Raw genomic sequence first — 116,648 nt, 5'->3', positions numbered from 1 at the left:
CCAGCGGGGTGAGCACGGCTCATGGCACAGCACTGGAGAATGACCGCCCGGACCACAATCTGGAGAACTCAGGGAAGACGGCCTCGGGCCTGGGCACAAGTTGGGGCTACGGCATCTGTCTGCACAAGCGATGCTGTCCAGGCCTATCATGCATTTCCCCCCATCACACCCATCCTGTAGGATTTGGAGCAAGTCCTAAAACCGAGTTGTCCCAAGGTGAGAAAGCTTAGTGGTTTGTCAGTCCCAACCTCCCATAGTACACATGGGAAAACAGAGGTTCTAAAAGAGGAACTAACCTGTCAGAGGTAATTCAGATGTCTGGAATCAAGGGGAGGGCAAGCCTCAGGCCACTTTAGCATTTCGTCAACTTCGGGGCTAGCACTTTTTTTTTTTAAGTTTATTTTTTTTTATTTTGAGGGAGAGAGAGAGAGAGAGAGAGTGCAAGCAGGGGAGGGGCAGAGAGAGGCAGACAGTGAGAAACCCAAGCAGGCTCCATGGAGTCAATGCACAGAGCCCAATGTGGGGCTCGAACTCATGAAACTGTGAGATCATGACCTAAGCCGAAATCAAGAGTCGGACGCTTAACTGACTGAGCCGCCCAGGAGCCCCTGGAGCTAACATTTAAAGGAGAACCCAAGCAAGGTACTACAACTCAGTGCCCCTGGAATACCCTCTCACATCACCAAGAACCCTCCTGTCCACCCTTACTTGTCAATTTCTAAGATGGGGTAATGTTTTCATTCTTTTTTTTTTTTTTAAATTTTTGTTTTAACGTTTATTTATTTTTGAGACAGAGAAAGACAGAGCATGAACAGGGGAGGGGCAGAGAGAGAGGGAGACACAGAATCTGAAGCAGGCTCCAGGCTCTGAGCCATCAGCCCAGAGCCCGATGCAGGGCTCGAACTCACGGACCGCGAGATCGTGACCTGGCTGAAGTCAGACGCTTAACCGACTGCGCCACCCAGGCGCCCCGGTAATGTTTTCATTCTTGATGGTGATAGTCACATGGCTGTATTGACCTTGTGAAAATTCACTGAACTGTTTCTTTATGGGCCGGTGGTTTTTCTGCATTTTTCTATATTATGTCAAACTTCAATAAGGAGCTTACTTAAAATAATATTGGCCAATTAGATCTATCCCAGGACCAGGAAAATATTCCGTGTTTTAACTGAAAAGCCTCTTCCTTCTAGTCTTAAGTGGCTGAAAAAAATCACATCCCGTGTTGCTGTCAACTCAGGATTTGAGTAGACTGAGAACATCAATGATCTAAGAAGGTTTGGAGGCTCTTTGTGACACCTGACACATTCTTCTTACTTTTTCTTTGGAACGCAGAAACACACACACACAGACACATACACAAGACCTGTGGTAGGGACTTGATAGCTGTTCACAAACCATTTACCTATTCCTCCTGGGCCACCACTAAGCTATACTTCCTAGCCTCTTTCTCAGGTGGGTGCAGCCATTTGACTGGATGGTGGCCAATGAAATGCCCAAAATGGGTATAATCCCAAGTCTGGCTCATAAACTTCCCTGTGTGCAAGCCTTGACTACCTTTTCCTTGCTACCGGCTGATTGGAGAGTTCTCTGAGGCCCTAGAAGAGGGCAGAGACATTAAACAGAAGCAGCCTGAGTTCCTGTGACATCAGGTGGAAGAGAGCCATACAGGAGAGTCACCTGACCAGGAAAATCTATGGTGGGACACTGCACAAGCAAGAAAACAATTTTTTTTTTTAACAAACCCTTCTATTGAGGGCTGACTCTCAATACATCACAGCAAGAGAGTTGCTCTGCTATGTAGGAAAGCCCGACTCAGAAGAAATAAACTTTCCTGTGTAAAGTAGTGAAATGTGTAGCTTATGTGTTACAGCAGTTAGCCTATCCTGGAAAATACAAGAGCGGTATTGAAATTCGGCAAATCCTATTCTCCCCAAATCACGCCTACCTTCTCAACCTAGAGCCAGCCCCAGGGTATTTTTTAAAACCGAGAGGCCAAAGTGTAGTCCTGCTTGTTACTTATTGATTCTTAATTCAGAAACAGTTATCACAGGTACAATTCACCAGTCCCTGGTGAGTTAGGGCAAGAGATCCAGGGGGAAAAGACTCCTTGTAATAACATGTGAGAGTCGGCAGTCCTTTTTCTCTTTTAATTGTTCTGTCTCCTCCTTTGTTGACAGGGTTCAAAATGGCAGCATTCTGGGCCCATTCTATAAGGGACCAACAGTTCCATCCACCAGAGGGCAATACTATATAATAGCTGGTGCACATGATGGTAACGCAATCATCATGAAAAGGAGAATTGGAGTCAACATTTTTGGAAAGGGACAGGAGGCAGATACCAGAATTGTGGAAAGTTCCCTGGGTGATGGAATGGGGGACAGTGAGGTAAGCATCTTTGCGATGCACGCTCCCCACCTCTATCTCCCTTGCAATTGTTCCAAGGACTAACTCTGCATTTTTCCTTCATGTAGAAAGTTCTTTAGTCTACCATATGCTTTCACTCATATGCGGAATTTAAGAAACATGAAGAAAGTGAAGAAAGCGAAGAAAAAAAGAGAAAAGTCAAGAAGACTCTTTAATTTTTTTTTTTTTTTTTTAGAGCGGAAGAGAGCACGTGAGCATGGCAGAGGGGAAAGGAGAAGAAGAGAAAGAATCTTTAAAAACAAAATTTATTTTATTTATTTTGGAGAGAGAACAGGGGAGTGGCAGAGAGGGAGACCGAGGATGCAAAGCAGGCTCCACAATGACAGCAGAGAACCCAACGTGGGGCTGGAAGAACTCATGAGATCATGACCTGAGCTGAAGTTGGACACTCAACCGACTGAGCCATTCAGGTGCTCTGAGGACTTAGCACATGGTAAACACTCATTAAGTAGCAATCCTTCATAGCGTTTGAGACTGGGATGAAGGGAGAGAGAGAGAGAGAGAGTCTTTTTTTTTTTATTTTTTTTAAATGTTTATTTATTTTTGAGAGAGGAAGACAGAGCATGAGCGGGGAAAGGGCAGAGAGACAGGGAGACACAGAATCTGAAGCAGGATCCAGGCTCTGAGCTGTCAGCACAGAGCCTGATACAGGGCTCGAACTCACAAACCGTGAGATCATGACCTGAGCCAAAGCCAGACGCTCAACCGACTGAGCCACCCAGGTGCCCCGAGAGAGACAGAGAGAGAGAGAGAGAGAGAGTTTTAAGCAGCATGGAGCCCCATGTGAGCTTGATTCCACAGCCCTGAGATCATGACCTAAGCTGAAATCAAGAGTCAAACAGACGTTCAACTGACTGAGCCACCCAGGCACCCCAAGAAACAGACTCTTACCTAGAGATCACACTGATGGCTACCAGAGGGGAGGTAAGTGGGGGGTTGGGTTGAATGGATGATGGGGATTAAGGACTACACTTGCTGTGATGAGCACAGGGTGAGGTATGGAAGTGCTGAATCACTATACGCCTGAAACAAATATAACGCTGTATGTCAACTACACTGGAATTAAACATTTTTAAATTTAACAAAAAATAAAATTATAGGTAAATGTTAAGTATGATCTTACATCAACATTTTTCAAAACCTTGACCATTTTCTAGGAAAATATATATTAGAAAAAAAATTCTCCAGCTGAGAGATCCAACTGTATATAGCAAGGAAAATTATACTAAAGCTACCTTCCACCAACACACTCAAACATGGAAAGCTGTTAGAAAACAAAGGCAGTGAGAAACAACAGAAATAAAAAGGTGCGTGAGGGGCAGAGCCTTATTCTGTTCTCTGCCGGGCCTGGGGCCTGCCAGAGTCTGTAAGGAAACAGCAGTTTTTCTAGCAGTACCCTGTGGTTTCCTATGAAAACCCAGGGTTGTGAGTTCTGCTTCCTGAAATGGAGAACTAGCTTTTTTTCTGAACCAAGCTTCTAGCTAAAAATAACTAGGGAAAGAAAAAAAAAAAGGCAGAAATATATATCTTTAAATGGTTTGATGGCAAGAAAGAGCAATGCAGGATTTCTAGAAGCAAGATCTCGGAGAGAAGCGGACCCCAGGAAACTGAGCCTGATATTTGGCATTCTTTTTCCCCTTGAGATGTTGGCCAATTGAGACTTTTTGGTGAAAAAGGTGATCAGAAAGTGGCGGCTGAGAAGCCGAGTACAACTTTTGGCAGCCTCTCAGCAGGAACAAGAGCTGGAGTTCAAGATCTGCCAATCAGGAGGGCCACTCAGGCTTTTGGTCGGGACCCCAAAGATCCAGAGCCTAGAACGAGAGAGTCTTACTGCGGATTTTCTAGAAGAAAGAGCCAGAGGCAAAAGCTTGCATGCTGACACTTTTCTAAGAAATGCACTTGCAACGGGGGCTGGAGAGAGGACAAAAGGGAAGCGGGGAAGAGCAGGAGGAACATGGGTGCGAGGGAGGGCACCGTGAGCTCGACACAACACCAGGACTCTTTGGCACTCTCATTAACGTCAAGGAAAATTGGATCCTGTAACAGACTAGAGCAGAAGGAGACGTGGTGACCAAACATGAAGTGGTATCCTGGGACAGAAACAGTATGTTCGGGAAAAACTAAGGAAATCCAAATAAAGTATGGAGCTTAGGGAATGATCATGTACCAGTGTCGGCTCCTTATGTTGTAAATGCACCACTTAGTGCATTAGTGACATTAGTGACAGGGAACAGTGGGTGCAAGGTGTGTGCAACTTGCTTCGCTATCTTTGCAACTTTTCTGCAAACCTAAAACGAAAATTTTTATTTCATTATTTAAAAAAATTTTTTTAATGTTTATTTACTTTTGAGAGAGAGAGAGAGAGAGAGAGGAAGGGCCAGAGAGAGAGGGAGACACAGAATCCGAAACAGGCTCCAGGCTCTGAGGTGTCAGCCCAGAGCCCGACGCGGGGCTCGAATTCACGAACCGCGAGATCATGACCTGAGCCAAAGTCAGACGCTTAATCGACTGAGCCACCCAGGGGCCCCGATAAAATTTTTATTTTAAAGAAAGTAAACAAGTAGTTTAAACCAAATGAATTTTCACTTTGAAAACATCCATAATAATGTCATGTGGGATTGCAAAAGTATATATTTAGCATTACTTGTAATTAAATCATACACATATTACATATTAATAAACACACACAATTATATTATGTACATAATTAAACATCCAACAGTAACAGAAAATGCAGGAGGAGGGAGGTAAGTGAAGACGTTCTAAAATCCTTGCATTATGCAGAAAATTGTAAAAATATTCATTTATATTAGATTTTAATAAATCAAAAATGCACACTGTAATCTCGGCTTATCGCTAACAAAATAATTACTAAATGTGTAACTCACAACTAATAGAGAAAAAATAGAATAATAAAAGTGCATAATAGAAAAGAGAGTAAGAAAGGGAATGGAACATAAAAGAGGTGGAATAAATAGAAAATAAATAGTAAATTGCAATGCTTAGCCCCAAATATCAGCTCTAACATCACATATAAATGATGGAAATGCTCCAGTTAAAAGTCTTAGTTAGAGTAGATTTAGAAATAATGACAACATTTACCAAATGCTTCTTTAAATACATACTTTATAAGGATACAGAATTATTAGAAATTAGTAGGATGGGGGTGCCTGGGTGCCTCAATCGGTTAAGTGTCCTACTCTTGATTTCAGCTCAGGTCATGATCTCACAGTTGGTGGGATCAATCCCACACCACGAGGGTGGGATTCTCTCTCCCTCTCTCTCTGCCCCTCCTCCACTCATGCTCATGCTCTCTCTCTCTCTCAAAATAAATAAATAAACTTTAAAAAAAAGTAATGGGATGGGGGCACTTGGCTGGCTCAGTTACTAGAGTATGTGATTCTTGATCTTGGGTTGTGAATTCAAGCCCCACATTGTGTGTGGAGCCTACTAAAAATAAAAAAATAATAATAAAATAAAAATCTTAAAAAAATTAATGGGGTGCAAGAGACATTCAATTCAAATAGTCACTAAAAGGAAGCTGGTTTGCTCAGTGGAATTTAAAACAAAGTGTTTCCTAGAGATAAAGAAGGATAATGCATATTAAAAGGGTCATTCTACCAGAAATATATAACAATTCCAAATTTGTATGTGCTTCAAAACAGGGGCTCAAAATATAAAAAACAAAACTTGCAAGAACTAAAAGGGAAAGGGACAAACTTCAATACATTTTTCTTGATGACATAACAAGGAAAAAAAATCAGTAAGGATTGAAAAGAATTTGACTATACAATAAAAAATGTTGACCTAACTAACATATATAGACTACTACCTCCCAACAGCAAAAGAATGAATTTACATTATTTTTGCAAGCACATGACTATTGGCCAAAATTGAACACATGTTGAGCCATAAGGCAAATTTCAACACATTTCAAAGAATTGAAACCATACAGAAGATATTCTCTAAACACGGTGGAATGAAGTTAGAAATCAGTAAATAAAATACAATAAAATTACCCCCCAAATTCTTAAAAGTTCAGAAGTTAAGTGATATACTTTTAAGTAAGTCATGGATCAAAGAAGACATCTCAATAGAAAGGAGAATCCTATTGAATAGCAATGAAGACAGCATACTAAAACTTGTGTACTATGGAATGGGGTGCTTATGTCTCCCCAAAACTTGTATGTTGAAACACCAATCCCCAGTGTGATGGCATTCAGAGATTGGGCCTCTGGGAGGTCATTTGGTTTAGTTGAGGTGACACTGACAGAACACCCGTAATGAAAATAGTGCCCTTGTAAGATGAGAAAGAGACCAGATTCCTCCCCATCTTTCTACCATGTGAGGACACAGCAAGATGGTGGCTTTGTGCAGACCAGGAAAAGGGTCCTCACCCAGCACCTTGATCTTGGAATTTCCAGCTTTCAGAACAATGACAAATAAATGTTTGCTGTTTAAGCCCCACACATGTATGGAATTTTGTTAGAGCCATCTGAGCTGGCTGAGACATTGTGGGATACAGTAAACCTGGGCTTAGAGGGAAATTTATCCCCTGGAGTTCACGTAAGAGAAAAGAGGAAAGAGCATCTGTCTCTGGTAAGTTAAGATAACGACAGCAAATTCGACACAGGGTTCCACTTCCCGGTTGATGAAGTAGCTTGTGGCAAGGCAATGCTCCCACTGACAAGACCTAGAAATAGCAGACAACATTAAAAAAAAAATAAATAAATAAAAAAAAAAATATATATATATATATATTAAAAAGAGTGTGAGACAGGGAAGGACAGAGAGAGAGGGAGACAAAGGATCTGAAGTGGGCTCTGTGCTCATAGCAGAGCCAGACACGGGACTCGAGCCCACAAACCATGAGATCATGAACTTAGCTGAAGTCAGACGCTCACCCAACTGAGCCACCCAGGCAACCCATAAAAATCATATATTCTAAAGCATCAGAGAATTCTGGAGGCAATGGAGATTGAAGGACACAAGATTTCACGAGGGAAGACCTCTCACCAAATGACTGCAGAACACCAAATTCCTTTTGAAAGATGTGTATATATGGTCAATTCATTTTCAAGAAATATGCCACAACAAACCAAAACAAAGGTTTTCATCAACTGATGCCATAACAACTGAGGACCCAAAGGAGACAAAACAAAGCTTGATTTCCCTGCTACACACACTACACACAAGATTTGAGGTGTCATAGATGGTAGACCTAAACGTGAAAGCTGAAAGTATAAAGCTCTGAAGGAAAATATCTTCACGATCAGGGGCCAAAGATTTTGATAAAACTGTAAAAGAAATCATTGACAAAATGGAGTTTGTCAAAAGTAAAAACACCTGTTCATCAAAAGACATCACAAAGAAAATAAACAGGCAAGCCACAGACCAAAAGAAAATATTTGCAAGATATATAACTAAGAAGTAATTAGTGTCCAGGACATAAAAACACACCTACAACTTAATGGTTAAAAGAACAAACAATCTTACTTTTTAGGGGACATTTCACAAAGGAAGATATTTGAATGGAAAGTGGCAAGGATGTAGAGCAATCCAAACTCTTCTACTGCCGGTAGGAACGTAAAAGGTCCATCAAGAGGAGAATGAATAAACAAATCATTATATATTCATACAATGCAATGCTATTCAACAATAAAAACTTATGCAGTATTCATTCACACAACAAAATGCATCGATCCCTCAAACAAGAACAATGGAACATGAAAGAGATAAACTGTATTATGCCATTTTTATGAGGTTCTAAAACAGGCAAAACCAATGTGAGGTGAAACACATCAAATCAATGGTTGCCTCTGGGGGGTAGAGATTCACTGGGAAGGGACTCAAGGGAACTTTTTAACATGATGAAAATGTTCTGATTGTGATAAAGGAGGCAATTAAAGTAGGGTATTCTCTGTCAAAATCACACAACTAAAGTGTGTGTACCTCCATGATGCACATTTTACCTTAAAAATAAAAGAGCTTTTAAAAATCATCATCGTCATTGTTTTTATTGGTCAGGCCATACCCCACTGCCCATCTTCTAAAAATCATTTGCAACAGGTTACCTAAACCTACCAAAACTTCAATTCACAAGTTATGAGTTGCTAGATTACAATATCAGGGCATAGTTGAGTATTTTTCACCATTGTTGCAATTGTAGTTCCTAACTTCCTTCCTCAGAAAACAATTGGATTAGGGGTCCCTGAGTGGCTCAGTCAGTTAAGTGCCCGACTTCAGCTCAGATCATGATCTCAGGATCCATGAGTTTGAGCCCCACGTTAGGCTCTGTGCTGACAGCTCAGAGTCTGTAGCCTGCTTTAGATTCTGTGTCTCCCTCTCTCTACCCCTCCCCTGCTTATGCTCCGTCTCTGTCTCTCAAAAATGAATGAACATCAGAAAGAATTAAAAAAATAAAACAACTGGATGCGTCTACACCATAAAGAAGCAGCTTAGAAAAAAATAACTGATTTCACCAACATAAAACCTGTTTTACTTGTCAAAACACTTGCCTTTCTACATATTCAGATACTAAAATTTTAAGGTTTTGTTTCCTCCATATTTGATTTTGTGAGACAGATTCTGAAGTGTCAGATTTCTTTTGCCTACTTTTACAACCGATCTAAACAAAAAAATCTTTCTGGCTTATAGTCTATCTTCTGAGAAACACTGACAAAGTAAAGCTGTCAGGCTGGTGCTTTCCATGATTTATGAAAATTTTCCTTCCTTTGCATTTTCTCTAACACTGTTTTCTCTACAGCCACAGTATCTTATTTTTTCCTTTTATCTTTTGATATATGCATACATCTATCTATCTCTATCTCTATCAGATTTTATAATGCAATTGATACACTGAAATGCCTTGCATTTCCTTCTCTTTTCCCATTTTTAAAGAAAAAAAATTAAAGACCATTGTGCAGCATTCCTCATTAAAAAAAATCAGCAGCAGCAGCAGCATTACCACCAAGTTGGGGTGCGGTTGGGAGAAGATGCGAGAATGGCCGAATTTGATAATTGTCACAACTAGGTGATGAATCCATGGGAATGCGTTACACTCTCCTCTTTACTTTGTAAATGTCTTAATTTTTCCATAACAGAATTTCTTGTGAGTGAAGGTGAAGTAAAGAAGTTTTGAGACTTCTTTAAAGAAGGAAAAACAGAGAATTAGTTGCTGGCACTAATGGTAGTTTTTTTTCAGGAAAAATAAAAATGATCCGCATGACAGCATAGGTGGTGCAAAGGAGAATGAAGAACACCAAAAAGGGTAAATATAAATGAGTAGAACTGCACAAAATAATCCTAGTGACGTAGCTGAATTTAAAGCAGATGTAGAAGATTCATGAGAATAATGAAACGTTGAAAGAGTTAAAATATCCTCGGTTAAATATTCTGGGGTCTTGTAATCATTGGAAAGATAGAAAAAACAATTTCTTGGTAAAATGTCGAGGGCACATCTTGCAATATGTGTGGCAATTTGTTGTAACGGGAATCAGAAACTAATGCAGTATCCACTGAGGACTTTTGCCCAAACTAGTCTTTATCAGCATCATTGCGAAAGGCTGATGTTCTTCTAACTTCACCCTTCCCTCAATATTTACCAGTTATTTCAATATTCTACTAGAGTAGGAGAACTTCTTCCCCTCACCTTTATAAATGCATATTTAAAATGTGTATATATATATATATATATGTATACACACACACACATATATATATGTATAATAAGTATACGTGATCATATGTGTATGAGATCTTTTTATTTTCAGTATGGACTTAAGAATCCCTCATACTGTCCCAAATTTAGCCCATGGGGTGCCCCCTCAAACTGGCCACTTTGCTCTTGTGACATGCCCCCATTGTGTGTGTGTGTGTGTGTGTGTGTGTGTGTGTGTGTATTTCCCTATTTTTCTGGCATAACAAGATATCACAGGCTTATCTTGCATACTTCCTGCTCCAGCCATTTCTCAAAGGAGCCCTGGCTTCTTTTAGTAGGTAGTAGTATTAGAAACCAAGATGAGTGCTAGATGTGTTTATTGCAAAGGGGTGTCTTTGCTTGTGGACAGAGCTAGGAAACATGCATGTATACAAACATACATACGTATGCATGCATATATACATGTGTGCACATATACAGGTATAGACACATAAATATGTATGTATATTTTAGAAGTGAGTTCACACCAATACCTCCAATCCCAATTCATCCTCACAGGGCTCCTTCTTGACTTCCCTCATTTCATACTTGGGTGTCCCTTCTCCTACTCTGAGATCCCTAACTCCCAACAGCATCAACACGTGTACTCATTTACTAAAACCTATAGTAGATCCAAAGTTGCCTTAGAATTGATTTTCCCATGTCACTGAGAAAAACCAAGTCAGTAAAAGTGGTCCAGGATTTGTTTGTAATTCTTCCCTGATGCGCTTTCTCACCACAGACCAAGAGTATCAACTACTGTGTTCATAAATAAAGTGGATTACTTCTTTCTCCCTGCCTTCAGGAGGATTATGACATTCACTTGAGATACACTTGGGTTTTAGTTCGATTTCAGTTTTAGGAATTTTCTTCCTGTCTATTATTGTAGATGAAATGCTAGTTTTTGAGTATGCAGAGCACTAACATTATTCCAAAAGCCAAAAGTATGCAAAACAATATACTCAGAGAAATGCCACTGTGTCCCTTTCTTTCTGTCCCTCACCCCTCACGGATAGGTAACTGTCTTTAGGGTTTTCGTTTATCCCCCTGCATTGCCATTTGTACAGATAATATGCATGTGTTCTTATTTTCCCTACTTTCTTACATGAAATGTAGCATCCTATATATATGCTCGCCTGCTGTCTGCGTTTTTCACAACAATATCTCCTGGAAATCACTCCGTCATCAGTTCACAGGGATCATTTGTTTTTACAGTGTATAGTGCTTAGCGTGTACCTATCATAGTTTATTCAACCAATCTCCCATGCCTGGATATTTCAGTGTTTGCAATAAATATTTTGCAATGACAAATAATGAAGCAATGAGCAATCTTGTGGGTTTGTATTTTCATATCACTGGGGTGCATTTTCAGAGTAAATTCTATAAGCAGAATTGCTTGGTTAGGGATACTTTATTAAACACTGTGAAAGCCCCCTCTGTAGGGCCATAGCAGCTTGTAGTTCTACCAGTTATACATGAGAGCCGGTTTCCTGTGCTAACGGTTTCTAGCTTTGGAACTTGTACCAGCCTGGTAAGTAGAAATGATAGCGAGGTGTGATTTTATTAGCACTTATGAGTGAAGTTGAACATCTTTTCATACTGTAACCACTATTTTAATCTCTGTTTGTTAATTGTTCACAGTTTTTGAGCAGTCTTTCAATGGTTTTAATTACCCTCGGTGATTTTCACTATATATATATGTATATATATATACATTTTCACTATATATATGTGTGTGTATATATATGTATATGTATATATGTATACATGTATACATATGTATATATATGTATATATGTATACATATGTGTATATATATATATATGACTGCTATGGACTGAATTATGGCCACTCACAGTTCATATTGAAGTCCTAACCCCCAATCTGACTGTATTTAGAGATAGAGTCTTTGGGAGGTAATTGACATTAAATGAGATCATAAGGATGGGACATTAATCCAATAGAGAGCCCTCCCTCCCCTCACCCTCACCCCACCCCTGGCCCCATACACACACGTACAGAGGAAAGGTCATGTGAGGACAAGTGGCTTTGCTTTGGAAGAGAAACTGAATTGAATCAGAACCTGAATCTTGGATTTTACAGCCTCTAGAAGTGTGAGAAAATTCTTACTTTAAAATTTTAGAAATATTTTTATTTATTTGAGAGAGAGAAAGAGAGAGAGAGAGAGAGAGAGAGAGAGAGAGAGAGAGAACCAATGGGGGAGGGGCAGAGACAGAGGGAGACACAGAATCTGAAGCAGCCTCCAGGTTCTGAGCTGTCAGCACAGAATCTTATACACGACTCAAACTCATGAACCACAAGATCCTGACTTGAGCTGAAGACTGACTGAGCCACCCAGGCACCCGGAGAAAATTCTTTTTTTTGAAGCCACTCAGTCTATGGTATTTTCTTACAACAGCCTGAGCAGATTTAAGACCAGGACAATCCTTTTTATCTGTGTTATATTTTTCCAGTATTTTCTTCCAGTTTGTCATTTGTCTTTTGACTTTTTTATGTTGGATTATTTTCCATGCAAAAGTTTTATTTTGATTTTTATGTAGTCAAGGGAGGAATATTATAATAATTTTTCAAATAATTGTGGATATTGTTCTCTGATTCTACACCCAAACTTGACAAGTGGTAGTTTCTTAAAATACCTTCTTAGCATTATGTGGATTAAAACATATCACTGAGCTGTTCATACTCTGAGATATTAAATCCATTGCTTTATCTTGCACTTTGGATTTTTTAAACCTACTCATGATGCTGTAGCATCATACATTAGTCATTTGGAAAATACTAGTTCACTAGCTTGTACTGTCATAAATCACTAAGATATATAAGATCTTTCCAAATGTTGACAGATTTTATTATACAAGGTCAAAAAAAATTTTTTAAATGTCTGTTAATACCATCACCAGTCTCATCAGAATGTTCTTTTTTATAGTTTTTTTTTTTTTTTTTTTTTTGAGAGAGAGAGAGACAGACAGAGTGCAAGCAGGAGGGAGGCAGAGGGAGAGGGAGAAAAAGAATCCTAAGCAGCCTCCACACATAGCTCAGACCAATTCAGGGCTCAACTTGGGGCTTGATCTCATGACCGTGAGATCATGACCTGAGCCAAAATCACGAGTTGGACACTCAACCAACTGAGCCACCCAGGTGCCCCAGAAAAGTTTTAAGTATTGTGAAGCTGTCAAGTCATGGTGGCAGATACAAAAATTTTTAAATCTGTTTCATTAAGGACATTTTAAATTAAATGAAACTAGCTGGTGTGTGTGTGTGTGTGTGTGTGTGTGTGTTGAAGAATCCCATGACTGCTAGCAGTTTGAAACCACTGCCTTGATTCATACTGTGGCACCAACGGTCTACCCACCCGTGTTTCTCTATCATCAGTGCAAATGTCAACATAGTGAAAGAGGCAAGTAAGGCCTTAACATTATTATGAAAGTACTTTTGATGCACAGACCCTAATAAAGTGTCTCAGGCACCCCACCATGGTCCGTGGACCACACTTTGAAGACCACTGCTCTACAGGTAGTCTAAATACTTCACACTATATTTTTCAAACCAGCACTAACTTCACTAGGGAAAAGATATTTAAATTTAGAGTTGCCTGGAAAGAGGTAATACAGCCCCTCTTCCTTCCCACACCCATCCTAGGATGGTTTTCCTCAGCCCCTTGTTACACCTTACTAAGGGTAAATATGTACGTGTGCTCCTCTTGGAGAAGGGCATTAACTGCTTAACAAAGACGAGATGGGGGCGCCTGAGTGGCGCAGTCGGTTAAGCATCCGACTTCAGCCAGGTCACGATCTCGCGCTCCGTGAGTTCGAGCCCCGCATCAGGCTCTGGGCTGATGGCTCAGAGCCTGGAGCCTGCTTCCGATTCTGTGTCTCCCTCTCTCTCTGCCCCTCCCCCGTTCATGCTCTGTCTCTCTCTGTCCCAAAAATAAATAAACGTTGAAAAAAAAATTAAAAAAAAAAAAAAACAAAGACGAGATGGGGTATGGGTTGTTGAAAACAAGGGAAAGTGTCAGATGTTGCCGCCAAATGCAGATCAAAGAAAAAGTAATCTCTGAAGTAATCAAGTAAGGAAGAAAGTCCCCAGCCAGTAGAGATGACAAATGCACCTGTTCCGTGGAAAAGAACACATCTGTCCGCTTGTGGGGGCAGAGGGTGGTGGGGGAGATGTGTACCAGAGGCTTTGTTTCCTGGGATTCCTCCCACTCCCTCAAGTGCACACACATTCTTCTTGGTGTGGTTTGTATTGATCAAAAGCTTAGGAATTAACTGGACACCCACTTGCTGCCCTTCCACAATCAAGATCAAGGTAAAGGGACGTTGGGAGAGAGGTGACACCCGACTAAACAGACCCTCAGATCATCACAGGTCTTGGAGAACACTCAGTGTGGGGCAGAGAGGTGCTGGGGAATGCAGGAATGTTCAGGCTGCCCACCAAGGCACACTGTCCTGCCTTCTCTGTAGGGCCATTTGGCTACCTGTGTTAAAGCTTCATGCAGTGGCTCTTTGATCAGCAATCGGATGTGCACAAAGATGTATCTCTTAGGGTATTCACTGTGTCTTTGTAATAGAGTTGGAAACAGTCTAAAAGAAAAAAGAATAACATGAAGGAAACAAAGTATGATGGTACAGCCCCAGGATGTTTGGGACAGTGCTTCACAAAATGGGGTCTGCAGAGCCCTGAAGGTCCCTGAGACCCTTTCCAGGAGTCCATGAGTCAGAACTTCTTATGACAAAACTAAGACATTATTGAGACATTTCACTGTCTTCATCTTTGCACCAAGGACGCAAACACAGAAGTGAGTAATACCGCCAGTGACTTAGTACAGATCAGCAAGGACACCACCCTGCACTGATATTCATTTTCTTCTTTAATTGTCAAACACTTGCAGGAAAAAAAAGTTTCACTTAGGAATGTCCGTGACTAAGCAACAAAAAGTATTAATTTTATTGAATCTTGATCCTTTAGGATACATTTCTAAACATTCTATGTGACCACATGAGAAGCCTGGAGAAAGCACTTCACCATATCACAAAGATGGTCGCCTTGAGGAAAAACCTTTGTGGGATTGAGTTGCGCGCTAACCTAGCTGTTTTTTACAACGAACACCATTTGTTCTTGAAACAGTAACTGCAGGACTTCATTAGTACTGTCACGGGCCCTGAGCATTTTTGCCTCTGTGGACCCTTTTCTCCATAAAAAGATACAAAAATTATATTTTATGATTGCAATGGTAGAAAGACAAATATTTTAATATTTTTTATTAAGATATTTTCTTCTATCTAAAAGAATTAACTTTCATTTTCTCTTTCTGATTTTTTTCATTTCTTTTTAACGTTTATTTATTTTTGAGAGACAAAGAGACGGAGCACAAGCAGGGGAGGGGCAGAGAGAGAGGGAGACACAGAATCCGAAGCAGGCTCCAGGGTCCAAGCTATTAGCACAGAGCCCGATGCGGGGCTTGAACCCACAAACTGCAAGATGCTGACCTGAGCCGAAGTTGGACGCTTAACTGACTGAGCCACCCAGGCGCCCCTTCTTTTTCTGATTTTAAAAGAAAATGTTTCTGTGGGCCCATAAAGTCTTGTGAGCCTCAGCAATGGAGAAGTTGGCCGAGTGACTGACAAACTATGGTTGTTTAGACCTGGAATGTGCAGGGCTGAATTCTCTGTAAGGCACAATTTTAATATCTAATGTTAATATATTTGTCTTTATAACAATGCAGGGTTTTTTGGGTTTTGTTTTTGTTTTAATGGAGGAAGGGACCCATGAGGGGAAAATGCCTAAGGCCTGCAGAAGTCATAATGCAGTCCTGTGTATGTGATAAACAGTTTCTTGAAAATGCAGGGAACGAACCTGTCACTTCAAGGAAAATAACCAAAATTATGTTGTCAATGATAAATTTGAACTTTCAAGCAAAAATTACAGTTTTGGGGGCGCCTGGGTGGCTCAGTCGGTTAAGCATCTGACTTCGCTCAGGTCATCATTTCATGGTTTGTGAGTTCGAGACTGGGTCAGGCTCTGTGCTGACAGCTCAGAGCCTGGAGCCTGCTTCAGATTCTGTGTCTCCCTCTCTCTCTCTTCTCCTCCCCCACTCGTGCTCTGTCTCTCTCTGTGTCAAAAATAAACACTAAAAAAAAATTTTCTTTTAAATACAGTTTTGGGACACTTGTATTTTGTTGCCATAAGCTTTACAACCTACCAATACTTAAAAATCTTTTGATGATATCAATGCTGATACTAAAAAATGTGATTTTCTGATACTGTACAATGAAAGGTGTTCATATTTGGAAGACTGGAAGGTCTATATGACTCATTTGAAAAAAAAACATTTTCCAAATGACCAATGTATGATTTTACCAAATCATGCATGGCTAAAAGATCCATTCAAGATACAAGACAGAGTCATGAACTTTTGTGTTAGTTCACAAAATTTATTAATCAGTTTCAGATTCTACATCGCAATGAACCTTTATGAAACTACTACTTCTTGAATTTTGGTATAATATTAAAGAAGAACAGGCAAAATAATCTAAGCAGGCTATTAAAATTCTCCATTTTAATAGAGGATTTATATACATAGAAATAATTTTCTGTGTGTGATGGGATTTTCTTTGTATACTTCAGATAAAACAACATCAGAATCTAGCTATCGTCGATTAAGTCAGATGTTAAAGAAATGTGCACAGTGGCAAAACAATGCCACTTTTCTTTTTACGTTTTTTTGTTTAGAGACTGTTTTTCATACAAATACATTATTTATATATATTATACATTTTAAAGTGAATATATTAATAAATATTGAAAATTTTTGTTTTAATTTATAATAGAGCAAATCTTGATAGATATAACCTGCATAACCAAAAGTGCTTTGGAATCTTCGTTAATTTTTAAGAGGACAAAGGTTTTTGAATCCAAATAGTTTGAGAACTGCTGTGTTAGAATAATGGCCTGGTAAAATGTTCATAAAGGTCCATTAAGCTTAAAAGGCAGGTGACAGGGGCGCCTGGGTGGCTCAGTCGGTTGGGCGTCTGACTTCAGCTCAGGTCATGATCTCATGGTTTGTGGGTTCAAGCCCCGCGTCGGGCTCTGGGCTGACAGCTCAGAGCCTGGAACCTGTTTCAGATTCTGTGTCTCCCTCTCTCTGTGCCCCTCCCCCGCTCACACTCTCTCTCAAAAATAAATAAACGTTGAAACATATTTTTAAAAAAGCAGGTGACAAGCACTAAATGCAGTAGAAACCCAAATATATTTAATATTAAGTAGATATGGATACAAAAGCTGAAAGAGGAATAGTGGTTCTCTCCTAGTGGTGTACTAAGAGTGATCTTTATATTTTGTGCAATTTTATTTTCCAAGTTCCACACAGTGAACATGCATTTTATTTTGCAAGTGGAGGGGAAACAGCTTATGAACCTCCCTGAGCCAGAGTAGGTGAGGGGACAGGTCACCAAAGGCATACAAAATAAGGAGGAGAGACAAAGGAGAGAAAAGGTGGAGCCTTCTAAAGAGAGATGGACACAGGGCCTCTGCCTGAACAGCTCTGGGGGACGATACTCCTAATGAGTTCTATGAGAACAGTGTGCTGGAGAGGGGGGTTGGGGGTGGGGTGGCACTAAGATCACCTCTGGAAGGGTACAGACTCTAACCCATGGATGGTGGTGTGGGACTGGGTGGGAACAAAAAGACCCACTCTGCATTGGGGGACATGGAAGACTGGACTGTGCACATAGAGAAAACCGAACCTCCAGAAGGGCTCCCTTCAGGCCTGAATCATGAAAACTCAGGTCCTGGACAAACCTGGGTTTGAAACTCTGTGTGATCTCAGGCAGATTTCTTGGCTTCCTGGAACTATAGCATCCTCATCTGTAAAATGGAAGTAGAAACGTACAGAACTAGCCTGCCTGTCATGAGGGTGAAATTATAGGGTATATGTGATCTTCACTGAGTCAGAGCCAATACTGGGGTGGCGGTGAATGAGTTACTTCTTGGCCTCCTAAGGTTGCAGATTGGGATCTATCGGACGGTCATCCTCTGTGTCTGGCCTTGGCCATCACTGAGGACCTGTCGAAGAAGAAGCTTCACATCTGTCTGCTGCCAGGGCACCAACAGGCTTTACGAGTCTCCCCCCGACAGGTTTGGTCTTCCCTTCAACCCAGAGGTTCTCTCCTGTTAAGGAGACTGGTTCTCCTTTTTCCTATTGCCTATTTCCCTATGGGGTTCAAACTCCAACGCTGGGATTTTTGCCTGTTCGTTCACTGCTTCATCTCCATCACCCAAATTGGAGCATGGCACAAAGTATGACCGCAGTAGTTAACCGGATTAATGAATGCATGAATGGCCTGTATTGGACACTGCTTTGCAAACTTTTGAAGTGTGAAAGCAGCATAGTGAGGGGAGGAGGTCACCACCGCCGCTATAGGGACGGCTTGAGAGTTGGGAGGAGCGGTTTTGGGTTAATTCCATAATCTCTTCCCGTCACCTCCAGCAAGAGCACAGGAAACTTCTGCTGGGCGTGTATTGTTATTTAAATTTGGTCCACACCTGGGTGCTGAGGTGGCTTCCCCCTTCACAGTTTGGCCAGGAGAGGGAAGGACGCAGAGAGAAGGTCCCTATTTAGGCAACCTGGATGGGGCACTAACGCTCTAGAGCAAGGAACCAATTTAGGAATATACAGATGGGCTTTGCAGTGGTTCCTTCTCTTTCTGCTTGTCTGCAGTTTGAAAAAAAGTGTGTGTGATAATCACTTCTGATGTTGTAAATCCCAGTTTGAGTCCAATAGTGAACGTTGGCTGAATCAAAGTAGCTAACCGCTCCCATGCACAAAGCAGGTCCAGACTTCCGGGGGTCACTATAAAGAACCCCAGGTGAGCATGATGTGCAGCGGCTGGTCGTGGGGCAGGAAAGAGTTTGATGGGGGCTCGAACGGAAACACGGCGAACGTTCTCAGGTGCGCGGGAGGTTTGCATTGGTGGTGGAGGGAAAAGTGCTTGCTGGTAACAGCAATTGTGCCTCCCCCTCCCTGGCTTAACGAGAAGGCTTTTAGGGCTGAGTCAGCTACAGTCCCGTGCTCCATGCCAGGCACACAGTAGGCACTCAAGAAGTGTCGTTCGAGACCCACGGGCTGCGACGCGCGCCAGAGAAGCGCCTTTGCGAGGGACCAGACCCCTTCTGAGGACTTAGCTCAGGGCGCGCCCCGGCTCGCGGGGCCCGCCCTGCGTCGGGCGCCCAGCCTCGGGGCGGGGTGCCCGCGGGCAGGGCCTCGGGGCGGCCCGCGGACAGACGGACAGACGGACAGACGTCCCGGCGGCGGAGCGCGGAGGCCGCGGCGCGCGCAGCCGCGGGGCTGGGGTCAAGGCCGGGGCGCCCGGGTGGCGCGGGAGGGGTGGCCGGACGCGCGGGGACGGCATGGGATGTGACGAGCGGCGCGCTGTGCATTGTGGGAATCCCGGGGCCGCGGCGACTGGTTCCAGTTCACTCGGCAGCGGAGCCGGGCGGAGGGGGCGAGCGCGCGGCGCGCGGGCGGGAAGCGAGGAGGCGGGCGGGCGGGCCAGCGACGAGCGCGGAGAGAAAAGGCGCGAGCGGCCGAGAGGGCACGGGCCGGACACCTAGCTGCTGCCGCCGCCGCCGCCGAGCCGCCCCGTAAGTGCCGCGCGGGCCCCCTCGCCCCGCGCCCGGTCCCCGCCGCCGGGTCCGGCCACCGCGCGCTTCCGGCCGCGGGGGCCTGGGAGCGGCCGGGCCTGGCGCGCACGGGCGGCGCTCGGCCGGGCTCGGGTCGCCGCGCTCGGCGTGTGGCCCACGCGGGGCCTCGCGCGCGCACGGCGCCCTCCCAGGCCCTCCCCGCCCGGCCGCGCGGGATTCTCTTTGGTTTTGTTCAAACAGCGAACCCGGAAGCCAACTTCTCTCCAAACCGCGTCCTCCTGCCCGCGCCTGGGCGCTTTTGTGGGAAGGCGACAGTGCTGGCCCCTCCCCCGGCGACCCTTCCCGGGGCGGGCGGGCGGGCTAAGCTAGAGGCCCGGGGAGGCCCCGCGGCGCTGGCCGGCCAGCGTGGGCCTGGGCGACCGGGAGCTGCGGTGCTCGGAGTTGTACTTGGTGAGGGCCCCGCGGGCCCGCGAGTTGCCGGCCCCAGCACAATAAGTCGGGCCCGAGAGCCAGGTGGCCGTGGTGCAGGCGTCTGGCTCGCTCTCTGCGGGGAGGGGAGGGTTGGCGGCTGGGGGATACTTGTGGGATTGGAGCCAGGCAGGGCCGGGGAGGGGGTTGTCCAGGGACTGGCTGGAGAGGGGACGCGGGAACCCCCGCTGCCCTCGCTCATCTTCTGATCGGCCTTTTGTTTGCTTTGTGGTTGGGAGGGTTTTGTGTTTTCTTCCTTTCTTTCTTTCTTTCCTTTTTAAGGTAACTCCAGAAGGCTGTAGGCTTCCCGGTGGAGAAGGCCGGGAGGGAAGGGACTCGCTGGGGGTGGGGTGGAGAGGTGAGTGCGCTGGATGCTGCAGGCGGTGTCACCTGACAACAGGTGTGCGGGGTGGCGCGCCCCGCCTCCACTCCTGCAGGCACCACGGATCACTCAAGGATCTGGTCGGCAGACTGGAAGGTTCTTTTAGACAAGATATGAGGAAAAATACTGCTGAGTTTGAAAGTGAGCAATGTCCGTACAATCAGCTAAGACAAACCTGGAATTCAACAATTACAATTACCGTGAAATCCTTGTAAGATTTTAACGACCCAATAAACAGCATATAAAAATAGACAATTAAGAGGGGCGCTCCTGCTAGCTTCTCTTTTTCTTCCACCTTTGTGGTTTGAGGTTTTACCGTTAAAGAGGGGGCAAGGTGCTTTGTTCCAAGGCTTCCTGCCCCACAGACTAGGGGAATTTCAAGCAGCTTTAGGTTTGAATGGGAGACTCTAGTTGTAAGTTTGGTGGAATCCGCCTATTGCAGGGGCGCCTTTAGTGCCTTCAGGGGCGGTTACCGGCTCTGAAATGGCCACTCCCTGCCTGCAACTGGAATTAATACCCATCGTACAACAACTAGCTGAAGTTGGGTAGCCGCATCTCTGTCTTGCACAAGAGGCTCTCCAATGAAGATAAATATGCTTTTAAACCTTATATTTTTTTCCTTTTTTAAAAGTTTTTTTTAGGGGCGCCTGGGTGGCGCAGTCGGTTAAGCGTCCGACTTCAGCCAGGTCACGATCTCGCGGTCCGTGAGTTCGAGCCCCGCGTCGGGCTCTGGGCTGATGGCTCAGAGCCTGGAGCCTGTTTCCGGTTCTGTGTCTCCCTCTCTCTCTGCCCCTCCCCCATTCATGCTCTGTCTCTCTCTGTCCCAAAAATAAATAAACGTTGAAAAAAAAATAAATAAAAGTTTTTTTTAAATGTTTATTTATTTTTGAGAGAGAGAGTGTGAGTTGGGGAGGGGGAGAGAGAGAGGGAGACACAGAATCCGAAGCAGGCTCCAGTCTCTAAGCTGCCAGCACAGAGCCTGATGTGGGGCTTGAACTCATGAACCGTGAGATCATTACCTGAGCCAAAGTAGGATGCTCAACTGACTGAGCCACCCAGGTGTCCCATAAACCTTTTTTTTTTCTTAACAAAACAAACCAAAAACCCTCAGTCTTTAAATTCTTGCCCCCTATAGTTTTAGGTGGAGGGTGGGAAATCTCTTCATTCTTGTGTTTCGTTTTAACCTGTCACCATTGTTAATGCTGATCCCTAAAGGCACTGGGGAGGTGGGAAGGGTTTAAGTGAAAATTATTTGAGGTAGGTAGGTCCTTTAGAATGAAGAGTAGTCTGAAACATCACATGTGACAGTCTAATGCATTGTCCTAAGTCACTACCGTGGTCTATACCAAAGGGCCCAGACACAGGGAGTGGTACATCTCATTCTGCCATTTCCTCTGGTCCTGGTGACAACAGAACTCCAAGAGTCCTCATCCCTTCCCCACAGGAAGGCTTGGAGTACATGTTTTCTGGGATTTGCCTCCAATACCTTCAGAGCTAATGCTGCCCCCAGTCATTTAAAGGAGATTTATTTAAATAAACAAAGGTGCAAAGTCCAAGCTGATGAAGTCCAATAAGAGCCTATGTGTGGTATTGATCAGAATTGCGGCAGCTTCTAGTTTTTGGTTTGATTGTGCCTTTGGATTTGTGTTGGGTTTTTCAGAGCCCCGTTCTTGGCACATATGCTGGGAAGGAGCAGGGACGAGAGGAACCCCGCACCTATCCTGTGAGTCCTCCCCACGTTCTACAGTTTTAGAAGTACATTAGGTCCCGCCCCAGCTCTTTTTTTTTTTTTTTTAATTTTTTTTTTCAACGTTTATTTATTTTTGGGACAGAGAGAGACAGAGCATGAACGGGGGAGGGGCAGAGAGAGAGGGAGACACAGAATCGGAAACAGGCTCCAGGCTCTGAGCCATCAGCCCAGAGCCTGACGCGGGGCTCGAACTCCCGGACTTCGAGATCGTGACCTGGCTGAAGTCGGACGCTTAACCGACTGCACCACCCAGGCGCCCCAAGTCCCGCCCCAGCTCTTACGAGGGAGCCCAGATGGGTTCCAAAGAGTTGTATAGCTTGTTTTCTTGACTGGTGTCTTAAAGTCTTCCAATAAATATTTCCTGAGAATCAACTCTGAGTCAGGCACTGGGGACAAAAGCATGATCAAGAAGTGCTCAGTCCTTGTCCCTGGGAAACTGACACAAGGAGAAGACAGGCAAGGGGCTATTGCGAGTTTGGTGCAGAAGGCCACAGGAGCTCCCATAGTAACCCCCAGAAAGGTGACATAAGCGGAAGCAAGCCCTTACTGTACAGAAAGACCAAGTAGGAGTTGGCTGGGCAACGGAGGGCAGATGGAGACAAGTGTTTGAGGCCTGGGGAACCCCATGTGTCAAGTCTTAGAACAGTGAGCATAGAGGTCATGTGGGGGAACTGCCAGAGGCTCAGGATGGCTGGATGGTGGAGGGAACTCAGGTGAAGCTAGAAGAAGCCGTTGAAGGTTCTGAGCAGGAAAGAATCATGGCCAGATGTATTTTATTGTTATTGTGAATGCTTCATGTATTCCACAAATACTGAATGGCTTCTGGATGGCAAGCCCAGCCAGCCAGGGTCCTGCCCTATTGAAGCTCACATTTAAAGTTTTCCTTTGATAACCTTCCGTTGAAATTATTATCTTAATGTTTGGCACGACTTTTAAAAGAGAGAGGAGCGTGAATTAAAGTTTCCTTGTGAGGCAGGAAGACAGTGCTTTGCTATTGAAATGCCGTGCTGACTCCCCTAGCCTCTTGTAAACTCTTTCCTGAATAACACTTGGTTCGGGTTTCTGTTTGTTCCCCACCACTAAAAACCTAACACACGAGGAAGACACGTGTGCTGGAACAAAAAGTGCCATTTAGGATTTATTTATTATCTCAATTTGTCCTTTTCTCCTTGTTTGTAATCCCTTGGTTCACTGAGGGTGGACTGTAAGTTCTTTAATCCTCCGGCTCCCTTTATGATCTAGTGTTTTATGAATGGAGAGAGAGGTTTTCCCTGATTGGCTCGAGCACCAGAACAAGTCTCTGTTCTCGGCCAATCATAACGCTGTTTCTGAACCCCAGCTCTGTGAGCGATACTTGTGTAGTAGATCCTCCTGCCTCTGGAGACCTGACAGCAGTGACACCGTTAATTATCTGGTATGGTAGGAGTAAGTGGAAGAGAATGCTGTAAACAGGATTAGTGTCCTGTGCTTCAGAATTAAGTGTCTCAGGTTTGCTGTCATGATTGGACTTGACGGGAAGCTGACAAATGCATGTGGACACGTGGGCATTCATCCAGCTGCAGGGAGTGGATGGTGCAGTCCTCCCTCGGCGACAGCAACTGTAAGTGCTGATCGCTCAGGTTCCCTGTCCTCGGGTGCTTGGGATGGGGGCCGTGTGACTGCCAGCTCCGCAGCAATTCTGGTCAACATTTCATTCGGTATCAATATGCACAAATTCATTGCTTAGGTAACAGAGGACCTCACAATCTCCAGTTCAGGTGGTTTTCTAAGTGCCCTGATTAAGAGTTTTCTGTGCTGTAGCCTTAGTGGAGGTCAGTCACTTACAGGTGTGAGAAAGGGAAGTATTTCCCTCCAGTCTCTTACTGAGCTAGTTGCCTGGCAAGAGGAGAGGTGGCTGGAGCCACAGAATTATTAGGGAGTGGGAAGGCCTCTGTGGGGCTCCCACCTCAGCTGTCAGGGCTGTTGTGGTCTTTCCTCCCTGGGAATCTCTAAGATGGCCCCAGAAGCTCCCTGAACTTTAAGGGTCTGAGCTCCCACAGGGATCGGCCAGGTATGTGTCCGTGAATGGTTTCAATGAAGGTCCCTGACTGCTGTCCCACTTGCCACATTCCTGAGTCCTGTGGCCTTTGGAAATGCTGCCCTCATCTTTGTCCAGAGAATTGTAAATGCATCCAACTAATTAGTCACCATCCAGCCAGCATTTGAGGGCCTACCAGGTACCAGGCAGGGCAGTGGGTTCCTGGAGGTACACTGGGGAGCAGACTGGTACGTCCCACCAAGACAGACAAGGAAATTGGCAGTGATGATACAGTATAGCAGCTGCTAAGGTTGGGGAGGTTGGCTTCAGGATATTTATATAAATTGGATGTTGAGTAGCAATCCAGTTGGAAGAAAGGGCTGGGAACTGCATTTGCAGAGCACTTTATATAAGACTGAGAAAAGCAATTGAACATATTAAAGAATGGTGTCAGGGTGAGGAACGTCACGAGGGATTTGTAGCTGGGCCCGGGCCACGCAGGAATGTCCACTAAGCACTCCGGGAGCCGTTCGGCCTGGTGGAGCCCTCGTTGCTGGAAATAGGGAGAGATGGGCGGGAGGTCAGTGGGGCCTTGTGTGCAAGGCTGGAGTCTGGGCATAGGGCTGGCCCAAACTAGACTGTGACTGGCGGGCACAAGGCACCGCCACAGCAGGAACAGACACAGGGCTGGAGAGAGTGCTATCGACTGAGAGGGTGGTATGTGCCGAAGTGACGAAAGTGGTTTACAGGGCAGTGTGGAGCCTGTTACGGTGCCCTGTTGGGGAAGAGTGCAACAGTGTGGTAGTAGGTAGGACAGCCCTTTGACCCTTTTTCCTCTGTGGCCCTTGTGGTAGTAGAGGGCTTGTCATTCTTGTGTCCATCTTACTCGTGGGATCCTCACAGCCAGGCCTCTTGCTAGTCCCGTGCCAAGAGGACAGATCAGGTGCCCCGGTCACAGCTCAGTTGTTGAGGAGCCGGTGGTCAGAGACCTGCCTATCACTCAAGCCTAGCTTGTCTCTGGGTAAGCCTTGGGTTTCTGCAAGCAAGGGTCATGTCTACTGTGATTGATTTATAGTTGGAGGAGTTGCAGAGGTAAAGACCACAGAGATCCCTTTGGGATCAACCACAGAGTCTTCATTTCCTGGCCCGATAATAGTCAAAAAAGCAGCTATGCTCATGTGTAGTGAGGTTGCCTGAGGCCGTGTCACTGTCTTCAAAGCACTTGGGGTCCTCCCTAGGGGTAAGGACTTCTGGTTTATTGAAGGGGGGGCTCTCCTGGATGATTAGCCTGGGAAGGAAGGACATCGCTTTGTCAGTCTGACAAGATAGTACAGCTGTTTCTTTCCTGAGCAATGTCCATGCCTTGAAGAGAAGCCGAGTGTGCAAGAAGCCACTTTTTTCTGTGACGTAGGACTGTCCATCTCTCAGAAGAGGCTGGATGCAGGGCATGGGTCAAACAGGGCCCAACAGGCTTTGGCTGGTTGCTCCCACCCTGGCTTCAGGGTCAGCTTTCAAGTTGGTTTGTTATAGGACAGAGACTGGCTGTTTTCTGAGCAAATAGCAAAAGGGCGTTTCTCAACCTCTTTTGCAATCACGTGTGGCCATGTGACCAAGTTCTAGTCGATGAATCATGGTCAGTAGTGGTATGCTCCGCCTCTGGGTGTGGCCCCCGAAGGCCTCCATGTGTTAGCATCCACGACCTCTTTCCTTCTGTGGTGACATTGGGAACTGTGCATTGAAGGATGGGGGGCGGTGTCTGGGTTCCTGAATCATGTGGAGAAGCACCATCCAATCATGGAAACCTACTTTGGACTTTCCACGAGAGAGAAGTAAGCTATGGGGGCTTGTTTGTTACAGCAACTGGTGCTGTCCTTGCCAGTTCAAATACCCAACATTGGTTTTCGAGGAGGCGGCCTTTGTTCGTTGTTGTTGTTTTTATTGACTTACCTGAACACCCACTCAGTGAGTTCTTGGCAGGCCCCGTATATGCATGTTTTGTTCAGTTTTCCCACCAAATGTTTGAAGTCGATTCTACCTTCATCCCCGCTTGACTGATGATAAAATAAGCTCAGAGGGTAACATCATATCACGTGCCCGAGGATGCATGGGTGGTAAGTGGCAGAGCCACAACTTGAATGAGGTCAGTCTGACTTTGGAATTTGAGTTACACAGCCTAGTGCTCAACAGCCACTTCCATCACGGCCGCTCTGTCTCCAACGTGGGTGCCCACATCTCCATAGACCCCTGAAGAGTAGTATGGAGCTGGCACATTCACAGGTTCATCTGGAGACTGCCCAGCCACAAGGTGATTTTTTCCAAGATGTTTTTAAAGTCCGTACACATGACTGGATGTCATGAAGCTGCATGGCTGACTCAGACGTCTTTCCAAGCTGTGGCTGCACATTGGGGACCTAGTTAGAAGTGCAGGGAATAAAAAAGGGGCACCTGGGTGGCTCAGTCGGTTGAGCATCCGACTCGACTTGATTTCAGCTCGGGTCACGATCCCAGGGTCGTGGGAGTGAGCCCCACGTGGGCTTCGTGCTGAGCATGGAGCCTGCGTAAGATTCTCTCTCTCCCTCTGCCCCTCTTCCCCGCTCACTTGCATGTGCACGCACTCTCTCTAAAATAAAAAAAGTGCAGGAAGAATGCGGGGAAGGGTGAGGAGCAGGAGCTGCAGGACCGCCCCCAGGGGAGGGGTGAAGACGGGGCTGCTTTATCAGGAGCCTGACTGAAAACTAGATGTGAAGATGGTTTCCTCTCAGCATAATACCCCTTGAGGATCCATGACGTTTAAGGCCCTGCCTGGGGACTTAGGGATGAGCTGACCACAGTGCCTGGCATCAAGTAGCTTGCGGTTCGGCTGAGCTGGGCAGGCAGGCACACAGATACGTGCCAGGATATGTTCTCTGGGAACGTGAAGCAGTGAGCGATTCCAGTCCACGGCTGGGTCCGAGGACAGGGATCTCACGAGTGCCAGTGCAGCAGATTGGCACAAGGACAGAGGGTGTCACAGGCAGGAGAGACAGCCTGTGTAAAGACATTCTGGACACTGCATCCGAGGGCAGGAAACCAGTGGTGGCCTGGAGCATCGCCCCCAGGGGAAGGGGTGGCAGGAAGCGATGCTGCGGAAGTAGTTGAAGGATGCTGTTTGTGGCTGGCTCAGGGTGGTGAGGAACCAGCAAGGGAGCAGAGATCCCCTGGCATCCATGGAGAGAGACTAGTGCTGGGGAGGGTAGATGAGGAGTAGAGAGAGCTGAACCGAGAGGCAGGGAGGCTGAAGAGGAGGGAAGAGGCTTCGGCAGTTACGAGGTGGGTTCAACAGAGCTTGGCTAATGGCTGGGTGCCGGGAAAGTGGGCAGAGAGAATGGGCCCATGTTGACTCCCACTTAGGGGCTTCATGCACAAGGTTGTCACTGCTGGAGCTGAAAATTCCACAGGATTTGGAACAGGAAGGGATTCAAGGTGCCCATGGGATTGTCAAGTGGGTCCTAGTCACAGGCAGTCAGAACAGAGCTCTGGGGCTCTGTAGCCAGGTGTGCACTGGACTAGAGACCTGGGAGTCACCGTCCTGTCCATGTCCACGTCAAGACTCTTGGCTGGAGTGGAAGGAAGGCACCAGGAGCATCACTTTTAAAGAATGAGCATGACTAGGGCCCATCAGGTCTCTGAATGCTAGTGGCTCTTCCCTGGGGCAGGACGTTACTGATTCCCACAGAGGCAGCCCCAAACCTACCCAGACAGGTCTGCCTGGAGATAGGGCTGAAGCCTGTGCTCCAGTAACAATGGGACTGAGCTGCATTCATCATCACTGACTGCAGGCCTCTCCTGCTGAAAGAGGGGAAATGTTCAGATCTGAAAACTCCGGGTCCAGAGGCATTGGGTTGGTCTGTGAAACACATTTGTGGTAAAGCAAACGACTGCTAGGAAACCCAGCGGCAGCTTTCCCTGCGAACACACACATGCACACGTGTACATATACCATTTCCTGCTCAGAGTGAGCATGTGCACCTGTTTGCAGGGAATGTCTCAAGATGGAGCTCATCACAGCAAGAAATGGAGCCATCTCATTGTTTCAGTGAAGCGCAGACCCTTCTGGGACTCTATTTTTAGCACTCAGTGATCCATTAACACTTGGTACCCCTTGATGAGAAATACAAGGTATTATCATAGTCGTCTTTAGTGCCCCTCCCCCTGCCTCAACCCTCCAAACATCTATTCAGAGCTGGGGCTTGAGCCACCTTCATTCTGTCAGAGGGCCCCCAAATTCTGCTCTCTGTTGTTTTGGCCATGGCTGTCAGGCACATGACTTGAGGTATCTTAGGGGTCACACTAATGTTAGGTATGAACCACAAGCATGTTCCGAATACAGGGTTGGGCAGCAGAGTAACAAGGACTCCTAACTCCACTGGCGTAGAGGCCTGGCCTGTTGGAGCTGGAGGCACCCAGCCTGATCTCAGTTTACTGGTAGATGGGAGACCTGCCCATTTGGTTAAATGATTGAGGCACGCAGCCTGATCTCAGTTTACCAGTAGATGGGACACCTGCTCATTTGGTTAAATGGTTGAGCATAAATGTCCTCTAAGACATGCTTGCCTCGTGCCGGAGAACAGGCTGAGAGGCCTGTTCACAGCTCCTCTCCCAGCACCCTCACTGCCTTTCGTGATGATCATTTAAATGACTGTAGGGTTATTTCCTCTTTCTCTTCCCTTCTTCCCCACCAACTCTGGGAGGACAGCGACCTCATCTGCCTTGTGTACTACCATCTCCGTTTTCCAGCATCATTCCTAAAGTGGATGCATGAATGACCGGAATGCTTTTAGCAAACATCTGAGACCTTGAGTGCTCTTCGCAAACATGCAGACCTCAGTGGTACTGTGCTAGGGGCCCAGCCAGGGGCAGCTCTCTGAAAGCCGGGGCTGTATGCACATCACTGCCGTGGTGTGAAGTGCAAGGGAGCCCAGTGGATGGAGGAGCTGTACCCGAGCGCTCAGGGTAGGGATGGCAGAGAGCAGGAAGCAAGTGTGAGGAATAGAGGAGGTCTTGGCGAAAGGGCACAGCCACTGCAGGGGAGGGCACTTGAAGGGAACTGTGTGTGACCCCCACCCCTGCCCCATGTCCGAGTTTGGACCCCAGGAAGTATGGGGTGAAGCTGGATGGATGTGCCAGGCCTAGGTTTCTAGGGCATCGCATGACAGGCCCAGGATCTTGATTTGATCTTAGAAACTGTGGCAGCCAGAGAAAGCTTTAACACCAGGGCCGTCGAGTCCTCGGATTCGTATGCACCACCCTCAGAGGGCCAGTGGATTGGAGAGTAGGGCGAGTAGTGGGGAGATCTCTTCAGGACATATTTGCGATCATTTGGTTAGAGATGACCTGGATCCAGTCACAGTTGGGGTGGAGAGGAGAGGACCCTCCGTGAGGTGTTGAAAAGGGGGCATCCTCTGGACTGCGTGGCATTTTGGATGTGGATTGGGAGGAGGATCAGGGTAAGAAAAGCCCTTCTCCCTCTTCTCTAAGGACAGGCCCAGCTAGTGGACTGGGCATGTTCTGAGGGCCTGTGATTGCAGCCTGATTATCTGCTGAACTCCTGTGAGCTGCCATTGCCCCTCACGGGGAAAGGGTCACGAGGTAGAGATGCTGCTTCCATCAGGCGACCTAGGTGTCAGGCTTTACGTCTTTATTCCAGGGGAAGGTGACATCGTTTGCTTTTTTTCCATGAAGACTTCAGCAAATTTCTCAGCCCCGGTCTCAAATGTATGAAAATGCAATTATTAAACAAGCATATTGGACGTAGCCAAGAAATCCCATTTTCTTTTATACCACGTGGCATAAAGGCAGGGCACCTAAGAGCACTCATTGTCAGAGTAACGTTTAAATGTAAGTGGCCGATAAAATTGATGTCGTGGTATAAAATGTGAAAGGTGTAGCCAGTCTCTTCTTAGGGGCCAGAGTGCGCCAACCAAGTGCACGAACTGGGCCCGGAAGACTCAGTGGCCGCGAGGAGTGGCCTTTCTTGTAGGGGCCGGAGAGTGTGGGGAAGAGGGGTGCACTGCCCCCATGATCCTGATGGCTGTGCCTCTTGCCTCCACAGTGTGTTTACTGACTCACCTCCAGGGCCGCCGCCATGTCGAGCCGGGGTGGGAAGAAGAAATCTACCAAGACCTCCCGGTCCGCCAAGGCGGGAGTCATCTTCCCCGTGGGGCGGATGCTGCGGTACATCAAGAAAGGCCACCCCAAGTACAGGATTGGAGTGGGGGCACCCGTGTACATGGCTGCCGTCCTGGAGTATCTGACAGGTGAGTGTGCCCGGGTCCACCGAGGAAGGGCTCCACTGTGCTCACAGAGTGGCTGTTCGGACACTTGCCCAGGACCTGTCTGCTTCCTTTTATTTTGGAACTTTTCAAACCCCCGGAAGACTCGTAAGAGTAGTACAATGAACATTTTCACCTAGGTGTCCTGGTTGTTAACATTTTGGCCCCTTTCCCTTTTCTCCCCCCAACCTTGTATGTGTACGTGAACATGCATGTGTGCACACGTTTGTACCTTGATTTTTGGCTGTTACACAGTCCATGTGGAAATTTCCTTAATTGTCCCCAAAACGTCCTCTATAATTTTGTCTGGTTTTCTTTCCTGACCCAGGATCCATTTCAAGATCACACATTTCCTTTGATTGTTGGGTTTCTTTCGTCCTATTGAAGCTGAAACTGTTCCCCAGTTTTCGTGATATGGACATTTTTGAAGAGTGCAGGCCAGCTGTGTTGCAGAATGTCCTTCAGCCTGGGCTGGTCTCAGGCTTGGATTCGAGTTAAACATTTTGGTAGGGGGATTGCCTAAGTGGCATTGAGGCCTTGCCTGGTATCACGCCGGGAGGCGCCTGATGTGGATTCGTCCTGCCATTGGTGATTCTGTTTGGTCATTTGGTTAAGGTGGTGTCTAATGGACTTCTGTACCTCCCGAGTCACAGTCTTCACCCGATGGCTTTGGCATCACTTGATGATCTTTCCTGAATCCATTATAACTGTAGTGGTTATAAAAGAGTGATTTTTCTATTTCTGTCATTTCTGTTACATTTATCAGTTGGCACTCTTCAGTAAAGAACTTACTTTCCTTCTGCCCTTCCTCTCTATTTCTTATACTCTCAGTGTTGCTTCATGGACTTCGTTGGTTTAGTGGGTAATACACTATCCTTTCATTGCTCTATGTGGTGCTTACCTTGTCCCACATTTGACCTTCAAGCTGGTTCTGCTGTGCTTTGCAGCGGCCTCTTCCATTCTTACACATCTTCTTGCCTTTTCACACAATGCGATGTTCTAGACTCACCCTGAATTTTCCCAGCACCGGTCTTGGAATCAGCTCTCTCTCTCTGGCAGCAGGGGGCGGGGGGGGGGGGGGAGGGAGAAAAGGGGTGGTCCTTTTCCCAGAAATAATCTTACTGGTCTTACTGGTGGCTCCATGGCAATTGTGGGAAGCCGGCTGGGCAGGGATGTCACCCCCATTTTTAGTGATGACAAAACCCGCCTTAAAGCATAAGAGAACTTGCATAGGGTCGCATATAGCCAGTGAGGAGTTGGGACGGGATGCAGATCCTGCTGGCCTGTTGTAATGCTTTTACCACTTACTGTTCCATACACAGTCAGGGTAGCTGGCAGGAGGGGCACCCTTGATTCTTGCAGCCAGCCCTCCTCCAGCCAGACGAGGAGACTCAGCAAGACAAGGTTTCCTCTTCCAAAGTGGTAAGAGGAAGCAGAAGAGCTGGGTTACCTCTTGTTCTCCCTGGTCTCTCATTAAGGCAAGAGTGAGGGTTCTTCCATAAAGAACATGGTCCTGAGGGATATGGTGTCTTTGTTCTTTTGAGAGCATCTAGGCAGGAAAAGACATGGGTGTGTTACAGTTGGGAGGCATCTGTACTTCTGGGACATTTAACCCTTGGCTCCTCAGAGACTCTTTTAGGTGGCATGCCTGGCAGCATGCGCTAGTCGTGACTCTTCTCTTCTGTAGATGAGGAAACAGAGGACCGGAGCTCGTGACGCAGGCAGGAAAACCATGTATAACGTTGGCAGTCAGGGGCGAAGTTACTAGACAGGAAGCAGAGGACATTTCTAATTCTGGCTTGGCGGTTGTATATGCTCTGTGACCTAGAGTGATTCACTTAACCTGTGTGGACCCCAGTTCCCTTACAACTCAAAATGTTGATAACAGCCCATGTTCCACCAGCTCCAGGCTACTGTGACAGCCGCAGGTCTTTGTTTGAGCACAACAGGAAAGCTCATGTGCTGGGCATACCCAGCTAGGCCACGGTTCCTGGTGCCCGAATGCCATGATGTCCCTGTCACGGGGATGTCCACAGACACTACCGGTAGGTCAAGTACAACATCAGTTTCGTGTCTTCCGTCAAGCTTCTACCATTTAGTTTGCTGGGGGGGAGACCATTGCTCCGGCATATCTGAGGCAGTTACTATGTGTGCCACGCAGAAAATCTAGTCGTCTTTGGTTGCCTGGCTGGCTCTGGAACTGAGCACAGTGCTCATGAGTTTGAGGCCAGTGGGTCCATTCTCATGGGGCCAGAGACCCTGACTCTGTTTGCACCCACAGCATTATGCCTTTCCCACCCCCGCTCTGGTAGGTGTGTGGGAGTGGTCACAGGGGTGTGGGAATGGTCAGGACAGCCCATCACTAGGGCTAGAAAGTAGCTCAAGGCAGATCTTTACTCAGGCAGCAGCCTTGTTAACCCCTGTGTATTAAACATCATACATATTTTTAAGTTTTACCAAGTCCTCCCAGGAGAGCTACAGTTAGCTGAATCTGAGCCACTTTTTGCTGCCCTCACATACTGCTGAGTCATTGGCTTGACCATTGCCTTATGCCTGCCCTCAGCACGGTGCCTGGCCTACGTGACAGACACCTCGGGAGACATCCTGAGCCATCAGTCACTTTTGTGGTTACTTGAGTCCTGTTCCCTGATGGGAGAGTAGCTGAGCTCTGGGGCCCTATCCAGTGAAAACACTGCTCCGTTCTGCCCCTCAGAACAGTGCTGCATTCCCACACTGACTGACCAGCCCTAAGCTCCCTGGGCTGGGATGTGGGAGCATGTGGGTATTTGGAAGTTCTGAGCATCTGCCCGGTCACAGCTTTGGTTTTGATCCATGAATGAGAAGGGAAGGTGGGACAAGCCCGCTTTCTGTCCTGCTCTTTGATTTTATTTCCCCGAAGACACTTTCTGGTTTGTTCCACACACTTACTGAGCACCTGCTGTGTATCAGTCACCATGCTAGGCCCTGTATGAGAACACAGGAATGACTGGGGCCTGTTCTGTGGGGCTCATGGTCTAGTCTGGGAGAAAGAACCAACCACACCAGATGGTTACTGCCTGTGATAGATGCCACAGAGAGCGTAAATAGGCCAAAGCGGGGCCGGGCTAACTGGGGGCCTGGAGATGAACTGGCTCGGAAGGCTTCTCTGAGGAGATCTCAGCTGAGACCTGGAGAAAGCTGTGCGGCCAGCCGGCCCTGTGAGAGCTGGGAGAGGCGCAGTGCCACTCACTCAACTGTACTCCGTGTGCCTGCCGGGTGCCAGGCTCATCCCAGAGCTTGGGGAAGACAGGGAAAGAGCGAGAAGCCCGAGCAGCAGCCATCGAACAGCTCAGGGCCTAGACAAGGATGTGGCGCAGACATCATGCTCTAACACCAGGCATGTGAAGCGAGCACCACTCACTCAGCAGGTCCTCACCGAACCTGCATCTGACCCAGGGATTGAATCCAGAGCAAGACCTTTCCTCACCCCTCAGAGCTGCCTGTCCGAGTCCGGCCCAGGCAAGCAAAAGGCGGTGATGCTGCAGAACTGTACGTGCTGCTGGTAGGTGTCAGGCCAGAGGATGCTTGTTAACCTGGTAACCAAAGCTTCCTTGCCTGTCCAGTCGTCACCTGAAGAGGCTTGTGGAAGGATTACGTTCTCTGCACGACCCAGACTCTTACAGGTGGTACACACAGTTGCAGGCACGGTGATGGCGGAGTGCCCCATGGTACCCTTGCACATGGCTGGGCTAGGCCTCCTGCCTTCAGCAGGCCTCAGTGGAGAGATGAGGGGTCTGAGAGGGCTTGCTAAGAGGACTGCTGAGCTACAGGGCCCTGGTGGGACTAGGTGGCTGTGGAGCAGGGAGCTGACATCTCCTTGGTGGCCGGCCCTGGGGACCATGTGGGACGCCACAGTGTTCAGTAGACATCAGGAAGAGGCAGTGGAGCTGGACGGATAAGATGTGGACCCAGGTGCCAGAGCCGCCGTTTCATTACTGTGGCCTCAGACAAGTCGCTCACATTTCTGAGCTGTGGTTTGGTTATCTGTACAATGGGGTTGTGGGGAGTGTCTCCCAGAGTTCTAGAAGCTGCAGTGAGAGGATGCAGGGGAAGTGCTCTTCCCACGCCCTCACGGTGTAAGTGCCCAAGTCTCATGTTAGCATTTGAGAGAGGAGGAAGTCCCTGGTACTCCTGCTCTGGCTGCTGAGGTGACTTTTCTTAGGGCTGGTGATGGGGGCTGTCACCGCCCGCTCATGCGTGTTATCCTGCAACTCGCCAGAAGCCACCGGGCCTCACCAGACGCCCGCAGGATGCCCTGGCAGCTTCAGGCCCTACTCTCCCTGCTCTGTTTCAAGTGGCACTTGACTCCTCCTCCTGAAGCCTATACTGGCCTCACCACCAACATGTCCTGTTACCGAATTCTTCTGTCTGATGTTGGAGGCCACTTATGACTGAGCGTCTGGCACATGCATGGAAATCTTCTTGGAAGATTTCTTAGTTAGCCAGGAGCTGAGCATGCCAGAGCTGAGGCCAGACCACCGTTAAGAGCCTGAACCAGGGTGCCTTGGGTTGAGCCAAGTCATGATCTTGCAGCCCGTGAATTTGAACCCTGCGTTATGCTTTGTGCTGACAGCTCAGGGCCTGGAGCCTGCTTCAGGTTCTCTGTCTCCCTCTGTCTCTGCCCCTCCTCTGCTTATACTCTCTCTCTCTCTCTCTCTCTCTCTCTCTCTCTCCCAAAAATGAATACATGTTTAAAAAAAAAAAGTGTCTGAACCACCAGCAGCCCTTCAGACAGGGGACCATCAGAGCCCAGTGACACCCCACCACCACCTTCCCGCCCCCGCCATGCAGAGCGTGTTTTCAGTGGTGAGGGACCACATAGGTTCTCCTTCGTACAGTCTGCTCCCAGCTGGGGTAGATGTGGGAGGAGGTTGTAGCTTTGCATCTTGCTCTGAAAAGTGAAGCAGGCCTCTCTTTGTCCTCTTGGGTCCAGAGCCCAATCATCTGCTGCACTTAAAAGGAAAAAGGCAACATTTGGAACCAGCTTGGTCGTGGCAACCAGATAGCTCCTTCCCCAGATCCAGCTTCCCTGCCGGACTCTTTCTGGAGTTCTTCCCAAGCAGTGTGACACTGTCCACTTGTCTTCTCAGTGTGGAGGACTATCTGGGCCTCCCTCCATTCTCCACCAGGGGAGTATAGCAGCCTGTATTGCTCTTGGGGCTCTGTGAGGATTGACACTGCATCTAAAGTGTTTAGCCAGCTTTCTTTTTTTTTATATATATATATATATATATATGAAATTTATTGACAAATTGGTTTCCATACAACACCCAGTGCTCATCCCAAAAGGTGCCCTCCTCAATACCCATCACCCACCCTCCCCTCCCTCCCACCCCCCATCAACCCTCAGTTTGTTCTCAGTTTTTAACAGTCTCTTATGCTTTGGCTCTCTCCCACTCTAACCTCTTTTTTTTTTTTTTCCTTCCCCTCCCCCATGGGTTCCTGTTAAGTTTCTCAGGATCCACATAAGAGTGAAACCATATGGTATCTGTCTTTCTCTGTATTAGCCAGCTTTCTTAGTAACCTCTCAATACATGGTAGATGGAAGTAAGTGTTACTGCATGGAAACTGAGGCAGTCAGGGCAGCCCCAATCCATTCATTGTCTTTGCCCCCATGGTACTGTGGTACTTCTCCGTTAAATGATATGTAAGGGAAAAGGGAACCTGACTTTAATCAGTTCAGAAGCTTCTGGAATCTCTCCTCTGTGCCCAGCATAGCACTACTGGAAGGTATAGGAGATGTGAAATGAGAACTATATGGCGTGGCTTTTGTCCCAGTGACCTTTCCATTGATGATGGGGATCCCCAAGCCCAGAGACCAATAAGGGAATAGGGCAAACAGGGTGGGGGGGATAAGTTAAAGATGCTTGAGTCCCACAGTTGGGGGTGGAGGGTGGTGGGAAATGAACAGTGTGTGGTAGAGCAAAGAGCAAGCACCCTTATGATTTGATGGTCTTGAGTCATGGGTCAAGGTCCTGTGGGTCAGCATTGCTCAAACAGTGCTCAGCAGAACCTACGTATCTGGTGAAATTTGAGAGGTATTCCACCAAAAAAACACGGCCCTATGACTGAGGTCAGAAGATGGCTAGATTCACATCCCCTCTTTTGAGGTGGATTTTTGAATAACCTCGACAATTTTCTCAGTAAAGGAATTTGTTTTAGTTTGGAAACCAGCAAGAAATAGCTTTCTTTATGGCAAGACTCTTTAGAGCCTTTAACATGTTGATGTCACTGTGAATCCCCATGGGAAGGAGCTGTGCTACGTAGTGGTTCCCAAACTTTTATCACAGAAGTCTTTAAGGAACACCTTTAAACACCTTGCACAGTACAGTGTAGGGAACACTGGTGTGGCTTTAGCCCATGACAGATGGCACTATAGGGAAGGCTTAGTGAGGAAACAAAATCGAAAGCTGTCATGAAGAACCAGCTTTGGTTTGTTGTGGCATTGAGGCAGGAAGCTTGGCTGATACATAAGGAGACCTTGGGTCTTCCTCTTCCATACAGGGCCCAACCCATAGAAGGTGCCTGAACATTTGCTAGGTGAGGTGGTATCTTGGGAAGCCCTTAGCACTTACTTTGCTAAGCTGAGTTGCTCAGATATTGACTCGGAGATGGCCTATCATATCCCAGGCTCTGTGCCAGACACTGAGGTCCAAGACAAAAGTCTCTGCCCAAGGAACTTACTTCCTGGAAGGGAAGTGCCTTTGGAGCCATTTTATCCAACCCTTGAGCAAAGAACAGGCCTGGTTCCTGTTCATCAAATCCAAAAAGATGTGCGATGACATCTTTTCCTTTTTTGGGGGGTGGGTGGCAGAAACCCTGTCACATGGCCTGAGCACAAACCTTACTCTACCAACTTCCCTCCTAGTACTTAAGCTTGTTTGCAGAAATTCAGTGCACTCTCAGAGGGTTTCTCTGAGAAAGATGTCAAGCCCTGGCAGCCAGCTCTCAAGACTGAATGCTGACACCTTGTGATAGGTATAGACTCTCCCAAGGTGGCTATGGGAGCAGCCTGCTGGTATGGGTCCCTAAATTGTGGTCCACTTAAAAACCCAGCACCAGGGGCGCCTGGGTGGCTCAGTCGGGTTAAGCGTCCGACTTCGGCTCAGGTCATGATCTCACGGTCCGGGAGTTCGAGCCCCGCATTGGGCTCTGTGCTGACAGCTCAGAGCCTGGAGCCTGCTTCAGATTCTGTGTCTCCCTCTCTCTCTGCCCCTCCCCCGTTCGTGCTCTGTCTCTCTCTGTCTCAAAAATAAATAAACATTAAAAAAAAATTTTTTTTAATAAAATAAAAAAATAAATAAAAACCCAGCACCATAGGACTGCATTTCCACCTCTCACAAGGTAAGGCTATAGCTAGAATTTTTTTTTCCTGTCTTCTTTGGATCTAAACTACAAAATGATGACCTCTGGAGTTTTATATTTCTAAACCCCACTCCTGCCATTTTCCCAAGCCCTGCCCCTCTCAGTGCCCATGTTTCAGCCTTGGTCTTCCCTCTCCTGTCTCTTGCTGGGGACCAGAGCCTCCCTGTCTTCTAATCAGTACCTGGAATCTTCTCCCCATAGATGCTCCAGTCAGAAGCTGCCGTGGTGAAGTTTACAGGGCCAGCTCCTGACCTGGGGAACAAGCAGGGTCCCCTGGGTGACCTTATGGCCACTTTGCAGACTAGATGAGTCTCAGCCCTTGTGCCTAACCACATCCTACAATAAAACCCTAAGGGAAAGGGGTGACTCTTGCGAATATACCTTGCTGTCTGGTTTGGCTGACGAAATGATCATCCTTATCCCAAGTTTCAGCTTGCTTCATTTCTGATCTGTAACTGGGTCAGATGCTGCATATCTCTCCTGTGTTAGGGGCTGGGTTGCACTCCGTCCCCGCCCTGTCTCCTCTCAGTGCAGGAGGGGGAACCCTCCCTTTCAGCAGCCCGTCCTGTTACACGGATAGTCGGTTCAGCAAACACCTATCGGACTTGGTGCTTCTGGCCTAGGAAAGAAAGGATCTGACAAGCTTGGCAGATTGAGGTAGGCAGAGGCTGCCCTTGGCTCCATCACTTACCTGGCCTCTTTACCACTTTCCTATCCAGGACACCCGAGTGTGTCCTGTTACTCCTGCAGCTAAAAATAGGGCAGGAACAAGAGGACAGTCAGGCTGGCTGCTTGATGCTCTGAGGCCCCCCCAAATTCCTCCTGAGTCTCTTGCTTGTCTGCCTGACCCCTCCTACCTTAGACTAACACTTCAGGCCAGGACCCAGCTAACTCTTGCTGGCACCTTCTTGGGCATTCATGCTGCCCTCAGGCTCTCACCACCCCACAGTGCTCATTCTTCTGCAAAGCCCTTTGCCAGTTTTATTCTCCTGAACACACACACACACACACACACACACACACACACACACACGAAAGGGAAGAGATTTAATGAGCCAGAGGGCTGCAACTAGAATGAAGCTGGAAACACTGGAGTTGAGACTAGTGCACTGGACACCCATTGTGTGCAGACCATAGTTAAATTCATATTCCCATTTTGGGTGATACGAGCAGTTTGTGTTTAAAAATGTAAGAATATAGGGGCACCTGGGTGGCCCAGTCAGTTAAGCGTCCGACCTCCACTGAGGTCATGATCTCGTGGTTCGTGGGTTCAAGCCCCGCGTTGGGCTCTGTGCTGACAGCTCGGAGCCTGGAGCCTACTTTGGATTCTGTGTCTCCCTTTTTCTCTACCCCTCCCCCAATTGCACTCTGTTTTTCTCTTTCTCAAAAATAAATAAACATTACAAAACACGTATTTTTTAAATGTAAGAAGCTAAAGCTCATCCATAATGCCATTGCCCAGAGATAGCTGCTGGGCCTGACTGCCTCTTGTGTGTATGCACACACGCATGAAAGGAAGTTAGATTTTAGCTTTAATATTTGTTTTTATTGATATCTGCGATTAACGATCTCCACTGATAGCCCATCACAGAAAATCATCATTATACATAATCTTGCAGAGCCAATCATGAGTTAATTTAGGAGGTGCTCCCACCTATGCTGCACTGTTAGTTCTCCCTCACCCTCCCAGGGGAGTAGATGATTCCATGGTGGGTAGACATCCGAGGAGTGCTTGGAAAAGCAGTTTATCACAAGGTGCCTTTGACATTTTCTTTGTCGTGTGCTGTCGGCCTGCCCGCCTGTTAGCAGATCCAGGGTGGGCAGGCCTCGGGGCTTGAGGAGAGAGCCTGGAAACCGCCACAGGGTGCGATGCCTGGAGCTTCACTACCCCAGGCAAGATGTGGAGGTAGAAGCCCGGCTTGACAGCACCCTTCTCCCACAAGCACGTGAATCTGCCATGGAGCTCAAACACTGAGTTTCTATCCAGTCCACCACCCAGTCCTTCCAAAGGGTCCATAAGGTGGTCCATGAGAGTGTAAGTGTGACTGGGGTCCACTTCATGAAACAATGGCCCTGCTACCCCTCCCTTTTCGGGGCTGGGGGCTGGACTGTGTCACTGGGATCAGAAAGGAACGGCTTCATTGCTTTCTTTTCTCCCAGGGTGTGGCTGGTCTTCTTACTCTCTTAGCAGTGTCTTTCACAGAGCTGAAGTGTGTGATTTTAATGAAGTCTGGCATCTTAATTCTTTTTTCATCTATTATGCCTCTGGTGTTGTCTCTAAAAAGTCCTCGCCAACCCAAGGTCATGCACATTTTCTCCTATGTTATCTTCCAGGGGTTTTATAGTGTTTTATGTTTAGGGCTGTGATCCATTTTGAGTTAATTTTTGCAAGGTGTATAAGGTCTGTGTCTAGATTCACTTCTTGGGACGTGGATTTACAGCGCTAGCGCCATTTGTTGACAACCTCTCTGTTTTCTCCAAGATAAGCTGCATTGCCTGGGAACGCTCGGTGGTCAAGGAATCTCACTGTTGCCTCATGATTTCCCTGGGAACGGTGACATGCCACTTTCATTTCTGCCATTGGGGTCTGCACATGCATCGATAAGTTCCCTATCAAGGGCTCGGTTTTTGCTGGGGCCAGTGGAAAAGCACACAGCAAGACAAAACCTGTTTTTGGATTCAGGCAAGGAAAAAGGTGTGCCCAACACTAAGTGTGCCTCTTTCCTCTCAGACCTGCCATCTGGGATCACTTAATTGTGACTGAGGTACATCCTTTAGGATTTCATTTCATGACGTCTTTTAGTGATAAGCTTTCTCAGGCTGTTTTTGAACACGCTTCTGTCACATCCATAAAGTCGTTAGCTGTTACTTCTTTAGTGTCTCTATTCTGGGATCTTTCTCCTTATAAAACACAAATCAAATATATGTTAGTGTTTCATTCTTCCATATCTGTTCATCTCATTCTTATTATTCATTTCTGTCTTGCAGGTCTTATTTGTGGATAATTATTTCTGATCTATCTTCTGGAACTGTCTCCCAGTTTAATAATTCTCTCTTCAGCTGTGTCTTATCTGCTATTTAATTCAGTCACTGAATTTTCAATATCAGCTTTGAAACTTTTATTTCTAGAAGTCCTGTCTGGTTTTCTTTTGCATCGGCTTGGTTGTTCTTTATAATTTCTTATTTTCTCTTCATTTTCAAAGTTTTCTCTAAAAATTATTTCTCTAACTAAAGTTATTGTGTATTTATTTGAATAGCTCATTTTTTCAATTTCATCAAGGAAAATGACAAATATGACTGTATATATCTAAAGCATATAATGTGATGATTTGATATCCATACATATTGTGGAATGATTGTCAAGTTTATCTGAATAATCCTGATAATGGAAGTCTTCATAAATCTATATCTGCCAGGTTTTGTTGTTCATAAAGTCTACCTCTCTTCAAGGTTACAAAGGAATTCCCCTGTGCTTTTGCTTGGTATTTTTATGTTTTAATTTTTTACATTTTTACTTTGATCCATTTATCCTGATACATAGTGTGAGATAAGGATCGACTTAATTTTATTTCAGATGGTTACCCAGTTTTCTCAACACAATTAATTGAGTATCTCATCTTTTCCCTGGTAATCTGAGATGCTACCTTTACCATATGTGAAATTTCTAGATATATTTAGGGTTATTTCTAGGCTTTATTTTCTGTTTCATTGGTCTGTCTAGTTACATACTTTATGTTTCTCATATCTGGTAGGTCTTTTATTGTCTTTGATTGTTTTCTTTACTAAGTGATGTTTACCAATGGTAAAATTTCCATGTTCCCCTGGACATACGGTGAGACATTCATTTCCCTTCCTGCTCTTTTTCCTACCCAGTTCTCCTCCCAGGAGACAGTATTATTAGTTATATGTATGTTATCTATCTTTCTCAAGATATTTTTCTTCTCCGTTTTCATTTCAAAATCTAAAATATGAAATGCCAAGAAATAATGAATCAGGATAATGGGTACATGTGATGTGCACAGACTGACACTGATATTTGAGCCAGAATCTTGGCTGGGAGAATCTGAGGATTGTTGATCTCCCCAGTACCCCCCAGGCCCCTGAGCCAACCCTGAGACCTCACTTGAGACTGTGAGGTGAGGCCTGCCTGGATCTTGGACCATCAGGGTGCTAGGATGACTTTCCTCTTGGATGACTGCTTTATAGTTCAGTTCATACTGCCTGCCATGGATCCTGAGTGTTGGCTCTAATACATGAAACCAGGCCAGTGCCTTGGAGAATGTCCCTGTACTTCCATCCTTAATCACGGTCTCAGTGGTGCAAGTGCTTAGTGTACTTGTTTAGTGATCCATCCTTAATGACCTATTGGTGAAGGAGTTACCAAGCTCTAACCAGGTGCAAGGTGCCAGGCTGGGTGCTGAAAGTTGAAAGAATCCGTGTTCATTTCAGAAGATTTGTACTGAGTGTCTGTGATGGGTCAGACATATCGGAGGTCGTATTTGTGACCCCGGGGGCTGGAACTGTGCCTTCCCCACCCCTCCCCCATCACTGTGTGCTCAGCTACCAGCTTGAGGGCTTACATTCTGCAGCCGCTTAGTAAATAGTTTTTTACTGAAGGTAAGAAGACCAGCTACAGGGATGAATTTCAGGAGGAGGGAATGTCGGTAAGGTCACAGGCTGCCAGGAAATTGATGAGATGGGAGCTGAACTAGACCCCTGGATTTTTAAATGTGGCATAATTAGGGTTATGCTAATGACACCAGGCATCGGGGGCCAGACCGACCTGAGCAACAGCTGTTGGTGGCAAATGGGAAGGCATGGGAAGTTTATCAAGAGCTGATCTCTCACTTCTGACACAAAAGCCACTGAGGATGTCTGTACCTTGAAAAGCAGAGGAAGCGAGGAGCCACTCCACTGACTTAAATAGCATCCCAGGAGCCATGCTAGAAGTACCCCAGGGTTTCTCTGTGGATGACCACCAAGAATGGCTTTAAAGAACTACTTACTAAGAGGAGAAGGAAGTGATAAGAATTCTACAAATATCTTCTCTCTTGATATCTTCCCGTTAAAATATCAGCAACTAATAAAACATATTTATAGTCCTCTTGCTTTCTTTCCCTGCCTGAGGGCCTCTATGTCTAGTCAACTTAGAATAAAATATCATGAAAGTGAAAAGCCACTCCTCAGAGCTATAAATACGTTGTAGCAAGAAGACAGACCCAAAGGGTATTCAGGACAGTGCACCTCCCTCCATCTCCCTGTCTCTCCCGTCCCCCTACCCCACCCCCCAGCCGCCTCCAGTTCCAGCTGCCAAGAGGATAACAGGGACTCTCCTTGCATTTGCCAGGCTGCTCAGCCTGCCTGCAGCTCTGACCCTGGCTCCCACCTTCCTTTCCTTTATCTCTTCCCTCCTTCATTTTATGTCCCACCTTCCTTTTTAGGCAAGTGCCTTCTGTGTGGTGGCCAGAAGAGCGTGTTCCCTGGTACTTCAGAGGCCTGTGACGGCGCCTGATGCTGAGGTGTCGTCTCACGGGATTACTGTCATGCCCGCGTACACAGGGAGACATTTGTAGAGTGGCCTTTACAGAAGACATTTATAAATGTCGTCCTCATTACAAGGAGGCTCTTGCTCTGCCAGAGCCCACATTTCTTGCCTGCAGGACTGTGGGAGCCATGTGGGAATCCAGGGCCTCTGTCAAAGGCTAATCGTAGGCTTCCCTTGCCATGTCTGTCCTGACGGATGCTCCTTGTGGTAACTGGTAACCAAGGTAGTCTTTGGTTAACATTTATCTGCTGCTTCTGTAAATCTGGCTATTGGCTGCCGAAAGTCAGTATCAGAAAATGAGGGCTTTTACCTGGAGGAGCATTGGTTTCCTAGCCCTCCGGCCTCCTCCCCAGGCCCTGGCAGGTCCCCATTCCAGATTGAGAGTGGCTTGTGGTAATGTTAGCTTTGGGGGCATGGAGGCCGGTGCTTTCAGTGCTAGGCAAAGGCAGAGCGATTAAGGAATGGAACATCTGCCTTATAGTGAGCACTTGCTATGTGCCAGGCACTGGCTAAGTGCTTCACATTTGGTAGTTCACAGGATCCTCACACTTCCTATTCTGCTTAGAAGGAAATTGGGGCTTAGAGTGTAAGTAACCTCTGCGAGGCCACTCAGCATAGTGACCCGTCTCTAGAAGAGCATCTCCTGTAGGCTCTCTTCAGGAGCTCAGACCTTAGCAGTTACCAGGACAGCATGGGGGTCTCAGGGTCCCTCAGTATACTGCGCATCTCCGTTGTCTCCAGTGGACGTCACAGGGGGATGGTATGCACCCAGTCCTCCAAGGCTGTCTTGGTCCTGGGTGGAGCCACAGCCTGGTGAAGGAGGCAGACAAGGCCTCCCAAGAGGGGCAGGCCCTGAGCAGTTGCAGGGTCCTGTGGCCTGGCGTGGGCAGAGGGGACAGGGGTCCTGCAGGGGTGAGGAGTCACCGACAGGAAGGAGATGGGTTTGAACACAAGAAGGGCCATGGCCGTTGGCATGACCTGTGCTGGGCTATAGAGAAGGGGCGGTCAGGTCACTGTCGAGGTGCTGGCTGTAGCAGCTGCAGGACAAGTGGGGTGCTGGGGGAAAGATGAGCGAAAAGAGCCCTAGGAGAGAGGAAGTCAGTGCCCTCATACTGCTCTAAAGAGAGTCGGTGATGCAAAGAACCTAAAATGTCCAAATGCTCATAACTTGTGAGAAGCAGGATTGAGCAGGCTGGGACAGCTGTCAGGGCCTGGGGGGCGCCTGTGACCCAGAGCTGCGAAAGCGGGGGGGTGCGGTAGGGAGGGGGGCGGTGCACATACCATAGTTACCTCTGTTAATTTACGCTGCGTTTTCATTTCACTTCTGACATTTTGAAAAGACAAACTGTGCATAAGGGAAACAGCACCAAAGAGGGTAGAGCAAAAGGCTCTCCCCCGACGGAGTTCCACTCAGAGTAGGCATGTCTGCGTCACAGGTCCGTGAACGCGCATGCGCGCCTAAGTGCGGAGGACAGGCACCGCCTCCGCCCCCCGCACGAGGGCAGCCCGCCCCACGAGCACTTCTTGTTCTCCTCCTTAAACGTCCCTCTGTCAGGGAAGTGTCACCACGTCAGGGCTGTTGCAGTGAGTTTCCTCTTTACGTTACCCCCTTCAGATCTTTTCATCTCAGCAGACATCTGATTGTTCGCCCCTTCCCGAGATGAATTAAGAACAAATGGCTGTGATTTTCCGTATCAAAACAAACACACATATTAACCGCTTCCTTGAAGATTAACTTGGCGTCCTTGAAAGGGAGTGAGTGGGAGGGCAGAGGGCCTGGCCCAGCTGTCAGCCAGGGGTGGGGAGAGTTAGAGCAGGCTTTCCTGGGCCCGCCCCCGGCACCTCATCCTTCCACCTACCTTCCTGGCCCTTGACTTGTGCTGTCTCAGCAAAAGGTTTTGGTTCTGCCCCTGCTGTGGCGCACTCTGTGGGGGTCAGACAACAGCCCCAGACCCCATCCCCAGGCAGAGACTGCCTGTGGGGCCGCCCTGGGTGCTGCATTCTATCAAGGTAAGTCTGGCAGCCCCAAGGTTAATCAGGTTCAAGTGCGTTTTTCAAACATATGTAAACTGTTAAGTGTAACAGCAAAGAGTAAACTATCGGGCAAGGAAACACCAGGTTTTCTATATTGCTTTTCTCCTCCTCCTCCTTCCAACTCTCATGCACGTGCATCTATCCGTTTAGCTAGGCCGTTAGTGTGGTAGGAGGAAACTGAGGAATAGGAAGTTTAGTTTTCTTCTCCTGGAAATCCAGCCTGCTACACTTTTTAAAAGATGAAGTGTGTGGTTGTAGCCCCAATAACTGTAGTTTACATTTATGTAACCATGCTCTAACCATGGAAGTTGGTAACTCGTTAATCCTCACCAGCCCTGGAGTGACCTAATTTTTATCCCCTTTCTATAGGGAGGGAAAGCCTGCCTTGGGTGTGCGTTGGCCATTCACAGCAAGGTGCAGGAGCTGGGATTCATACCCAGGCTGTCTGACAGCAGACCCTAGCTCTAGCACGCTGCCCTTTGTGGCTCTTGCACTCTGTTCAAGACAGACCGAGGAGGTAAGCTTATACAGAAGTGCTGGAGACTTGGGGGAAGATACAGGAAGATGTTCCAGAAAGGGAAGGTACTCAGGCACTGGGCTGGGTTGCAGGGTTAGAGGAAGGTCGTGTTTGTCAAGAATGAGATCTCCTTTTTGTTAATCTGTATCATGTAGAATGACCTACTTTTTACTTGGAAGTCTAAGAACCAGCTTACTTTAGAAACTCCCAAATTAAGCTGTATTTCTGTCTTACTGGGAGACGTGGGGAAGGTGGGAGACTAGACCAGATGCTCATGGGTTTTTAGGAGGGGTCTGTAATGTGGGCTTAACAGCAAGGGACAGTATGTGTCAGACTTGGAACATCTGCAGAAAAGCAGCAGAATGGCTCATTGTTACAAAATACCTTGCATCTTGCACAGAAAATGCTACCTTCTGTTACTGCTGTCGGTTTTATTTTCTCTGTGGAATCCCCAGTTCCTTTGAGGCCCCGGGACAGGCAGACTGGAGAGCTTTGCTGTGGCCTGTAAGTGAGGCCCTGGAGCTCTGGGTTGACAGCTTAGCAGGCTTCAGACTCTGCCGCTCATCTCCTGAAAAGGTGAGGTGCGGGCCGGTGGATTCTGGGCCCCCAGGGGAATTGGAGGAACTCGTGGTGCAGTCGGGATGCAGGAAACTCTTAGCATTTCCTCTCCAATTGGAGTTGATTGGGTTAAAGCTTTCCAGAATGGTGTAAAACAGTTCTGAACTCCGTGAACTGCTGAGGGAGGCCCGATGAATTGAAAGAAATACAATAAACAGATTGCTCGTCATGTTGTTGGCCTTGTAGCAAATATCTGTTTTCTCCTTGGGATTACGTGAGCATTTGCTTTCCTTTGATTTCTGGTTGTTATTTTCAATATTTCTTTTGTTAACGGAGATGCTTCAAACAGCTCTGGAGAAGCCCCTGAGTCTTCGCAAGGTTTGTGTTTAGAGTTTGGCTCAGCCTCCACACGTCACCTGTTAGCTGTTAGGAGTCTAATTCTGCAAGCCATGACTTCATCTCCCTAAAGGAAGATAGACGGAATGCTTCAATACAACAGATAGGGTTCAGTTCAAGATGTGTGTGTGGGGGGGGGGGTGGTGGGGGGCAGGGTGGGGAAAGACTGAGCCTTTGGTCTCTGGGTGAACTTGGAAAGTAGACCTGTCAGAGGTATTCACGTTCAGACAGCTGGTCTATAGCTGAAAAGGCTGCCAAATAATGCCATTATTCACGGCTGTGGGAATTTTGTCAAGTGGCCTTAAAGAGATCACGTTCCATGAGGCTGGGGGCTGGGGGGCCCAGGGGTGTCTGCAGTGCTTGCTGCTCTGAGTAGAGAATAAGGTCTCATTACTGGTCTGGGCCACTACAAATGATGGATCTGGTGGCTCACTACTTGCCAGAGACTGGCCCTGGCCAGGAGTGGGAGCCAGAGACGCTTGGGTGTTTTGTGAGTTAGATCTTAAAACAAACAAAAAGATCTCAAAACAAAAACAATAGCTCAGAAGCCGGCCAGTGTTACTTGTCATTCAACATGTCCCCTTTACCCTTTACAGCATTTATCATTGGGAACCTTACCACCCTTAGAGTCCTTTCCAAGGCTGACCCCAAACCAGTTGACCCTTTGGGCCCAAACCAGTTCATTGTTGGTCATTGGTAACAAAATTTTTCCCATCACTGGCCAGGAAGACATGGCTTGAGGGGGTGGAGAACCTGGTAAGGGGTCTGTTTTTTCTCTTCCTAACTGCTCTTGCCCAGTTTCCTCCTGTGGTTTCTTGCAGATTCCATTTGTATTGGTTACCGCCCACAGGGTTGTAGCTCCTAAAAGCAGCCTCCAAAGGAGGATCCAACCATGAAGCTCTGGACACCATAGAGAAAAGGACTTGTGTCTGTAGATCTGGTGCTTTCTGGATTGTCTTTCCCAGAATCCTTTTCTCTTAATGTAGGCAGTGAAAAAAAAATTTTTAGAGATGGACAAAACCTTCCAAAATACAAGATGAATCAAGTGTAGGAAACCGTCCCTTGCAGGAAGGCATGGTTTCCATTCAGGTTAAGACAGAGCTGAAGCTGGCCCGGGACTACCCCTCCCCCTTGTTTGTGGGGGCATGAGCCCTTCCCACTGTGTATGTGGTGGGGGCCGTGGCAGGAACCTACATAACAGCTCTGACCTTAGGCTTCCGTGACCCTGCCCTTGCTGTCATTTGCAAAGACGGGATCAATTACTAGGAAGGAAACTGAATGAGGAAATCTCCTTTGGTGGCATGTGCCCTGCCCCAGTTCCCCAGCAGCCAGCACCCACTCCCTCTGCAGAGCAGATGGGGACTGTTACATAGGGCCGAGCAGCTGGCATTGCAGTCCTCTCCTCTCCGCCTGCGGCGGGCAGCCGTCTCCTGGCCAGGAAAGCCCCTTGTGATTGCTATTTCTGAAACTGGCCTGAGGACTACAGGGGGGGCATTTATGGAGACTTGGCCAGGGCTGAGTTCGTGCTCTGGGCTCCTGCCTTTGTTAGCTGTCAGATTCGGCCTCCGTCTTTCTTGGCTGCTGTGAACTGCCCCGGCTCTCTGCCTGCTGCGGTGCACAGCACGGTCGGGCATGGAACAGGCTTCTCATAAAAGGTGTGTCTCAGAGGTGCTCTGTCTTGTGTGTCCCTTGACAAAGGAGTTGCTATGGTAACTACCCTCTGGAAAACATGCAGGAGTCAACTGAACGTATGGCTCTTGCTCAACTAGCTGGAGTGTGAATATGTGCCCCTCTTTGTTCTCCCCACAGGCTGAGCTGAGGGCCTGCCCTTTGGCAGTAGAGGGCTAGAGGGCAGAAGGGCCAGTCCTCTTGGCACTCGCAGATTGAATGCTGGATGGGGTTTGCAGCCAGAAAAGAGTTGGGGATTTTCCTGCTCCTTGGTGAAGGAGGCAGAGGAGTGACAAAATGGCTCTTTCCAAGGAGCTACACTGCTCCTCATCCCACTCAACACACCTGTCCCTCAGTGTCGCTTCCACGTGGATCCGTGCTGACTTAGCAGTAAGTGAGTGCAGGCCTTGCAATGGCCCAAGTGTGGAAGCTCAGGCCATTAGAACCTTTAGCCACAAAGCAAGAGCGCAGCGGGCGGGGGCACAAACTCTGCTGGAAGCGAGGGGGAAATTCCTAGAGAATTCATCTCCAGATTGCTGTGCCACAGGTGCTACTCACAGTCCTTCCTGTACTTTAAATGCTTGTACATGCTGCCTGTCTCCCACCCAAATTAGCGGCCCAAACCCACCTTCTGAGTCTTTGCATCTGTCATCACCATGTTCACTGCAAACAGAAAAAGTTAAAGCAGCGCTGCCTAACCTAAGACCACAGCCCTTGCCCACAGTGGCCATGGTGCCTTCTCATGGGAGAGAGCCTTCCACTGACACTCTGGGGGCGGGAAGAGGAAACTGGCCACATCCACGTGCCTGAGAAGCCATCCTTTCAATCCATTATGCCGGAGGACTTCCGGCTCCATTGTGGGTCTCTAATGGAGGCCAGGTAAAGCATTCTTAGCACCTTATTGGGAAAAGGTTGTAATCCAACAGCCTCCTTGTGTGCATTCTGGCTCTGCAGATATGGATGGCCCCGTGTTTCCCTGTGGTATCAGAAAGTGGGGGGGGGGGAGGGGTGGCAAGGAGCGGAGGGGATGGCTGAGGCCAGGAAGAATGCCAGATGGCCTTCAGTTCTCTGGTGCCACCTGCTCCTCTCTGGCCTTCCTGCCACTTGGTCTCCGGCCAGAGATGGCCACAGTTCACTGTCTTCCCTCTGCCCTCACTCCTAGAGCCTGTGCTCACACCAGGTGAGGCTCCCACTTCAGCTCCTCGCCAGCCATGGGCAGAACAGTAGTGTTACAGGTGTGCTGCCTCCTCGGTGAACACAGTAGGAAGAAGCCTGAGGTGGGCTCATTTCTGCATTCATGGCCTCTGGGGCCTGGCGCCACTGAGGCATCCCAAGCACCCTCTTCTGCATTGGCCAAAATGGGCCCATCTGTGCTAGGCATAGGGACACTCCGCCATGATCACTTACAGGGAGGCTTCAGTGAAATGGCTGGAGGGGCTGTCTCGCCCTGCACCTGCACTCAGGGCGCTGGGAAACAGTCCTGCTGAGACTAACAAGTCAGGGTGGGAAGTGGGCTAGTTCTCCTCCTGTCCCGGGCCCTCCCCGGGCCTCACTCTGGTGACTCTCAACTGTGAAATTCAACATGAGGGACACTGGCCTGGGAGCATCAGGTGGCCAGGGGCCTTGTGGTGCCTCCAGTGTTGGTGTGTGCTCACTGACGGGATTATGGAGTAAATGAAGTCCTGCCTTGGGTTCAGAGTGGAAACCTGCCCCAGGTGTGACTGGTTTTTCACTTCTGCCAATATGAGAGTTTGTGTGAGTAGCCAAGCAATTTTTCAGCATTCTACACACACCATAGTTACTGCATTCGATTCGGCACTTGGCACTTGTGGATGTGTACCATGGAATATTGTAAACTTTGAAGACAGGATTTTCATGTAGCTAGAAGGTTTGCCCTACTTACTTTGTAATGAGTCTCAGTTTTGCCTTTGCTGGAGACATCCAGTGTTGACACCGTGACCTGGAATACTAGGAAATCTTTAGTACCAGGAAGAGGTCAGGCTTGAGCCGGGCCCAGAGGACCACAGCATGGGCAGAATTGCAGACATGGGGAGGGGGTGTAAGATACATTTTGAGACAGTCTGGGTTAAGGAAATGAGGACACAGTGATGATGTTGACAGCAAGAGCATTGTGCTGCCAGGGAGAAAAACCCTCTTGCCAAAGGGCACACTGGCTGTCCCCCGGGTTGGGTGCTGTGGCAGAGCTGTCACCCTGTCCAGTGAGAGCCTGCCCCGAAGGACCGGCCAGGGGACTTTGACTAACCACCAACCAGGGACCGAACTCCTAGCTTGCTAGCTGGTAACATTTTTTTTTTTCAGTGTCAAGCGTACAGAATGCTGAAGGAGGGACGCTTGCGTCACACACCCAGATTTAACAGCACGTAGCGTATCCCCATGTTAGTTTTACTCCATGGCGTCTGTGAGAATTGTTTGAGAGACTAAATTGCAGACATCAAGATAGTTCACTCCCAAGTACTTGGGCAGGTATCTCCTACAAACAGTATTCTCTACAGGGTACTGATGCTATGGTCACACCCCAGAAAATTAATAATCCTTTAGTATCTAATATCCAGTTGACATTCAGATCTCATTTTTTCTCTAGAATGACTATTACAACTTTTTTTTTTCTTGGCTTTGAGTGTGAATGTGCAGTGTTGGACATTGCTTTGGTCAACAGATTTGCTCAGCCACCTCCCCCCACCGTCCCGTGGACACATGCATGAGCCGTTGCTTATGGTGCTCGGTTGCCTCTCAGGGTCGCACTCTGGCTCTGCAGGGTCGGTCGTGGTGACGTGTGGAGTGCCGACTGTGGGCAGCCCATTCTGGGAAACAGGTTCACATGTCAGCTCCACCACTTATCACCCAGAGACCCTCAGCTCCTCCCTTCTCTCTAAGCCTCCGTGTTCGCATCTCCAAAATAAAGGAGATGGACCGGGGGCCTCCTGGCTCCGTTCGGTACCTCTGTGGCTTCGCGCAAAGTGTGGCCAGGCGGGACCCCTGCAGCTTCATACCTCAGGGCAGCTGTTTGATGAGGCTGCTGCCTGTGCCCATTCACAACACCATGAACTGTGGGGGGGATCGGGAGGATGCCTGGGACCCCCTGATGCTCTTAACATGACCAGCTGCTCTACCCCTCTGCTCCCCACAGCTGAGATTCTGGAGCTGGCTGGCAACGCAGCAAGAGACAACAAGAAGGGGCGGGTCACCCCCCGGCACATCCTGCTGGCCGTGGCCAACGACGAAGAGCTAAATCAGGTATGGGGCTCTCCTCCGCGTCCCGCACGCCAGACGCTTGTGCAGGCAGTCACAGTGGCCGAGAGACGGAGGGAGGTTGGTGTTTGGCTGGCTCTCGGAGGTTTGGGCTGCATTTTGGACCGTTAGCAGCTTCTCCGCCCCCATGGCAGTTCTTCCTCCAGGCTTTATTTGGGAGCAGGAGGGAATGAAACAAGGTGTTTGGCTCTCCCTGGAGGAAAGATAGTGAAATTTCACCAGAGTGAGGGACCCTGAGGACTTATTCCCTGTATAGTGAGCCTGGGTCTCATCAGCATCCTTGTAGATCCCATGGATGAAGGAGCTCTTCATCCCAACCCAAAGCAAGAATGTGAATGGGCAGGGCCGGCTTCTTGAAGGTCAGAGACAGGGTGGGCTGGCTCACCATCTGCTACTTTGATTTTCCTGCAAGCTGCTAAAAGGAGTCACCATAGCCAGTGGGGGAGTGTTACCAAACATCCATCCGGAGTTGCTAGCAAAGAAACGAGGATCCAAAGGGAAGTTGGAAGCCATCATCACACCACCCCCAGCCAAAAAGGCCAAGTCTCCATCCCAGAAGAAGCCCGTGTCTAAGAAAGCAGGAGGCAAGAAAGGGGCTCGGAAATCCAAGGTATGTGATTTGGCAGAAGTGGGAGGGTTGGGGCAGGTGCAAGCAGGTGAGGTCATGAGTGGCTCCTTTGTGCTGAGAGTTATCCGAGGACTAAGGAGGAACATAGGGGAGCTGCTTGCGGAGAGGCTAGTCCAGCTCAGGTGGGCAGAATTGGGGGACCGGATCCCGGTAGGCAAGGGGGTGTGAGGAGGGTCTGGGGCAGATAGCCCCAGGCTGGAAGAGCCCATTCCTGGCCCGCCAGGGAGATGCTTCCACCTCTGGGAAGAGACCTGCGTGTGCAGGAGCTTTCCTGTGCTAGGGGTGGCTGCCATCGGGTCCTACCCACAGGTACTGGCTGCCTCTCGGAACTGTCACTGTGTTACTGTGCCTGCGTGTCTTCCACTGTGCATCTTCCAGTAGGATGGTTCAGACAGTTGGCTCTGTAGGACGGTTGCCTTGTTAAGGAGAAAAATAGATGTGTTGTTCAGGTGCCCCTACCAGACCCAGCCTACACCGAGCAGGTCCTAGGTGCTGGTCTTTTTGTGGTGAGTGAAGCCCTCTCATTAGTGTGACCTAATGTTTTCTTGGGTGGGGCAGGCCAGCTGATCCCCATGTTCGCTCCTCACTGCACGCAGCACAGCAGCCCACCCTCGGGAGGTCTGGGCCTGCAGGTGGTTGCTCTTACCTGTCTGAGTATCAGCAGGATCAAGGGCGGGTGCAACTGGAAGCAACTGGAACACGTGCTCCGTGTTCCTCCCTCACCCGTCCCCGCCTTTGAGCTGTTGTCAGAACCTCCGGGGCCAACAAACGAGGGACAGTGCAATGAAAGCTCATCATCAGTAAAATGGAATGTAAGCTGCCCTGCCCTGGGCCCCCCCCTCAGGTGTGATCCTTCTGGTCTCCAGCCAGACGAGGAGGAATTTATCCCTGGCAGAAGGCGACCTGGCTGTTTTGTGAGACCCTCAGTAGTAGCTGGTGGAAATGCCTTGTGGATCAGATGCAGTGTCAGCACGTTCTTCCGAGCAAAACCCAAGCCTCTTACCTGATGAGGTGGTGAGGACACCTTCCCAGGACAGGGTGCGGCAGCACTGACCCGGGGCTAGGCTCGGGGCCACACTCCCAGCACATCCTCTCCTCTGAGCCAGTCCACAGAGCAGGCCCCAGTCTCCCAAGTTTGTGTCTACGCTGTTCGCTGGCCTTTGGTGGTTGAAGTTCTTGTACACCCTTCTGGGCGCAGACACATGATTCCCTAAAAACAAAATCTGAATTCCTCTTGCCACCAGGACACCACCTTGCCCTACCCCACCCCACCTGAGAATCACTCCCAGCTCTGTGAGAGAGAAACCTGTTCCTGAGGAGTGTCCTGTAGGTTCTTGCCAGGCACTTGTGCTCCACCTAGTCCCTGGGGGAGGCTCAGGACCAGGCGAGGATGTCGCAGAATGCTCTCTTACTCATGCTCACCAACTGTAAAATTAGCATATTGAACCGTTCTAGCATTTGCATTTGCTGGGAATAGTGGGGCAGGGAAGGCAGGGGAAAGGTGCATGGGCAAGCCTTTCTAAATGTTTGAGGATCAAGATGCCAAGTCCATCATCTCTTGAACATGGGCCTCAGGGAGCTGGTGCCCTTAGTGCTTGGCTGAGCCTTCTTCTGGCTGTGGCCCTAGCCATGGCCCTTGTTAATGCAGGCCCACTGCTGGTTGGCGTCTGAGCAGCCTCTCTGATTCTGTGTCTCGGGCAACCCTGGGCTGAACCCCTCTGCCGTCATCCCACTACTTCCCCTATTAGTTTCTGCCTGATGACTTTCTGCCTTCCCACCTAAGCGAACAGTAAGAATGCTGTGTCTTTCTTTTTGGACTTCAAATGAAGGGTGTGTGTGTGTGTGTGTGTGTGTGTGTGTGTGTGTGTTCAGCTCCTAGTAGCTATATTTGGAACTCAGTGTTTCTAATAACCATATGCCAATAATCACTCGAACATTCAGCTTTTCCCTTGATTACAAAAGCAGGAAGTCTGTTATGGTGGTCTGTTTTTCTTCCACACAATAAAACACATTGTCTGCTTACTGTACCAGTATTTGGCTAACATTAAACCCTGGGGGAAGCTGAAATTGGAACCGTGAACAGCTAATTTTCAAAACATTTGTTTAATGTAAATTGTGGTGTCAGCTCCCAGAAACAGCAGAAAACCTGCATCTCCAGGTTTAAGTGGAATGTTCTGAAAATAACCTTTCCAGAGACATGCAGAGAAAGCCTTCCTAACATGCTAAAGCACTTGGAGTAAAAGGGAGTTGGTATTTTTCAAGTGTCAACACGTGAATTCCAAATCATAATTTTCCCCCCAGTTCTATGTAATTGGAAGGTTTTGAGAGTCTCCAGTTGTGACAGCTGAGTCAGCTATTGTGGAACCGGTTGGAGAAGGTGCCAAAACCCACCGCAGCCAGGAGTCCGGGGCCCTGGTGGTGCCTTAGGGCTCCTCCTTCCTACTTGGGTGGCCTCAGCCAAGTCTGTGCCTCAGTTTACCCCCTCCCATGAAATGAAGGGGTGCAATCCAGCCTTATGCTTCAATGACTGTGCCTATTTGCATCATGTTTCTGACGAGGTAATAGGTGTCAGAGTTGGGATGGTATGAAAGAGAGTGCTGTAAGAAGTCCCCCTCTCGCCATGGCCCCCCACTCCTCCCCAGAGCAGTCTCTGCAGTGAATTTTTATGGGCCTTTCAGAAAGACTACGCATGGAAAAGCGTATAGGCCCACACAGTCCTCCTCGTCATACCTGCCTTTGGATATAAATAAGTCCTGTTACCCAGTGCTTTCGCAGGGTGGGGCAGTGCTTAAGGGTGCCTGCTCACTGGCTTTGTGGAGAAGGACGGGAAGGGTGTGCAGCACACGGGTTGGGTGCTGCTATTACTGACTTGTTCTACAGCTCTGACTATACGGCTGGTTCTTTCTATTTCATGATGTGGTGCGAGTGGCCTCTACAGTGTGCAGTACCGTGTTAACCACGTCTCTGTGGATGAGCCTACAGCTGTCCCGAGCGTTCCGACAGACAGTGCCACAGTGACCGCGATGGTTGATGGGTGTGTGTGCCCACACACCCGTAGGATAAAGTCCCCAGTGTGAACTTGCTGAAGCAGACCGTTTTCTGATGGCTCTTGGTCACATCGAGAACATTTTGTGCCATTAAGAAATTCCAAAATCTGCCTTGTTCTTTTAACATTCAGTGCCAAAGTTGTTGAAAGAAGATGCGTTCGTTCGATCAGTATTCACCCAGCCTGCACGTGCCCATTGTTACTCTTGGGAGTGAGGGCACAGCAGTGAACAAAGGCCCTTGCCCTCCCCTGGTGCTCGGTGAGCTCTGCTCTGGTCTAGCAAGGAGAGGCAGAGTCATTCCAGAAGGGCTGTGGGTACAGGCAGGTGCGGTGACAAAAATACAGCAGAGTGACAGCACAAGCGGTGTTACTTCACACAGGTGAGGCTTCTTTGGTAAGGTGACCCTTGAACAGAGAGACCTGAGAGGGTAAGGTGTCTGGGCCCTCAGGTGACTGGTAGGAGAGGTGACTGGCAGACGACCAGCAAGTAAGTGTGCCTGTCCCCCTCCCAGGGAGAACTCAACAGGACTTGGCATGTGAGGTTCCAACGTTTCCATAACATGCACACCTTTGGCAGTTGGAGAAGCCTAGGAATCCTTCCCAAGATAAGGTTTTCAAGGGCATAAAATGCTGAAGATTCAAAGGAAACCATTTATGCTTAAATCTTCCAGGTTAACACCCCTTGTCAGAATGTTTACCGAGAGCCATAGGATAGTCTTTACGAGATCTCCAAGAAGATAGATAGTTGTTGCCAAAAATCTGTATAAAAAATGCTCTCATCTAGGATTTTTCTTATTTTTTCCTTAAGTTTTTATTCAAATTCCAGTTAGTTAACCTACAGCGTCATATTAGTTTCAGCTGCACAATACAGTGATTCAGTCTCACGTAGGATTATTTAAACCTAAATCCGCACTACCATCCTAACTGAACTCCACCCCCGTGTGGAAATCACCCTCTGGATCATGAAGATAGGCTTGCTCCTCGCTGCCTGGCAGAAAGCCCGAGGTGATTTTGGGAGAGCACCTGTTTCTTTTTTGAGAAATAAATATTGAAACTGAAAATTGAGTGGTGAATGTTGGGGTTAGGGATGCCAAAGAAAGAGATTGGTTCTTTCGAGAAGCCGCCATCCTTGCAATTAAGAGGCCAATTTTGCTGGCCTTTTAATGAGCTTTCTAGCAGGTCAGACATCAGGGTGAAAGAGAATGTGCATAGGGAATCCTGGATTGATGATTTCACATAAGGCATTTTGGACACTCAGTCCTATATGTTCTTAAAAAGCCCACTGACTCTGACTGATAAGGATTTGTGCCGTTCAGAACAAAACAGGGTGCAGGTACAATGCATGGGGGCTTTGAGATTTGTAGAACAATACAAAATTCTCCAAAATCAACATTTCAGAGATTGACAAAGAGTATTGCTTGCTAGGGTTTCCCCTTCGGGCCAGGATCTGAAAAGAATCTACCACTATCACCATTTCTTAAAAGAAAATGGCATTTTATTTTTTTTTATTTTTTTTATTTTTTTATTTATTTTTTTTTTCAACGTTTATTTATTTTTGGGACAGAGAGAGACAGAGCATGAACGGGGGAGGGGCAGAGAGAGAGGGAGACACAGAATTGGAAACAGGCTCCAGGCTCTGAGCCATCAGCCCAGCGCCCGACGCGGGGCTCGAACTCACGGACCGCGAGATCGTGACCTGGCTGAAGTCGGACGCTTAACCGACTGCGCCACCCAGGCGCCCCTAGAAAATGGCATTTTAATCCAAGAGACTGGGAAGGGAAATAGTCCCTGACTACAGGCTTTATGTAAAAGTTCATGAAACAATTACTAATGATTTGAATGTAGTGATATCTCACGAGGCACCTGAGTGCGACTACCCTGTCTTGGGCTGGGAACCTTGCACGGAAGAGACAGCCATTTGCCAGGTAGAGAGGCTGGAGAGAACCGGGGAGGAAAGGCCCATCCTATACAGACAGGGTTTGGTGGCCTTCTATCAAGGCCAGTGGCTTATCAGGAGTTCTCTCACCTTAGACTCCTTTTCCCCACAAGGAATTGAAGGCAGAGGGAAGTCCAGCAGTTTTCTCAAGGTTACATCACTAGTAGAACTAGAAATGAAATGCAGAATTTCAGAGCCCAAACATAGTGTCACTTGTATGACCTTTGACCGTGGACCACTTACTTTTCCTTGGCAGAAGCCCCTCTGTTCTGTTGGTGGAGGGCTGAACGCCTTCTGTTGTAGGTGAGTGGGGCAACAGCTTAAAAAGTTTTTTTAATACCACATTCTGGGCTCATCGTGAATATATTTGTGCCTTTGCAATATATACCCTGCTTACAATTTCCCCCTCTCGTTCTCTATTGCACTGTTTTCCAGTTTTATTGAGCTGTGCTTGGCATGCAGCACTACACGTATTCAAGTATACAGCATAAGGACCTCACTTAAATACATCATGAAGTGATTATCACACTAAGTTTAGATGACCTCCCTTGTCTCATAGAGATACAAAAAAAAGTGTTTTTCTTTATGATGAGAACCCTTAGGACTGACTGTCAACAACTTTCACATATGCCATACAGCAGTGTTAACTATGGTTGTCCGGCCACACCTTACATCCCCTGTACTTATCTCCTTGCTGGAAGTCTGTACCTTTTGGGGGAGTATTTTAAAAAAGCAGTGTAGTTGCCCTACAATGTTAAATTAGTTTTGGGCCCTCAACACAGTGATGGGTCTTCTCTGGATGTTTTTACTGTGTTCGCCGCACGTGTAGCTGTCATCTGTCACTGCAGCATCGTTACGGTAGCATTGATTTTATCTTCCATGCTGGACCTTTTATCCGTGTGACTTCTTCCCTCCATAACTGGAAGCCTGCACCTACTACTGCCCTGCACCCATTTTGCCCTTCCCATCCAACCCCCTCCCCTCTGGCAACCCACGAGTTCTCTGTATTTATGATTCTGTTTCTGCTTTTTGTTTACTTATCTCTTTTGCTTTTTAGATTGCGCAAGTAAGCGAAATCTTGGTATTTATCTTTCTCTGACTTATCTCACTTAGCATAACGCTCTCTAGGTCCGTCTATATTGTTGCAAATGGCAAGATCTCATTCTTTGATATGACTAATATTCTTTTGTATGTGAATGTGTATTAAATGTGTATGTGCCACTTCTTTATCCATTCATCTATTGATACTCACTTGGGCTGCTTCTCTCTACTCATTATTGTGAATAATACTGCAGTAAACATAGGGGTGCGTGTCTCTTGTCAAATTAGTGTTTTCATTTTCTTTGGGTCAATAGCCAGTAGTGGAATTGTTGGATCACATGGCAGCTGTATTTTCTTGTTTTGCATAGTGGCTGCACCATTCTGTAATCCCACCAGGGCTTCTTTTTTCTCCATATTTTCGCCCACAGTTGTTATTTCTTGTCCTTTTGATTTTAGCTATTTTCATAGGTGTGAAGTGATACCTCATTGTGGTTTTGCTTTGCGTTTTCCCTGACGATTAATGATGTTGAGCATCTTTTTATGTATCTGTTAGCCATCTGTATGTCCTCTTTGGAAAAATGTGTATTCATGTTCTCAGACTTTTTTTTTTTAATGTTTTAATGTTTTAATTTCAGAGGGAAAGACAGAGCGTGAGTGGGGGAGGGGCAGAGAGAGAGGGAGACACAGAATCTGAAACAGGCTCCAGGCTCTGAGCCGTCAGCACAGAGCCCGATATGGGGCTCGAACTCACAAACCGTGAGATCATGACCTGAGTTGAAATTGGATGCTTAACTGACTGAGCCACCCAGGTGCCTCTCTCTGCCTGTTTTTTATTCGACTCTTATTTTGGCGTTGAGTTGTATAAGTTCTTTATATATTTTAGATATTATACCTTATTAGGTATATCATGGCAAATATCATTTGCTATTTCATAGGCTGCCTTTTCCTTTTCTTATTTTTTTAATATTTATTTTTGAGAGAGACAGACAGAGAGACAGAGCACGAGCAGGGGCGGGACAGAGAGAGACAGAGGGAGACACGGTATCCGAAGCCGGCTCCAGCTCCAAGAAATTGTGAGATCATGACCTGAGCTGAAGTCGGATGCTTGACTGACTGAGCCACCCAGGAGCACCCCCCTCGCCACCACCGTTTTCATTTTCTTGATGGTTTCCTTAGCTGTGCGGAAGCTTTTTAGTTTGATGTAGTCCCAATAGTTTATTTTTGCTTTTGTTTCCCTTGCGTGGGGAGACATGTCTACATAAATGTTGCTAAGGCCAATATCAGAGAAATTACTGCCTATGTTTTCTTCTGTTTTTATGGCTTATTGTCTCACATTTGGGTCTTTAATCCCTTTTGAGCTTATTTTTGTGTGTGGTATGAGAAAGTGGTCCAGTATTTTTCTTCTGCATGTAGCTGTCCAGTTTCCCCCCACCCTTTGTTGAAGAGACTGTCTTTTCCCATTGTATATTCTTGCCTTTGTTGTAGATTAATTGACCATATAAGCATGGGTTTATTTCTCGATTCTGTTCTGTTGATCCGTGTGTCTGTTTTTGTGTCAGTACCGTACTGTTTTGATTGCTACAGCTTTTGGAGTGTATCTTGAAATCTGTGACTGTGATATCTCCAGTTTTGTTCTTCTTTCTCAAGATTGCTTTGGCTGTTTGGGGTCTTTTGTGGTTCTATACAAATGTTGGTTTTACTTGTTCTACTTTTGTGAAAAATGTGGTAGGGATTGTGTTGAGTCTGTAGATTGCTTTGGGTAGTATGGACATATTAACAATATTATTCCATTCCGTGCGGGTGGAATATCTTTTCATTTGTTTGTGTTGTCTTCAATTTCTTGATAGTTTTCAGGGCACTGGTCTTTGACTGCCTGGGTTAAGTGTATTCCTAGGTATTTTATTCTTTTTTGTGCAATTGTAAATGGGATTGTTTTCTTAATTTCTCTTTCTGCTCTTTCATTTTTAGTGTATACACAGCAATTACTGTTTATTAACTTTATATCCTGCAACTATACTGAATTCATCGATTACTTCTGGTAGCTTTTTGATGGAGTCTTTAGAGTTTTCTATGTATGGTATCACATCATCTGCATAGAGTGACCCTTTAACTTCTTTACCAATTTGCATCCCTTTTATTTTTGTTTTTCTTTTTTGATTGCTGGGGCTAGGACTTCCAGTACTATGTTGAATAAAAATGGTGAGAGTGGGCATCCTTGTCTTGTTCCTGATAGAGGAAAAGCTCTCACGTTTTCACCAGTGAGTGTATGATGTTTGCTGTTTTTCATATATGGCCTTTATTATGTTGAAGTATATTCCCTCTAAACCTACTTTATTGAGAGTTTTTATCATGAATGGATGTTGAATTGTGTCACATGCTTTTTCTGTATCTCTTGAGATGATCATGTGATTTTTATCTTTTATTGTGTTGATGGTGGTACATCATGTTGATTAATTTGCTAATACCGAACCATCCTGCATCCTTAGACTAAAAATCCCACTTGATTATGGTGAATGATCCTTTTAATGTATTCTTGCATTGAATGCAGTTTGCTAATACTTTGTTGAGGATTTTTCATCTGTGTTCATCAAGGATATTGGATCTGGAGCCCTGGGACCCTGCTCTCATCCACCCATGCTACCAAGATATAGGGGAAATGTAAACCATGGCACTCATCAGCCCCTCTGACGTGAAAAGAGTTCCAGCAGCTTCCCTGTCATTTGGTGGAGTTATAGCACTGGATCTTTTATACACTAGCTGCTCTTTTTACAATATTTATTTATTTTTGAGGGAGAGAGAGAGAAAGAATGTGCACGAGCAGAAGAGGGCCAGAGGATCTAGATCTTTTATATACTAGCCACTCTTTTTTTTAAGTTTATTTATTTATTTTGAGAGGGAGAGAGAGAGAGAGAGAGAGAGAGAGAGAGAGAACGCACGAACCAGAGGGCGAGGGGCAGAGAGAGAAGAGAGAGACAATCCCAAGCAGACTCCACACTGTCAACGCACAGAGCCTGACGCAGGGCTCGGAGTCATGAGCCATGAGATCATGACTTGAGCCGAAGTCGGACTCCTAACCAACTGAGCCATCCAGGCATCCCTACTAGCTGCTGTTTTAAATCGAGGCTTTTTTTTCTGTGCCCAAGGCTAATAAATTTGCTCCCAGTCCCTCAGTATCTCCTTCCCTACTGCACTTTGCAGCAGCGGGTGGAGGGTTCCCTTCATCACTGTGTCTCTTTCCTTCTGTTATTTTCTGTGTGGTCTCTTTATCTTTGTTGGACAAAAGCTGTTCAGTCAGCCTTCAGTTCTTCAGAAGGAATTGCTCTATCAGTAGCTGGAGATTGGGTGTGTCTTTGGTGGAGGTGAGGGTCAGGGTCTTCCCACATCATACTTTTGGACTGGAACTCTAGTTGAAAGTTTGAGCCTTTTGACCACTGACATCCAGTTCTCCCACAAATATACAACTATAAATAAAAAATTAGGTACAGACACTTAGGTGGAATCTGAGCGAGGTAAGGGACCTTTTTAATCTCCATAGTACATTTAACTCCATTAGGGTGTATTTTTTTTTCTTTATTTTTGTCTTAACATTGTGTTTGATTCATTTAGGTTATTGTATGTAGCATACAGCACTGAGTCTGTGTGTTGCATGGTTGGAATTTACCCCCACGTGGTTATCCATTCTGCTCTTGAGAGATTTAAGTTGCTTGCAATTTGAGGCTCCTACCAATATTCCTGCTATGAAAGTACATGCCTTTTGGTGCACACATGTTGTATTGTCTTGGGAGTATACTTTTAAGTGGAATTGTGGTATCATAGGGTATTCATATGTTCAGCTTTAGTAGAGAGTGCCAAATAGTTTTCCCGAGTGGTGGTGAAAGTGAGCATTCCCATTGCAGCAAATGGGGATTCCAGTTCTACATTCTTGCCAAGGCAGGCTGTTTTGAGAGTTAAATTTTAGCCAGTCTGATGGCTGTGCATTGTCTTCATGACCATTTAGCTTTCGCATGTGCTGAAACAAATTTTGGCCCTTTGGATAGTTCCTTTTGTGCTAGTGTTTTAGGCAGTTTTAAAAATGTGGATTATCTATCTCTTTTAAATGCCTTACAGTACATATTTATTATGGATATGAATTCTTTTTTTATTGAGATATAATTGGCATTTAATATCATCTTAATATCAGGTGTACAACATGATGATTTGATATTTGTATATATTGCAAATGATCACTACAGTAAGTCCAGTTAACATCTGTCACCATATGTAATTACCAAGTTTTTTTTCTTAGGAGAACTTCTCAAGTCGGCTTTGTTAGCAACTTCCAAATATGCAGTACGGTATTAAAAACTATAGCCACCGTGCGGTGTATTACATCCCCGTGACTTTGGTTTTTTTATCACTGGAAGTCTGTACCTCTTGACAAGCTTCACCCATTTCACCCCCCCGCCCCACCTCTGTCAACCATCAGTCTGTTCTCTGTATTTGTAAACTCGGATTTTTTTTTCTTTTTTGCGATTCCACACATAAGTGAGAACATACAGTTACTTGTCTTTCTCTGTCTTGATTTATTTCGCTTAGTATAATACCCTCCAGGTCACATCCTTCTTTTTTAGTGATAACACTCTATTTTGTATATGTGTGTGTATATGTATATATAAAATATATGAGGAGATAATGTATAATAGGATACATAACATATCTTATAGGACATATTATATGTAAGGACATATATATCAGGATATAAAATATGTTAGTATATATAATATATAAGTATCTTTATCAAATTTTCACATTGTCTTTAGCCATGTTTTCATTGATGGATACTCAGGTTATTTTCATTACTTGGCTATTATACATAATGCTGCAGTAACCCTGCAGGTGCACATATATTCTTGAGTTGGTGTTTTCTTTTCTTTAGAAGTAAAAATTGTTGGATCATATGGTAGTTCTATTTAATTTTCTGAGGAACCTCCATAATGTTTCCCATGGTGGCTGCACCAATTTACATTTCCAACCACAGTGCACAAGGAACTCCCCTTTCTCCATGTCCTTACCAGCACTTAACTATTTATTATCTTTTTGATAATAGCCTAACAGGTGTGAGGCGATAGATACCTCACTGTGGATTGGATTTGCATGTATCTGGTGATGAGTTATGTTGAGCACCTTTTCACGTACTTGTTGCCTGTCTGTCTGTCTTCTTTGGAAGAGTGTGTATTCAGATTCTCTGACCACTTTTTTTTTTTTTAAGTTTTTACTTAAATTCCAGTTATTTAACATACAGTGTAATAATATCAGTTTCAGGGGAACAGTTAGTAATTTAACACTTGCATACAATGCCCAGTGCTCATCATGACACGAGCACTCCTTAATCCCCATCGCCCATTTAGCCCATCCGTTCCCCCCCCCCCACCGTTCCCCCTCTGGTAACCATCAGTTTGTTCTCTACAGTTAAGAGACTATCTCTTGGTTTGCCTCTCTGTTTTTTTCCCTTTGCTCATTTGTTTCGTTTCTTAAATTCCACAGATGAGTGAAATCATATGGTATCTGTCTTTCTCTGACTTATTTTGCTTAGCATAACATTCTCTAGCTCCCTCCACATCGTTGCAAATGGCAAGATTTCATTGTTTTTGATGGTTGAGTAACATTCCACTGTGAACATATACCACATCTTCTTCATCCGTTCGTCAGTGGATACTTGGGCTGTTTCCATAATTTGGTTATTGTAGATAATGCTGCTATAAATATCGGGGTGCATGTGTCCCTTTAAATTAGTATTTTTGTGTTTTTTGGATAATAGGGTAGTTCCATTTTTAACTTTTTGAGGAACCCCCAAACTGTTTTCCACAGTGGCTGCACCAGTTTGCATTCCAGTCAATATAGCAAGAGGGTTCCCTTTCTCCATACCCTCTCCAACACCTGTTGTTTCTTGTGTTGTTGATTTTAGCTATTCTGACAGGTGCAAGGTTATGTCATTGTAGTTTTGATTTGTGTTTCCCTGATGATGAGTGATCATGAGCAGCTTTTCATGTGTCTTTTGGCCATCTGGATATTTTCTTTGGAAAAATGTCTATTTGTGTCTTCTGCCTAGTTTTTAATTGGATTTTTAATTTTGGGGTGTTGAGTTTTATAAGTTCTTTGTATATTTTGGATACTAATCCTTTTTGAGATAGGATGTTTGCAAATATCCCATTCTGTAGATTGCCTTTTAGTTTTGTTGATTGTTCCCTTCCCGGCACAGAAGCTTTTTGTTTTGATGCAGTCCCAGCAGTTTATTTTTGCCTTTCTTTCCCTTGCCTCAGGAGACATAGCTGGAAAGAAGTTGCTGCAGCTGATGTCAAAGAAGTTACTGCCTCTGTTCTCTTCGAGGCTCTTTATGGTTTCAGGTCTCACAGTTAGGTCTCTGACCACTTTTTAATAAAAAAAATTCTTTTTCTTTTGCTATTAAGTTGTATGAGTTCTTTATATATTTTGGATATTAACCCCTTATCAGATACAGATTTTCTTTGACTTATGATGGGGTTGTGTCATGATGAAACCATTGTAAGTTGAAAATATCATTAGGTTGAAAGTGCATTTAGTACACATAATTACCATACATCATAGCTTTAGCCCAGCCTACTGTAAACGTGCTCAGAACACTTATTAGCCGACAATTGGACAAAATCATTTAACCCAAAGCCTATTTTATAATAAAGTGTTGAATATTTCATGTAACTTATTGAATACTGTACTGAAAGTGAAAAACAGAATGGCTCTATGGGTACAGAATGTTTGCGTAAGTCTGTCAATTATTTACCATCATGACTGTGTGACTGACTGGGTGCTGTGGCTACGTGTTGATGTCCAACATCACGAGAGAGTATAGTACTGCACATTGCTATCCTGGGGAAAAAAATCAAAATTTAAAATTAAAAGTATACTTTCTACTGAATGCATATAGCTTTTGTTTGCACCATTGGAAAGCAGAAAAATTCAAAGTCAGGGCCTGTCTGTATATGATTTGCAAATAATTTCTCTGAAGGTGGCCTTTTCATTTTGTTGATGGTTCCTTTGCTCTGCAGAATCTTTTTAGTTTGGTGTAGTCCCATTTTTTATTTTGCTTTCATTGCCTTTGCTTATGATATCATATACTAAACATCATTGCCAAGAGCATTAACAATGAGCTTACCATCTGTTTTCTAGGAGTTTCTTGGTTTCTGGACTTGCATTCTAGTCTTTAATCCATTTTGAGTTAATTTTTGTGTATTATGTAAAATGGCGGTACAGTTTCATCCTTTTGCACGTGGCTATCCTATTTTCCCAACATTGTTTAATTGCAGTGACTGCCCTTTCCCTGTTGTATAGTCTTGGCTCTTATGTCATGAATTCATAATGTATATGTGGGTTTATTTCTGGGCTCTCCATTCTGTTTCACTGGTCTGTGTGTCTGTTTTCGTGTTGATACCATACTGTTTTGATTACACTTGTATCTCATAGCTTTGTAATATAATTTGAAGTCAGGGAGCATGATGACTTCTGTTTTGTTCTCCTTTGTCAAGATGGCTTTGGCTTTTGGAGTCTTTTGTGATTTCATGTAAATCTTAATATTGTTTGTTCTGTTTCCATAAGAAATGCCATTGGAATTTTGATACAGATTGCATTGAATCTGTAGATTGCTTTGGGTAGTATTAACATTTTAACAATATTAATCCTTTCAATCCATGAGCACAGAATATCTTTCCATTTATTTGTGTCTGGTTCAGTTTCTTTAATTAATGTGCTAGAGTTTTGAGGATATAGTTTTTTGCCTTTTTGGTTAAATTTATTTGTAAATATTTTATTTTTTGATGCAACTGTAAATGGGATTATTTTCTTAATTTCTGTTTATGATAATTGTTATTAGCATATACAGATGCAACAGATTTCTGTATATTCATCTGGTATCGTGAAACTTTATTGAATCCATTTATTCTAAGTTTTTTAATGTATACTTACTTTTGAGAGAGACAGAGTGTGAGCAGGGGAGAGTCAATGAGAGAGAGAGACACACACACACAGAATCTCAAGCAGGCTCTGTGCTCTGAGCTGTCAGCACAGAACCTGATGCGGGGCTCGAACTAACGACCTGTGAGATCATGACCTGAGCCGAAGTCAGATGCTTAACTGACTGAGCCACCCAGGTGCCTCTATTCTAACAGGTTTTTGATGGAGTCTTTTGGGTTTTCTATATATAGTATCATGCTATTCGCAGACAGAGACAGTTTTACTTCTTTCTGAATTGGATGCCTTTTCTTTTCCTTGCCTAATTGCTCTGGCAAGGACTTCTAATATAGTATTAGAATAAAATACATATATATAATATATATATATGTATACATACATACTGTGTATATATATATATATATATACATATACACTATATGTATAGTATACGTATACACATATACATATATACATATATAGTATGTGTGTGTGTATATGTATATATTTATATATATTCTAATATATATTAGAATAAAAGTGGCAAGAATGGGTATTGTTATCTTGTTCCTGATCTTAGAGGAAAAGCTTTCAGCTTTCCACTAATGAATATGAAGTTAGCTGTGGGCTTGACATTTATGGCTTTTACTATGTTGAGGTATGTTCCTTCTATACCCAGTTTGTTGAGATTTTTTATCATAAATGGATGTTGAATTTTGTCAAAGGCTTGTTCTGCATTTGTTTAGGTGATCATAGGTTTGTGGGGGTTTTTATACCCTTCATTTGTTAATGTGGTGTATCACTTTGATGGATTTGTGGGATATTGAACCACCCTTACATCCCCCACAATAAATCCCACTTGATCATGGTATATGATCCTTTTAATGCATTGTCAAATTCATTTGTTAGTATTTTGTTGAGTGGCTTGCATCTTTGTTCATCAGGGATATTGGCTTGTAATTTACTTTTCTTATGGCATCTTTGTCTGGTTTTGGTATCGGGGTAGTGCTGGCCTTATAAAATGAGTTTGGAAATGTCCTCTTATATTTTGGAAGTTTTAGAAGGATTGGTATTCATTCTTCTTTAAATGTTTATTAGAATTAACCATTGAAACCTGGTCCTGGACTTGTGTTGGTTGGTTGTGAGGTTTTCGATGACTGATGCTCTATACCTTTACTAGTAATCGGACTGTTGAGATTTTTATTTCTTCATGATTCAGTGTTGGTAGTCTGTGTGTTTCTAGGAATTGGTCCATTTCTTCTAGGTTGTCCAATTTTTTTTGGCATATAATTGTTCACAGTCATCTTTTAAAATCCTTTGTAGGGGCGCCTGGGTGGCGCAGTCGGTTAAGCGTCCGACTTCAGCCAGGTCACAATCTCGCGGTCCGTGAGTTCGAGCCCCGCATCAGGCTCTGGGCTGATGGCTCAGAGCCTGGAGCCTGCTTCCGATTCTGTGTCTCCCTCTCTCTCTGCCCCTCCCCCGTTCATGCTCTGTCTCTCTCTGTCCCAAAAATAAATAAACGTTGAAAAAAAAAAAATTAAAATCCTTTGTATTTCTGTGGTATCAGTTGTAACATCTCTTTTATTTCTGATTTATTTATTTGACTCCTCTGGGTTTTTTCTTAGTCTAGCCAAAGGTTTGTCAGTTTTGTTTATCTTTTCAGAGGACTAGCTCTTAGGTTAATTTATCTTTTCTATTTTTGTCTATGTGTTGCTGCACTGATCTGTATTATTTCCTTCTTTCTACTAATTTTGGGCTTCATTTGTTCCTTTTTCTTTTTTCTGGTTTCTTTTGGTGTAAGGTTATATTGTTTGAGCTTTCTCTTGTTTTTTTGTTTTTTTTTTTTTAAACTTTATTGTTTATTTATTTTTGAGACAGAGAGAGACAGAGCATGAGCAGGGAAGGGGCAGAGAGAGAGGGAGACACATAATGTGAAGCAGGCTCCGGGGTCCAAGCTGTCAGCACAGAGCCCGACGCGGGGCTCGAACTCACAAACCGCGAGATCATGACCTGAGCCAAAGTCGGACGCTTAACCGACTGAGCCACCCGGGTGCCCCTCTCCTGTTTTTTCGAAGCAGCCTGTGTTGCTATACACTTTTCCTCTTAGAACTGCTTTTGTTGCATCTCGTAAGTTTTGGCATGTTGTATTTCCGTTTCCCTTTGTCTCAAGGTATCTTTTTATTTCTCTTTTGATTTCTTCTTGACCCGCTGGTTGTTGAGTAGTGTGTAGTTTAATCTCCACATATGTGAATCTTCCAGTTTTTTTTTTTTATTCGTAATTGACTTCTAGTTTCTTGGCACTGTGATCAGAGAAGATGATTCATACAATTTCAGTCTTCTCAAATCTATTAAGATGTGTTTTGTGTCCTAAAACATGATCTTTACCACAGAATGTTCTATGTGCATTTGAGAGGAATGTGTATTCTGTTACTTTTGGACGGAATGTTCTGAATATATCTATTAAGTCCACCTGGTCTAATGTGTCATTGATTTTTCTGTCTGGTTGATCTATCTATTGATGAAAATGGAGGTATAATGTCCCCTATTATTATTGTATTCCTTTCTACTTCTGACTTTAGGTTTCTTAGTGTTTGCTTTATATATTTATGTGCTCTTGGATTGGGTGCATAAATGTTTATGGAATTTATGAAATATATACAAATATCTTCTGGTGGGATTGACACATTTATCATGTAATAGCCTTCATTATCTGTTATTGTAGTCTTTTTTTTTAAAGAATATTTTACCTGATACATGTACAGGTACCCCAGCCTCCTTTTGGTTTCTAGTTACATGAAAAATATTTTTCCATCATTTCACTTTCAGTCTGTCTTGTCCTTGTGAAGTAAGCCTCTTGGAGGCACCATATAGGTGAGTCTTGTGGGGTTTTTTTTTTTATGTTTGTTTATTTTTGAGGGAGAGAGAGAGTGTGTGAGCAGGGAAGGGGCAGACAGAGGGAGACACACAGAATCTGAAGCAGGCTCCAGGCTCTAAGCTGTCAGCACAGAGCCTGATGCGGAGCTGGAACCCACAAACCGCGAGATCATGACCTATGCTTATGTAGGACGCTCAACAGACTGAGCAACCCAGGTGCCCTGATCAGTCTTGTGTTTTTATCCATTTGGCCTCCCTGTCTTTTGGTTGGAGAGTTTAGTTCAAAAGAAATTATTGACAGGTATGTACTTGTTGCCATTATGTTGTTTTCTGTCTATTTTGTAGTTCTTCTGTTCCTTTCTACCTCTCTTGCTCTCTGCCTTTGTGATTTGATGATTGTTTTTAGTGGTATAGATTTATCTTTTGTGCATTTACTGTAGGCTTTTGCTTTGTGTTTATCATGGACACACAGGTTTATAGAACAACCTATAACAGTTTATTTTAAGCTAATAACATAAGTTTGAACACATTCTCAAACTCTACATTTTTACCCTCCCAACATTTTATGTTATGATGTCACACTTTATGTGTTTAATCTTGTGCATCCCTTAACTAATTATCGCAGTTATTTTTACTACTCTTGTGTCTTAACATTCATATTACCTTTCTAAGCAATTAACTCTCTACCTTTAGTATAGATTTACCTTTACTAGTGAGAGTTATACTCTCATGTATTTTCCTATTACTAATAGCACTCCTTTCTTTTCAGCTTAAAGAAGTCCTTTTAAAAACATTTCTTATAAGGCTAGTTTAGTGGTGATGAACTCCTTTAGCTTTTTCTTGTCTGGAGACTTACTTCTCTATTTCAAAGGATACCTTGGCCAGGTAGAGTATTCTTGGTTAGAAGTTGTTTTAATTTTCAGTACTTGGAATATATTGTGCTTCTCCCTTCTGGCCTACAAATTTCTGCTGAAAGTCTGATAGTCGGATGGGGGTTCCCTTGTATGAAAACAACAAGTTGTTTTTCTCTTGCCACTTAGAAGATTCTCTCCTTGTCAAAAATCTTTAACTTGTGACATTTTAATTATAATGTGTCTTGGTGTGGGTCTCTTTGGGTTCATAGTTTTTGGAGCTCTGTGGGCTTCCTGTCAGGATTTTCTTCTTTTTTTATGGCTGAATATTTCAGTATATATATACCACAGTTCTTTACCCATTCTTCTCTCTGTGGACACTTAGATTGTGTCTGTGTGTTGCCCGTTATAAATGATGCTGCTGTGATCAGGGGGTATGGTTCTCTCTTTGACACAGGATTTTTGTTTCCTTTGGCTATATTCCCAGAAGTGGAATTGCTGGATCATATGGTAGTTCTACTTGTAATTTTTTGAGGAAGCTTCCTATCGTTTTCCCCTAGTGGTTGTCCCAGTGTACAGCATGGGCAACAGCTTTAATGGTGGAGGCCCTGAGCAAATGAACCATTGCTGAAAGCCACCAGGATTAATTATCACAGGCTAAGCCTTATAATTTGGCTTCATAGGCAGCTGCTGACTTATACCCGGGTCCCAGAGAAGCCGTCACAGCCCCTTCTAGTAAAACCAGCTCCCTTTCTTGGATACCTGAAATTCTGAAAGTTAAGGCTTTCTCACCTCTAAAAGTCCAAGTATTTGGGGGGCATAAGCACTAAATCCTTATCTACTTATCAACTGTATCCCATTCCCAAGTGTTTACTGAGGACCCCCTGCATGCACTGCGCTCCCTGGGTAGAGCAGTGGTTCTCAAAGGTTTTTGCTTGCCTACATCCTAAAACAATTTTGAAGATCTTTGTATCTCACACATTTAAATTTTGACAGCTAAACTTTTCATAATAAATTTAAATATCTGTGAAGTGTATAATTTTTGGTATGCAAAACACTGTTTCATCACTCATTTACATGTATCCAAAGAAATTGAAATACAACGTTGATTTGGAGTACCATCACTTAAAAATATACAGACAAGCTCTTTTTTAACAGGCAGCAAATTTACATTAATTTTCTCCTTGAACCCGTATTTCCCTTTCACTTGTCCCACAATATTTTATCCTAATGTCAAACATTTTATGCTGCTGGTATTTTCTTGATGTTCAGAACAAAAATAATGTATATAAATTTAAATTTACTTGGAAAAAATTTCTTGTGATCATAAATCCACTAAATGCTGTGGATTCTACAGGATTGGATCATTGTCACATTTATTAACACACAGTTGATCACACCAATACTGTGCAAATTTAATAAATATTAAGGAAAATATTCCCTCAACTGTATCTTTTTTTTCCCCGTAACCGTGTCTTATAATGGGATAGATGGAGATCGTTTTTATAATTCACTCAGGTTCCTAGGACAGTTACTTACTTATAAAATGAAACAGGGTTCAGCATCCTATATTTGGATGTTTATAGGTGTAAGTACTTGGAATGTCTTACGCACAGAAAGTAGTTGAACGGGAATGGAAAGGATTTCGGGGCACAGCAATATCACTTGATCCTCCGAACTCTTGAGTTATGTGGCAGCAGTCACATAGTAATCTGTCATCAATTTCTTTTAGTATGTTTTACTTCACAATTGTTTTAGATGGACAGAAAAGTTACAGAGACAGTCCAGAGTGTTCCTGAATGCCCCTCACCAGTTTCCCCATCGTAACATCTTCCATAACCCTGGTACATTTGTCACAACTAAGAAACTGGCACTGTTAACTCCATCAGTCTGTTCTTTAATGATCTCTCATCTGTTAAGTCATTTTGGTATTTCTCCCGTTTTGTTGAAAGCACAGAATTAGAAACATCTGAGTAGTGAAAGGATTTGTCACCCAGCCTTTCCCTTTCTTGTTTCCTGGAAATTGTATTAAAAATAGGCTTACTAAGACTTACCACGTAACTGTGGGTTATACCTTTTTCACTGTTGGTCTATCATTTGTCCAGTCTGGCGTACTGGAAGAATTAGGAAAGCCATAATAGTGATCATTTTATCATATCTTTGCTAATACCCTGTTTCGTGATAAAATAATTTTTCTCTTATTTATATCAAAACCTTGGAGCTTCGGTTTTAGGTCATTTCGTTTATGGAAAATGTTCGAGGTTGGCCATAGAACTTAAATGTCAACCAATTTGTCAATAAACTTCATATAAAAAAAAAATGTCAAAGCATTCCTTCTTGTTAAAGTGTTGAGTAAAACTAGCCCTTATTTTTTCAATGTAAGCAAAAATGTTAATATGTTAATGAATTTGAATCCCTAAGTTGGCATGTGGACAGGGTCTGTGGTCCAGAGCCTTCCTTCATAAATGCATGGTCATCTGGGATACCTTTCATCCCCTGTTTTCTTGGTTTCCTCACACTGGAGCATCTCTCAAGAGTGATGTCCTTTTTGATCGTACTTGGGAAGAGAAAAGGCGAAGTATCTAAACACAAATTGACATTGTTCCCGCTATCCTCAGTGTATGATACATGTGAATGCAGAACATCCCCAAATGAGCCAGAATACCCATTTCTCTTATAATCCTCATGCTTAACAGAAATGCATGAAAGACTGGTAAAGTCCTGTATCCCTTTTCCCTCCCTGGGGGTGTGCCAGGCTACTAGTCACTGTGGGAAGCAGGACAAGGGTGGTGGTGCAGGGAGTTCTGACATGAGACCTCTATCACATGTGCAGATCACTTAGGGTAGATCACTTTCAGGAAAAAGTACATGAGAAAGTTGAGGATCTGGAAATGAATTAAACCTCTCTGGACAACAGACCTTGCAAGGCCCTTAGGAACCCCAGGGTATACATATTTGAGTCGGGTTGGGGCTGGAAGGAGGCCCATGAGATGCTGATATCCATGCCCACTATGAGGATGGCGAGTCCCCAGGGGCAGCGGGACTCAGCAACAGCCACCATAGGGATCCTTCTCCAAGGCTGGTTTTCATGAAGGACAGTTGGGAGTGTCTTACCTACCGGGCTGGAAGAGGTTGCAGGGTTATGGTTCTTGGTCTGATTTTTGCTCTTTGAGAACTAGTGACCAGGAACAGATTGCTTTTTCCCCTCCAACTTGAATAGTGTGCAGACATTGAGAAAGCAAAGACCCTTAAGTAAGAGATACTTAATTGGTCTAAACTTATAAAAATAGTTGTTCTCGATTATCATTCCACAGTAGAGTTTTGCCTTTAAGTAGCTGTGTGTTTACATGACAAAGTGATGCAAATACAGCTAACTGTCCTCATAGAACTCCCGGACTTCACAGTGAGCCTGCAGCTCCCGAGCTGAGACAGGCCCCAAACTGGTTGTGTTTTAGTTTCCTGTTTTCTGAAGTATTAAGGGGAGGGCCTGTGAGCTTCCTCCCCATTAGAAAAGCCCAGATTCCTTTGGTCTCTGCCTGTATGGGCCTCATAGTGACTCTTGTATTTGTGCAAGAAGAAGCAGGGCGAAGTCAGCAAGGCAGCCAGCGCCGACAGCACCACCGAGGGAACGCCGGCCGATGGCTTCACAGTACTCTCCACCAAGAGCCTCTTCCTCGGCCAGAAGGTAGGCAGATGTGCGGCCTCGGTCTGCTCGCGGCCCTGGGACAGACGGGTGGAGGCCACCTCTGTTGCAGGAAGGCCTGGGGATTCCCAGAGGCCACTCCTGGCCTTGTGGGTGTGGAAGGAGGAGTGGGTAGCCTCACGGGGGGCTGCGGCAGGAGCAGTGGGGGAGAGTGGCAGGTGGGAAGAAGAGGTAGTGGTAAAGAAGCGGGAAAGCCGCTCCCGTGGTGGTGGGGAGCTCGGGACAACCCCGGGGTTAGTCTGCAGAAGAAGCTACTAATGTGGGATACACTGGTCATCATGTAGCCCTCGGCCAGCAAAACTGCCCCAAGTCAAAGCTGGGTCTTGGAAAAGGAAAGGTCTAGTAGGCAGCGCACAGGCTCGGGTGGGCACTGAAGTCAGAGCCTCTGCTCCGGGGGCGGGATTGTTTTTAGACATCCTTAGGTAATGGGTGCACTGAGCCACCTCTGGACTCCTCAAGCCAATCTTTTGTTTGTTTTAATCGTGGGCAATGTATTTTCAGCCATCCCAGTGATGCAGCTTTGCCAGGACGCCATGGTTTTGTAAAAGATGATTCACTTTTGTTGAAAATAAAAATGATGCAAAGGCTTTTAAGACCTGAGAGTGAGAGTTAATTAATAATGCTCTATTAACACCAAAAACAAACAAAACAAAACAAAAAACAAACAAAAAAAAGCGGGGGTGGAGAGAGAGGGAATTACGCTTCTCTTAATGTTTCAGTCCTACGTGAGAAACAATTAAAGGCATGAATGAATTTGACCTTCATGTAAACTGCGTTGTGGCTAACAACTTGGTTCTGAAGCTGCATCATTTTTACAACCTCACTGTCAATTTTCTTTTGCATCTCAGTGACACAGCCCTCCTGCTCCTGCATTGCAAGCGCTCCTTCCCCTCTTCCCCCCTTCCTGTCACTAATTGCACTCAGGCTCTCATGATGCAATTCCTGTGGTGGACCTTGTGTTCCAGCAAATAACCATTGCAGCTGACATTTTATAACCATTATCTGTATTTTGTACGCATTTTTCAAAGGGAAAAATAAGCAGCGCTTGTCATCTTAAGGTCTGGGGCTTTCAGAGTTTTCGTTTAAAAGATTTTTGTTTTTATTTGTTTAAAAGTTTCAACTCAGCAGTGAAGGCAACCACCTGGGTCTACTTTCACACCCTTTAACGTGTCCTCTGGGTAATACATGGAACGTTAACGCGAAGCGCCTTCCCACTTGCTTTGGTTTGAACTCGAGTGTGAACAGCCTGCTCTTGAGGGGTAGCTCCAGTGTCTTTAGGTCCCTGTTGCAGACCGTCAGCCAGGCCTGGAAGCCGATTCAGCAGGTAGAACAGTTCAGGCCCTCCTGCTGTCCCCCACCGTCTCTCACGCTTTCTCCCATCCCACCCTTGGGTGCCCTGCCCCTGGCCTCTCCCTTCCCTGTGGTGGTCTTGCTGTCTCCTGCTGACTGCCCCACAGCCAGCCTCACACCCCCTTACTGGACGAACTCCAGTACCCTCAGAATAGCAGCACTCGGCCACACAGATGTCCATGTACAAATGGATGCCCTTCTCGATCTCGGGGGTCAGGGTCTTGTCTGGGTTCTGCTGCCTGTGAGCCCTGGAAGGGAGCTGGTAAAGGCCGCAGACACCTCGCTAGTTCCTCTGCAGCCACGCAGTGCCTTCTTCCCCACCATGTGGGGTCTCAGGACCAGGTGCCACAGGCCTAACAGTACAAGAGAGTACAAATCGGCAAACACTGTACCCCATTCAGGATTGGGAAGAGGGGAGACCAAAAAGCTATAGGGAAGTGCTGACACTCCATAATAACCGACAGATGTGTCATCTAATGTTGTTTAAGAAACAGGAAAATGGGAGTAGACTTGGCAAAGAAACTAATATGCCTGTCTGAGGTCTTGACTTCTGTTTGGTTGAGCTGAACCCCGTGTAAAGCGGTCAGCTGTCAGAGAGGGGGCTGCGTGCAGACCCAGACAGACCACCCACCTTCTTTCCCACATCCCACAGTTAAGTGTCAGTGGGGAGAACAAACACCGAGCTACCGCGAGGCTGCCCTCCGCGTCAAATGTGCTACCAGGTTAATGACCCAAAACTCACACATCCAGGGCGAGGTACCCCCAAATCCAGCACCACACATGCCCTTTAGCAGGCATGCCTCTATCTCCCCAACTGTGGCATTACAGAATAAGGGAACACCTCAAGTCAGCCTGGGTGCCAGCATCGGAAACTAGTGTGCCAGAAACCCTTTCTGGAACGCTGGGCCCTGAGGTGTGAGGTAGAGCACGTATTTATGGTCGGGAGCGTTATTTTGCAAGCAGTACTTTCTGGTCCTTTATTGGCTATTACTGTGGGGTGAAAGTCATGGCTTAATAATGCAAGAGGGGCAAGAGTCCTAAAACTGATGAGAATTTTCACACAAAGCGCATTTTAAAATGTTACTACAGACCTTAGTTCGTTTTTGTTTTTTTATTCAAGCTAGTTAACATAGAGTGTAGTCCTGGCTCCTGGAGTAGAACCCAGTGATTCATCTCTTCCATACGACACCCAGTGCTCATCCTGAAATGTCCCCTCCTTCATGCCCATCACCCATTTAGCCCATTCCCCCACCCACCCCTTCCCTTCCAACAGCCCTCAGTTCTCTGTATTCAAGAGTCTATGGACGTTAGTTGTGAGTTGGATTTTAGGCAGTGTCCTAAGAAGGGTACCTGAAGATGAAGACCGTATCGTACCCTTTGTCCCACGAGTCCTGTTTTCCCATCTTTGACCATGAAACCCATGCTTGAACGCTGCAAGCAGGAGAAGGTAGAGAAAGGTGATACTGCGCCCTGCACAGCCCTGCAAGGCCTGGTTGCTAAGCTACTCACAGAAGCTGGCCCAGGGCTCAGGAGCCTGGGGTCTAATTATCATTGACGATGGTGTATTTCAGGTTCTCAAGTCTCAGGAGTGATCGTCCTCATTACTCTGCTTTTATCCAGCGTTCACACACATTGTTGAATTGTTTTCAAAAAGAAGACTGCTGTGAATCTGAATCTACCGAATGTTTTTGCTTTGTGCTTCAACAGAGATTCACAGCTTCCAGAGATTGAAAAACCTGATGGGGTTTTTTTATTTCCAAAAAATTCTTCCAATGTGTATTTCTATAAATCTGTGTCAGTGGTAGTAACTGATTGGGGCTTCCTTGGTCAGCAGTAGGGAAGGCAGCGTAAGGAGAGTGTGAGTGAGTCTCCAAGCCTCCCAACTGTCAGGATCGGAGCCGCAGCCCCGTAGGCCACTAAAGGCATGGGGCAGGGTACTTTGGGTTGTCTGCCTCACAGAGACACCCGGTTACCAGAGGCTGGAATACTATAAGGAGAGGGGGCAGTTGAAACGGCAGTGAGGAGAAAAGGGCTGATGCTGTCTTTCTACCCCTACAGCTGACAATGGGCCTCTCACATGCCATGAAGGGTGCTGGCTCCGGGCTTCTAGGCCTCCAGCGGTGCTCACATGTGTCCTTTGTGTGGTAGGTCTAGCCTGAAACCTGCCAGATGCTACCACCAGACCTGAGATCTTCAGGAGAATTAAAGCTGGAGATCTGGGGATGTGTACAGGCAGGGCATCAGAGCACCGTTAAAGAAAACCCCTTGATCCCAGAGACAGGGCAGGATGGGGCCACAGAGAAGACACAGTTCTCCATGAGGGGCTTAGAAACAGTGCCCTCTCCCTTGGCCTTGGTTGAAGTGGACTTGGGTGACAGGAAGAGAGTTGCATTGTATATGGCCAACACAAGGAAATAAGACTGGTCAGTCTTTTCCCTTCCTTGTCCATTATGAAGGCATTGTCAAAGAGACGTCAAAATTTAATAATTCCAGGCTAGATTTAACATGTCCTTCAGATACTGTTTATCAATTACTTTTGTTTCCTAAAATGGAATTTTTGATAAGTAAAAAAAAAAAAAAAATAGGATTCCTCTAGCCAAATAGGTCATGTCAAGGCGCAGTCCACATATCTGTCTAGTAGTTCCAAGCCACTGGCTCCTTCCCTATCATTGGCAGGCCTCCTTCTGACCTGCCCTAAGTGGTGGGGGCCATAGCCTGCCTTCCAGAAAGGCCAGGTTGGCCCTGAGCCACTTGAGGTCCATTGCAGACCAAGGGCCCGGTTTCTGAGCTCTGGCATTTCCATTAGCCCTGCTTTAAGAGAAGAGAGATGTGCATTTCACCTCGGAGTTGTCGGGATGTTTGACATTCAATTCCAGCTCTGTTTGTGTGCCTGTAGCAGCCTGAGCACTGTCTGGGGCCTCTTGTGGCACTCAGGGTTAAGAGACAACCCAGTCTCTGCCTTCTGGGAGCTTCTCCTAATGAGTTCACTTGTGAGTACAGAGCAAGGACTAATGTGGACATAACCACTGGAGGGAATATGGGGGTACTACAGACCGAGAGACCGGATGTGGTAAACCCAGCTGAGATTAGGGTAGTCAGGGCCCAGAGGTGGAAGGGTCTCACGGGACACTTAGCTAGGTCCCCTTCTTCCACCTCCACAGCCAAGTAGGACCCCCTTCTACTCTCTAACTGGCAGTGCCCTTTCGTCACGCTCTACGGTGGCCAGCAATCTTCAGATGTTTTAAACTCCCCGTGCTGTCATTCAGAACTTATTTTTCCTTTTTTTGTTGTTTTTTTAAGACTTTTATTTATGTATTTTTTTAATGTTTATTTTTGAGAGAGAGAGACAGCATGAGCAGGGAAGGGGCAGAGAAAGAAGGAGACACAGAATCTGAAGCAGGCTATAGACTCTGTGGTGTCAGCACAGAGCTCAACATGGGGCTCAAACTCATGAACTGCAAGGTCATGACCTGAGCCAAAGTCTGAGGCTCTGACTGAGCCACCCAGGTGCCCCCAAAACTTATTTTCCCATCATTCCCAATGATAAGACAAAGAAGTAGAGACCTTATTCAAATTTCGAAATCATTAGTCCCACCTCCCAGAGAATCAAACTAAATACGAGAATTTTCGCAGTTACCCAGAAATCTTATTTCCCAGCCCACAGGTCCCCCTGCTCTGCCCTGTGCTTCATAGAGCCATGTGGCTCCTGGGGGAAGGGGGTTGGGACTTGGCAGGACTGGCCATCTTTCCTGGCCCCACCAGGCCTATTTGTATGTACCCACTGGACAACAGGATCCTTGCAAGACATTTGCACACGTGGCCTGTTTGTATCCCATGCTCATGGGCTTTCTCCTCCTGTTCAGGGGAGCTTTGGCCTTTGTTCTTGATCATTTCACTGTTGGCTTCTGTCTACTGCCTGCCCGCCCAAGCCAATCTGGTTACCCAGGTGTCTTTCCAAAGTGCCTCTAGCCATGTGGCCTCTCCCCTCGCACCCATGTCTCTCCCAGACACACACAAGGCTCCTCCCACCCCAAACACATGCTATATAGTCCAGAGGTGGTTTTTTAAAGTACCTCTATATATTTAATAGCAGAATGGTTCTGCGGCTCAGCCCCTCACCCTGAGGGCTTGTACTAAGCCTGGTACACAGCAGAATATAGTCGGAAAAGCAAGACTCAGATGTGAGGGAGAGTGAGAGTACTTGGTTGGCTGGGAATTCTCTGTTGCAGGGGCCGCGGCTCGGTGCGGTGCTTCAGAAAGCAGGCTGCCTCTGTCAGAAAGGAAGGTGCAGAGAGTGAATAGGGAGTTCTCCGAGGAATTTGCGCTGTCTGCGACCATTCCCTCGCTTCAGTACTGCCATGAAGCCCCCGGCACCCACCCCCCACACACAGTTTGTCCAGAGAGCCCGTCCCACAGGCAAAAGGGGGCTTCTCCCCAGGCAGAGTCAGAGACCATGTTCTGGGGTCTTCTCTGCTAGCCAAATCAAAGCCCGTGGAAAACAGCTGATTTTCCAATGAGGCATCTCCAAGTATAAGTTCAGAAGCATCTACACCATTGGAAAAAAAAAAATAGCGTGAATTTTGGGGATCTGAACATGTCTTTTTTTAAAACAACAAGAAAGGAAATTCCTAGGTATCCTAAAAGTGTATTTATCTATACCACACCAAGTAAAGTGTTGCTTTCCCGGTTTTCTCCTTTCCCTTCCTCCCTCAACAACCTGCTACTACTTTACAGTATAGGGTCTTGGGGTGTTTGTTTTAGGAGGAAGAGCAGGGAAGATTCACTTAATTTGAGTTGCTATAAACACTGTTTGCTTGAAGTGAGATGCAATACTTATATGATAATCAAACCCTTCCCCTCGTCCTGAATCCCGACTCCTTACTTGCCTTCCTCGAGCCCCCCTAGTCTTGCCCATGCACACCCCTTCTCCCTCAGCACAGCAGTTAGCACCCTCACCCTGGTACTGGTCTCTTGTATGCCTCTGTCCTGCAGTGCTGAGTGCTCTGCTGTGTGAGGTCACCCCCCCACCCCCCTGTGGGCTTCTTCCAGGTTCGGGGATGTTGGTGGCCCCTGAACCACCTGCAGTGCTGGGAACCATATCCCAGGAAGTCCCGGTGCAGAAAACTTGTTCCTCTTCCACCTTCCAGCCCTAACTAGAAGTGGGACCCTGCTGAGCCTTTCCCCAGTCGTATGACCAGATTTCTTTCCAGAAGTGCTTTCTCACAAAGAATGACTTAGTTTCAGCAGGTCTTTTTTGAGAATCTCCTGTCTACTTCTGGGAATCAGAAATGTGGGTTTATATTTCTGGTGCTTATAGCGTGTCAGGTTTTTTGTTTGGTTTTGTTTTCAACAAAACACTTGGCCTCAGAAATTCAGTGCATTGGAGCTTAGTTGCCAAGAGCCTCCCTGCCAAGTGGCTGCACATGGCCCTGTCCTCCAAGTGCGTGCCTGGACAAAGGCTCCTGTCCTGCTGGGCCCTGCGGCTGCGGGCAGCTCTTCCAGCGTGGATCACAGTGGGTCCCAAGCACCAGCTCCTCTGAGGGCTGCTTAGGCATTGCTCTTGGCTGCAGCTGTTAGGAATTCATGTCACTGAAGGATAAGCGTCTTAGAGAGTGAGCTAGCACTTTGCTGCAGGCCCTTGGACCTAAGAACAGGAGGGGAAAGGGTAGGACCCAGGACAGTAGTCCTGGGCCAGCTAATTCCACTTGTCCTTCTGACAGGCAAATCTAGAACTCAGGGCTTCTCTCATCCTGATGCTTGCTATAGCATTGGAATACCTGTGGGAAGGGAGGACATTCATTGGCTCTTCAAAGAGAGCCAGTTGGTTTCCATGCTCATGAAACTCGAGGAAAATCCTCGACCCAGTGGGCCTCCACAAGGTGAAACATTTTAAGAGACACACGGTCTTGCCAGAGAACTGCTGGTTCTCTTCCTGGCTTTCACCAGAACTTCAGGATTAGAGGTTTCTAAGCAACAACCATCTTGCTCCTTGCTACCTCCGAGCAGGGCAGGGGAGCCAGCCAGCCAGTAGTCAGGGTGATGGGGACAACTTTAAAGACCCATGGCCAGTTAGAGGAGAATGGCAGAGCTACTAGGGCTTTCCCACACCAGCTGGGACTTATGTACCATCCCAGGGCTCAAAGAAGAGGTCACATACACCGTTCCCACCTTGGCAATAAGTACCCCGATGCTGGGTCCTGATAGCTGCTGTACTTTGTTCCTTCAAAGGGAAGTGGATCCACCAGTCCACATGGCTTATGCCTCCCTTTGGCCCCAAGCATCACCCAGCAGGTTCTGGAGCCTCAGCCTAGCTTGCTTCCTTTCAGCATCCCGAGCAGCCCTGGAGCCTTGTTTGAACTGGATTCATTTTAGCCAGCGACTCCCTGTCCCGCCTCCCCACCCCTACCCTGTGCACCCAGTGCCCCTGGAGTGTGCACTGCCCTTCATCTGTATCCCAAGGCTCACTTCTCTGTGACTTCCCGGCTGTCCTGTTATTTCCCACCTCATGCTTTTCTTTTCAGCTGAACCTTATTCACAGTGAAATCAGTAATTTAGCCGGCTTTGAGGTGGAGGCCATAATCAATCCTACCAATGCTGACATTGACCTTAAAGATGACCTAGGTAATTGGGGATGGGGTTTGGCACCGCCAGCTGTCAGATGAAAAGTTATGGAACCCAGAATTTAGGCTCTTCATCGTCTCAAACTTCAGATGGTCAAGCCAAATTCCCAAATCCCAGTTGAACATTGGAAGGAAATCCTCAATGTTTACTCACTCCAAGCCATTTCAAATGGAAATGATCCGATAATGTTTCATTGAGTGCAATTGGCTATTTTCCCCTTGATTGTAAATGTATTGCTATCTAAATTCTCTTCCATAATGATCATACTGACTGCTGGTTACTTGGGAGGGATTTTTTAAAAATGTGTTTGTTTTTTTTAGAACTGAAAAATCTCAGGTTACTACAAAATGATAGTTTCTCCATTTAAGCCCTAATTAAAAATGACAAAGCTTAAAAGCACTTGAAAAGGGAGAAAATTAAACTGCATCAGTATATCATTAAGTTGTCTTTAATCCACCAGTAAATTGGTTTCCCCTAAATTTACCACTTACTGTCACTTCCTCAATTTTTTCTACAACTGAAAACAGTATATGACTGCATGCCAGCTTCATGAATTATTTGATTAGGGGATGATATTAAACAGAAGGGCAACATCTCTTTCTGGGTGAGCTCCTACAGAGGACAACTCTGCCTCAGAGCCACGGTGTCTCCCTGGTTGGGGGCAAGCTGAGAGGGATCCCTCAGTATCCCATTCTGTGGCTTGATCTTTGCCCGGAGAACTGTCAGCTCAGGGGCTCAATGAAGGCTCCTGACCTCTCAGCCTTGAGCCTTGACAGGGGCAGCAGTCTAGCAGAGGCCCACCAAGGTAGCTTCAGGCCTGATGCTGACCCAGGTTTGTTTTATAAACCTTTACCCCCGACCTTTGGCTACCTTTGTAAGGTGGCAGATTCGTTTACTGGCACAGATGCTCATTCCAGAGCCCAGGCCCGACCCACACCAATTGGGTGTAACAGTGGGCCGGAAACATAGGAACTGGGACTCAAGAATGCCTTGCCCAGCCTTGTTTTCCGACCACATACTCTCTTCATATGGATATTTTCTTAAAAAAAAAAAAGCCACAGGCTAGAAAAAGCAGGGATCCTATCTGTCCAAAGTATGTTTTATGTGTAAAATACATGAAAATAAAGAGTGACTAGAATAAATGCTAGACCTGGAAAAACATTTGTACACATTGAGCAGGAAAAAATAAAGGCAGTTCTCTATGCACACATACTGTTTTCTTGGTTTTCAAGAGCTGTCCCTTGAAGGCAGACCAAACGTTGAATGTCGTAAGACCAAAACTCCAGCTCTGAACGTTGACGGCTGCCAACAGAATGGAGAAACTCGTTGTTGTGGTTGGCCTGATAGTCCACGTTTTTTTTAAAACAGATGCCATGTTTTAGTAGCCTTCTCAGTGGGGTGCCAGTTTTATAGGCTTTTGCGAAGTGAAACGGGGCATTCGTTGTTTTGTTATTTCTTTTAATCTTTGGAAATGATCTCATGTGTGTGTTTCTCTTTTTTTGGACATGTCATTCAAATGTTTAATTTAAACATGTCACATTTGATATTCCTCCTCCTCCTCCTCCTCCTCCTCCTCCTCTTCCTCCTCCTCCTCCTCACCCCCATCCACATGTGCGCACACTTCGTGGACTGATTGCCCCTTGGGCTCACATGTTGGAATCGACCAGGTAGGCCAGCCCCGCCATTGGGGCATTAGTAAATGTGCCTGTGCGTGGGTCTCGGTCCAACACAGTTGATATACATTTGTTTACCTGTTATAGTTGCAAGTTGTACAGGCTGACATTGCCTCGATCGACAGTGATGCTGTCGTTCACCCGACAAACACTGACTTCTACACCGGTGGTGAAGTAGGTAATGCCTAGCCGGGTGCTGCCGAGTGTGTGTGTGCATGGTCAGTCGGCCGCCGCAGACAGCTTGATCCTTTGACAGCTATGCAGGGCTGCATTCATTTCACACTTCCAGCTGTCCCCGGCCTCCCCAAGGTCGACCTTGCTAAGGTCTCCAGTCCCCGGGCTGCAGACACGAGAGGTACAGCTAGTTGGCAGCCAGGGTGCGTCATGCAGCTCACAGATGGGCGCGCTTCTGGTTTGGAAACTGGTTCGGCAGCATCATTTCTGCATTTGCTTCACGAGGCACAGCTTTGTCGGAGACTGGGTTCACCCATGATTTCAGCTGCGAAGGGGATGCAGCCAGGTCGGCCGAGTGGCCTCCAAGACCACTGATGTGACCGCTGTGGACCAGACACATAGCAATACCTAGGCACAGGTGTCAGCACCGCTCCCCCCACTTTGGCATCGGAAGCATGCTTTCCTGAAGATGGCCTCAAGGCCTCAGGTGCACTCGGGCATTTTGAGAACACTCTCCCACACTGAGGTTCTCAGACCTTTATTGCATGAAAGTCACCTCATTCTGGTGTGAGGTGCCTAGACCACTTGAGAAACTCTGCTAGACCCAGAAAGCTCCTTCCTGTTCCCTGGCAGCTGACATCCATAGTCATTTGGCTTCTGGCGCTCAACATCTGAGCGTGGGGTGAGGGAGAGAGAGGGAAGGCTGGGTGCCGAGCCCTGGGGCCGCTGGCCTGCTGCATGAAAGTGAGGTAGTGCCCTGCTCTAAGAGTATGCTGTGCTGCTTACGTGATGACGGGGCATCCGGATGGATGGCAAAAAGGCACCGCTTTGGAGCTAGGTAGAAGGAGCGCAAATCGCAACCTTGCTATCTGTAGGTCATGAGAGCTGGGCCAGTTACTTAACTCCCCAGTGCCTCGGTTTCTCTGTCCTATCGCAAGAGTGATAATAGTGAGAGTTAGGATAACTTAAGCAAAGCACCTTGTTTTGTGTCTGCCTCCTGATTGGTGCTTACCGTATAGCCTTACTCTCACGTGTATCTAATGATTTTTACCATCGATGTGCTAGTCCTGAGAGTGGTGCCCTAGGTGTAGATTTGAACACCACTTTCTAAAGTGGTGCCCTTGCTACGGGCAGAAGTGAAGTCATGTTGAAGGCTGAGGCTATGGGGATTTTCATGAGCGTCCCAGACAGTGGAAGTCCAACAGCTTAGCAATGCGAGGCTGTCCAGCTCTGTTTAGTGTCACGTGCAAAGCCCGCTGTGCACAGCCCGCCCTAGCCACTGGGATTTGGGCTGATTGCTCTCCTGGGCATTTTGGATCTCGGACGTGGATGGAAAAGACACACTGGACGGGAAGTTGGGATTCGCCAAGTCGTCCAGGCCAAAATGAAATCAGGCTGTATAGGCAATTAAAATAAACTCCACTTTCACAAGATTTTGGAGGAGTTTAAGAGCTCCTAAGTCAGACAGCTTAAGAGAAAGATATTCTTTCTCTTTATTTCTTGACCAAATGAACACTTGATGGGAGTGAAATAAACAGAACAGCTAAGGGCTTATCTTTCCACCAGGAGTGACTGAGGCCTGGGTTCATCCTGCCATCCAGGACTTTGGGTAAAATGGAAATTAGCACCCTTCGGGCGCAAAGGGGTCTCCCCCAGGCCCGAGGAGAAGAGAAAGCTGACTTTCTTTGCTGTGGCTGTGGAAGGGGTGCGTTCAGCAGGATTAGTTGTGCTGGGACATAGAGCTGGAGGCTTTGAGATGGAGTTAGGAACCAGCCGGGGGATAGCAGGGAAAGAACCTAGTCCTTCCTAAACCCTGATCAGAACTGGTGCTAATCCTTTCCCCTGTGATGTGCTTGCCCTCCCCCCACTGAGGTGCACAGGGGAGGCATGCTGAGCCTCAGTGACTTCTAAGTACCCTGGGTCCATGAGCTTGCCCGAGGTCAGGGGGCCCATCACTCACGGACACTGTCACGGCTGGAAAAGAACCTCCACAGGTCCGGATGGCTTCACTGGCCGGCCGGAACCCTAAATGACTGTGCCAGAACCCAGGTCTTCCAAAGCCCACCTCAGTGCCTTTTCTCAGTGAACCAGTCCAGACTAGTACTGAACCCACCTATCTTTTACAATGCCAAAACAATGACAAACCAGATTCATGCATGGCCTCAATTGGTTCCAGCTCCCACTTTGATGTGTGAGAGGGGAAAAGAGGAAGCTAGGACACGATCACTCTATTTCTCCCATTGGGTGTGAATTCCTGAGACCCAAGACTGCTGGAAGAAGGAATGCCAGTGCAGGAATGCTTAGCCCCGTGATTAACTCTTACCCATCACAGTTCTTTCTAACAGTGAAATAGACCACAGGCTTAGCCTGACATATGCCCAAGCCTAAATTTTCGCTTAGGCTGTTTTGAACACCAATACTTATGCCTGCTTTCTAAGCATGAAATAATGTTCTTGTTCTCATGGGAGTAACACGTGTTTATGCTTGGGGGCAAAGAAGCCAATTGCTTTATGATTAACCCTGAAGTGAAGCCTAAAAAACAAGAGTCTTACATTACTAGTGTTGACAATACAGTCGAAATGGGCCTGTTTCTTGTTACAAAGTACACGTGTGTCTACATGAACATGTGCGTACATATGTGTGTGTAGGAGTCCAGTCCTGACCGGGTGATTGCCTGCAACCTAGGGTTCAATTTTTAAGTTTGGGAAATGCATTGAGTGTATTTTAACTTGCAAATTTCACTTCTAATTAAAGCGAGATTTAATTATAAGTAAAAAAATTTTAAAGTAAACACTCTTCCTAAGATCAAACACCTTTAATTACAAATAAGCCCATTTTCTTAATCGTTTTTGCTTTAGAGAGGAGCTGGTAGTATTCCTCCAGTGCTGATCTCATTTTGCCTCCCAAATTTCTCAGTTCTCCCCGAAGAGCATATAGGGGTAGAGGATGCACACCTAAAATAGTTGCACGTAGAGCGTATTTGTTTCCCTCCTGCAAACTTGAGAATGGGTCAGGAGGGAAGGCCCGACCAGGTGTGGCGGGCAGCAGTGTTTGGGACCCAGCAGATTCAGAATTCAGAGGCGTTTTTCTCGGCTGCATGATATTTTGAGTGAACCCGTAATTGGGCCTCACTCCTCTGGGTTGTATCCTCAGAGTCTCCCCTTCCTGCCGGGTGGAGGTGGCTGTGAGGCCTGACCCTGCTCCCTCATGCCTGTCCGGCCACCGTTTGTGACGCTGGTCTTTGTCAGAAATAGACAGCGGCTGTCACAGCAGTTAGAAGTCTCTGGAGTGGATGTGTTTTCCCTCCTGACACCTCTGCTATTTTAAGTGTCTGTGACTGCTTTCCAAGACAGGCGGAGGCGTGAGGGCAGTCTGGGCTAATAAGGGATGCTGGATCCTACCCCAAGCATCCCGTGCTAATTGCTCTTTGAAAGCAGGGTCTGCTCTTCGCCATCCTAGAGCTCCCTGGGGGTGCCGGCCTGCCGGTCACGTTCATGCACACAACCCCAGACTTCCTGCAGTGGGCCGGCGTGCGGGCCAGCGCCTGCCATTAGCCCCGGTGCCGTCTCTTTTGTGACAGTGCCTAGACGATGTGCTCTTCCTTCCAGATACTTCTTGGGGTTAGTTCACTCCTGCAGAACAAGCACGCCAGTGAGGCAGGTTTTTCTAAGAGAAAGAGACCTAGTCCCGACAGGGTGAATCCAAAGAGAATTTGGGCTGGTGCACTCTGATGCACCCTGACTGACACCTACTACAGTGTGCCGAGTGCAACTCCGAATTTTCCAAGATAAATGGTGAATCTTAAGGGGAGTATTTTATCCTCTTGTGAGGAAAAGTACTTTAAAATGTGCAAAACTGATGAATCAGAGCTTAAGGAAGAGAGACCCCATTCTGGCCAAACTTTAAAGGACGATGTTGTCACACGTTTTCAATGCCTCCTGTTGTGCACACGAGGCATTTAACCAACAGGCCTCACAGGTGTTGGTAACCTTGTGTGGGAACCCAGTTTTCCTGGCAGGAATTGGGTACTTAGCAAGAACCCGAATTCCAGAAAAGGTGCTGCCTACCTCCGCTGGGTTTAACCTTGAAAATCTGGTGAACAGTCATCTTCTTTTACAAACTTTCATGTAGTACAAGCTCCCCTTTAAGCTCTGCTTCTGATGTTGCCTTCCTTTACCTAAAGTGATTCTGAGTCATTAGTGTGATGAAGGAAATACTTTCTGAGGCCATTTTTTTTTTTTTTTTTTTTTTTTTTTTCTTTTTTCTTTCCTTTCTTTTTTTTTTTTTTTTTTTTTTTTTTTGTATTCACCTTTGACACCAGAGCTGCAAAATAGGAAAGAAGTATGGTCATAACGGTGGTCCAGAGGTGACCAAATCTGAATGCTTTCTTCTGGGCACACTGCCAAGGGGAGAGTTGGCTCCCTGATGGGAACTTGGTATGCTTCCCCTAAAGCCTTCATATTTGGGGGTTCTCCCCAGAAGAAAATCTAGGGGCGGGGGGCATGAGCCTCAGAAGCCAACACCATCTGATTTCTCATGGCGAGAAATGCAGGACAGGCACGCTTGCAGGGAACAGGCGTGTCCCATGTCCCTCGTATCTCTGGCATATCCAGGATTACCCTGAGTCACCCCCAAATGTCGATAGCAAAGCCAGCTCAGTGGTAATTGGCCGAGTGGTGAATCTTTTCTAAATTTCACTTTCATGACTTAACCAAGTCTTAGTTTCCTGTTTTGCAGCTGTATGGAAATTTAGCTGGTCAGATCATTTGAAGTATGTAATCACCTGACATGCTAAGTGTCTGTGTGTGCCCTGAGATGCAAGAATGACAGTCTGACCTCACCCTGTCCTTGTCTAGGAAACACGCTGGAGAAGAAAGGCGGCAAGGAGTTTGTGGAAGCTGTTCTGGAACTCCGAAAAAAGAACGGGCCCTTGGAAGTAGCTGGAGGTGAGCTGGGGCAGCGCCTTGCTTATTTGGGCGTGGCCCGTGCAGCATTAGGAAAGCCTGATTATGAGGCATCTTGGAACTCAGGAGTGCGTGGCCACGCAAACCTGTCTGAGCCGGTTAGCCTTACAAATTTGGACTTAAAACACATGCAAATTGTCGGGGGGAGTGTAAGGGTTGTGAAAACTACCTTTCCAGTTTTTTTCTTTATTGCTCAAAATAGCTTTTAAATGTTTGGTGTCTAGACTCTGATTTTAAGGAATTACAGCATTCGAGTTTGGCAAAGCTGAGAGCTGAGAATTGTAGGCAGTGATACTGAGCCATCTGCAAAAGTGCTGGCGAGAAGTGCAAATTAATCATTTTCATTCAGCCATCTGTGTGTTTAATGGGCAAAATAGAAATAGACATTTTTCATTTGCCAGTCACACCTTTCCTGATACCAAGGGTAAGAAAATAACTTGGAACCGGATGTGTGGAGAATGATTGCTAAGAGCTAGTGGCAGAGCCTTCTTCCTGCTACTGGCCTGGATTTTGGAATTGGAGGTGGTCCGTAGGAGGTGAAGGACAGAGGGCCTCCTGAGGACCTAGGGGTCCAAACAGTGGGGTGAGGCCCGGTTCACTCCACCAGTGATGTGAGGACAAGCCATTCTCTTCCTTTGGGCTCTGGTTCCTCTTCATACTGGATGGTCCCCAGTGTCCAAGCTGTCTTGCAAATCCTACTGCTGCTTTAAAAATGACTCTTAATTGAATACAGGTGTCAACAGTTACTGTGTGACTTCTACACAAGCCCTCTTTCAGAGGGTACACCAGTGACCCTCTTTCACCAGTCATCCTGGGCTAGGCACGGAGCCCGGTGTGGATAACAGGGTAGCATTCGCTTTGCCTTGGACCTCTGCCTTGCCCATTTTCTTTTGCTTGCAATGAGTGTGGTATCAAGTAGGGTACATTTCCAGGTCCTTACAGGTATTTCCACCAAAGTCCCATATTGGACAAGGGAGAACTGATGTAGTATTAACTACCCAGCCAGGGGCTCCTGACCTTTCTTCAATCCCTTCCCAGAACTTCTCTGTGCCAGTCTGGAGGTGCTTTCCATGGGTGGCCCTCAGATGGAGGTGTGATGAGAGGTCAGCCTGGTGCTTCCATACCCCAAACTCAGCAGGTGACACCTGGGCCACCGGTGATGCAAACCCATTACATTTAGCATGGCTGAGGATATGGTTGCCTGTTTTAATAACTCATTTTGTCCTTGATATTAAGATCAATTTTAGAAAAAGTTTTAGAACATTTAAAGGTGGTGTAAAACCTTAGCCCTGGCTCCACTAACGGATGATGATCACAGTTACCGATGTTTCTTTCCAGTCTTTTCCCACGCATTGTTCAGCAGTGACTTCTCCCGAGGACAGACCAGTGCGTAAACCCCCCAAATCTCATGTTGCTATAGGTCAGCACTTGAGCCCAGAGTCAAGAGTCAAACTGAGACCTCTTAGTTCAGAGCTGTTTCTCTGCACCATGAGGCACTACCCACCGATCACTCTTCCCCAGTACCTACTAGTGCCACAGCAGACCTGACAGTCCTACCCACGAGGACGGTCACCCCAAGTGGCCTCAGGCAACAATCAGACCATAGCAGCGATGTGGGGCCTCATTGTGTTCCTGTACAGAAATGGCACAGGAGGCACTCAGCAAACCCAGTACCCAGAACCACCACCTGTGCATTGCACCTTTAGGAACAGGAGTCCCAGAACATGCTCTGGGAGACCCGGCGCTGACTTGGAACACTTCCTAAGGGATAGCACGCCCGAAGCCAGTGCCTTTAGTTCTGATGAGAAGGCAAAGCCTGAGGGAGGGAGCTGGGTGGGGTGTAGAGATGTGTAGTGGGAAAAAGGCAGCTCTCCCCGGAACAGAAACCAGTTCCAGCGTGAAAGAACAATTTAATTCTGTCAAAAACGAAGATCAGTTCAGGAGGAGAAGAGGGCACCAGAGCTGCCAGTCATGTTGCTTAGTGGCTCATTAAATGGAGTTGCTTTCCTAATAGGTTTATCCTGAACTCTGCCGGGGAGATTTATAGACACATCATAATTATGTGTACAGGAGTTCACAGGAGGAAGGGGGCTTAGAGATCCCCAGAGGCGAATTTGAGGCTGCAAACATTCTGACACAGGCAGTCAAGTTAGGTGGTTCAGGGTCCGCCTCTGGGAGGATGTACAGAGAGGGCTGGCTGTAATCTTGGCTAAAATTCTTAGTGGCGGTGCATCTCAATGCCAGCTTTCAAGGGTGGCTCTTGACCTGGTGTTTCCCGAGAAGACTCGCTGGTGAGCAGTTTCTAGAGGGACATCAGAAGCACAAGATGGCAGGCAGCTGCAGCCCTCCCTGGATGCAGGCCACAGGGGAGCCTGGGGGCACGCTGCAGCTGGAGGGCGATGTGTTGGGCATGTGAGGGACAGAACTCACTGTTCCTGTCTTGTCTCCTCCAGCTGCTGTCAGCGCAGGTCACGGCCTGCCTGCCAAGTTTGTGATCCACTGTAACAGTCCGGTCTGGGGTGCAGACAAGTGTGAGGAACTTCTGGAAAAGACGGTGAAGAACTGTCTGGCCCTGGCAGACGATAAGAAGCTCAAGTCCATCGCGTTCCCGTCCATTGGCAGCGGCAGGTAAGGGCACGTCGTGGCTTGTGAGGTCATTATACTTAGCTGCATACTTAGCCCATAATCGTGGAGCTCTGACTTGTGCACGGTCAGCTAAGGCTGTTTTCGAGCCATCTGCTTTAGTCGAGAAGACCCAAAGCACAGGAGGGGAAAGAATACAAACATTAAGCAATGGTGAACAGCAATTGAAGAGACGGAGTGAGACAGGAAGACTGAGGAACGTATCAAATTTCCTTTGTGACAGCAGATGTCAGCATAGAAAGTGACTTCAGGGTGTAGTGGGACCATCAGAGATGGTGGTTTAGAGAGTGAACCTGGCAGGACACGAAGACTCAGATATGAGGGAAGTGGAGAGGACAGGGGAGGTGTGAAAGCCAGGACCTTCGTTCCAGGAGCACCCTCCCAGCCACAGCATGCCTCTGCCCCTTACCTTTGTATCTCTGGCATCCTTCACTCGCCCGTCCCCCCCCCCCCCCAACCTGCCAGCTCTGTCTCCATGTGTCCTGCTGTCTGGCTCGTGCAAGGCAGACATGAATGGACACTTCTGTGACAGTGACATAGGGCTGGGTCTGCTCTGGCTTCCAGTGCTGAAGTAGCCCCCAGTAACTCTGGGTGTGCACAAAAAGAAATTAGAGCTCTGAGAAGGGAGAGTGCTTTGGGAACTCCGTGCCATGATGCAGGGGCGGTTCTCCACTTCCCATCACATCATGGGGTCCTCCCTGTCCCGGTCTGTGCCTCATGCCTCACACTCTGGATTTGGCACCAGAGGCTGCAGCTGTGGACATCTTGGGCCCAAGAGGGCCATAACCCAGGGCTATGTATTGGCCGTGGCTGCACCTGGGGCATCTGATCCAGACTGTGCGCCCACTTGGGTCTCTGCCATCGGACCCTCCCGGTGCCCAGGCAGGGCTGTGTGGCGGCCATATACCGGCTTCCTTTGACACTGCAGGCCGCACAGGGTGACCATCCTCAACCCCCTTCCTCATGTTTAGAGAAAGTGCCTCTTTTCAAAGCACTTCCCCTCTGAACCCACGAGGAGCAAAGAGTAGAGTTTGCGAGCTCCATCTTGGGCAGGCTTTGTAATGATGCCTCTCTGAACACTGCTGCCACTGGGGTTCCACACCTCAAGTGACAGAGCTAGCCGTGGGCAGGCTTCCTATCACGTGGCACCGGGAGGTCTGCCCAAGCTGCCCTGTTCCCACAGTATGTGGGGGGGAAGAGGAGCCCTCAGGGGACAGTGATAGCTCATGCCAGCGCCCCACCCTCATGCATGCCCACAGTCTCCCTACCCTGTACGCTGAGTGCCACTTTACTTCCAAAGTGAGGGACATCCAGAGGTATGTGATGACACGTGTTGGTTTGGGTGCTGTCCACACTTCCGGTCTGTGCTTTTAAATCCTGTTCTCTTTTGCCAAGAGCCTATGTTGAACATCACTTTGCAACACCATTTAAGGGTCTCTTAAAAGAAAAGTTAAAGGAGAGGGACCATTGAAAGCCATTTGCTGTCAGGCTGCCGTCAGTTGGCTGTCACAGCCGGTGGCAAAGACAAAAGCCACCATTGTAAGGTCGTCAGCACACCCCCCCCCCGCCCCTAGCTTGAAATTTCCCCAGAACTAGGGAGATGTGTAATGGGTGCCAGAGTTGATTCCGAACCTTTTTTTGACAAAGTGCTTCTGAATCAGAGTTTAAGTAGCCAGCTTCCTGCTTCTTCCACATCCTGTAGACGGTCTGTTCTTTGGCACAGTGCTGCTGTGTGACCTTTGCTAAACGAGTTAGCCTCTCTTTCCGTGGCCTCCCTTATCAGTGAGCACGGCTTTGGGGGATGGCCCTCCCTCACAGATGGTCCTGAGGCTCAATTAGTGCTTCGGATGCACTTTGATCTGCTCTGATGAAAGGTGCTTCTGAAGAAAGAAGCAACAGGAGCCTTTATTGGAGGTAATAATTTCATATTCTTTCATATAGCTATTGGGAAACTTTTAATTGAAGCATAAAAGTAATTCTCTACATTTTTCATGGAGTAAGAAGTTTTTAAAAACAATCCATTGAAAGCTTTTAAGAGGGCAGAATGCCAAAGGCAAGCACATGTGCAATGCCAGCGGCCCCACATCTGTCAGGCAGACCTTGCCCCACAGAGCCATGTAAACATCTGCCCTCTCTTTCATGAGTGAAGATTAGGATTACACCAGAGCCGGCCTGTAAATCACAGTGGGTTTTAGGAGGGGAAATAAAAAGCTTGTTTGTGGCATCCAGTGTCTCCGGCCTAAAAGTCGGGTTGGAATGAAAATAATAGAAATGCAAACATGTTGGCAAGGAGCAGAGGGGTCACTTTCTCTCAGCCAAGGCCCAGCATGTGGAGGGCCATCCCACCCTTATGCCCTCTCCCTGTAGCCCCCCGGAGGCCAGACCCTGACCTCAGGGAGACTGTCCTTGGGTACTATGGTCACAACATTCATGGATACCCCCACTCTCTCAGCTCTGTGTGACATTAGGGGGCGACCCCCTCTCTGGAGGGGTAGGATATAGGGAATGGGTAGTTTGGAACTTTGATTAAACTCTCTGTAGATTTATGAGCTTCAAGGCCAGTTCATTTTTTTTCAAGCTACCATTTATGGGTATTCATTGAGTCCCAAGTACTGTGCTAAACCCTTGATCTGCATTATCTCACAACACCCTTACAGGGTGAGCACTGTCATTAATTCCACTAAAAGAAAAAATAAAAAGGAAGCTGAGAGGGGTTAACTCACTCCCCTGAGGTGACACGACTTAGACGGGGGAGAGCCCGAATTTTAGGGCAAGTCCTTGGCCAAGATGAGAGGCATGGAGCCCCTTCCAGACCCCATTTGCTCTCCACCAGAGGATCGCCCCACTGCTTGAGGGTGATATACAGGAGGAGGTTTTAGGGAAGCTCAGAAACCCCACTGGGGAAGTCCCTGACTTCCCTGGGCCCAGCCGTCAGCCTCCCTCCACCTTGAGAATTGGCCTTAGAAGAGATAGGAAGAAACCAAACAGAACGGGCAGAATTACCTACTAGCCTAAGACAAGAACATCTGGAAAGAAGGCTACAGGCCACAAGGGGGCTGTGCTCCCCAGTCCATCCCCCCCACCATGCCCTCTGGAAGTGGAGCCCACTGCTCTCAGCTGCTGCCCTGGTCTCTGCCTCTGGAGGGAGTGGCCTTCAGGCAGCCCAACTTGACAAAGGCACTTGCTCAAAGCTACATAGAACATGGAAAATGGAAAGGGGCGGGAGCACCGTGAGAGGGAATCCTAATCCTACCAGAAAAAATGACCACACAGGAACACACTTTCCTAAAGTCACTCAACCTTTTGTGACATCTAGCCCTACCCTCTTGCAAACCGCCAAGACAATTAGACAGGTGGACCAGTCCCATACAAAAACCAGAGTCCGTCTAGAATCCACCTTTAATCCTGCTCTGCCTTCAAAGGCAAGCTGCCAGTCTGTCTCCTCCAGAAGAATCTGCCTGGACTCCTCCAACCCCCGAGACATAGCCTCTCCCCACAGGAGCTTCCAGGGTCCCTGATCAGGCTGTGCAACACAGCTCTTGGCTTAGAGTCCTGTGTGCCTGCCGTGGCCAGCCCTGCAGGTGAGCTCACTGATATCAGAGACACTTAGTGATGCCCCATCGAAGGTGGGGGCCCAGCAGGGCTGGAGGCATGACAATCTCTTATGGGACATGGCCCTTGTGAACCCAGAACCCCTGCGGTCCAGGTGGAATGCAAGAACAGACAACCAATATGTAGCCCCCAGCTATCACTGAGCAGGCTGACCCAAAGGGTGCGACAGCTCATGTGGTCCCCTTTCACTAGTCTAGAGAAACTGAGGCTGAAGACAACTGAAATGACTTCAGGGGAAGCTCCTTAGTTAGCTCAAGACCAAAAGGCTGGAGTCTAGGACACTTGCCTGCAGAGTAACTTAAGGCCCATGCCTTAACCATGGCCCCTGGCAGGCCCCATGGGACCTAAATGGGAATATGAGGGACACCTGCCTCTTGGCATCAGCACCCTGTGTACCCACGTCAAGGAGACTAATGCTTGGAGAGGTTAAGGCCCCGGCCCCAGGGCAGCTGGGCTTCAAACCCAAATCTAACACTACAAGGGAAGCCCCATTCCCCTTACTCTACTGTGCATTGGGGAAGGGGGCATCTGGTCTTCTCCAGAAGGTGGAAAGAGTATTGCTAGGGGAGGTGGGCCCAAAGACTTGGCCAAGCAGGGATGGCCACTGGGGACGGCTGCAGGGAAGCAACCAGCAGGGACCCCAACCAGCCAGGAAGCCGGGAGATGAGAGAGACCCCACAGACCAGTGATGCTTCTGAAGCTGTCCCACACAGCACCAGCGACCCTGTGTCACCCTGCCATACCATGCATGCCAGTAGTCATCGCTGACTGGGCATCGCAGACCCCGATGGCCTTCTGGGGGCCTGAGGCCGACATTGTCGGCACAGGGAAAGCGCAGTGGTGACAGCGATCACGGGGCCTGGGAGGAAGACAGTTTTGTACCACATGAGCCTCTAGAAAGATGCTGCCAGACTGCCTGTTCTATAGACGCCATTACCACTTGAGGATGTTCTGCACGTTTTCTTGTTCAATACTCACAGCCCCCAGGGATAACAGGTGCCTTGCTTACCTACCCCATTTCCCCGGATGACAAACAAGACACAGAGGCAGGGCCTGGACTCAAATCCTGTGTGGCTCCACGGCCTGAGCCTCTAACTGCCCTGCTGCTCGGCCCTCCTGAGGACAGGAGGCCATCTGGGCCTCTGCAACGACACAGCTGCCCCTGACTTGAGGGCTCCGGGTGTGTAAAGCACTGCCATGAGAACAGCTGCTGCTGTGCTCCATTTTGCTACAAGCACCGCTCACTATGGCCACGAGAAAACATTCTGGAGCCCTGAAAGCATAAAGAAAGGAATCACCTTCCCCACTCCTTCCTGGCGGCCTGCGTGGTCCAGAACAGCTACGGTCCCTTGGCTGCATTTTTTCTTTAGGCTGTGGTTGCCTAGGACAGAGGGATGGGTTTGTCAATAAGAGGTTCTCCTAGAAATAAGTCAAATTCACTTGTACCCAACAACCTTGAAAGAGACCAGCCCGTGCTCCATTAACAGTAGGGCTGACAGATACTGATAGTACGGGCCTAGAGCCTTCGATCCCCACCTTTTCTCCCTCACTTCTAGGTTTTTAACCTTGGGGCCCACCCTGTGAGCTCAGGCTACAACCTCCTTGCTGGCTCCATGCAGAACAGTGGTTCTCAAAGGGTGTGCCCTCGACCTGCCCAGTCCGATTCCCTGGACAGAGCCCAGCAACCTGCATCTGAATAAGCCCTCCCTGATCTTGACACAGGCTGCTCGGGAGGGTGGGCCAGGCTCCCTGTCCTGCCTCGGCTTCCAGGCACTTCCAGAACTCCTGCAGATCTGGCCACTGGCTTTTCTCGCCAGGGATGAAGTTAGAGGCCGTAATCTGAGTTTACAGTGGGAAAATAAATATTGGCTCTTTGTGAGACACTTTAAAGGGTCCCTTATTCCAGTGACCCCCGTGACCCTGTAACGGCATAGCCCTCCCCCAAAGCTGGCCCTGGTCTCACCCTCAGGACTGGGGCTGGGTGAAGGGCAGCCTGTACACGCTCAGGCACCCATAGCGGGTGTGAGGTGGACCCCCCACAACACTCATGTATACATGTGCCCCTAGGAACGTGCCCCTAAAATGGGAAGTCGAGTTCATGTCTTCGAATACTTGCCAACATGTGCCTTTTCCCAGACAACCTATCCTGTGAAAATGGTCAGGGCAACTCTGTCAGGGGTGATGAGAACAGCTTCTTCCCAGAATGAGCTTGCAGATCTGAGAGTGGATGGGGAGAAGGGGAATAACTTGCTTTGTGGGTCCCACATTCTCCCCCCTTCCAGCGAAACCTTTCATTCAGCATGGTCCCCACCACCCTCCGTCCTGCCCCACCTGCTGGGCACCCTTCCTGCGCTGCTGGTAGAGAGCCCAGGATCTGCTCCAGGGGAGTCTGGGCCTGACACCCCCTTCCTGCAGCTGGTACACTTGTGCAGCTCTTCCTTCGGCCTCTGAATCCCGCTCCTCCCGGGCAGTCCTGTGCGGGCTGGCTGCCTTGTGGGCCCCGTGTGGCTGAGGACGAGCCTCACACCCCACTGTTGCCCAGAGGCCCCTCGGCACAGGCTGGGAACGTGCCCCGGGTGACACCCCCTGTCTGCTAAGAATGAGCTTCACTTCCAAAGTATCCACAAGTACTAGGGATCCATCTTCCAGCTGGGCGAAGCCCTGTTTGATGAAAACCAAGTCACTAGAATGGTTTTGCCCTGTGGCCCTGAGATGTGCTTAGTACTGACAACTGGAGAGTAAGTGTGGCTCTCCAGAGGAATAAGCTAAGGTAGTTCAAAACTCAGAGGCACTTAGCAAGCAAGGCTCAGAATGTTCTAAGAAAGCCTCCACCTTATGCATTTGAAAACCTGTCACCTGGCAGCAGGCACCCCATCTGAAGAAGTGTGGCCTAAGCCGGCAGGCTGGCCCAGCACGTTGGATACAATGGTCCACAGGCTGGGGGCTCTGGAAGACTGCAGATCTGCCAATGAAAAAAGAAATCCCCATGAAACCTGGCCTCAGACTCTCACCTGAGGATCCTTAACTGTACCCAGGGGGTCAGTAAGGGATCTGAATCCAGACCACTGGCTCATAACCCACATCCTTTCTGCCAGCCTAGGCAAGCCGCTATGTTCCTGCCACTGTCCCGGGTTCCCTGGGTCCTGCACCTGCGGTATTGACCAGGAACAGCCCCAGGCACATGTAGAGCAAGAGACTCCAGTCTCTCTAGGCCTCATTTCAGATTCTGCCAGAGTTCTGAGCCCTACCTCCAAAATTCCCACCTGACTTTTACCTTAAGTGGAAATATGTGAATTCACAGCCGTCTGGCAGGGAAATTTGAATGCCATTTCTTGAGATAAAGAGTCCCCTCAGCCAGGAGTCGTCCCCTGCACTCCCAGCCCCCCATGCCCTGGCCTATGGGTGATAGCAAGCTGGTGGGTCCTGGGATGCACTCCAGGCCAGCAGCCCCAGCACCTGTCAAGTCTAAGGCCCACATGAAGGCTTTAACGCCCCTATGTGTGTGAACAACAGTCCCCTCCTGTAGAAGCTCCAGCCTCCAGCTGTCCCATGGGGGAGGGGTGGCGTCAAGCCCCGTCCTAGTCACAGTAACACTGGGAACAGAAATGTGGGAACCCACACTACCCTTGGGAGACTCCACGCAGGAGACACAAGTCGTGCGTATGTGCTTGTTGCTTGGCCCTTCCCCTGTGTGTGAACAGCCCTCACAGGCACTGAGGCCCCTCGAGGCGAAGCACAGCACCCAGCCCTGGGGGCCTCCGGGAGGGAGGGCGGCAGGCCCATGGCCACGGTGGCCCTGGTTGCTGAGCCCCGTTCTCTCCTGCAGGAATGGCTTTCCAAAGCAGACGGCAGCTCAGCTGATTCTGAAGGCCATCTCCAGTTACTTCGTGTCAACGATGTCCTCTTCCATCAAAACGGTGTATTTCGTGCTTTTTGACAGCGAGAGTATAGGCATCTACGTACAGGAAATGGCCAAGCTGGACGCCAACTAGGCTGAAGTACAGAAGCAGCCTGCGCCGCGCCCCCGCCTCCGATCTGAAAGAAAGAAAGAAAAATCCCCCTCACGCCTGTTGGGAGGCGGAACCCTTTCATTTCCAGTTTTGCTCATCTAGGGAAGATAAGGTTTTGGTTTCCAGTTTAATTGTTTTTGACCTTCTAAAATGTTTTTACGTTAGCACTGATAGTTGGCATTACTGTTGTTAAGCACTGTGTTCCAGACCGTGTCTGACTTTAGTGTAACCTAGGAGATTTTATAGTTTATTTTAATGAAATCCTGCTTGACGCAGAATAGCGGGGAGAGCAGTGTCTTCTACGTGTGGCCGAATCCAGGAAGCCTGTTTTGTAACCGTGTGTCGTGGTGCTTTATTGTACACCCAGTGGCGTTCTTTTTACTCTAATGTTCCTTTTTTTTCCTCAAGAAGAAAGATCATGAATTTGCAGCAGACTTCATTTTTGTTTACTTTTTGTCTTAATGATGGATTTGAAAATGAAAGATTTAAAAGGCAGAACAGAATCTGTTGTCCTTAATTATATTTGCGATTTGGAATTTGTGTGAATCGATTTAGTAAAATGTTAAATTGCTGTGGTGACTGGCTTGTTTCAAGTTACTGTGCCCTTGAGCCCTAGGTGGACTTCTCCTGTCACAGGATGGGGGACCAGAGCAGCTGCCCCCAGAGCCACCACAGGGCCACCGCTGCCTGGACACAGGAGCATCCTCAGGCCCTAATGACTGGTAGGGGGAGCTCATTTAAAGTCTCTCCTTCCATCCTTGTGACACTCGGGCAAGGGCGTTCTCCCCATTTCACAGGTGAGGAAGCAGGTATACTGAAAGCCATGTGGGTGGTAAGTGGCAGACTGGTACTTGAGCCCAGATCTTCAGAATCTGAGCCCAGCTCTCTCCTCCCGTCTGCCCCCTCCTGACAGTCTTTCTGGTTCATGGACGGGCCCAGTGTCTCCGGGCTGCTTGCCACATGGAGCTGGCGAAGCCTGGAGACTTCTGCCGGAGCTGGGTCGGGTCTCTTGTTCCTGTAGGACAGGGTCCCTGTGGCCAAAAACTTTCCAAGGGCAAGGTGCCACTCCCAAGGTCCCCAAGATGTGCTCCCAGCTTTGACATGCTTTCTCACAGCTGTGGGTGTTTAGTGATGCAGATTATAGCTGACCCTTGAACGAGGTGGGGGTTTGGGGCACCAACTCACGCACAGTTGAAAGTCCAAGTCTAATTTTGACTCCCCCAACACTTACCTACCAATAGCCTACTGCTGACTGGAAGCCTTGCTAATAACATAGCCGATTAACCTATTTTGTATGTTACGTGCATTATAGGCTGTATTGCTACAATAAAGAAAGCTGGAGAAAAGAAAATGTTAAGAAAAACGGAAGGAAGACAAAATACATACACCGTGTTATACTGCATTTATCAAAAAAAAATCCTCACGTAAGTGGACCTGTGCAGTTCAAACACATCTTGTTCAAGGGTCAGCTGTATTTACGGAGATCCCAGCTGGACGACAGTGGCTAAACCTTATGTTACCTAAATTCAGCAAAACACAGACACTCTTTGCTTCAGAAGGTACATTTGCCTAAAATGCACAGAAGACCGTTTCTCTCTAAAAAGAAATAGGCCTGCTTCTAGAACAGACTTTAACCAGGAGAAAATATGCAGCACACACATATCAGAGATGAACATGAAGGATCAGTTTTCCTTTCCCAACTGTGCCTAATGAAATCAAAATAGAAGTCCCAAGCCATCACACAACCATGCTTTTCAATGAAAAGGCAACTGCTTCTAACTCAAACCTGAAAGACAGACAGTTTTTTCCAAGTTTCTCATAAAGGTAAGGTGTTGTTAATACTTTTACTTTTCTTCCCCAAGATCTCTACTGAGTCTACACTTCCTACTTCTTGATTAGAATTTGATAAAAAAAAAAAAGAAAAAAAAGAAAAACTTTATTGTGGACTTTTCAAGACGCATCTTAAAATGTCATCAGGTCAAAAGTAGTATCTTCAAAGTGTTTGCTTGGACAAACCACACGGTGCAGTCATTCACCCAAAAATAAACCGTGCTATTGTTAGCTGGGGATGGTGATCATTTGCTGTGTGCCAGTCACTGTCTTGAGCCCCTCAGGGGCATAACTTCATCGTGCCTCAGGGATAATTTGATGGGCACTTCCTGTTTTCAGAGCCATTTTGCAGCTGAGAACACTGAGGCTGGGAGAAGTTAAGTAACTTCCTAGTGATCACACGACTAGTAAGTCACCACCAGACTCAGATGCAGAGATGCTGACAACTACAGTGCAGGGCCCCTGATGGCTCACTCTTATCAGCAACAAAAGGAAATCCAGTTAACCATGGTGGTATTTTTTTTTTTTTTTAATGCTTATTTTTGAGAGAGAGAGAGAAAGCGAGCGAGCTGGAGAAGGGCAGAGAGAGAGGAGGAAGACGGAGGCTCCCAAGTGGGCTCTGTGCTGACAGCAGAGACGTTTAACCAACTGAGGCACCCAGGTACCCCCACCGTGGTGGTGTTTCTAACTTGGAGACTGAAACACAAAAGGAACCGAGGGTTAAAAGGCCTCTAGGTGAATTGCATTTCCTCAACTTTGAAGAAGGGACCACAGGAGCAAATCCTATTATTTAGCAAGGGGCCTCCACTAGATGGCGCTAAGAGGACTGGGAAGCAAATACAGGAAAGGGAGCCAGCTTAGGCTCTTCCTCCAGCACACACAAAAGAATAAGTTGCAGTTGTCGGGATTTGCGTGAATTATTTACCATAATCACCTAAATGTTTCTAAACTTTCACTAATCCAAAGTGCGTCTCGCCCCTGAGATGTGGGCTCATTGAAGAAATGCTTTTCAGTGAAACAGAAAAGAGAGCCAGCCAACTGCCTGGGATTCCCATCATGTCTAAACCACCCAGTTAGTTTTTAAAACCAGGATCAAAAATTGTTCTCTGATGTCAGCCTCATGTTTACAGGGGAAAAAGAAAACAGCTCATTACTTGAAAGAAAACTTGGTGTAACTGCAAGGAAAACTTGAAATGCACACATGCCTCCATTCAAAAGAGCCGTTGCAGTTAGTGAAATTTACCAAAAATGAAATTATTCTGTAAGCTAGGGGCTGTGCAGCCCTGCAATCTGGTGGTGGCACTAGATAGACAACAGCCACCCCCCACTCCCTGTTCCTGAGGAGCAGCCCTTGCCCTCGGCAGCTGGGCTCTGCCCTCAATAATCCAGACAATTTCCTCCGCCTCCTGCGTCTGAGATCTAACACAGCACCATAGCTCCAACTGGGACTAATATGACAGTAATAACTACTGTGTGTGTCTGTGTGTGTGTGTGTGTGTCTGTGTGTGTCTGTGTGTGTATGCACACCCATATCCCAGTCCTCTACATCCATTCAGCTGGATGGCAACCCTGTGATGTTGGTAATACTATCCCTATTTTACAGACGAGAAAACTACAACACAGAGAGGTGAGGCATATTCCCCAAGGTCACACAGCTCTCAGTGCTAGAGCTGGGACATGAGCCCAGTTGTCTAACTAAACAAAGTGCTCCCCACTGTATGTTCTCTGAACCTCCAAGGTGGCCTCTCCTTTGGTATGTACTCCCAAGTTCTGCTGCAGTTAGGCAGGCCTTCTTGCCTATTCCAGACAGGTCGTGTGTGGCCAGCCCTGGCAGCATGAACAGAACGTGTTAGAGGACAGATGAATAGAAATGTATGTTAAAGCCATCTAGGGGCCAACGGGATTTACTGGGTACTTACTATGAAAAGAGCCTCAAACGGGCAAAGGCAGGTGAGACCCTGCCTCTGTCCAGCCAAGTGGGAGACCCAGAGACATGCGTGCTAAATGGGCAGGGACTCGGGAGGGAGCTGTGTGCCCTAGCTCAGTGTTGCAGGGGGTGGGGGTGGGGGTTGTGCAGCAGAAGACATAGACAGGACTTCATAGGTCAGGGTGATACATGGTAAGTGGCCACAAAGCACACAGGCCTGGCGGTGCCAGCCAGGGGAGCTACGGGTCTGCCGGGGGCCAAGAAGCCCAGACCTGCACCCCACGTGCAGCCAGGCCAGCCACATCCGCCATGGCCCCTGCTCCCTGGCTCTGGCCCCGGCATGTGGAGCTGTCCATCTGTGCCTGTGTTTATCTGGCAGAATTCCTCCTGCCCGTTCAGGGTCAGGCGGCTGGGTCTGGTCACAGCTACAGTCTGCCCTGACAGAGAAAAGGCAAGAAGGCAAGAAGACAGGAGAAGAAAACAAGAGATGAGCAGTCACTTCCATCTCGTCCAGTCATGCAGTCCCGATCCTGGTCCCCATCTCGAGGCCGGAGAGGTGGAAGACCCAACCGGGCCGGTCAGGGCCGGGTGCAGGCAGTCCTCAGGCAGTTTCCTCAACATGTCACTCGGGCTGTGTCATCATTCACCCTGAGTGGGCCGGCACTCCCTCTGTCAGAGGCAGCGGAGGCTGGGGGATGGCCCGGACGTTTCCTTTCGTTAGCAACCGTGATGTTTAATTTTCCTGGCCCGGCGCCACCGGCCAATGTTATCTTGGGAACTGGCTTTGGTGCGGCCTCAGAGGGATCCCCCTGAAAGCACCGGGGTGGGAGGAGGGTCCTGGGCCCATCCCTGGCTGAGAAGAAAAGGAAACGCTCAATGGCCAGGGGTGAGGCCACCTTTCCTTTGGCATTTCTTCTGTTTATAACTTAACCCGATGTGTTTGCTTCTGGGGGCCCCCTGATATCAAAATAATATCCCATGACCCTCCTGACAGGCGAGGCAATAAAACTGCTCATTAATCCCGGCCGCCATCACTGCCCCGCCATGCTCCTTAGCAAAGGTGTGTAAATAGATTGGCCTTTCCCTGACCCCTAAAAACCAACTCAGCCGGGCTGCTTTGTCAAACTCCAGAAAGTGTTTCACAAATGCTCTCTCCACAGAAGGTACTGTCTTCCTCAAATCCCTCTACCACCAAAGCAACACTCACCCCTCCCACGCCCCCCACCTCACACGCCGAAGGAGACTCCAGAGCCCCATGTCAGCAGAGTGCAGAACTGAGGGATACGCAGAAAAATACCCACCTTGAACAGGATCACCCAGGACACAAAGCAGCTGAAATTTCCCCTCGGAGAGGCTGTTTTTGCCCCGTAAATGCAGACCTTTGCTAACAGCCCCCTTGAGTATGCTTAGAGGGGTCACCCAGACTGCCTTCCAGAGTCTGCTGGGGCCCGGCACCCAAAGTCGAGCAGGGGCATCATGCACCCTGGAGCACATGCCACAGGCACTATAATCGTGGAGGAAAAGGCCTCGGATTTCCCTGAACACTGTCCCAGTGTCTCAAGGTGAAGGTCCCTGCCACGGCTGTGGGCTTGTGACCATACTTTACTGAGGGCAGACAGCTCAGAGTCCCAGAATTACAGCCTCCAAATCTTCTAGCAGGCCCATGACCACAGCATGGGGAAACCCAGCCCTAGAATGCATGGAAGCAGATCACCTGTGCCATGCTGGCCAAAGTGCCTTCTGGCCTTAGCCCTGGGGCAGGCAACTTTGGTCTCAGGGACTTAGATGTCCTACCACTCCTATTCCCACATACAACCTTCCCACCTATGAGCCCAGACTCCTGGACTAGGACCCTGGCTGATGGCATGGGCCCTGCCTGAGCACTCCAGCCGCCCGATCAGGCCGCCCACTCAACCTTCTCCACATGCCCGCCTGTACACCCCATGCCCAGGCTGGCCAGGGAAGCTGGTATTGCTGTACGTTGAAACGGCAAGGCTTCTGAAGCTTAAGAGAATAAATTAGAGTAGGCTTCGAGCAGGCTCAGCTGCAGTGGATGGACAAATTGATTTGCTTGCCATCTGGGAGATTAAATTCCACCGCCCAAAATGGCAGTGGGGTAATGAGCTGTCAGTCACACGGTGCAGTGCCAGATTCGGCGCCTAATTGAACCCCGGCAGCTCCTCATTACGTCCCACGGAGGTCATGCCCGTGGCATCCCACCTGGAGGCAGCCCCTAAAGGCCTGGAGAGAGGTCACCTGGCCCTGTGGCACATCCCGGTTAGGGAAACGCCACCTCACGGATAGGCCAACTGTGAGGAACTCTCACTTACTCACGGCCTTAATTCCGGGCAAATCCAAATGACCAAGGGGATGTTCACAACTTCCCTTAAACAACCTCGCTAGGCAGGGGGCCCTCACCTGAACCCTCCTGGACCTCCGGACCTCAAGTGGCCCCAGTCACTCCAGGGCCTCTACAGGGCAGCACCCAGAGCCATCAGCCACGCAGCCCTTTACAGCACACAAGACACGTGCACGCACACGGCTGCCTCAGGCCTCACAACGGGCTGGGATGATGGCACAGCATTTCCATTTGCAGAACGGTCAAAGGAAGAGGGACCCATGGAAGTTCTGAAGCTGCCTCCTGAAGGGGACATGGGCCTGGGTCCCGAGGAAGGCTGCCCAGCCTCCCCCCGCCTCACCTCCCCTCCTCCGCCCCTCTTTCCACCAGTACAGACTGTTGCACCCCTCTCTTACGTCGCTTTCAGGCCACCGTGTATGCCAGTGCCTCAGTCTGGAACATGCCACGGCCACCTTTTCTTCGTCATCCTGCTCAACCCTCAGGTCTCTGCTCTCAGACCTCCATTCCTCCTCCTTCAGGAAGCCTTCCCCGATCCCCTGTCTGTCTAGGCCAGGTGCCCTGTCTCGGTGCACCAGGCACACTCAGCAGCCACAACACTGTGCCTCCTGGATGGCTGTCATGTGTTCACACGGCTGTCTCCCCATCACCCAGCAAGGATCACTCACTCACACACATCCCCTGAGCCCTCTGGACCCATCAGTATGCGAGGCCCTAGGCGTGCAGCAGTGGACAAGCAAAAGAAACCCTGCCCTCCGTGAGGCCGGGGAGAGGGGCCTTTGCCCTGTGGGGCACCGTCGGTGTCTTACCCCAAGGACCCAGATGGGAATCACTGTGTGAGCAGACTCCACCAGGACCTCAGAGGCTAGTCACCAGGCAGACAGCCTGAGTCAGACAAGGCAGTGAGAAGATTGGGGAGAACGTGGTCGTTCCCGAAAATCCATCCCTGTGCAAGTCAGCCAGGGGCACCACCCTGCTGGATCTCTCGCTTCATGCGGGCACACGGTGGCTTCAGAGTGAAGTGTGATGTTGGCCCCAGGCCCCGGCACGGCACCCTCTCGCCACACTGCTAACCACAGCCCAGATCTCGTGGCATCTGGTGCTTCTGCTTTCTTTGGCTCTCGATTTGAAAAGGGAGTGGTCATGGGAACTTTCTGGCCAGATGCTAAATCCACGATATCCATAAACAGGGAAAACAGTAGAAAATGTTTGCAGGAGAGACCTCTGAGTTATCGCAGCCAAGAGCTTCTTGCCTGCGTGCCAGGGGGCCTGGTGCACAAACTTTCCAGGCAAGGGTACCGGCCACAGGGCAGGTGTCCTTGGGGGGAGACTAGCACCACTTCCTGATGGCCCAACACACAAGCCCGAGTCAGGGATCTCCTGCTCACAGACCCAGCCCCAGGACAAGCCCCGCTCTCAGTCCAAGGCCCAGATTCTACCAGCGGAAAGAGGACAAGGGACGTGTCGGCCCCTATGAGTCTCCGACGTGCCCCTGACAGGGTATGGGTCTGACCCTCTGAAGCCCAGACGCCACAGCACAGCTGCAGAATCACACTGACACAGGGCCTTCAAGAACCCATCTGCCACTCGCATGCTTGTGTAGGAAGACGACAGTAACACAGCCAGCCATGACCGGGTGCAGAGGTGGCAGCGGTTTGAGTACCTGGTACACTAAGGAGTCCACGTGCGTTCTCTTGTCAAATCCTCCTCATCACCCTGCAAACTGAACACCATTATCCCCACTTTCTAGGTGAGGGAGCCTGGCTCAGAGAGGTGAAGTTTCTCGGCAAGCCACACAGCAGGACCAGGCAGATAACCAAGACTCAGAACCAGAAACGGGCCATCTGCGAGGTCCACCCTTGTTCACTCTGGTATGCTGTCACCCCCTGGCCTCAGAAGGCACATCGCCCCATTTTACAGATGAGGAAAAGTAAGGAGGAGGTCAGCGGCTTCTGCAATGCCATAGGTAGCAAGTGGCATGTCTCGTGCCTCCCGCTGGGCCTCCTGAGTAGAGACCGAAGACTCCAGCAAAGCCTAAGCTGACACCAGCCCCACGCTCTGCTCCTCCACAGGCTGGGGACCTGGCCGGGGCCTTCCAGTAATTAGTGGGCTCTTGTTAAGACCCAGTCGCGCCGTTCTCGGGCCAGGAATTGTTTTTGTTCCCGTGCGGAGGCCCTCGCAGGAAGGCCAGGCGCACGTGCGCAGCCCCATAAATCCAGCCGGCGTCGCTCATTACAACGTTCTGCTTCACGACTCCGCCGGCCCCAGCCTGCTCGGGCTTCGCGGGCCCCGGGCCTCCTTGCAGCCAAGCTCGGCTGCCCCGTGCCGCCCGCAGCCTCAGACATGAGCTCATCCAGCGCGCGGCGTGTGAGGAAGTGGCCGGGCGGTGCTCTCGGCAGCAAGGGGACAATGTGCCCATTAAGGCCGTCAGCTGTCAGTCCCCCACCAGTGCACACCGCCCCGCTGAGGCAGGACCACCCCACTCAGGGCCCTGCCCTCGCTCCAGTTCGTGTGGACGTGCCCTGTGGTGTGGCCTGTCCACCCTGACAGTGGCCACAGAAAGTCGAAGCAGGGCAGGGAGGACTTGGGTGACAGGAGAAGTGATCTTCAGGGACCAGCGGGCCCTGAGTACCGTCCTGCCTCCTCATGGAATGACCAACTCCCTGTGACCTCTGGGGAGGTCCTCTGGACTCTCTGAGCCTTCACTCTCACAACTATAAAATGGGAAGCTACTCCCTGCTCTGGCTGGGGAAACACTGCTCTGCAGCCCGTGACCTTGAGCCATACTTTGGCATTCCGATAGTACGAGACTGGCTGGGCCTCTATTTTTGTGGTCTGAGAAGGGAGGAGGAGCGAGTTAAGTCACCCCACCTCTTGGGGGTGTGGTCTCGTCTGTGAAATAGAGTTGGCAACACAGTGTCGCGGCCAAATACTTCAATAAATGTGATCTATTTCTTACTATTGCTCTGATTCTCATAAAGGTTAGAAGCCAGGCACCTGCCATGGCCAGAATCCAAACTCTGGCTATGGTCAGTGTTTGAGAGTAGCCAGTTCATCTTCATGCGGGCCAAGTTTAAAGGAATCTGGCCAGGTGGTTACCAATACCATGTGTAACCCCAACCTTATTGTTTGTAGCTGGAAGTGCTGGAGTTATTAGTAAACCCTTCTCCATCCGGTGCTAACACAGCTCAGAGAAGATCTAGGCCATGTCCAGTTTGGAGGGAACCTTCTAGAACCTTCAGGACCAATATGGTACACATGAACCACATGAGACTATTTAAATTAAAATTAAGTACAATTTCAAATTCAGTTTCTCATTTTTACTTATCACATTTTAAGTCCTCAGTGGGTGGGCACATGTGGCTAGTGGCTATTGTATTGAGCAACACTGCTCTAGAACCTGAGTTGGTGGAGCTCTTCAGGGTGACACTCCAAGCTTTTCATACCATTTAACTTAGCGTATGGAGCAACAACCATGGCCAGGGCATTTCGATCAACCAATGGTTCTATGCTACCGATAGTGAAAATCATGGTGGTAGAAATAATAATATCCATGTAGTGAACATTTCTGTGTTCCAGGCACTGCGCTGGGTGCCTCACACTCATTGCATTAAACTCCCCCCCCTCCCCAAATACTCTACAGTTTGTGAACTATCACCACTTTACTTGTGACAAAATGGACTCAGAGAGAGTAAAGAATTCAAGCAAGGTAGAGAGGCAAGGCCAATTTGGACTTGAAAGCCAGCCTGCCCATCAGGTACAGAACCCATGCTAACCTTCTTCTGTGCTTTGACCAGATTTACACTCGGAGGGTAACTGTTCTTTCCAAAAGGTTTCTATCCCCTTCCTGCCTTTCTCTTAGCTTTGAATACTTCCTGCTCTCAGGAAAGCTCATACCTGTTTGAGCCTAGGCCAAGGCTCATGCTCTCCCTTGGTTGCCGGGAGGAATACCTTGGGCTGGACAGGCCTGTGAAGGCTGCTGCTGACCACTGGGGCTGCTCTGGCCCCATCAACTACCCCTGGTGCCCAGAGGGACCTGCTTACTGGGCCCAGGCGCCACGTGGGGAGACCACAGATGGAGGCCCCCGCTGCGCTGCCACACCTCTTCGGACAGCATGGCCCAATGCGAGGGGCAGATCAGCAGAGCCAAAAGGGACAGCCAGTATCAGGGAGATGCCCCAGGGTGTGTGCCTGTGAGTGGGACCAGATCCTGTGTTCCTGCCCAAAGCCATACCTACAGAATAGAATACACTGAGACACAGCGAGGAGGACACAGTGACTGGCCAGGCCCTGGGAGTGAGCCCCAGCACATTCATTCTCTCACCCCTCCATTAGCTGTCTGCTGAACAAAGGAGTGCCAGGGTCACCTTCTGCAGATCAGGTCCCTCTGGGCCATAAAGCACCTTTGTCCCACCCACCATTCCCAAATGCCTCTCTCCCACTGTAGCCTTGCGACAACCTGAGAGGCAGACAGGCAGGGCAGGGAGGACCCCCAGCTTGACAAACGGAGAAACTGAGGGCTGAGGAACAAAACCAATTTCCCAAAGCCTGCAAACTGCCTCCCCCCCACCCAACCCTCAAGTCTTGACTACAGGGCTCATCACTTGATTACCAAGTCACTCTTTAAAGGGAGCATTTTACATGGACAGGGCATGCCGTGGGCTCTGTGGTTCTTGTGGCCACACAAGGACCCCAGAGGTACAAGTCCATCCTGCACCCCCACCCTCTCCAGCACCCCAGCAGGCCATCCTAGGCTCTAAGTCACCAGGGCCGATGATCAGGAAGCTCACTTAGCCAGATGCTGAGCATGTGGGACACTTCCTCTCCTGTACTTGCTTAGAGACCCCGGGATCTCAGGCACCCCCCACTGGCCCTGGGCAAGGCCGACTCTCCTGCTGTTACACCCCAGAGAGCCATGCAGGCCAGCCAGCTTTCACTAGGGACACACCAGAGATAGAGTGCACAGGCAGCCCCCACATCCGGACCCCTCTGCCCGCTGGCATGGGTCTGCTGTGGTTGTATGAGCCAAGCTGGGGTTTCCAGGCTTCAAGCTGAAGCAACATCCGAAATGGGCTCACACCTCCGTGAAGGCGGGGGGACGGACTACACCATCCCTAAGGCCTGATCCTACATTTGTCTCGCTCAAGCCCTAGGACTCCAGTTTAAGAGCCTTTTTATAGACTCCTATAAAGGAGAAAGTGAACTTTTAACATGTTTGCACTCCACTAAGTCAATACGCATAAAAGGGACAAGAGCAGAGTGTCCTCTGCCCAGATGCAGGCCAGCAGGGTGGGCAGGCAGCGTCGGGGCCATCCCGGCCCCCACGGGCACTGGTGGTCACTTCTCCTCCCAGCAGGCCTACCGTGTGGCCCCCAATTAGCCGGCTGCCGTCCACCAGGGCCGTGCGCGGGCACTAATGAAGCCAGAAAGCCTTGCCTGGTGGGGCTAATGGGTGGCTCCTGGCCTCACTCAGTCGAGACACTCCCCCAGACGTGCGGTTTTCATGGGAAGATTGAGAGGAGCAGAAGTGCGGAAGCTGTAAAGTTTTACTGGGAATTCTCAACCATCCTCCCTTGGCCCTGACACCCACACTGCCCTTCATTTTTAAGAGAGCTTCCTTTCTGCTTTGAACTTACTCCTTAAATCTAAGCAATGCTGCGCCTGCCTCCAGGATCTAGCATCTGGGCTCGAACTCTAGACATCCCTGCCTGCCCCGGAGGGAGGGGAGAAGACTGCTCAGGCACTCCAGAGGGCCTTCTGCTTCCCAGCCGTGCCCTGGAACAATCCCCAAGGAGGCCATCTGCCTGCCTGCCATCATGCTGAGATCCTGGGAATCCAGGTTTCATGCATGAGACCTGACACACTCCTTGGGATCAGGTTTACAGACAACGCACTCAGCTCTCTTCTCTTTGTCCGTTCATTTGTACTGCGTACCTACTGCACGCAAGCCCTTCCAAGGGCAAGCACTGTCTCAGTGGTTGAGAAAGAGGACATATGACTGCGGGCCCCTGGGTGGCTCAGTCAGTTAAACGTCCAACTTCAGCTCAGGCCATGATCTCATAGCTTGTGAGTTTGAGCCCCATATGGGGCTCCGTGCTGACAGTGTGGAGCCTGCTTCAGATTCTCTGTCTCCCTCTCTCTCTCTCTCTGCTGCTCCCCTGCTCACTCTCAAAAATAAATAAATAAACATTAGAGAGAGAGAGAGAGAGAGAGAGAGAGAGAGAGAGAGAGGACATTTGAGTCCACTTCCAGATTCGAGTCTCAGCTGTGCTGCTCACCAGCTGTGGACTTGGGTGAGTCACTTGGCTTCTCGGGGTCTACAACTTATCTATAAAATAGGAACAATACTACCCCCCTGGACACCCCCACCATGAGGTCACTGCGAATGCTAAATGGCAGGGTACATGTGCCCCAGCACACAGCAAGCACTCAATAAACGGTAGCTTAGTGCCCTAACAGCTCTGTGAGGAAGATCCCATTCTCTCCTGAGAACAAGGGAACAGAAAAGGTTAAATAACTTACTTCAGGTCACATAGGAAACAGGGACAGAACTGGATTCAATCCCAGCTCTTCAAGGCTCCAGGGCCACAACCATAAATGCTGTAATGCAAAGTACCCCAGGCATGGGAGGACAGCAAGCCCCTGCATCACTGAGAAAAACTTAGTGTCAAGAAACCCACCTAGAATTTTGTAATCAGCAAATCTACAAAGGCATTATTTTAATTTCAGCATCATGGTTTAGTGTGGTTTCTTGGCGTGAGTTAGTGACAGCAGAGAGAGGGTGGAATTATCATGTTTCCAGGGCTCAGGGGAATTGGTTTAGTGCATGGGAACAATTTATTATCTGCTGTCGGAGATCAAACCCTCACTCCACAGGCAGTTGGTAATTGTGGCTCCTGAGAAGCCAGTCCCTGCAGCATCTCAGCCAGCGGAGGCCAGGCTGATGCGAGCCCCTCTGGTTGCCCTCAGGGAGGGGTGGGGCAGGGAGGGACGGCAGGCTGGCATCTAGCTCTCTGCCACATCCTGCTCTGGAATTACTGGGACAATTGGTATCTCTCTGCAAATTCTGAGGACTGTGTGCTAACTACCTTTGTGGAATTCTTACTTTCCAAGGGAATTTTTTTTTAATAACTCACAAAACAGTTTCTCTTTGTTTCTGAATGGATCAAGGACTCCTTGGTGTGAAGTCTTGCAAACCTGCAGCCATGTTCAAGCCTGCAATCAATGAAGGGTACAAGTCAGAAGTGGATGGACCCATGGGGAATGTGTACGTAGGAGACAGGGAAACTAAGAACCAGGTAGAGAGGGTCTGCTCAAGATCCAGGGACCAGTCTTGTATCAGTGCTGGAAATCAAGCAGCGCTGTCTCGGTCCTTCTGCCTTTTTGTTTTTGCCCCAGCTTCCTTTATAACAACCTTGAAATGCCTAAAGCCCGTGGTAATTGTCTGTGCTAAATTCCTCTTTGGATAAAGAACTGAAGTGTTCTTTCTAAGTTGTTAAAAGGTCCAGGGATATGCAAACCAATCCAGTTCTGGGAAGAAGCCCTCCATGGGCAAAGGCTGGCCTGTTCAGGGAAGATTCCTGAGGCCTTAAATAAAGCAAAACCCCAAGGCTGTTTGCCTCTATCCTCACCTCCCCCGCCCCGAACCCCGCTTGTCCATCCACACAACCCAACAGTTCCTCTCAACAAAGCCCGCTGCCAGTTGTAGGCTCACTTCTGCAAGCCATGGTGAAGAGAGTGGTTTAGCGCTTGCTCTCGGATACACCAAAGCCAAAGGTATTTCTGAAAAAAACCTCACAGATCCCATGGCCATGTTGGCTTTGTCTACAGCCATGAACGTGGAGTGGGCTCCCTGTGGTTCCCTGACTGCACTTGAAACCCATCTCTTGGCTGGCGCTCACCTTCCTGGGAGCTTCTGTACTCTGGAGCACAGACCCAGAGCCAAAAATTATGGAAGAAAGCAACCAAAGGGAGACAAAGTGTTGTCAAAAAGCCCACAGTCCTGACTCCATAGGAAAGAAGGTGCATGGAACGGTGGTTCCATGTCACGCGTGATTACCCTCCCTTCTCTTTGCTCCTAATGTGCTGTTAGACTTAACCCTGAAGGAAACGCGTGCTCATGAGGACACACAGGCTAAAGACACACCCATCCATGAAGCTCTGCTGAAGAGGGGCGGTCTGGATCCCTGCTCTGGAGCCCAGGAGGGTGAGGCAGGAGACAGATCTCTGGGGTGGGTCTAGGACACGCACTGCACTCACCGTCTCCTGCCCCAAACCTCAGGTCTTAGTGTCTGTATTAGTTTCCCACTGCTGCTGTAACAAATTACCGGGAACTTAGTAACTTGAAACAACACAAGTTATCTTACGGTTCTGGGGGTCACAAGTCCCACCTGTGTCTCACTACACAAAAAATCAAGGCATCACCAAGCTGTGTTCCTTCTTGAGGCTCAAGGGGAGAATTTTTTTCCTTGCCTTTTTGCACCTTCTCAAGGCTGCCTGCATCCTTGGGCTTGTGCCTCTCCCCCCCTCTATAAAGCCATTCCAGAAGCATCTTCTAACTTCTCTCTGCCTCTCTCTGACCTGTGCTTCCATAATCTCTTCTCCTTTTCTGACTCTGACACTCCGCCTCCCTCACTCACTGACAAGGGCTCTTGTGAAAACACTGGGCCCAACAGGAAAATCCATGGTAAGCTCCCCATCCCCAAACCCTTAACTTAATCACACCTGGCAGGTCACCTGTGCCATGCAAGGGAACACCCACGTTCACAGGGTCTGAGGATTAGGATGTGGATATCTTTGGGGGGCAGGACTCTATCGATGAGAGGGTCTTCATAGACCCTCAGGACATAAATGCTCCTCGTATCAACAAAAACAGAAAGGTAAGCTGTCATTATCAGGAAAGGATTAACAGAATCTGTCACCAAGGGAAGGAAATCCATTCAGTGATGTACAGCTTTCCCTACAAAGCTCTTGGGCTCCTAGTGTCACCTGATGAATGTGACTGTGAGAGTACCTTCTGGTCCAGGAGACACAAAGTCCCTTTCCCATGGCTGGGTGGGCCCCAGGGTCCATGATGCCCTCAGCCATTCCCCACCAGACTGCACCCCACACAGACCTTTCAGAGTACCACCCGAGAAGCTTCAAATGCAAGACTCCTACCACTTGATTTTTGAGTCCATTTTCTATGCTGTGAATACCTTTTTTTTAAATGTTTATGTATTTTTGAGAGAGAGAGAGAGCACATGCACACGCAGGAGAGGGGCAGAGAGAGAGGGAGACACAGAATCCAAAGCAGGATCCAGGCTCTGAGCTGTCAGCACAGAGCCTGACACAGGGCTTGAACGCACGAACTGCAAGAGATCACGACCAGGAGATCATGACCTGAGTCATGGACACTTAACCAAGTTAGCCACCCAGGCGCCCCCATCCTGCAAAATCTTAGCAGACTGTGAAACGTGGGCAGTGCAGGGCCACGGAGGGCCCAGGGAGCAGGCTCTGGACAGCCCCCAGGCACACAGGTACACTACAGCTGAGAACAGCCAGCTCCAGAGCGGGCTCCAGAGCCCAGATACCCAGGCTGAACACCTACTTTTGCAGATGACTGAGCCTGCAGGGCCTGATACAACCGCAGTCGCAAGCACCCTGCAGGCTAGAGAATGACCAGCTATCCTTTCCCAAACAACAGGCTTGGTGGCTTTCTCCTAATTCTTTCTGGGGTCCTCGAATGTCTGCTTTCTCTCCGGATTCCCATCCCCAGGAACCCAGGCCACTTCAGGTTAAGAAAGGCCCTTGCAGGGGCCCCTGGGTGGCTCAGTCAGTTGAGTGACCGTCTCTTCAGCTCAGGTCATGATCTCGTGGTTCGAGAGTTCAAGCCCCGCATTGGGCTCTGTGCTGACCGCTCAGAACCTGGAGCCTGCTTCCGATTCCGTGTCTCCCTCTCTCTCAGCCCCTCTCCTGTACCCTCCCTCTCAAAAATAAATAAACATTAAATTTTTTTTCTAAAAAAAGAAAGGCGCTTGGAAGCCCAAGTCAGGTTGAGGCACGGGTGCATCACTGCAGCCTCCTTGGCCTCTAGCCAGCCGATCTGAGTGGGGAGCAGCAGGTTTACTTGCCAGGCTTCTGAAGAATGCTGTGGGGAGTGGCCATCCCCTTTGACCACCGGGTCACCCCTCTGGGCCTTTAGACAGCCTCTTCCCACAGCTAAAGGGCCACAATTGCACCAACACCGACCATTCAATTTCTACACCCAAGTTCTAAGTTACTGGGATTTTTCGTCTGGGCTTTCCTCTTGTTGCTCAGACCAGAGCCAACACAATCGGGCACCATGGCCTCCAGGGTCCCTTCAACATGGACAGCGATGACAACAACAGGTGGCATTTACTGCTTGCTTACCACATGTCGGGTCCTGTGTGGAAGGCCCTCAGCAGCCACACAGGGCCACGTAAAGTTGTTACTCCTGTTCTCAGAGGCAGGGAAACTGAGGCTCTGAGAAGTTAAAGAACTTGCCCGAGGTCACAAACCAACTGACAGAGCCAGGACCCGAATCCAGCTCTGTCTGACTCCAGCGTCCGCTTTCTTAACTACTCTGTTCCCCACCCGGCCCTGGGGTTTCCCTTCCCATCACAGAACCCCACCCAGAGGTTCCAGCTTGCAGGTTGCTGGGCCAGGAAGCCTTGGTGAACCTACGGCCAGCTCCAGGTGTTGCTTGGGGCAGCTGAGCTGTCCCCGAGCACTCCTGTGCGCGACAGCCTCCTGCCCCTGCTGACTGGGACAGCGGTGGGGACGCAGCCCAGGGGCCCCGTGCACCCTGAGGAGCAGTCTCTTTCTGTTCTGCCATGACCATATGCTGGAGCCTGACGTGTCATGACTGCCCGGGGGTGGGGGCAGTGCCAGGGAGAAGACACGGAATGGGACTTTCTCAACGGAAAAGGCGTAAGCAAACACCACTGGGTTGGGAGACAAGATCTAAGTTCAGACTTGTGGGCTAAAGCTGTTGCCATCCTTGGGAATGAATCGTCATTAAAAAAACAAATACCCAAGGGTCCGGGGCCCGGGGAGTCACGGCCGCTAAGTGTTTGGCAACAACCCAACAGCACGGCAACTAGACTCATACAGAATCTGAAACATGGTCTCCTGGCCAAGCCCCCACCCACACACACACACACCTGTCTCTCTTCCCAAAGCGTCCATGCCCTGCTCACCAGTGGCTCCAGATGTGGCCCCTCTAGCCCCAACCACACCACAGCCCCCTGCCCTCACATGCAGTACAGTATCCCCGCACCCCATTCAAGAGGTTTACTTATCTGTTCCTTTGGAACTTCCACAACCATCATGAAAAGGGGAG

The 116,648-nt window shown here is 47.8% G+C and overlaps 1 protein-coding gene across 4 annotated transcripts; it reads left to right on the top strand.

The window, feature by feature from the left end:
- Positions 1–19,668: 19,668 nt before the first annotated feature.
- Positions 19,669–99,768, top strand: LOC115516119 (core histone macro-H2A.1). 4 transcript variants are annotated; one of them, XM_030318538.1, is made up of 9 exons: positions 19,669–19,786; positions 30,495–30,699; positions 51,985–52,091; positions 52,519–52,716; positions 74,016–74,126; positions 83,876–83,966; positions 88,819–88,908; positions 91,380–91,554; positions 99,008–99,768. In XM_030318538.1, exons 2-9 carry the CDS (start codon positions 30,528–30,530, stop codon positions 99,171–99,173), a joined length of 1,110 nt encoding a protein of 369 aa, XP_030174398.1. In that variant the 5' UTR covers positions 19,669–19,786; positions 30,495–30,527; the 3' UTR covers positions 99,174–99,768. The 4 variants fall into 4 exon arrangements, with proteins under 4 accessions (XP_030174398.1, XP_030174409.1, XP_030174387.1 ...); XM_030318549.1 differs by having other exon boundaries at positions 19,671–19,786; positions 74,019–74,126; XM_030318527.1 differs by lacking the exon at positions 83,876–83,966 and adding an exon at positions 82,016–82,115 and having other exon boundaries at positions 19,673–19,786.
- Positions 99,769–116,648: the final 16,880 nt, after the last annotated feature.

The sequence above is a fragment of the Lynx canadensis genome, chromosome A1 (assembly GCF_007474595.2).
Source record: "Lynx canadensis isolate LIC74 chromosome A1, mLynCan4.pri.v2, whole genome shotgun sequence".
NCBI classification, from domain to species: Eukaryota; Metazoa; Chordata; class Mammalia; order Carnivora; family Felidae; genus Lynx; species Lynx canadensis.
Note: the sequence above shows the minus strand (reverse complement) of the source record. Positions and strands in the feature narration are given on the sequence as shown.

Bases quoted from the DNA above. Each gene is read 5' to 3' on its own strand.
- LOC115516119 (XM_030318527.1), top strand. From the start codon at position 30,528: ATGTCGAGCCGGGGTGGGAAGAAGAAATCTACCAAGACCTCCCGGTCC. The intron at 74,127-82,015 runs GTAGGCAGATGT...TTTTCTTTTCAG, and splicing joins GCCTCTTCCTCGGCCAGAAG to CTGAACCTTATTCACAGTGA. The intron at 88,909-91,379 runs GTGAGCTGGGGC...TGTCTCCTCCAG, and splicing joins GCCCTTGGAAGTAGCTGGAG to CTGCTGTCAGCGCAGGTCAC.